The 144,179-nt window shown below is 41.1% G+C and overlaps 4 protein-coding genes and 1 pseudogene across 5 annotated transcripts; 3 read left to right on the top strand and 2 right to left on the bottom strand.

Annotated features, from left to right (window-relative positions):
* LOC106509345 (olfactory receptor 1444) lies at positions 21,129–22,055 on the bottom strand. Its single transcript, XM_013994289.1, has one exon. The coding sequence runs from the start codon at positions 22,053–22,055 to the stop codon at positions 21,129–21,131; it is 927 nt and encodes a 308-aa protein (XP_013849743.1).
* LOC100738151 lies at positions 32,788–35,975 on the top strand (annotated as a pseudogene).
* Positions 43,211–91,187, bottom strand: LPXN (leupaxin). The gene is made up of 9 exons (XM_013994304.2): positions 91,032–91,187; positions 85,669–85,826; positions 78,819–78,865; positions 66,414–66,514; positions 62,277–62,443; positions 60,590–60,763; positions 60,397–60,478; positions 44,767–44,915; positions 43,211–44,456 (listed from the first exon to the last, which is right to left on the bottom strand). Exons 1-9 carry the CDS (start codon positions 91,042–91,044, stop codon positions 44,187–44,189), a joined length of 1,161 nt encoding a protein of 386 aa, XP_013849758.2. The 5' UTR covers positions 91,045–91,187; the 3' UTR covers positions 43,211–44,186.
* Positions 93,686–130,419, top strand: ZFP91 (ZFP91 zinc finger protein). Of its 2 annotated transcripts, none has more exons than XM_021083007.1 (11): positions 93,686–94,852; positions 100,297–100,325; positions 116,729–116,938; positions 117,193–117,229; positions 117,890–117,994; positions 118,809–118,943; positions 120,111–120,161; positions 120,594–120,672; positions 121,794–121,908; positions 124,656–124,755; positions 125,323–130,419. In XM_021083007.1, the coding sequence occupies exons 1-11, from the start codon at positions 94,491–94,493 to the stop codon at positions 125,831–125,833; spliced, it is 1,734 nt and encodes a 577-aa protein (XP_020938666.1). In that variant the 5' UTR covers positions 93,686–94,490; the 3' UTR covers positions 125,834–130,419. The 2 variants fall into 2 exon arrangements, with proteins under 2 accessions (XP_020938666.1, XP_020938667.1); XM_021083008.1 differs by having other exon boundaries at positions 94,367–94,852; positions 117,893–117,994.
* CNTF (ciliary neurotrophic factor) lies at positions 130,566–133,190 on the top strand. Its single transcript, XM_003122707.4, is given in 3 exon segments — positions 130,566–131,052; positions 132,311–132,506; positions 132,509–133,190. Coding segments are annotated over 3 exon segments (600 nt in total). The 5' UTR covers positions 130,566–130,938; the 3' UTR covers positions 132,799–133,190.

Here is a 144,179-nt window from a genome sequence, read left to right as displayed (position 1 = left end):
TTCATAGTTGGTAAGAAGTGACTGTCATAATCACAGTTGTCATTACTATGATTTGGGGTTGCTTCTCCTGGATATCGTTGCATGCTTTTAGCAATACCACAGTTTAGGGGAAGGTCATTGTTGCTATTAGACAACTATTAACAAATTAGAAGAATAAATACAAAGCCAAAGTAACCCTGGTTCTTGGGCTGCACTTGCAAATGAAGTCATGTGAGAATGGGAAAGTTTAAAAATGGGAACCGAGAGGGAGTTATGTAGTCATGGAACTCTCAGAGGACATACGCCCTGTGAGGGCTACAAAACTTTGTCTCACCAACTAGGGAACAAGTAGTTAAAGTGTCTCTAGGGATCCAGCTGAGCTTGTTGAGGGAAATTATGCGTGTATTTACACTATTTGCAGTCATTCTCTTTAATGAGGCACAATCTAGCCACAGCATGACCTCCAGGGCTGCAGTTTGACATAAATACAAAGAGATGGAGGCAAGGGCTCTGTCATTAATCAAGACAAGTGGACCCCAGTAATTAGTGCTTTCCTTAATTCACCTTAAATGTTTGTACCAGTGAGAAGAAAGATCAACGAATTAACTGTTTATTGATCCCAAATATGTTTCACCCATGATGAGGAGCCCTGAGAATACAGACTTCTGCAAAAGAAACATCACGCTTACATTCATGATACTGAAGTTTAATGCACAAGAAATATCCTAAATAAACACTCTAAGAAGCATATAATTACATTTAGAAAAATGCCGTTGTGTGTGCTTATGTATAGAATAAGCATGTACTTGTACATAGAAAAGGAGAGAGGAGTTCCCGTCGTGGCACAGCGGAAATGGATCCAACTGGGAACCATGAGGTTGCGGGTTCGATCCCTGGCCTTGCTCAGTGGGTTAAGGATCTGGCGTTGCTGTGAGCTGTGGTGTACGTTGCGGCGTTGCTGTGGCCGTGGTGTCGGCTGGCAGCTGTAGCTCCAATTCGACCCCTAGCCTGGGAATCTCCATATGCCAAGGGTGCGGCCCTAAAAATAAATAAATAAATAAATAAATAAAGAGAGAGAGAGAAGAAATCTGTTTTACATTGGCTGGTTAGAATACTTTCTCAAGAAAGTTAGCATTTCAGCCAGACCAAAGATCATCCCGAGTAAAGCAAAAAATATGTAGTAAAGTCCTCATATTTCCAAGTAGCCAGGCATGATCTAAAAGAAGGCGGTGTGGCTGCAGCCGACTGCAGCAAGACCTCTTCCTTGGCAGTTTCTGTTTTAGCATCATCCCACAACAAATCCTAAATAAAACAAAACAAAACAATACGCCATTCTTACACATAATAATTTATTTTATCTTAAGATTCATCTCCCATCTCCCATAGATCATCAAGGCTATGTAAGTGGACGCACAAACTTAAACAGTGCCTTAAGCCATTAAACTAGGATTTACTGAGAGCTTTCTATTTTCAGGGCACCATGTACACTAGACCATGCATATTATACCTCCACTGATTTATCACCAAACCATGAGAGGTATTACCACTGTTTCATGTATGGGGAAACTGAAGCTTGCTGCCAGGGAGTTACACACTGAAGTCGTAATACCAGCAAGTAGCAGAGCTGATATTTGAAACTAAGTCATTCTGAATCAAAGCCTGAGTTCTTTTTTCTTTTTGAAAATAATTTTTTTTCCTACAGTACAGCATGATGACCCAGTTACACACACACGTATGCATTCTTTTTTCTCACATTATCATGCTCCATCCTAAGTGGCTAGACATAGTTCCCAGGGAAGTTAGTCAGAAAGAGAAAGACAAAGCCTGAGTTCTTGATCACTAAGAAATAGTCCCCTAACATTGTACATATCATCTAAATATTCTACCCCAGTCCTGGACACCAAAAACTTACTCTTTCATGTTGCCTTATTCAGGAATGAATAGTTTGTTGAATTCACCACTCAGATGCAATGTGGGGGATTAAAAACCTTCCTCCTAGGAGTCAAACATATTATTAGCTGATGTGAATTTGCGCCAATAAACTATGGCCCTTGTTCTTCTGAACCCCAGCTGAATGCCAAGAACTATATCCACAAATGTTTATAGTCACTTTCCTCTTCCTTATCTCCAAAAAAAAAAAAAAGAAAAAGAAAAGAAAAAAGAAAAAAATCCTTCTACATTTAAAAGTGACATACCTTTTTAGTAACACCAATTAATAAGCCACATAAAGTACTGGAATTTGTTCAGTAATTCATCCAACATTCATTCTCTCTTCAAAGATTAAGTAAGTGTTTACAGGATACCAGGTAGGGTGCTAATTCCAAGGTCTGCAAGGACGAACAAAATATATATTTCTGACCTCAGGATGTGTAGTGGATCAAGACAGATATATCAAGTAATCCTTATTATGGAATATTCTTATTCTTTATTTCCAAGCAGAGAGTGTTATTTTTGTTCCTCAGCACAGGGTGATGGTAGAATGGTCTCATTTACACCAGAATTCACCAGCCAGTACATCCACTTGTTAATCAACCTGGGTGCCTCATGCCAATAAATTTCACAATGATAAATAGAGTCCAAGTCTCCTCAGTCCCATAAATGGTTCTTTCTGGTGTGATGTTTGCTCCTCTCTTTCAGTGCATTTTTATAATCAGTTTACTAGCCTGGCTCCCCCTCATTTATTCCTCTCCATTCCCTCTCTTTTTCATTACTGTTTGTATGTTTTCTCCAGATTATGGAGATTATGGGTGCCTTGATGTCTTTTCATGGTTACCTCTGTTGCTGTAAATTCATACAGATGGTGGATTTGATCGAGAGGTTTACCTTGCTCCCTGAAGAACGGCAACAGGCAAATTCAGAACATTCACTTGTGCGTCTCAAATCAGAAATTGAGTCCGTGAAAGAAAGGAAACGCTCTACTGTGATGTTCTTCTTAGTTTTTGATCAAAAGAGAAAAAATTTTCTGGAGCAAGAAGATATTGAGAAAACAAAAATACTTAATTGTCTGGGAAGTAGCTAACACATATTCCATTGTGCAATCTGCCAATCTCTCTTCGCAGATAAATCATTTAATTGTTTTGTGCCTCTTTAACTTCATTTGTAAAATGGAAATATTAGAAAGGTAGCCCCTAGCAGCATCCTCTTTTAGATGGAAGAATGCCTCTATCATGAATAAATAAGAGAATCCCTGTAAGGTCCTGAAAAGGGGCGATAATCATAATCAAAATTATTATCATTTGCAGGTGTTTGCCCTGGTCATTATTCCAAGCTCAGTAAATCTTAGTTTGGGGGATGCCATCGTAGGTATTAGACAACCACTGACAATCAGGTGAATGGATGAAGGGTCAAGGGGCTCTCGCACCGGGTCTGTACAAAAACCAATGGAGTCATAATGGGAACTTGAAACAAGAAAGAATTACACAACAACAGAATTCCAGGGGATGAAGCTTACATGAGAGCAATAGCTCTTCGTCCCAGGCTGCTGAAGAACAAGTGACACAGGTGGCGGTAGGAATCCAGCTTTGCTGTTGAGCATAACACAACTTGTACTAGTTCTCTTTGATAATGCTAGAATCAAGTTACACCACTATCTCTAGGGCTCCTATATGACATAAACATGGTAGAGGACAGGGACAGAGATCTATCATTAAGCCAAACGGATCCCAGAAAGAACTGTATCCCTAAATTCATCTGAAATATTTGCATGATTGAGACGAATTATCCATCCATTCCTTCAACTGCTTGTTGATCCCAAATGCGCTCGGCCATAGTCCTGACCCTGAATCTACCCTGAGAAGATGCAACCCCAATTCCTTTTCTACAAATTTTCCCTCCTCAAGTCATAGCACCATAATCACCAACATCCTTACAGTATGAGGTTTGGTGATAACTTATTAGGAGAAGAAGTTTATGTTTTCCCCTTTGCACGCAGTCCTAAATTACCTCTTAAAAACTGAGGTAAAATTGACGTATGATATTATATTAGTTTCCAGTGTACAACATAAGGATTTGATAAATGTATGTTTTGCAAAATGATCACCACAATGTCTAGTCAACAACATCCATTCCCGGAGTTCCCGTCGTGGCTCAGTGGTTAACAAATCTGACGAGGAACCATGAGGTTGTGGGTTCGATCCCTGGCCTTGCTCAGTGGGTCAAAGATCCCACATTGCTGTGAGCTGTGGGGTAGGTCAGCAGCTACAGCTCCGATTCGACCCCTAGCCTGGGAACCTCCATATGCTGCAGAAGCGGTCCTAGAAAAGGCAAAAAAAAAAAAAAAAAAAATCCATTTCCATACAGAGTTACACATTTTTTTCCTGTGATGAGAATGTTTAAGATCTACTTACTTAGGCACTTTCAAATATGTATGCAAAGCAGGATTATCAACTACAGTCATCATGCTGTACATTACACTCTCATGATTTACTTATTTTATAACTCTAAGTTTGTACCTTCTGAATTATTTCATCTCATCCCTTCGAATATGCTGTTTGGACCATAAGTAGATTCCCTGGCCCTACACCTCAAACTTCAAAAGTCCTAAATTCTAGATTTCTTGTTTTGGATGGGAACATAATTAATTCCTTTACTTCACTCACCCTCACTTTCTATATCTTCTTAACGGAATTAGTGATGCCCACCCCTGATGATTTTTTTAAGTATTAAAAAAAAATTTTTATTAAAATATAGTTGATTTACAATGTTGTGGCAATTTCTCCTGTACAGCAAAGTGACCCAGTCTCACACACACACACACACACACACCTTCTTTTTCTCATACTATCTTCCATCTTGGTCTTTCCCCAGAATTTGGACATATTTCCCTCTGGTATACAATATTACCTCCTTGGTTTTCCATTCTAAATGTAATAGTTTGCATCTACTAACCCCAAACTCCCAGTCGATCCCACTTGCTCTCCCCTCCCCTTGGCAGTCACAAGTCTGTTCTCCATGTTTGTGGGTCTTCTGCTCTGTAAATAGGTTCATTCGTGCCATATTTTAGATTCTACATATAAGTGATATCATATGACATTATAGATTGCTTTGGGGACAAAATAAGAAAAAGAATGAGAAATACTTAGTAAATTACTCAGCCTGGATTAAAGATTCCTCTTGTCATCAGAGAGTGCTATCCAAGGTCATTCTGATGAACGTGTCACAGCAAGGTCACTGTGAAGAAGTTCCCAGCATGAGACCCTGAAGACCCCCTTGAAATAAAATAAAATGAACAGGTTGTTCTGGGCACCAGGGTTTCTGGTGTGAGTTTGAATAAAGCCAGATTGGGATTTAAGGGTCTAGTGACTGATGTCTGGAAGGGGATTATACCAACAAGGAGCTCTTAAGGAACAAGCTCTCTGCTGGTATATCCACAGAGCCACGCCTCATGTGCTGAATATTTTAATTAAAATCTTGCCAGTGGGCACCAAGTACTTAAGGAAATTACTAAGGGAAGTCATGGATGTGTGGGTTGTTATTTCTTCTCCAATATACCCATCTGTTCTTAAAAATAAAGAAAAAGAGGCTATTAATGTTCTTGGAAGCAAAACAAAAAGGCATCCTTTGTAATGGAAGAAAATATCTGCAAAACACCCTCTAAAAAATGGTTTACTATCCAAATTTTATAATACTGTCCTACAACTGAATAGCAAAAAACAGTAACTGGATGTTTAAAATGAGAAAAGGTCTTGAGTAGACATTTCTCCAGAGAAACATACAAGAGACTACCAGCCCTAGGCAATATCAATAATTACCAGGGAAATTCAGATCAAAACCAAAATGAGATATCACTTCACTCTTGTTAGGATGCTTATTATCAAACAAAATAAAGATAAGTGCTGGTAAAATGTGAAGAAATTGGAAACTTTATACACAGTTGGTGGGAATATAGAATGGTGCAGCCACTGTGGGAAAGAGTATAGAGTTCCATCAGAAAGTAATATTAGAACAACTATAATTCAAAAAAATACATGCACCCCAAAGTTCATTGCAGCACTGTTTACAACAGCCAAGACACGGAAGCAGCCTAAATGTCCATCAACAAAGGAATGGATAAAGAAGATGTGGTATGTTTATACAATGGAATATTATTCAGCCATAAAAAAGAATGAAATAGTTCCCAACGTGGCTCAATGGAAATGAGTCTGACTAGCATCCATGAAGATGTGGGTTCAACCTCTGGCCTCACTCAGTGGGTTGAGGCTCTGGCATTGCCGTGTGCTGTGGTGTAGGTTGCAAACACGGCTCAGATCCCGTATTGCTATGGCTGTGGTGTAGGCCATTGGCTACAATGCTGATTCAACCCCTAGCCTGGAAACTCCATATGCCCTGGGTGTGGCCCTAAAAAGACAAAAAAAAAAAAATAATAATAATGAAATAATGCCATTGGCAGCAACATGGATGGACCTAGAGATTATCATACTGAGTGAAGTAAGTCAAACAAAGACAAATATCATATGATATCACTTATAAGGGAAATCTAATTAAAAATGAAGCAAAAGAACTTATTTACAAAACAGAAACAAGACATTCCCATTGTGGCTCGGTAGGTTAAGAACCCAACATTGTATCCATGAGGATGTGGGTCTGATCCCTGGCCTCTCTCAGGGGGTTAAGGATCCAGTTGCTGCAACCTGTGGCATAGGCTGCAAATGTGGCTCATATCTGATGCAGCTGTGGCTGTGGTGTAGGCCTGCGGCCGCAGCTCCAGTTCAACCCCTGGCCTGGGAATTTCCATGTGCTGCAGGTACAGCTGTAAAAAGAAACAAAGAAACTGAGATCTCAAAAATATCTGTGCTTCTATGTTCACATCAGCTTTATTCAGGATGGTGGCCAACGTGTCAGAGCAGGAAAACCCTAACTCACCTCCTCCCACAGGCGCACCAAAATTACAACTATTTCTAGAACACCCATCAATGAGAACACCTGCAAGACTAGCAGAAAAGATCTACAACTACGAGTATAAAGAAGGAATCACCAGACAGGCAGGAGTGGCAGAAATGCAATGTAGTCAAGACCCACACCTCTGGGTGTGCTACCCACAAACGAGAGGACAATTAACAACTGCACAGATTCTCCCCAGGGAGGGAGGGGTCTGAACCCGGGGTTCAGAGGAGCCCCTAGAACATTTGTTTTGAAGGCCAGGGGGGCTTATTTTGAGGAGAGCCAGAAGACTCTATGAAATAGAGACTCCACTCTGAAAGGGCACACAAAACATCTCACGCTCTCAGAGACCAGAGCAGAAGCAGTAATTCGAAAGGAGTCTGGATCAGACTCTGTATAGGCATTTAGTTCATCAAATTCTCCAAGGGGATTCATGAACTAAAGAAGTTTATGAACCACAGTTTGGACTATTATGTTGAAGCACAGCTGCTCTGTTTATGAAATGCTGAGGTTTGGTGCTTTTCTCCTTAGTCTGAGTTTTGTATGTTCAATACCAGATAACACTTAATTTCCTTTTGTGTCAAAGCCCAGTGGAATGCTGGAATCATTCCATAAATCCTAACAGTAATTCTGTATTGTCAAACATTTTTAAAGTTTGGAAATAATATTTAAAATACATCCATCCTAGGGATGCAAATGCTCATTAGCCTATTAAAGATGCTGAGAAGTATTGCAGTAAAGAAAGCAGTTTAACTTACCTCCTCATGGAAATGCTTTTTCTTATGTAAACCTATTAACTCCCCCATAACATCAGTGTTTGGGGAAAAAAAAAATCCCTATTAGACAACAGTGTCTAATCCACACAGTTCATACAAAGTATCCTCCAGGGGCAATGCATTTCAGTTATACTCTTTGAACATTTCATGCCACCTTCCATGGGAGCCATATATATTTTGCCATATATAATTCATGATTCTCTCTCATTAGGCTGAGGATGTTGTGAGAATTCATTTTTTTGTTGTTGTTGTTTACCTTTCGAATACCGTCAAAATGTCTGAAATGTTTTAGTTATCAACAAAGCCTTCATGAAAGAAAATCAAAGACATGGAAAAACGTCTTGTAGTTGCCAGGGGGGAGGGGGAGGGAGTGGGATGGACTGGGAATTTGGGATTAATAGATTCAAACTATTGCCTTTGGAATGGATAAGCAATGGGATCCTCCTCTATAGCACTGGAAACTGTATCTAGTCACTTACAGTGGCACATGGTAATGTGAGAAAAAAGATTGTATACATGTGTGTGTAACCGGGTCACCTTGCTGTACAGTAGAAAACTGACAGAGCACTGTACACCAGCTATAATGGAAAAAATAAAAGTCATCATAAAATTTAAAAAATAAAGCCTTCATGGAGTTCCCGTCGTGGCTCAGTGGTTAACGAATACGACTAGGATCCATGAGGTTATGGGTTCGGTCCCTGGCCTTCCTCAACGGGTTAAGGATCCGGTGTTGCCGTGAGCTGTGGTGTAGGTTGGAGACGCGGCTCGGATCCCGAGTTGCTATGACTCTGATGAGACCCCTAGCCTGGGAACCTCCATATGCCGTGGGAATGGCCCTAGAAAAGGCCAAAAAAAAGAGAAAAAAATAAATAAAATAAAGGCTTCATGAATAAATGAATAACTTAGAATCCTTTGTTAGTTTCCTCTGTGGGGAATAGAGTAACAAACCGTTCCAATTTGTCCAGGACTGAGACGTTTCCTGGGACTGGAGCTTTTAGTGCTACATCTAGCAAGTCCCAGGCACATTGGGACAGGTTGATCCTGCTAGGTGATGATGAGCTTTTTGTTTCGTTGATTTTTTTTCTGAAGTTTTGTTTTTAGTAGTTCTATTTGTGCATTTTCATGTATTGGGAATTGGGCTACACATTGGCCATGCATTTTTGTTTGTTTTAAACTTCACAACTATCCCAGGAAATAGGAGATATTATTTTTGTCTCCATTTCAATGACAAAGAAACTAAGTCAAAGTTTCATGCCTGGCCCAAAGAATATGCAGCCCTAAGCCCCATCGAGCCCTGGAGCCTGTGCCCTTAACCATTTCTCCCTCCTGCCTTCCCAACTGTGCTCCACAGGCACCGCAAGGAGGATAAGGTCATGAGATTCTTCTTTGAAAATAAGTGCTCAGTCATTCATGTGGAAAATAACGTGGACAAGCATAATCCACTCCCTGCTGGGTGAGATAGAGACGGGAAGAGAAAGAAACCTGGAAAGCCATAATCTTGACACTAATCCAAGAGGCGAGTGAATTTGAATATGAGCTTTTAATATGTTATAAACAGGCCAAGCAAGCTGAGAGCTATTTTTAGCTCTGAGTTATGAAATGCAATCACTTGGGCAAGTGGCCTACATTTTCAGTTTTACATTTGGGGAGTTTTGCAGTCTAAGTGAGAATGGCATTACACTGACCCTGTGTGGAAAAGGCTGGAATCCTACAGATTCTGAGTGTAGGACTCTCAACAGGAGACCTTCTTGGTGGTATAGAGTGGGAGACAGAAAATCTGGGGCCACTCCCTAGCAACATGACTTGGATAGAGCACTTTAAACTTTTATTTTAAATGTATTTATTTATTCTTATTTTTATGGCTGCACCCACAGCATATGCCAGATCTTTTAACTCACTCAGCCAGGCTGGGGATTAAACCCATACCTCCACAGCAACCCAAGCCACTGCAGTCAGATACTTAACCCACTGCCACCACAGTAGGAATTCAAGCACTTGAAGCTTTGATTCCTCAGTTTTCTCATCCGGCTAACAGGAGATGGTGCACAGGTCAAGATATAGCAGAAGGCATGGAGAGCCAACCAACAGAGTGGATCAGAATCCTGGTTCTACCCCTTAACACCTGTGTAGCTGAGCCTTGGTTTCACCATTTGTAAAATGAAAAAATCAATTCACCTCTCCCAGATTTACTGTGAGTTTGAAAGAGAATGCACATTAAGATATAGAAAACACATGTGGCATGTTAAAAGTCCTCAGTAAAATTGTGATTCCCTATCCTTGAATGTTCAAGCATTCATCCATTCAGTAAGAAGCACTGAACACTTGCCATGTGCCAGGTACAAAGTTAGGTCTAGGGATTCAAAGGCAAAGATAACAGAGGGCCTGTCCTCACACCGTTTATTGTTTAGTAGGACATGGCGACACTTCTCCATCCTTTTGTCCTTTCAGTTATTGACTCCACATTTCCGAGCCTTGGTTTTATCGCCTATACAACTAGGATAATAAAATAAAAGTTAACACATGATTGTGAGAAACAAAAAGGCAAAGCCCAACAGAGGTTCTAGCGCACACACACACACAAAAACCACTCAGGGAGTTCCTGTTGTGGCTTAGAGGGTTAAGAACCCAACAAAGTGTCTGTGAGGATGTGGGTTCGATCCCTGGCCTCACTCAGTGGGTTAAGGATCTGGTGTTGCTGCAAGCTGCAGGGTAGGTCGCAGATGAGGCTCAGATCTGGTGTTGCCGTGGCTGTGGTATAGGCCTCAGCTGCAGCCTTGATTGGACCCCTAGTACAGGAATTTCCATATCCCACAGATGCTGCCCTAAAAAGAAACAAAACAAACTGAAAAGCACACTAAAAAAAAAAAAAAAAAAAAAAAAAAAAAAAAAAAAAAGAAGAAGAAGAAGAAAAAGAAAACTCTCAGGATATGTTTAAGGAAGAGGGGAAGAATTCTCTCATCTGCAGGGACAATGAATGTAGTTTGCACCAGCCTCAGGGCCAGTATTTTCTTCTTTCTTCAGAAAATTAATCTGGAAACCTAGGATTCTATCTCTGAGATGGCTGGCAACAGAATTCATGACCTGAGGAAGGTAAAACAGTATTATTTGACCATCAGAAATTCTGATGGAATCGAAAGTGGGTGAGGAGACTTCTTAGATCCTATTTGCTGGGAAATAGACTCTTAAGACGGAGATTTGCATGCAGGTGGCCCAGTGGGAAATGGTTTTAGGAACAGTCCTGCAGGGGAGAGATGGCAGCAGGACCAGACAGAGCAAGAAGTTGGGCTGTGACATAGTTGCAACTAAGGTCTCAGTCAATCCTTTGGGTACCTCTGGAGCTGGGAAGTTCCTCAGGAGCTGTCCCAAGGAAACAGGACAAAGGGCCAGAGATGTGTATCCATCACAGACCAGTCTTGGATGTGAGTTACCTGGGGTGAGGTGGCTTTTTTCACCAGAAGGCAATTCCTGGAGGGAGTTCAGCTATGAGGTCCAAGCAGCTCACCACGGCATCCACCATGAGAGACACTATTATCGTTGATTTAAGAGATGCTCGGAATTGAAAAGAAAAAATGTGAAAAATAACCAGCCAGGAACCTCATGAGACGTTGCTGCGATTAACTTAAACGGCAACAGGTTGACTCTTAGACATGACCTTCTATCCAGCCGTAACCTGACCCACATCTCACTCAGGTGTAAAGTGACATTATCCGAGGTGGGAGCCAGAATGTGTTTACAAGGACAAAAGTGATTCTCTCAGAAACATCCAGAGAGACGCAAAAGTGGATGTTCTCAAGCACAAAAGGGGTTGTGTCCACCAGCCAGGAGAGCTGTGGTCTGCAGGGGTGGAATAAGGGGTGGATCTGCCTCGGCCGCTTCCTGGACGTTAGACCACTTCCCCTCCCGAGGCCTCCACTTCCTTGTTTGAAACATGCAACAGTGGAATGAAAACAGCCCCTAGGTCTCCTTTACTTCTATGCACCAATAATTCCAAATTTTAATCATCACTGACAGCGAGAAAATTTGATTTAAAAGTGAATGACTTGCTGGTTATTTAGCTTTCCAAAGTAAGTTAAATTTTGTGGCAATGCTTTCTCTGCATTATTCATTTTCCTACTATTGAGATGCTAGGCGGAATGCTTCTGGACTTTTTATAAAAAGTTTTTTTTTCAATAAAAGGTTTTTTTCCTCCTTGTCATTTTAGCATTTTACATTTTTTTTTTTTTTTTTTTTTTTTTTTTTTTTTTGTCTTTTTATGGCCACATCTGCAGCATATAGATGTTCCTGGGCTAGGTGTCGAATAAGAGCTGTAGCTGGTGGGCCACACTATAGCCATAGCAACATGGGATCGGAACCTTGTCCGTGACCTACACCACAACTCACACTCACGGTAACACGGGATCCTTAACCCACTGAGGGAGGCCCAGGATCAAACCCACATCCTCATGGATACCAGTTGGGTTTGTTAACCCCTGAGCCACAGCAGGAGCTTGTCTCTTGTTCACTGTACAATCCCTGAAGGAGTGTCTCTCACAGGCTAGATCTATCAGTTATGTTACAGAGACCCACTCAAGCTAATACAAAGGAAAAAAAAAAAAATATATATATATATATATATATGTGATTGGGTCATTTTGCTGTACAGTAGAAATTGATGGAACACTGTAAATCAGCTATGATGGAAAAAACAAGGAGTTCCTGTCGTGGCGCAGTGGTTAACGAATCCAACTAGGAACCATGAGGTTGTGGGTTCAATCCCTGGCCTTGCTCAGTGGGTTAAGGATCCGGTGTTGCTGTGGCTGTGGTGTAGGACGGCGGCTACAGCTCTGATTGGACCTCTAGCCTGGGAACCTCCATATGCCGCAGGTGCAGCCCTTAAAAAAAAAAAAAAAAAAAAAAAAGACAATAAAAAATACAATAAAATCTTTCTGTGGGACAATCTAAAAAAAAAAAAATCTTGGAGGGAATGGCCCCACCGGAATCCCACCAATGGAGCAAATGACTTCAGGCTTTCATGCTACCCTTGCATGGCTCGCTCAGATTCAGATTTGGGGAAGTGAGAAGTTTTCATTGGTTGAGCTTAGGACTCATGCCTGCTGCTCTATACCCCTATGATTTAGATTCAGGATCTCTCTATAGGGGACAGGGAGGAAAGATTCTCCTTGCCCAGTTTCCATAGACTTGGTGGGCACAGGGAATTCTCCTCCCATCAGCCCAATAACTATGAGGTCATTGCCCAAGGAAGTCAAAACTTTTTTTTTTTTTTTTTTTTTTTTTTTTGTCTTTAAGGCTGCAAATGCAGCATATGGCTGTTCCCAGGCTAGGGGTCGAATCAGAGCTGTAGCCACAGCCACAGCAACACCAGATCCGAGCGGCGTCTGTAACCTACACCATAGCTCAAGGCACTGCCAGATCCTTAAACCCACTGAGCGAGGCCAGGGATCGAACCCACATCCTCATGAATACTAGTCAGATTCATTTCCACTGAGCCATGATGGGAACTCCCAAAACATTTTTAAGAAAAAAAAAAAATGGATTCTGGATACATCAAAAAATGACCAATGTCTGTTCCAACAGGTACTGAAGTAACTTTTTAGGTGGTTAAGTGCTCCCACATGAAACGCTCAACAAGTGGTCTAAAGCAAACAAATGCTGTGTCTTAACACAGATGCATAAGCAAACCTGATCTGAAGGTTCTCCTGTGGTAGTTGGGATTCTGTCTGTAACTCTGACATTTGCCTATTATCTGGGTTTTCTCGGGTGGAGTTGGATTCCAGAGTATAAACTTGAAAACCTCATCTGAAAGAGAATATCCTCTACACTGGGGCAGCAACTCACACACTCCGAACTTACTTTCCGTTATTTCCCCTCATGAATGTTACATTCCAGACAAACAGAACACTGCTGGATGAATAGCTGCGTACTTTCCTTCCCATTTCACTGGAACTCTCTTTCCCATCCGGAACAAGTGTTATGTTCTCCCGCCTGGGATCTATCTCTCCTCTGCCTCAGCATTTTATACGTCTCTCTTGTAGCTGCTTATCATTTCCACACATAATAAGGCTACATACGTGTAAATCCTCTCCTGGCTTTAGTTTTATACTGTAAATGTCTTGATTTTGGAGCTCTGTTTGATATATCTTTTTTTAACGTTTCTAATGTGAAATACATCATATAGAATAGTGCATAACAGAAATTTATACAAACTCTTTTTGAATACAGGAGCTATGTTTGATTTACCTTTTTCAACATTTCTACTGTGATTCATATACATATTTTTAAGTGGATAAAATATCTAGGTTGAGTTTAATAATAGCAAACTCCAGTATATCCACCATCCAAGTAAAGAATAGAGCAGTAGCCTCTGTATATCCACTCCCCTACATCTGTATCTGTTTGTGGTTTGTTTTATTGTTATGCAACAATAGAAAAATGGCTGAAATGGGAAAAAATTATTAGTGTATTTAATTTCATCAATAATCATGAAAATGCAAAATAAGAAAATGATAAGAAAATACTGAGCTCTCTCCAAATTGGTATAATTAAAAAAAAAAAAAAAAAAAAAAGAACTACCATATGGTCCAGTAATCCCACTCCTGGGCATATATCTGGACAAAACTATAATTCAAAAACATATGTGCACTTCTATGTTCATTGCAGCACTATTCACAATAGCCGAGACATGGAAACAACCTAAATGTTCATCAACAGATGAATGGATTAAGAAGATGTGGTGCGTGGAGTTCCTGTCATGGCTCAGTGGTTAATGTATCCGACTAGGAACCATGAGGTTGCAGGTTCGATCCCTGCTCTTGCTCAGTGGGTTAACGATCTGGCGTTGCTGCGAGCTGTGGTGTAGGTCGCAGACGTGGCTCAGATCACGTGTTGCTGTGGCTGGCAGCTACAGCTCCAATTAGACCCCTAGCCTGGGAACCTCTATATGCCATGGGAGCAGCCCAAGAAATGGCAAAAAGACAAAAAAAAAAAAAAGAAGAAGAAGAAGATATGGTACATATATGCAATGGAATACTACTCAGCCATAACAAAGAATGAAATAATACCATTTGCAGCAACATGGGTGCAACTAGAGAGAGATTTTCATATTGAGTGGGTAAGTCAGAAAGAGAAAGGCAAATACTGTATGATATCATTTTTATGTGGAATCTAAAATATGGTGCAAATGAACCCATCAACAAAAAAGAAACAGACTCACAGACATAGAGAGCAGACTTGTGGTTGCCAAGGGGGAGGGGGAGGGAGTAAGATGGACTGGGAGTTTGGGGTTAATAGATGCAAACTACTACATTTAGAATGGACAAGCAATAAGGTCCTACTGTATAGCACAGGGAACTATATTCTATCTCCTGGGATAGACTATGATGGAAACGATTATAAGAAAAGGAATGTGTATAAATGTATGACTGGGTCACTTTGCTGCACAGTAGAAACTGGCACAACATTATAAATCAACCATACTCTATTTCAAAATAAAGCAGTAGGAATCCATACACTGTTTAATGAGAGTATAAATAGGCACAATCACTTTGGAAATTTTAGTAAAGTCGAAACTGTGCATAACCTATGATTCAGCAATGACACCTTAAAATGGACATACCTTAGAGAACCGAGTGCGTGAATGTCATAAAAATACATGACAAAAGTGTTGACACCAGCATTGTTCATCTTTACCCCAAATTAGAGCTAAACCAAATTAACATGAGCAATAGACTGGTTAATTTAATTTTTGTATTTTTATTGGGTTGTCTAACTTTCTCTCACTGATTTGTAGGAAGTTTAAAATGAGTGTTTTATATAAATACACACGCACAGACATATACACACTAACTTTTTTCTGGTTAAATACACTACAAAAATATCATCCACCCCACCCCACCCTCCACACACACACACACATTCTTAGCTCATGAAATAATCACAGAACAACTGAGAAGTCCCATGTCATGAACAGGAGGTAGGACTCTTGGGCTTGGATCTGAATAGCTGAATGGTGGTATCCTACAGAAGTTTCTCTGTGAAAGTGTGATTTTGCCGTGGGGACACAATTGTTTTCATAAACCCAGGCTCTTCATCCAGCTTCATGGGAACAAGTCTTAATCACCTATAGATGAAATGCGTCAAAAAAAAAAAAAAAAAGAAGAAGAAGAAGTAATGCGTCAAGGAGTTGGTGATTCACCTACTTCTAGTCTGAGTAATTTACTTTTCTTCCAAGTTCCTGCCAGTAGAAGCCCCTGCCACGTGCAACCCATCTTCATGGCTGGGTTCCAGTGGGTCCCTGTTGGTCATGAACTCACGATTCAGGTCTGCTTATAATACAGTTCCAGTGGCAATTCTACCTTTCGAAAGAAGGTGGCGATTTTAAAAAATGCCTTCCTGCCCTTTATCTCAGGTCGCCTGCACAATACCCTTGAGAAAGATGTGGCTGCTGCTTTTATCTCCACTTTGATGAGGAGGAAATGGGCTCAAATCTAAGTGGCTTATGCTACTCAGAACTGGTAAGAGGCAGAGTTTAGACTAGAAGCTAAGTCTCCTATCTTGGAATTCTCACGTCTCTACATCAACCTCTCAGAGCCTGGCTCCAGTTCCACCTCCTCCAGGGAGCCTTCCTTAACCACAGGATTCCTTGTCATCTCTGAAGAGTCCTAAAAATTATTTTCTATACTTGGCAATAACCACAAATGACTTGAACAGTCATCTAGCTAGAATTATGTTCCACTGCCTTGTTTGCAAGCTTCTCCTGAAGCAGGAACAATGTAGTATATCATTGGTTCCTTCACAGACTCCACCATGACCTTCCTGCACCTAGTGCCCAGTAAATATTGGCTGGGGCTTGGCCATCTCTGTAGGATGCAGTAGTCAAAGAGCAAACCCCAACTTTGAAGACTGATGTGCCCTGATCCTTCCATGTTCTGCAGGGTAAAAGAAAAATTCCTGCTGGCAAAGTTATTGAACACTGAGTCATTCACCTCAAAATGCATTACATCGATCACCATATATGCAGGAGGGTTTGCTTTGTTGAAGTAGGAATTATATCCTACAGTCTTAAATTTGTTTGTATTCTCCAGAGAGCCTTTCCACAACAGCCAGGACTTATCATGAACGCCTGTCTTTAAATGATTTATAAATCAAATAATTTATCTATTGAACTTTACTGAAACATAAGGCTACTTTTCTCAGAGGCCTGGGCAGGAAAGCAAGAGTTATGTTCAATCCTTGGCTCCTTTTGTTAACATTAGGCAAGTGAGTTAACTTGTCAAAGAGTTGATTTCCTCAACTGCAAAACCGAGGCACAAAAATCTGTCTCAGAGTGAACAAATGAAAGTAAATAATGTCTTCTGATACAAGATTTTTGTATCAAAGAACTTTATAGAATGTAAACAATGAATAAGAGTCAAGTAAGCTAAAGCAAGTTAAACCATGGGAATCAGGGTTTTCAACTGTAAAATGAGAGAATTGGTACAGATTATTTATAAAGGCTCTTTCATGGCTAAAGAGTCTACAACTCTGTAGCATTAGCTTCAATAGTCAAGGACTCAGTTATTTATTTATTTATTTATTTTTTATTTTTATTTTTTGGCTGCGCTAGCAGCATGGAAAAGTTCCCAGGTCAGGGATAGAACACAAGCCACAGCAGCAACCTCAGCCACTGCAGTGACAATGTCAGATCCTTAGCCCTCTTTGCCACATTTTAATTTTTCTTTCCATATACATAAAAGCTAAGCAAATTATCTCATGCTCAAAGAGAGACTCTTATATTTTTTTGTTTTTTTAGCCATGCATGTGGAAGTTCCAGGGCAAAGGATCCAGCCCCCACCACAGCAGTAACCAGAGCCACAGCAGTGATAATGCTGGATCCTTAACCCACCAAGCAACCAGGGAACTCCAGAAGACTCTTATTAAAACAATTCAATCATGAATGCTTTTTCAATAGATAGTTTATCCTGATGTAAATTGCCCCGATTCATGTGTTTTCACAGTCTGTTTTTGGATATTTCAGGAAGGAAGTTCTCCTATGCCTTTATTGTCCTAACTTGAGCTACAGGCCTAGCTCCCGGTGTCTCTCTTTCATCAGACCATTCCTGCAGGGAGAGGGTGGGTGTTGTTATAGTCAAATGAGCATTAGTCACTGTTTGATGGATTTCCCATGGGGACGTGAAAAGCTCTTCACAGTAATTTGTATTCTGTAAATTGATGTCTTGTTGATGACAAGATGTCTCCTGAGTAGCTTATATAAATAAATCCTCATGGAGTGTCAGCTTGAAATGTGTCTGCTGTGGAACCAGGAGCTTGGAGGACAGGAAGTGAAACAATGGATGGCAATGAAGCCTTGGACATGGATGGGACGACAGAGTAGGGGAGCTCAGGAGCCAAAAGTGGGACGTACATGAGCAGAAACATGCGAGCTATTGCAAGGATCTCAGCTGTAGCAAATACGCATTCATTAGGATGGGCAGGTTGGGCAGGTAGCCATTTCAATACAAAAACTATAGACTTCAATTTTTCATAGGGTCTTAACTGCTTAGGCAAGTTCTTGCTTGGACTCATAGAAAGCGGTTGAAGGAAAAAGGAAGAAAAAGAGAAAAGGGAGAAGGAAAAAGAGGAAGTAGAAAAAGAGGAGCAGGAAGAAGAGGAAAAGAAGTTAATATATCAAGTAGGAAGAGAAGCCGAGCAATGAGCAGAACATGCTCAGGGCTAGGAGAGAGCCTTCTAGACTCATCTCCAAATCTGGGCACTGTGAGCCTGGTAACAGCTGTAAGTCCCTGAGAAGGACTTTTTATTTATTTATTTATGTATTTATTTATTTTGGCTGTGGCATGCAGAGGCTTGATGCAGAGGCTTGATCTCAGCTTCCAGATCAGAGATCGAACCCACACCGCACCTGTGAAAGCACTGAATCCCAACCAGTAGGCTGACAGGGAAATTCCAAGAAGGACTCCTGGCCATCAAAGGCTGTTCTTCTAGGTGTGCTCCTGGGTAGCCCTCACTGCTAACACAAAGAGGCAGGAGGATCCACCAGGGGGGTCTAGGTTGTCAAGGCTGTCAAGGCCTTGGATCCAGAAGAAACTCCGGATCCCTTTAGTTGATGGTGACCATGTGCCAGAGAAAGCTTTTCCCATAGGTTGACCTCATACACCGACACTCCCTCTTTGCTTCTCTCTCCACAAGACCCATGATCAACCCTCCTCAGACCAAGGCTGCCTTGTGCATGATGGAGTTTGACAATCTCAAAATTTGACTTCCTAAGCTCCCTGATTTAGCCAACCAAGATTTCTGCTTTTCAAGAGTTCCCTGGTGGCTCAGTGGGTAGAGGATCTGGCATTGTTACTGCTGTGGCTAGAGTTCAATCCCTGGCCTGGGAACTTCTGCAGACCCCCTCCCCTCCCCCCCCAAAAAAAAGGATTTCTGGTTTTCACATTTAAGATAAAAATATTTTTTTGAGATGTTGAAATCATGAAATATGCTGTGACTTAGGCTAATTGTAGCTACAAACACCATCAAGCAGCTGATATGTGAGAAGTAAAATTAATTACCACTCCCCACCCACACATTCGCTCACACCATCTAGCCCACGAAACAAGACCTGAATGTGGACTCGTGCTGTACGTCATCAGGCCATTCCTATCTTAAGTACATTTCCACAGGCTTTTGATATTTGCTGCATCAAAGTACAGAACATCAGAATGGAACAGGGATCCAGAGGTGAACTGAATTATTGAAACAATAGAAACAAAGTGCGCAGAGAGAGCTATTGGGAATTTTCATAATAGATTCACCAAACTTAATGATGATGAGAAATGCAAGCATTTAATTCAGAAGACAGATATCCTTGCTCAGAGCCCTTGGAAAAAAAATTTTTTCTTCATTAAACCTTCAGCAAGTTTAGGTAATGATGTTAGACAAAAGCCAAGAAACATAGACCAGAGAGCGGCCACTATAAAAAAAAAAAAAAAAGATTTTCTATTCAAATTAAAGTTTAAACAATTTATCTGCTGAAACATATAGACACAATGTGGCTTATTGTTTTCCATCAAAGTTGTCCTAACACTTTAACACAAGGAGATAGAGAGTATAAAGTCACAAAACTTATGAGTGAGGCTGGGAATGAGAGTGGGTGCAGAAGGGTGGGGGTTGGAAAGATCTAATACTGGGTCATCTGACTCTTGGTCCAGTGCCTTGTCCTTTAAATTACAATCTTTTATGAAACATTATTAAAAATCATGAAACATCCCTTGTCAGCATTAGAAACTTTAACTTTCAAACCCATGGATAAAAGAAATGAAAAGCATAACCCTATGACTTCCAGTTAATAAATATTATTCAATGAAGATGTAGTCCTTACACCCAGTTTTAATAACAAATGGAAATTTCCTCCAATTAAAATAGGGAGAGGGAAAATCAGTGCATGCAGTTTATGCCTTGATCTTCTCCTTTAAACCATGTCAGGAAACTAATGCAAAAAAGATTTACATATCCCAGGGTGTTTTTCACTAAATATAAGATTATTTTCCTGAGCAAGACATTTCAAAGTTCTGCTTTTTATGACTTCTCCTAACAGCAGAAGTAACCACTGTTCTTGGAGAAGAAAGAACTGAAGCTGCCAAATCTCAAAAGTCATGATGATGGATGGAACTAGAGACTCTCATACTAAGAGAGGAAGTCAGGAAGAGAAAGACAAATACCATAGGACATTGCTTATATCTAGAATCTAATATACAGCATAAATGAACAGACCTACAGAAAAGAAACAAACTCATAGACCTGGAGGACAGACTTGGGGTTGCCAAGGGGGAGGGGGAGGGAGTGGGATGGACTGGGAGTTTGGGCTTAGTAGACACAAACTATTTGCATTTGGAGTGGCTAAGCAATGAGATCCTGCTGTGCAGCACAGGGAACTATATCTAGTCATTTGTGATGGAACATGATGGAGGATAATGTGAGAAAAAGAATGTACGTACGTGTGTGTGTGTGTGTGTGTGTGAGAGAGAGAGAGAGAGAGAGAGAGAGAGAGAGACTGGGCCACTTTGGGTGCAGCAGAAATTGAGAGAACATTGTAAATCAACTTTAATCAAAAAAATAAAAATCTTAAAAAATAAAATAAAATAGGAGTTCCCGTCGTGGCACAGTGGTTAGCGAATCCAACTAGGAACCATGAGGTTGCAGGTTCGATCCCTGGCCTTGCTCAGTGGGTTGGGGATCTGGCATTGCCGTGAGCTGTGGTGTAGGTTGCAGACGCAGCTCAGATCCCGAGTTGCTGTGGCTCTGGTGTAGGCCGGTGGCTACAGCTCCAATTCGGCCCCTAGCCTGGGAACCTCCATATGCCTCGGGAGCAGCCCTAGAAAAGGCAAAAAGACCAAAAATAAATAAATAAATAAATAAATAAAATAAAATACATAAAAGCTTTTTAAAAAGTCATGATGGTATCTGGGTCTGAAGGAAGGTTTAGCCCTCCATTACCTGCCTCCTATTCACACTTAAAGACTAGAGATAAAGTTTGTTGAGCATTTTCCGGAAAGCATTTTTTACTTCTTTGTTCCTAAGACTGTAAATCAAGGGGTTCAACATGGGAATCACCACCGTGTAAAACACAGAGGCTATTTTGTCCGTGTCCATGGACTGGCCGGAGCTGGGCTGTAAGTACATGAAGATGATTGTTCCATAGAAGATGGAGACGGCAGTGAGGTGGGATGCACAGGTGGCGAAGGCTTTCTTCCTTCCTTCTGCAGAACGCATCCCTTGAATGGCAACATATATGAAGAGGTAAGAGATGAGGATGACCAGGAGGGTGAAAAAGACGTTGAAGCCCACGACAAAGAGGACCACCAGCTTGCTCACGCGTGTGTCGGAGCACGAGAGAGCCAGGAGTGGAGGGATGTCGCAGAAGAAATGATTAATCTTGTTGGAACCACAGAAGGAGAGTCTGAAGGTGCCTGCCGTGTGGATGGAGGCATTGAGGAAGCCACAGAAGTAGGAGCCTGTGGTCAGGAGGGTACAGAGCCCCACTGTCATGGTGCTGGTGTAGTGCAGAGGCCTACATACCGCGGCATGGCGATCGTAGGCCATGGAGGCCAGGAGGTAGCACTCGACAGTGGCAAAGCCCACAAAGAAGAAGAACTGAGCAGCACAGCCACGGTAGGAGATGCCTTTGTTCCCGGACTGCAGTGCAGCTACCATCTTGGGAGCTACGGCTGATGAATACCCCAGATCCACAAAGGAGAGGTTGCTGAGGAAGAAGTACATGGGAGTGTGGAGGTGGGGGTCTGAGTAGATGAGCACCATCATCCCCCCATTCCCAACCAGCGTGATGAGGTAGATGGACAGGAATCCCAGGAGGAGCGGAACCTGAAGGCTGGGGTCATCGGTTAACCCCAACAGGATGAACTCTGTTGCCTCTGTGCTATTCTCCATTGAGGTAAAATTCAGAGCAGCCTGGCGATTAAAGCAGAGGCATTCACAACCCTCAGATGAAAAGACAAGAGGGAAGATGTAAAAATAGGGAATTAATGTGTATTGAGAATGCACTCTGTGTGAAGCTCATGCTGGACTCTTCTATCATATCACAGCCTTTAGTGCCATGAGTCAGGTGCTATTATGTCCATTTCACAGATCAGAAAGTTAAGGCCTGGGAGCTTAATATTGACTAGAATAACCTAATTAGTTGGGGTCAGATTTAAATTCACATCTTTATACTTCTGAACCCAAAGTCGATACACTCAGAGCTTGAATTATTCTACCTGTTTACATCATATAAAACAAGATATGGTAAGTCTGGTAGCCTAGTTTTTAAGATATTATTTATTCAGTTCTAAAAAATCAAAAAAAAAGAATAGTATGAAGTAAAAAGTATAAATCCCTCATTCCTTGTTTTTTTATTCCAGTCCTAAGAATATAGACTCATCTGTAGAGAATTCCTGAAATTTTGTATGCAAATATAATTATATGGTGTTATAATAATAGCTTTATATATATAATCATATATCTATATTTTAGAAATATATAATTTATACATTTATGTAATATAAATTGATTTATATGTTTATATTATATATAAATAAATATAAGTATTACATACAAATATACATTGATATTTATGTATATATTAATCACAGTAATAGCTTTATGTGTGTATATATATATAAAATACCTTACTTATTATTAGTAGTAATACGGCAGGCACTGCTCCAAGAGCTTTACTTGAAGTTAACTTATTTAATCTTCAGACCAACTCTTTGGAGTTAGTTGATCCTATTATTTTCTTCATTTTACACAAGAAACTGTATAACGTGAAAACTGTAAAATATACACAAAGAGTATATATAAGAATCAATTCCCGGAGTTCCTGTCGTGGCGCAGTGGTTAACGAATCCGACTAGGAACCATGAGGTTGCGGGTTCGGTCCCTGCCCTTGCTCAGTGGGTTAACGATCCAGCGTTGCCGTGAGCTGTGGTGGAGGTTGCAGACGCGGCTCGGATCCTGCGTTGCTGTGGCTCTGGCGTAGGCCGGTGGCTACAGCTCCGATTCAACCCCTAGCCTGGGAACCTCCATATGCCGCGGGAGCGGCCCAAGAAATAGCAACAACAACAACAACAACAGCAACAACAACAAAAAAAAGAATCAATTCCCTCATTTCAAAATTTTCACCTTTTTAAAAAATGCTCCATCTTATATGCAAAATATGCAAATAGAGCATTTTACCTTTTACTTAGATTATTTCCAGTTTGGTAGTATATTTTGTACGTGGTCTCCTTTCTCTGGCTACTATCTGCTCCTAAACTCTAGTAGCTTTAAATGAAGACTGGAGAGCTATTATTATGAAAAATGGAGAGTTCCCATTGTGGCACAGTGGTTAACGAATCTGACTAGGCACCATGAGGTTGCGGGTTTGATCCCTGGCCTTGCTCAGTGGGTTAACGATCCGGCGTTGCCGTGAGCTGTGGTGTAGGTTGCAGACACGGCTTGGATCCCGCGTTGCTGTGGCTCTGGCGTAGGCCGGTGGCTACAGCTCTGATTCGACACCTAGCCTGGGAACCTCCATATGCCGCGGGAGCGGCTCAAAAAAAGGCAAAAAGACAAAAAAAAAGGGGGGGGGAGAAAAGGAAGAAGAAGAAAGAAAGAAAGAAAGGGAAGGAGGAGGTGGAGGAAAGGAAGGGGGGGGAGAGGAAAATAATCCTTGCTTAAAGTTATATAACTGGTAAGTGTTGAAAGTAAAATTAAAATCTTGGTCTGTTTGATATTCAATCCAGAGCTCTTAACTACAACTTTTAATGTCTTAATGAGTTTATCCCTCAAAAGTAATTCAATATATTTATATATTTATACTGAGATATATACATCTCCACTTCTTAACAGAAGTCTTTGAATTTAAAAAAAAAGGAGTTCCAGAGTTCCTGCTGTGGCACAATGGGTTAAGAATCCAGATGCAGGGAGTTCCCGACGTGGTTCAGTGGTTAACGAATCCAACTAGGAACCATGAGGTTGTGGGTTTGATCCCTGGCCTCGCTCAGTGGGTTAAGGATCTGGCGTTGCCGTGAGCTGTGGTGTGGGTCACAGACAAGCCTCGGATATGGCGCTGCTGGGGTTGTGGTGTAGGCTGGTGGCTACAGCTTTGATTAGACCCCTAGCTTTGATTAGCCCCTATGCCACAGGTGCAGCCCCAGAAAAGACCAAAAAAAAAAAAAAAAAGAATGCAACTGCAGCAGCTTGGATCACTGCAGAGGTTTGGGTTCAGTGCCCAGTCTGGAGCAGTGGGTTAAAGGATCCAGCGTTCCCACAGGTGACACATAGGTCACAGCTGTGGCTCGGTTTCAATCCTTGGCCCAGGAACTTCATATGTTTCTGATATGGCCATAAAAAAAAGAGAGAGAGAGAGAGAGAGAGTTCCCTGGTGGCTCAGTGGGTTAAGGATCTGTCAATGTTGCTGCTATGGCATGGGTTCCATTCCCGGTCTGAGATCTTCCAAATGCCGCTGGCCTGGCCAGAGAGAAAGGGAGAGGGAGAGGGAGAGGGAGAGGGAGAGGGAGAGAGAGAGAGAGAGAGAGAGAGAGAGAGAGAGAGAGAGAGAAGAAAGAAAGAAAGAAAGAAAGAAAGAAAGAAAGAAAGAAAGAAAGAAAGAAAGAAAGAAAGAAAGAAAAAAGAAAGAAAGAAAAAGTGTTTGTTATTGATCCTAGTTACAATCAAGTTCTCCTGTCTCTGCTCTTTGCAACATTTGAGAGTTGATTGATTCACTCAGTTAGCTGGGCAAACACCTACCTCCTCAGCTGGCATAAACCCCTGGCCCAACCAGCTGATCATGGCCCTTTAATCACATAAATAAATATTCGGTAGATTAAACAGAACGTCAATAGCAAAGTGTTGAAACATCTTTCATGCTACCCAACCCCACAACAAAGAGCTTCTTGTTCTCTTGTCTGGCTGGGTCCACCTTTTCTAATATGTTGTGAAACATATCCACAAGTAACAGTGAGAATGGGTGGAAACAGGCTGCACCAAAAAAAAAAAAAAGAGAGAAAAGATGTGGAGGAAGGTGGGAAAGCGAGAAAGAAGGGACTTGGGGAGAAAAAGCTTCAGCTCCACTTGACCTTAGCTTATCTTGGAAAGTAGCTACACAGCTACAGGGATCATATTGGCAAGGAGACAGCCCAGCCTGTCAGGTTTTCCCCTGGTTTCCACTTTTCCCACATTCATGAACAAGGCTCCAGGGAATACCTTTGTAGATATCTTCTCATGCCTGTTTCTTCTTCCTTAAGATACATTCCTAGAATTTCATATTTTTATCCTCCATTGCTTATTGGCAGACTTCCATCTAGTAATCCAGTAAAGGACCAATTAACTTTCCAATCGGCAACACTTTCCATTCCATTCATCCAGACCTTCTTATTTTTTGTCTTCCTTTTGACTTTTGGCATGTGTTGTGTAGTCTCTAATTCAACAAATGCAATTCCTTATCATCTATGCCAGGCAGTTTCCTGATATTATATATTAAGAAACTGGGGCCCCTCAAGGTCACACAACTACTTATTCACACTATCGGTACAAAGTCTCAGAACAAGATCTTTTAACCTTGATACTACTAACATCACGGGCTGGATACTTCTTTTGGTTGCAGCAGGGGCAGCGGGGGGGTGGGGGAGCTGTCCAGTGCTTTGTAGAATGTTTAGCAATACCCTCGGCCTCTAGACCTCACCCCCTTCCGCAGTTGTGACATCCAGAGTCCCACATGTCCACGGCATTGTCCCTGGTTGGAAACTGTTCTAGAGTTTATAAAACTCTATTTGTGTTCCCAGTTCCTTTAAATCACAACTCCATGAGTTACATATCCTACAGAATATGTTTTATAGCAAGCCTTAATATTACAGACTTAGATTCGTGTAGAGATATATACATGAAGAAATTGAGACTTGGTGAGATAAAGTGGCTCATTTGAGATCTTGACCTCCAGCCAAATATTGCTGCTCATTGGTGGAGGAGTTCAGGAAGGGAAAACTGCTGGCCAAGTACTGTGGTCCTTCAACTAAAGAGATTCTTCACCTTCCCATCTCATAAACCAACCTCTTCTCCAACATGAGGCAGGACACACAACATGCAAAAACTCCAAGAATGAAAAGCATCTTAGTGTGGATTCTGAATTCCATTCCAAAACACCTCCTCAAATGCTTATTTCATCAATGTTCTTGGTTAATACTGACCACCCGATTATACGTATCTAGGCTGTAGGTCTGATTTCTAAAAACTGGAGTTCCCTTATGACACAGTGTCACAGCTTGGGTTGTGCAGTGACACAGCTTTGATCCCTGGCCTGGAAATTTGCACATGTCACAGTATGGTGAAAAAAAAAAAGAGAGAGAGATAGAGGCTTTTTTTGTTTTTTGTTTTGTTGTTGTTGTTTTTGCCTTTTTAGGGCTGCACATGTGGCATATGTAAGTTTCTAGGCTAGGGGTTGAATTGGAGCTGCAGCTGCAGACTACACCACAGCTCATACATAGCATTGCCGGATCCTTAACCCACTGAGCAAGACCAGGAATCCAACCTGCATCCTCACGGATATTACTGAGGTTCATTACTGACAAGCCAAAACAAGAATTCTCCAAAATAGATTTCCTTTTTTTTTTTTTTTTTTTTTTTTTTTGCTTTTTAGGGCTGCACCCACAGCACATGGAGGTTCCCAGGCTAGGGGTCCAATCAGTGCTGCAGCTGCTGGCCTACACCACAGCCACAGCAACGCAGGATCCGAGCCACGTCTGCAACCTACACCACAGTTCATGGCTATGCTGGATCCTTAACCCACTGAGCGAGGCCAGGGATTGAACCTGCAACCTCTTGGTTCCTAGTCAGATTCATTTCTGCTACTCCACGACAGGAACTCCCAAAATATATTTCTGACAGTTATCATGCACTCTCTGTATTAAATTACCCCAGACTGCCATCTTCATACTTTAGCCATTAACATTTGAAATATTTCTATGTTCCTATTAGGCATTGCTATAATAAATGTGTCTGGATCCAGCACAGCAAAGAGAATCTGGAGTCAGGGCAGAAAGAGAAAAGGCTTCCTCTGCCCAGCACAGTCCCTCAAGGCCTGACTCTAAATCCTACTGCTGCTGCTACTGCTGTGTTTCCCCCACCCAAGTCCTGCAAAGGCCAAGCTTTTCTGCATAGGCCTAAAAGAAAATATGAGAAGGAGTCCGGAAAAAGCAAAGACATTTTTCAAAAGATTCAAAGATAGTCTGTGACAGACTGCTTTATTTCATCAATAACAAATAAGAAAGTGTGTTGAAAACTGAAAAACATGAAAACGTCAAGGATGAAGGGATTATAGAAGTTGAAACCACCAAGACAGATAATCTGAAAATAAAAGTATTATCAAAATTATTTCTAACAGGGTTTGAAGAGTCCCCCGTCAGCCATCACATCCCTTTGCGAGATTTCCAAAGGAGTTTCTTAGACTAGGGCCAGGCACAGAGTAGACTCTTAAATATGTGCTAAATAAATGGTTGACCTAGAAACTCAAGAGCTAAGTTAGAATAACCATTTTAATGCTTACTAGTGTGGGACTGTGGGCAAGTCAATTTCCCTCTACCAACAAAGGCTTCAGTAAGATAAAAATATAGCCACAGTGCGGTCTATGGTGGGTGCTCGATACAAATAAATTTATCTTTTTATTAAACTATTGGTCAATTAATAGAAAACAAAAGTGTGGTTTCCAAAGGGGAAAAGAGGTGGGAGAGGGAATAAATTAGGAGTTTGGGATTAGCAGGTATGAACTATCTACAAAATAGATCGGCAAGGTCCTATTGTATATAGCACAGGGAATTATATTCAATATCCTACAATGAACCCTTATGGAAAAGAATATGAAAAAGAATACATATATACATATATATATGAGTGAATATATACGTGGAATGAATATAATATATAATTAATGTAATACATACTGAATGATTTTGCCATGCACTAGAAACAAACACTACATTGTAAATCAACTCTATTTCAATGAAAAAAAGTTCACTCATATGAGTTCACTCATATGAACTTGGTTCCCGAGTTTTAGTACCATCCACTGGTAGCAGCAGTCTACACAGCAATGACTATGTCAGTTTCTGTGTAAGGAAAGATGACCCAAAATTACCTGGGGGAGGGGGCTTCACTCTGTCTCAATTTTTCATGTGGCAGAGGAGAGTTGGGAAAATGGAATTGAGTTATTTTTGAATACCCACTTCTACCCTTTCTCCTGGACAAATCTGTTATTTTTACCCACAGCACAAAGAATACTGCTTTAAAAAAAAAAAAAAAAAAAAAAAAAAAAAAAAAAAAGTCAGGGGAAATATACCTGGTTTCTTGGGAAATATGAGATCTTAATTCGGAAGTGCCTTCAACCACCAGATTTTTGAAGCCTGAAAGAAAAGAAAAGCTGTTTGGTCTCTGAAGACCTCAGATTTCAAAGAGGAACAGATTTCCTGAGGCTATGGAATAAGCGTAAAGGCAGTTTAGCTGCTGTTTCGGTTTGTTTGCAGCCCAAGTGAGTGGTACCAAACCACTGTGAGAGGCTGGGATCATCCAGAAGCTGGCATCTATGTAGATTTGGGATCCTCTGGAGGGAAGTTCCCTGAGGTCTCAACTCCAATCCCCAGCTCAGGGACATGCAAACAAACATCAAAGCACCACTTTCTTAGGGGACAAAACATTATCATGATACAAAGAGGCTTAAGGGTCCAGGAGGAGCTTCTGTTCTTCAATCAAAAGCTAAAATGATTGATGATCATATTCCATCAAAAGTGCCTTCAAAGAAGCTGCAGGGTCCAACCATCCCCACGCAGCCCACAGAAGACTTCCTGTGAGTACTGGGATTTGGTTCCGTCTCTAAATGGGGAGAAATTTTAATTTCATGAGGTCAAATATAGAGGATAAACTTCATCACAATTTCCATTTTGCCTAAACTCAACTTTGGCTAAAGAACCTCAAGTTGCAAGGATTTATATGGATCAAAATAGTTTCACAACAGATCACAGACATAGAGAGCAGACTTGTGGTTGCTAGGGGAGGAGGAAAGAGGGGGAGGAAGTGGGATGGATGGGGAGTTTGGGATTGGTAGATGCAAATTATTACATTTGGAATGGATAAGCAAAGCAGTCCTTCTGTACAGCACAAGGAACTATATCCAATCTCTTGGATTAGAACACATGGAAGATAGAGTTAAAAAAAGAATATGTGTGTGTATATATATATTTTATTTTTTTATTGTTATTTCCCCAATACAATTTTTTTTCTATTGTACAGCATGGTCACCCAGTTACACATACATGTATGCATTCTTTTTTCTCCCATTATCATGCTCCATCATAAGTGACTAGACATAGTTCTCAGTGCTACACAACAGGATATCATTGCTAATTCATTACAAAAGCAATAGTTTGTATCTAAGCTCCCAATCCATCCCGCTCCTTCCCCCTCCCCCTTGGCAACCACAAGTCTATCTCCAAGTCCATGATTTTCTTTTCTGTGGAAAGGTTCATTTGTGTAATATATATATATACATATGTATGTGTGTGTATATATATATATATAAAACTGGGTCACTTTGCCATACAGCAGAAATTGAAGGCACATTGTAAAATCAACTATAATAAAAAATTTTAAAAAATGGTTTCATGAATTTTTTTTCCCAATCAACTTAGCTTTATTTATTTATTAATTTTTTGTCTTTTTAGAGCCACACTCATGGCACATGGAAGTTCCCAGGCTAGGGGTCAAATCAGAGCTGTAGCCGCCGGCCTATGCCACAGCAATGCCAGATCCAAGCCACATCTGTGACCTACACCACAGCTCATGGCAACGCCAGATCCTTAACCCACTGAGTGAGGCCAGGGGTTGAACCTGCATCCTCAAGGATGCAAGTCAGATTCGTTTCTGCTGAGCCATGATGGGAATTCCAACTTAGCTTTAAGTGAGCTTTAACATGGAGGTTTCGTGAAGCAAAAGCTTCTATTTCAGCCCCTACTGAGTATAGCATTATATATGGGATGCTCTGTTTCAGGCCCTTAAGTACTATTTCAGCCCCTACACAGCATCACATATTGGATTCTATGTTTCAGGACTTTAAGTGCTATGTGTATGTATTATTTCACTTAAAGTTCACCTAACTCTACAAAAAAGTATGTATATTATTTTTCCAATGTTACAGTTGTGTAAGCTTCAGTTTGTACCCAGATAATCGGTTTCTAATAATAAGCTCCAATAAAAGGAACCAGGGATCCTTGGGAAATGACTGATTCCAGGACTAGAGCAAAGGATACCCCAGACAAACCTGGAGCATCTTGTCACTCCAGGAAGTAAGGAGATGCTCAAGCCTGCCTGACTCAAAATCTCCATCTTTTTACACTGGGCTCTACCACTCCTTTAGGGCATCCATGCAGCATCAGTGCAGAAGAGCAAGGATGCTCTCAGAATCTAGAAAATGTTCTTGCTTCCCACAGGGACTCACAAATGCATGTTCCAGTACAGTCGGCTACAAAAGTGAGGCTTACCTATGTTTTTTTTTTTTTTCTCTTATGAAATATTTCACTTTCTAAGAAAATTTCCCTTCAGATAAATTTAAAGTTTTTTGACAAAATAAGAAGAGGCCAGGTAAGTGGCAAGCTAGGTGTGACAAGGTCAAGGAGGCCTTTGCACCACTCTCAGAATTTTGCAGGATCTTGTCTTCTAACCCACACACCCAACTCCGAAGATGAGCCCCTCCTCCTTGTTATTGTATGTAATCACTACAGCAATCAAGGGGAAAACAGAGAAAGAGGGAGAGAGAGAGAGATTCTTTTGAGTGGATAAGCAATGGGGTCCTAAGGTAGGGAACTACATCCAATCTCTTGGGTTAGAACTTGATGGAAGATGGTGCGGGGAGGGGGGGGGAAGAATGTACATGTATGTATGACTGGGTCACTTTTCTGTACAGCAGAAATTGAAAGTATGTTGTAAATCAATTTTTCAAAAAATGAAATGAATTTTAAAAAAAGAAAAAGAGGGAAGAATGACAAGAAGAGAGAAGGGAAAGGAGGAGAAGGAGGAAGAAAGGGAAGAGGAAGAAGCAGGAAAAGACGGAGGAGGGAAGGGGGGAAGGGAGGGAAAAGTTCACCTTGCAGCTCCAACATCCTAACAACTGAGACAATCCAGCCAAAACGTCAGGCTCTATAAAATAGGTCAGTACTCTCCTTTCTCCATGTTTAATACTCTAAAAATAATTAAGCAGGTTAAAATGAAGACTACTAAAGGGGTAAAATGGAATAGTCCTGAGTTCCCGTGTATGAACGACCCCGAATCTGCAGCTTCTTGAATGGGTAACTCCGCGGGTCCCAGTGGTTCTGAATTTATCTTTTTTTTCCCTTCCGAAGGCTTTTAATTCCTAAGGCGATACTTCTGCTTTGATTTCTGTGGCTCTTTCACCATTATGCTCCTCACAAGATGTAGCCGCGATTTCACCTTCAAATAAGTATACCCTGGGGTTTTAGAAAAATAAAGGAGCAGAATTCAAAGTCAGAAGGCAAATTCTGACTTTGGGGGGCGGTTAGTGCAAGGCTGGGTATCTTTGAGTGAATGCTGCCACCTTGCGGCCATTTCAAACCTTTTCTGCAATGAGCTGGGCCGACTGGAAAGTGAGGGCTTGTCTTAATCTTCACCCTGACCAGGAAATTCATGCAAGAAAAAATGCTTTGCGCTTACAAGAAGAATCGAGGAGATATTAGTCTGTCTAAAAAAGTTAATTTTATGGACACATGGCATGTCAGCGCCTTTTAAGACTCAAGAGATCACTAGCTGTTACATACACAAGACACCGTGGCCTACAGGTGACAAATACAGTCCATAGAGCCACGTGCGGGGTTGGAATCCCAGCTCTGCCCCTAGTGCCTGGAAGGCTCATACAAGTCACTTAGCTTCTCTTTTCCTCTCCTTCTCATCATGGGGTGGTGAGAATTAAGTTAATAGAGGTAACGTCCTGAGCACTGTATGGGTATGTGCTATTCTGTAAATATCTAATTTTATCAAGGAAGAAACAGGTGCATAGAGATGAAGTGATCCACCTAAGGCCCCACGCGGCTGATTAGCAGCGGAACTGAAACCTGCGACTCCGAGACTCATTTCCACACATCAGGCTTCCCCAGCATTTCCCGAGTTTTTCTTGATGCGTCAGCCCCGGGAGGCACCTGCCCTCTCTGTGGATGACCTCTTCGTCTTCTTTACTAAGACTGGGGCCACCTGATATGATATCATCTCAACCACTGCGTCTAAATTCATCCTGCCTTCTTTTGCCTTCCCAGCTCAGAGCTGGCCTTCTTCTTTTCCCATCCCTTCCGTCTATACTGTTGGCGCCATCTCTCCTCGCTCTTGTGACATCTTTACTGCAGTAGGTAGTCCCATCCTTCACACCTTCTTCCCTTAGTTGCTCTTACCTCGTTTGTCCGCAAGCGTGCTGAAGTTACCCATCTTTCCCCCCCTAAAACGCTCAAAAGGCTTTCTCCCAGCCTGGTGCTGTACCAATAGCCCTCTTTCTATCATTAAAAATATCGTCTACATCTGGAGTTCTTGATAACCTAGCGGTTAAGGTGTGGTCGCTGCTGGGGCTCAGGTTCAATCCTCCGCCAGGAACGTCCGCATGCCACGGGTGCGGAAATAATAATTACCATCTGCATTATCGCCCATCCTATTTCAATCCACAGCATCGTAGCCTCAACTATTTCCATCTCTGTTCTATTGAAACAATATTCTCTGAGGCCACTCCAGAGGCTGCTTCACAGACACACATCCAGTGTAGTCAGGCCCGGACTATGCTCAGAAGGGCCCTGGACTCCTAGGATAGGAGCCTCTGCAGCTGTCACCTTCACGGGAAGCATGGAACCTCAGCTCACGTGCGGTCACGCCTCCTCCCATTTTTCTCCTCCCACCACTGCGTCCAAAACTGGGCTCTTTGCTTCAAGCCTACAGGGTAATGTGTAGCCTCTCCAGCCTGACGTTCAAAGCAAATCAGCTCCAATCAACATTTTCGGTTTTATTTCTCTCGATAACCACCAAGTATTCTGCTTTATCCACATACTCCCCAAAAGGCACACAGTAGGTAGTAAAGGAGCTCCTTTTTCCATCTACCACACACTGCCCATCTTCCCCTTTGCTTTACTTCCTGCTTCCCTCCCCCAACCCCAGCGCCGCCTGGCCCCTGCCCTCCAGGGTTTAGCAGGCCCCAGTTTTCTTTTCCAGCTTTCACTTGCAGATTCAGATTAAAGGCATCTCCACCATGAAGCTTTTTTCTGAAGTCACGAAAAACATGTGTCCTTCTATTTATAACACTTTTCCAAATTGCCTTGCAGTATTTGGTTCTGTAGGTGATCTGCCTCTCTTTTTTCCATTCCCAGAACCTCATACTTTTCCCACCCCCCAGGTCCCTACGTCTGTTCCTTCCCTGACCTCTGCTGCTAGGGAAGAAAACTTCCTGTAGGGACAGGCTCATCTTAGGCCTGAATGTATAACTGTGTCTAGACTGTAACCTCTGTGAAGACAGGGACTATGTCTTAATCAGCCTAGGTTTTCTCCTGGAACCTAGAACAGTGCCTGTGAACAGTATGGACCTACTGAGTTATGCATATCCTATCTGATTCTCTACCAAGTAAAATGGACTAGGCACAGAGACCTCATTTGAGGAGCTTACTTAAGGAAAATAATTGTCCTTAACTCACCAAACTAGCATTCAGATGAGCAGATGTGATCATCTTAAAAAGCACTGTATGTTTCTCATTAGGAACAAAAATGGAAAATTATCTATTTGCAGATTTGCAAACCCTGAGGGCTTGTTTGTTAGTGAAAAATAAAAAAGAACAGTTTTTTTTTTTAATTTTTGTTGGAGTATAGTTGACTTAACAATATTGTGTTAGTTTCAGTTGTACAGCAAAGCGAATTGGCTGCACGCACCCGCACACGCAGATATGTTTTTCCCATATAGGTCATTAAAAACTATTGAGTAGATGTCCCTGAGAGATACAATAAATTCCTGTTAATCATCTATTCTATACAGGAGTGTGTATACGTTACTCCCATCCTCTCAATTCCTCTCTCCCATCCACCGTTTCCCCTGTGGTAACCAAAAGATTGCTTTTGAAATCTGTGAGTCTCTTTCAGTTCTATAAACAAGTTCCCTGGCATCATTTTTATGATATTACCACATATAAGTGATATCATACGATATTTCCCTTTCTCTGTCTGACTTTGTTTCCTCGATATGATAAACTCTAGTCCATCCATGTTGCTGCAAATGGCACTATTTCGCTCTTTTTAACGGCTGAATAATATTCCATTGTGCATACATAAACAGTTTAAACCAGTGCTTTGAAATATATCTCCTTCTCGTCTTTAAAAGGAAACTAAAAGCCATCGGCTGTGTCACAGCACAGTTGCATATAAACTCTTAGAGGAGGACCATTCTCGTGCCTCCGGATATTGGTCTCATCTGGGCTCCATCTCATCTGTCTCCTTTGGTCTATAGATTGATCATCTTCATCTTAAGACTACAATGTCTCAGAGTTCCTGCTCTAGCACAGTGGGTTAAGGATCCAGTGCTGCCGTGGCTGCAGCATAGGTCGCAGCTAGGCCTTGATCCCTGGCCTGGGAACTTCCATATGCCGTGGGTGCAGCCAAAAAAAAAAAAAAAAAAAAAAAGACCACAATATTTCCATCTCTATAACCTTCTTCCTCTCAGCATACAAACATCCAAAAAATACTTCTCACTTCTGATCGTCCTTAGAGCTACCCTTCCAAAGCACTTTGAGTTTCCACAATACATCTCAAAAGAGATGCCCATGTCCACTGAGTGAATGAAAAATAGACAGATGAGCAAAAAGCAAATGACATTGCACGAGGTAACAGAACTAGTAAGCAATAGAGCTGGAAGGAAGCCCACACCTGAAGCCAAGATCCACATCATATAGTCTCTCCTCTCTTATCTACAATTCAAAAACCTTGGTCCCAAATAAGCCAGAAACGCATGCCTTCATGTGTTTACTCAAAGGAAATGGGTTTACTACTCAACTAGTAGAAGTCATTGTCTCTGCATTGGTCAAGATCTTGGAGGCCAACATGGATCTCAGTTACAAAGATATGTCACCAAAACGCAACAGCTTACTCTTCAGCCGCTAATGTCTCAGGCTGCTGATGTGGAAAAAGGTATGAGTATTTGGAGAAGAGCAAATTTTCGTCCCTCAAAACAGAAAATGAGAAAATGAAATTTGAACTACATAAATTGAAACAAGTTATGGAGTTCCGTCGTGGCGCAGCAGAAACCAATCCAACTAGGAACCATGAGGTTGCAGGTTCGATCCCTGGACTCACTCAGGGGGTTAAGGATCCAGCATTGCCGTGAGCTGTGGTGTAGGTCACAGACACGGCTCGGATCCCGGGTTGCTGTGACTGTGGCTGTGGCTGGTAGCTGTAGCTTCGATTAGACCCCTAGCCTGGGAACCTCCATATGCTGCAGGTGTGGCCCTAAAACAAACAAACAAACAAAGTTATGGATGAAGTGATAAAAATCCAGACAGAAAGTTAGACTTCAGTGTACAAAAGAGGAGAAGAAAAGAATTGTATTCATTGCACAAAATGAAGCTGCTGAAAGTGAGGACAGAAATGGTGGCATCAAAAGCCCAGCAAGGTCGGGCTCCCACTTTGACAGGAAGACAGACACGGAGGTTGCTGCCCTCAAAACTGCTCAAGTTGCACAAGCTTGATAATATTAAATATTTAGAAGGGCCTATATTTACATGCCTAACAGTAAGTCCAGGATTTTATCACCCGTGTATATAGGAAAGTGTGTATTACATCTTTTAAAAAGACCACAATTCACCTGTGATGAGATTTGAGTTTGGGATTAGCCAAGTGACGCCTCCAAGCATATGACACCACCAGAAAGCATGTAGAACTGTATCTTTGCCACTGTTATTCTTTTAAGTTATATCAGAGGCTGAAGTGTGTCCTCACAAAATCCGTGTATTACAGCCCTAGTTCCCAATGTGTCTGTGTTTGGAGAAAGGTGCTTTAAAGTAGTAAGTAAGGTTAAATGAGGTCACAAGAGTGGGTCCCTAACCCAAGAGGACTAGTGTTCCTGTAAAAAGATGGGAAGACACCAGGGAGGCAGGTGCACAGAGAAAACGCCATGTGAGGACAGCAGGGAGAAGGTGGTCATCCCCCAGCCAGAGAGAGAGGCCTCAGGGGAAATCAGACCTGTTGACACCTTGATCTTGGACTTGACTGTGAGAAAACAAATTTCCATCATTTCCGCCAGCCAGTATTTCGTTATAGCCCTCCTGGCCAAACGAATACAAGTGATAATGATGACGAGGATTCTCCTGGGAATTTCCCTTGAATTATGGTTAGGCCATTGACAGACAGGGGACATCATGGCATCGGAAGGTTCCTGAACTCTTTTCACTTGGCTCTTCTTCCTTAACCTGGGTTCACTGTTTTCTATCTACAGGAAACAGCAAACTGGATGGATTTCCCGGGCCATGGAAATTGTTCGGTCTTGAGCATTCCTCTGTCAATATCTTGCTGCAAAGGAAGATTATGAGCTCAAACTCAAACTCTTCTCCTAATCTCCCAGCCTTTTCAGTTCCATCAGCTTTCACCCCAAGCCCTGAAAATGATTTCTAAAATCATATAAAAACAACTAAAAGCCTGCTAGGGTTTCGCCGTCTCCATGGAAATGCTAGGGATGGAAGCTAAACAGACTTCATCACGTAATCTCTTGGACTATTTTGTTAATGCCTTTTCTGTATGGTTCTTGGAGGTTTCCAAAGCTCTTTCTCACTTATTATCTCGGTTAATCCTCACAGCAAACCCGCATGGGAAGTATTATTACCCACACTTAGCATATTATGAAACTGAAGCTCTGAGATGATAAATAGCTTAACTAAGGCTTACACAGTTTGCGAGTGGTAGAATCAGCCTTTGAACTTGAGTTTATCTGATGCCAAGGCTACAATTCTCACCACTATAACCCAAAACAACATGGAGCACAGCAGCGGATCACCTTTCCTGCCTTAGTGCCCTCATTCATCCCTTGAAAATTCACCTCATGGGCCATATTTCTGAGATGTACTTGACATTGTGGAAGTAGAGGCTAAAGAAGGTGTCCCAGATAAGGAATACTGAACAAACTTGGGTGTGGTTCTAGCGTTATCACTCAGATTGAGTGATCTTGGCCCCTTCGTGTAACTGATCATTTTTCCATAGATAAAATAGAAATAATAATTCCCACCCACTCTATTCCTCCCTAAGTCCCCTCCCCCATTACTACCCTAAATGAAAAGCATTAAGCTTTCTTGAATGAGGATTTTTTTTTTTTATTTTTTTTGGTTTTCTCAGGGCCACACCTGTGGCATGTGGAAGTTCCCTGGCTAGGGGTTGAATAGGAGCTGCAGCTGCCGACCTACACCCCAGCAACAGAAACGCAGGATCCGAGCAGCATCTGTGAACTATGCTGCAACTTGTGGCAACACTGGATCCTTAACCCACTAAATGAGGCCAGGGATCAAACTCACATCCTCACAGATGCCATGTCAGGTTCTTAACCCACTGAGCCGCAATGGGAACTCCCCGAGAATATTTTAAAGCTTGGCAAACAAATGGCTTGCTACACATGCCAAATGTGACCATCAGTGATTACAAGACTTTTTCAATAATTTTTTTTTTCTTATAGACTTACCTCTTTGTAACGTTCCCCAACAGATGCTCTAAGAAACCCTACCCAGGAGTTCCCGTCGTGGCTCAGTGGTTGACGAATCCGACTAGGAACCATGGGGTTGCAGGTTCAATCCCTGGCCTTGCTCAGTGGGTTAAGGATCTGGTGTTGCCGTGAGCTGTGGTATAGGTCGCAGACGCGGCTCAGATCCCACGTTGCTGTGGCTCTGGCAAAGGCCGGCGGCTACAGCTCCGATTAGACCCCTAGCCTGGGACCCTCCATATGCCACAAGTGCAGCCCTAAAAAAGACCAAAAAAAGAAAATAAATAAATAAATAAATATATGCACAGGATACCTCAGACTCAAAGTAGCAAAATTTTTCACTGCGCTCTAATGTCAAAAGTACTGGGCAGTAAACAGATATTTTTTGTTCTATTTGGTTTTCATTGTGGCATATGGTGTACGTTCTCGGCCACTATAGAGTTTATCACTCATTTATTCATTCTCTCCCAATAGTTTGTTTGTAAAAGGGAGACTATGTCTGTTCTGCTTACTTAATTGGTGACAGAATTCCAACACAAATCATCCGCTGAGCAAAACAGAAAAGTTACACAACTTGCCAGTCTGAACCTAAGATGCTGATATTGGAGGATCGAGGGGCTCAAAAAAAAAAAGAAGAGGAAGAGGGGGAGGAGGAGGAGGAAGGAGAAGAAGAAGAGGAAGAAGTGGAAGAGGAAGAAGAAGAAGAAAGGGAAGAAGAAGGAGAAGATTTTCTCTCCATTATTTAGCTCTCCTTTCCTCTGTATGGGCTTCAATCTCAGGCTCCCCAAGTGATGCTAAAGATATTTCTCAGCAGCAGTAGTTTTTTTTTTATCATCCTCAGAGCCAGAATTCCAGCTAAATGAGAGTGCCTCTTTCCCAAGAAGTCCAAAGAAGGTCCTGGAGGCAATCTAATCGGTTTTGCTACAGCTACATGTCTACCCCTGCTTCTACCTCTTTGATCCAGAAGAACAAAGCACAATTACTGATCAGGCCTGAAATTTGTGTTCATTTCAGAAGCTGGGGGTAAAGTCAGCCCCTCCTAAGCATGTGGACCAAAATGAGAGCCGCCCAGTTCCTTATGGAGAAACTAGACTGACAAAAATAATGCTGAGAAATGTACTCCCATTCTATTTCATCTCCCCAGAGTCCAATCCTATGATTCGACATAAGCATACCAAAGTCCAAGGCATTAAAATTCAAACTCGAATTGTCTCATCAACTTTGAGTTTAAAGGAAGTCACATGGCTTTGGAAATCAACTATACTTTAATTTTAAAAGAAAAAAGCCTAGAAGAAGTAAAGTCCTCTTTGATATCTTGATTTGCCCATTCTCAGCTATAGGAATTGTTCCATGAGCTCCAATGAGCTGAGATATTTCTCATCAGGAGTGGGGTTGTTATCCCAGGCAAAAATGTTGTTGCTAGAATCCAGTATTTGTCGAGATTTGGTGGTATTTAAAATAAGGAGGCAAGGTAGATGGCTCTGACCAGGTTGCCAGAAAGTCTATGCAGTTATCCAGAATGTCTGCGCAGTTACCCGGAATCCACATCTGTGACCCTAAATGCAATTAGGAGATTCCTTTTCTCAGGAAATTAACTTAGGCATTATGCATTTACCATCACTGGGGGAGGAAGAACCTCCTACATACCCTGGGGAGGAAGAACCTCCTTTTTCTTACAAAATAGATTTGAGACATTGCTAATTTCTTGCAAAGTTATATATTTGCCACAAGCCCAACTCAGGCACCAGCCTGGATCTGAGATTTCTCCCTTCCTCCTCTAGGGGATCCCAGTAGATTTCCATTTCTCATTTGAGCTCTGGGTTCTCAGCACTTACAAACTGTCCTGATGGGGAGTTGGATCTAATGACACAGCCTCCACAGTATTTGGAGGGCAAGGAGTTGCTTTTTTGGTCTCCTATTTTAGTGGCTGCCATTTCTGCCCTTATTAGGGACCTGCTCATACTAAGACACTTGCCCCTAGAGAAAATTGTCACTCCTTCTTACCTTTATTTCAGGTGGAAGATCTCCCTTCTCAGATTCTCAAACTGAAGCTGCTTTTGATGCTTTTTAAAGCCAAGGGAAGGCCAGGCATTATTATTCCTGGTTCGACTCTGCTTTTTTTTTTTTTTTTTTTTCTTCCCTATTTTAGGTCTGCACCCGTGGCATAAAGAAGTTCCCAGGCTGGGGGGTCAAATAGGAGCTACAGCTGCCAACCTGTGCCACAGCCACAGCAACGCCAGATCCAAGCTGCATTTTCAACCTACACTGCAGTTTATGGCAACACCAGATCCTTAACCCACTCAGATCCCTGAGTTAGGCCAGGGATCAAATCCACATCCTCATGGACATCATGTCAGGTTCTTAATCCCCCCCCAAAAGAGGATTCTCCAATCCTCTGCTTTTAAATTCCGTGAAGTTCTCAGGCGCATTCGCTCAGAGTACAGGAAAAAATCTACTTGTTTGCCTTCTGTGTTACCTCGAAACTCAAACTATTTAATATTTTTGCTTTTGAACATATAGTAATGTGAATTCAAGATTCACTGTCTTCTTTTTAACAGTACCCAGATTTTTTTTCTTTTTCTTGCTTTTTTAGGGCCGCACCCATGGCACATGGAAGTTCCCAGGCTAGGGGTCGAACTGGAGCTACAGCTGCCGCAGTAACTTGGGATCCGAGCCGCCTCTGCAACCTACACCACAGCTCATGGCAACACCAGATCCTTAACCCATTGCGCGAGGCCTGCATCCTTATTGATCCTAGTAGGGGTTTTCGTTGACTGCTGAGCCATGAAGGGAACACCCAGCACCCAGATTTTTTAAGTAGTCACTTCTTCTCCATAGAACCCTTATGTTTTTGGGAACTGAGTCCCATCCTGAACTCTAGGAATGATCCAGTTTGGTTTAAGCCAAGCTGCAAAGTCCACTTCCCCAGCAAAATTCACTGGTGGGTTACCTGAGTTAGTCCAGTTAGGATAAATCTCAGGACTTGTGTTTGTAAAGCTAGAGGAAAGCACTCTTTCTCCCTTTCCTGGTCACAAAGAGGGAGCCATCCCATAATGATAAGAAAAGTATATGCTAGAACTTTTATGGAAGAATGATTGTTGTCTCTATCTAAGTATCACTTTGAAGGACTCTATACTTATTTCAAAGAGTAACTGGCCAAATGAACTGAGGAATTCCTCCTTGAGAACAGAGTTCCCAACCTATGGCGCATTCTTTTATAAAAACATATATCCTCACAGGTGGATAATCCTGTCTTTTGAGGGTAAGTTTTGTATCTCAAAAGCTAGAAGTTACTCAAAACCAAGAGTAAACAGATATATATCACGTGAGAATAGTAGTTCTTAAAAAACAACAACAACAACAACAACAACAACAAAACAGGAACTGTAAACTTGTGAGTGATTTGTTTGTTGCTATAATGCTGGTCTTGGAGGTAGCATCTCCTTTGGAACAAATTCATAACCACTTACTTTCATTGTGAAAAGAGTCTTTATTTCTTTTCTTCTTTTTTTTTTTTTTTGCTTTAACACAGGACTTTAATGTAATACCATTTAGTAAAGTGTGACAATTTGAGAAAAATGGAGATTATTTTATGGATAAGAGCCATTGAGGAACATATCTGTTGGGCTGGGCATTTTACAACAATGCTATAAACAACCAGCATATAAAATCATAACATAAGTGCCTTTTAAAGAGCCAAACATGGCTGCTGGTCATTCTTTACTGTGTCGGGAGGCTGCACCTTCAACGAAGAGTGAAAAAGAGAACCAAGAAAAGACTTTGTTTTGGTTTTCTTTTCTTCCGAACAAGTGTTGCTAAATTACCCTGAAAGGCAAATGAACTCTCTGTTGATTTATACCTGTTCTTCGACAGCTAGCGTCCTCATTTCTTAACTCTGAGTTTTCTCTGACATTTCTAAATATGTAGGTTCTACTGAAACCTCAAAATAGCTAATCCTTTTTTTTTTTTTCAATGAACATTGTCTCTTAAGGGGTAAAACCCAGGTTGACTTTGTCAAATGGCCAAAACCACCACGGACGCTGCCATGTTAACACCTGCAAGTGACGTCATGGGGTCATATGCAGTAAAAAGGATGTTTGGAAATGGAACACATATTTTGCTTAGTCTGGTACTCTCCACCAAGCAAACAGGACAAAAAGCCAGGTGGCTCCCTAGCTGGGTGGCCTCCCAAATGACTTGGGTGTACTTGGAGTTCCTATTTTATTTTATTTATTTATTTAGTCGTTGTAAGGCCGCACCTAGGCATATGGAGGTTCCCAGGCTAGGGGTTGAAAGAAAGCTATAGCTACCAGCCTATGCCACAGCCACAGAAACGCAGGATCTGAGCTTACACCACAACTCGCGGCAATGAGGGATCCTTAACCCCCTGAGGGAGGCCAGGGTTCGAACCTGCGTCCTCGTGGATACTAGTCAGATTCATTTCTGCTGAACCACAACAGGAATTCCTGGGGCTCCTATTTTATAGAATTAACTGTTACTACTTCCTTTTAACTCTCAACACCCCTTAACATCCATTCCAATAAAGGAGACCAGTATGAAAAAGCTTAGCAAGCGAGAATCATCTAATTCATTTCAGTTCTCCAAGAAGTTCTGTCCCCACCCCACTCCGAATTTGAGACATTTTAAAAAACACCTCCAGTGGAGAAGTTTTCCTCAGTAATTTCAACTTCTTGTAAAAGCACAAATAATCATACAATTATTTTTAAGACCATGGTAAGAGAGAGAAAAGTACAGATCTTATCAGTATTTCTTCTGAGGAAACATAATTCCTTTATTTTTATTTTATTTTTTGTCTTTTTGCCTTCTCTTGAGCCACTCCCGCGGCATATGGAGGTTCCCAGGCTAGGGGGTCTAGTCAGAGCTGTAGCCACCAGCCTACACCAGAGCCACAGCAACGCAGGATCGACCCACACGGCAACCCCGGATCCTTAACCCACTGAGCAAGGCCAGGGATTGAACCTGCAACCTCATGGTTCCTAGGCAGATTCATTAACCACTGTGCCACGATGGGAACTCCAAGCATAACTCCTTCTGAGGAAGTCTAACTGACTTCAGATAGGATGTGAGGAAGTCTGATTCTTTAAACCCTGACAAGCTTTTCTACAAATATAGTCATAATATTTTTCAGAGGAACAAATAAGTGGAGTTGGGGAGGGGAGGGGCGGCCTATGATTTCTGAATCCAAACTGGAAAACGGTGAAATGAGGCTTTATAGCAAATTTCTTCAGAGACGCTCTAAGAATAGCCATTCTGTTTGCCTTCATGAGACAACTGTGAAATTGAGAGAGATGTATGCTCCATTTTTTTAAACAGCTTTATTGAGATAAAATCAATATGCAAGAAAATTTGACACATATAACATATACAACTTAAATGAGTTCAGAGATAAGCTTATACATGCAAATATGAATTTGCAAGTGCCCAGTGGAAATTGTTTTTTCCCCACAGATAAGCAAAATGATGAAAACAATTTTAAGAAGATTTGTCATTGAATCTGTCATCTAAGTGCAAAAAATAAAGTCAGGAGCCCAAATTAAGAAAAAAGTTAGTGACGAGGAACCCCCTCTTCTAATTTCCTTTGATTTAAACAAAAGTGCCTATTGGATAGAAATAAACAAGAGGTAAGATACAAATTTAATTGTACATTGTGCCTAGCACCTAACATGGGAAGCAGAAAGTTTACTAAACTAATGTGACATTACATCATCAAAACTGCAAGCTACTTTATTTATCAATGATGTCAGTATTCAAAGTTAAAATCTACTTTCTCTTGAAAAAAGAGAAACACCCTGAAGGGAAATGCAAGGAGCTTAAGAGTCGTGTCATGATTTCTAACAGCCAGAATAAAATCCATGGCAGTGACTGTGGGAAAGTGAGTCACAGGGAAATGTGAGTAGCTTAAAAGACCCATTTATGAGGACCAAAAAAGAGAAGGTACCAGTAAGGCCATCATAGGGTTGAAAATGAAGAAATCCGAGTATACCCGTGGTGGAAGGAATTTGTGCATGGAGAAAACACATCTGCAGAGGCACTAGACAGCATATGCCAGATCTAAATTCAAGTACCTGATTTAAAATACAAACAAACAAACAAAAAAGACAAAAAATCAAACCTTAAGACTATAAGCCCAGCCATGTAATATTGAGATGTTACCTTCTTTGTTCATCACCTTTGCTTTCTCTATAAGCCTATTGAGCAGAAGATCAGTAACTACAAATATACTTTTTCCTCTCTTGGTTTACATTTTCTAGCAAATCTGGGTTCAGCTGAGATTACTGTGTGAAGAGCTTATTGAAGCAGGGCTGACAATAGGTCTTGTCATTCTGCTCCCTGAAGATGCCCTTCGACAGCTGCATCAGGCAGAAATCACATACGAAGTGCTCAGGATGGAACTTGTAGCCCATGGCACTGATGCAGCGGCCGGTGATGGGCTGCCCACACCCATGGCAGAGGGTTCCTCGGCGTTGATGGTAATGGAGCTCACAGAAGGGACGCCCATCCAGTTCAAAGAAGGAGCCGGTAGAAAAACTGCTAAAGCAGTCCTGGGTGGCGGAGAGGAGAGAAAGCAAAGAAATGCAGGTGTCAAGAAGTAGAACATCAGCAAGGCTGCAGCCTTGAAATCCCTGCTATTTACATGCCAGTCACAGGAATTCATAAGGGTTCTTGACAAACAGGCTAGACTAGTGCCCATTTGCAAAACAGGCAAGCAAATGCCCACAATGGATGCTAGGGTTTGTGTCTCTTTTAAGAAGCCCCCATCAATTCCTTATCCCAAACTGTGAACCCTCTTACCAGAGAGGCAAGGAGAACCCTGGCTTTCCCTAAACCCAAGGGATAAGTAAGTGTACAGACCCCACAAACAAAGCACTCTGGGTGCCAAACAGTGTCCATGGCGGAGAGGTAGTTTTCTAACACTGGGCGGTTGCAGCCCCCACACTTGGGTGAAAACATGGCTAAGAAATCCTTCCGGCAATATGGCTTCTTGTCCTTCTCATGAAAACCTGGAGAGAGAAAATCAAGGATTCACTATTGCAGTTTGAGACTTTAAGGCACGTTGAAGATTGAGAAGAGGGCAATGATTTAAATAAACTCTCCCAAACTCGGTGTCTTCATAATCAAAATGGTGCTGATAGCAGCATGGATGCAACTGGAGACTCTCATGCTGGGTGAGGAAAGTCAGAAAGAGAAAGACAAATGCTGTATGACGTCACTTATATGTGGAATCTAGAATGTGACACAAATGAACCTATCTACAAAACACAGACTCACAGATGTGGAGAACAGACTTTCGGTTACCAAGGGGAAGGGGAAGGCAGTGGAATCAACTTGGGGTTTGGGGTTGCAAGCTATTACATTTAGATTAGATGGACAATGAGGTCCTACTGTCTAGCACATGGGACTGTGTCCAGTCTCTTGGGACAGAACATGACGAAGACGATATAAGAAATAGAATGTATATGTGTGTACGTATACCTGTATGACGAGGTCATTTGCTGTACAGCAGAAATTGGCACAACATTGTAAATCAATTATACTTTAATTTTAAAAGGTGGGAGAAAAAATGGTGCTAATAGATATCTGAGAATTATTATAAGAAATATATGAGAGGGGGAGTTCCTGTTGTGGCTCAGTGGAAATGAATCTGACTAGCATCCACGAGGATGCAGGTTCAATCCCTAGCCTCACTCAGTGGGTTAAGGGTCCAGCATTGCTGTGAGCTGTAGTGTAGATGGCAGACATAGCTCAGATCTGGCATTGCTGTGGCTGTGGTGTAGGCTGGCAGCTGTAGCTCTGATTCAACCCCTAGCCTGGGAACCTCCATATGGTGCGGGTATGGCCCCCAAAAAAAAGACAAAAAAAAAAAAAAAGAAAGAAAAGAAATAATGCAGGTAAAGTATTTCAGTATTGCACCTGGTTCATAGCAAGCATTTTATAAGTGTTGAGGTCTGCTCCTCCTCAATGCCTTTGTATTAAATATCCTGTCAGCCTATACTGTTCTGCCCCAGGCCTTGACCTGGCTGGCCCCATCCTGTGATGTGGAAATCAACTCAAATATCATCTTAGTGGAGAGGTATCTTTTCAGCCTGTAACTACACTTCATTTTTTTTTTTATTGTCTGCATAACATTTACCAGTATATGAAATCTTGTTTGTGTTCTGTCCTACCCTAATTGGAATATTCGTTCCGAAAAAAAACTAGACATTGGTCTGGTCACTTTACATCCCTAGTATCTAAAACAACATCTGGAAAAAAATTGAATAATATTTAAAAGTAAAGTCCTATTAAATAATAATTTACAAATGAATTCAGGAGTTCCCATCGTAGCTCAGCAGTAACAAACCTGACTAGTATCCATGAGGACTCAGGTTCTATCCCTGGCCTCACTCAGTGGGTTAAATGATCTGGTGTTGCCATGAGCTGTGGTGTAGGCTCAGATCTGGTGTTGCTATGGCTGTGGCGTAGCATAGGTTAGTGGCTACAGGTCCAATTCTACCCGTAGCCTGGGAACTTCCATATGCCATAGGTACAGCCCTAAAAAGACAAAAAAATAAAATAAAATAAAAAAATAATTCAAACCATATAAAAACTTGAATTAAAAATGGATGCTTTCCTCTTAAATTACAGATGAGAAAACTATAATAAAAAATGGCACAAATTTCAAAAGTGAGTTAAAGATTAATAAATTTACCTACATTAAAAATATATATGAATCGCTTATGCATGACCCAAAAAAAATCGTAAGCAAAAACAAAACAAAGGCAAACTGAGGGAAATATTTGCTAATAATTGTATATCAGAAAAAATGTAGCTAATACAGGGAGTTCCAAACTGGATATATGATTCCAATTACTGTTTTATAAATTTTTTTAAACAGAAAAAAATCAATCCCTAAAAAATTAAAGCAAGTTTAATCAAATTAACTGTATATCAAATTGATGATATAACTATAGAAAGACAATAATTCACCCAAGTGGCTTTATTTTTTTTGTTTTTTGGTTTTTTTTTTTTAGGGCCGCACCTGGGACATACGGAAGTTCTCAGGCTAGGGGTCGAATCAGAGCTGCAGTTGCCGACCTACGCCACAGCAACACCAGATCCAAGCCACTTCTGTGACCTATACCACAGCTCATGGCAATGCTGGATCCTTTAACCCACTAGGTGAGGCCAGGGATCAAACCTGAATTCTCGTGGATACTAGTAGGGTTCTTAACCCACTGAGCCACAATGGGAATGCCTCAAGTGGTTTTAAAACACAGTATTTTGTCAATGGACATTTGGGTTGTTTCCATGTCTTTGCTATTGTGAATACTGCTGCAATGAACATGCAGGTACATTTGTCTTTTTTAAGGAAAGTTTTGTCCAGATATATGCCCAACAGTGGGATTGCTGATTGGATGGTTGGATTAGGAAGATGTGGTATATATACACAATGGAATACTACTCAGCTATAAAAAAGAATGAAATAATGCCATTTGCAGCAACATGGATGGAACTAGAGACTCTCATCCTGAGTGAAGTCAGAAAGGGAAAGACAAATACCATATGATATCACTTATATCTGGAATCTAATATGTGGCACAAATGAACCTTTCCACAGAAAAGAAAATCATGGACTTGGAGAATAGACTTGTGGTTGCCAAGGTGGCGGGGAGGGAGTGGGGTTAATGGATGCACACTATTGCCTTTGGAATGGGCTAGCAATGAGATCCTGCTGTGTAGCACTGGGAACTATGTCTAGCCACTTATGATGGAGCATGATAATGTGAGAAAATAGAATGTGTACATGTATGTGTAACTGGGTCACCATGCTGTACAGTAGAAAAAAAAATTGTATTGGTGAAATAATTAAAAAATAAAATAAAATAAAAAAACAGTATTTTGACTGTACAGTCCTACTGGATGTATTCCAAAGACAAAAAGAGCTACAATGAAATTTTTAACTTTTTTCAATAATCTTGTTTTATTTTGGAGTTCCCATTGTGGCTCAGCAGAAATGAGCCCAACTAGTATCCATGAAGACAGGTTTGATCTCTGGCCTCACTCAGTGGGTTAAGGATCTGGCATTGCTGTGAGCTGTGGTGTAGGTTGCAGATGTAGCTCGGATCCTGCACTGCTGTGGCTGTGGTGTAGGCCAGTGGCTGCAGCTCCCATTTGACCTCTAGCCTGGGAACATCCATATGCCATGGGTGCAGCCCTAAAAAGACAAAAAACAATTTGATTTTGCAACATGTATATTAACTTTAAAAAATTAATATGGGTAGATATATAATAAAGCAAACAATTATGGTAATATGGTAATACCTTTGGTAAGCAAGGTTTCCAGCGATTAAAAAAAAAAGATACAAAGTATAATATAAAACAACTTAAGGAAAAAGCCTATAATTTTATATTAGAAGTATCAGTATGAATTCATAATTTCTATTTATTTTTATTTTTAAAAATTGGATTCAAAGTTTTGCCCACTGAAAAACCTAGAACCAATGAACCCTCCTATCACCCAGAGTTCAATAAGAAGCACACAGCAGCCACCATCTGTAACCTATTCTTGGCCCTCACCCCCCAAAATATTGAATCTAAACCTCATCAAGTCTCTAGGTGTAAATGGACAGTTTACAGAACATACAAAAGAAGGTGATTAAGAGGAAGCTAAAGCAAATAAGTTAAACAACATCATGCGGAAGCAGCCAGTTGGCTCGAGAATATGGGAAATTTTAAAGGAAATAAGTTTCAGTTTCTCAACAAATCAATGGCCTAAAAAAGTGGGGAAGAGAGGACTGTTACAGAATTTAAAATTTTTGAGGGATAAAATGTCAAATGCAGTAAATAGACCTTGCTTGGATCCTAATTCAAACAAAGCAAGCAAATAATACTATTTAGAAATTTGAGAAGTTTGGATATGGGATTTAAAAAATAAGGCATAATAAGGATAACAAGGAATTGTTCATTTTGTTAAGGGTGAAGAAAACTACCTATCAGTTAAAGATGCTTCATCCTTAAGGATTTAATGGTGAGATGACATGATTTCGAGGATTTACTTTTAAATATTCCATCAAGATAAAAGAATGGGCTTAGTGAGTAGGGGTTAGAGGAAACTCATTTGGCAAAATGTTGATATTTATTGAAGCACTTCCATGTTTTAAAAGTTTCATAGTAGGAGTTCCCATCGTGGCTCAGTGGTTAACAAATCCGACTAGGAACCATGAGGTTGCGGGTTCGATCCCTGGCCTTGCTCAGTGGGTTAAGGATCTGGCGTTGCCATGACCTGTGGTGTAGGTTGCAGACGCGGCTCGGATCCCACGTTGCTGTGGCGCTGGTGTAGGCCCCTAGCCTGGGAACCTCCATACGCCATGGGATCGGCCCAAGAAAATGGCAAAAAGACAAAAAAAAAAAAAAAAAAAAAAAAAGTTTCGTAATAAAAAGTTTAGAAATAAATTTGTTGAGGTGTAAAGCTTTTTCTGCCATACCTGAAAAGTTCACTGTTAGGTGCATATTAGAAGACACCTGGCTTGAGTCCTACCGACCCTACATCCAGATAACGGAGGAGGAGAAAACCATGGTGCTAACTTTTTTTAAGCTTTTAAAGTAAGACTTCGTCACAAACAGACAATGAGCCCAAGAAGAAACACTTTCAGGGATAACATGTGTGGCATTTTCAGTAAGCCATGAAACGCAAAAGACAATAGCGAAGTTTTAAGTTATACTAATGAATAGGTTGATTTCTACCTTGAGCTAAGCAGTAGAAACGGTGTTAAAGAAATATACGGAGGTAGCCACGTATTTCTACATTCCTGGTGATAAAGTTAAAGGTTATTATTCTCTTGAAAAGTCCTTTCATAATATGTATTAGGGTTTTTTTAAGATTTTTTAAAAAATATATAAACACCTCAATCCTGGAAATTAATTGATATAAATAATGCTGTAGAAGAAAATGCTGTTTAAAATAGTCATGAGGGCACTCCTCAGACACCAGAAGTAATTTAAATATGCTATTACAAATGCATTTAGTTGTTTTCAGTATTTGGAACTATAAGGAAAGGTTCCGTGAACATCTCCAGGCATATAATCACTTATGATGTATTTACATAAAGTCCTAATGGACTAATTGATATTGTTAAAATTATTATTATAAAGTTATGAAATGATACGGAAAAATGCTTAAGTGAAAAAAAGGAATTTCAGGTACACTATAACTTTTGTATTAAAATATTAATGTAGAAAAATAGGTGGGGAAAATTTGTATTTTGCATTAGGTTCACGGGTTAATAGATTATAAGTGAAATTTTATGCTAGGACTTCTTATTGTCTTTTCATTAGACAAAAGGGAAAATATAATAAACTAATTCATCCTCAAGCACTCATTCAAGTGATATATTCCCTCTGCTTTGAAAATCACTTCCCAAGATACCCCGATGGTTTGCTCAAGGGTATTTACCTCCGGGGTTTGCTTAAGAGAACAACTAACGAGACCACTGTATGTCAAACTCACCCTTTTACTCTCCCCCACCCCCTCTCCTATCATATAGTTAGTTGGTCAGTTAGTTAGTTAGCTAGTTTGATTATTGTCTGCCTTTTTCACTAGAATGTATGCACCATGAAGACAGGAACTTTGTTTTTTGTCACTGTCTCCCTAGTACCTAGGCTAGTACCTGAAACATATATAGTAGCTGCTCAATAAATATTTATTGAATGAGCAGATATATGAACAATATTACAACAGCAAAATTGAGACCCTCACTTTCAGAAGAAAGTTGTCTCACTTCAAGGTTAACTATAACATGAATAAACAGGTGATTTTTTCTTTTTTTTTCAGAAAGAAGTTGTCCTTGGCATTTACAAGAAGAGTTTATCTAAAATAGAGAGGACCATTAGTAATCCCATTTGTGTGTATGTGTGTGTGTTTTGTCTTTTTAGAGACGCACCCAAGGCATAGGGAGGTTCCCAGGCTAGGGGTCGGATCAGAGCTGGAGTGCCAGCCACAGCCACAGCAATGCGGGATCCGAGCCGCATCTGCGACCCACACTACAGCTCATGGCCACACGGGATCCTTAACCCACTGAGCAAGGCCAGCGATCAAACCCGCGTCCTCATGGATACCAGTCAGATTTGTTTCTGCTGAGACACGAGAGGAACTCCAGCAATCCCTTTTTTGTAGCACTTACTTTGTATGGTTCCAACTGAGGGCTCTACATACAGGACGACATTGAAATTAGATTCTTCACAGCATTCCTCCCATTTTAACAGGTGAGAAAAGGGAAGCTCAGAGAAATTACACATAACCAACTAGTCAGTAGAGGAGCTGAAATTCAAATCCAGGCCTAACTTCAAAGACGAACTTGGATGTCATACCTCCTAGCTTAAATGCATTCTGACCTTGACCTCTCTGTGAGAACTGAGAGCATCAGCTGAGCCCAAATATCATAACCCAATTTTGTTTTTGTAAATATGTAAAATTTTTAAATATGCATGTTCTCTAACTGTGCCCCACTAAAATACCATGTAAGCAAAATAGGCGGAGTGGATTGGAAAGCAGCCCATCCCGGAAATATAATTTCCAGAAATACCCTTTGATGGTAGCCCCAGACCAAAAAAAGCCCACAAGAATAGCCAGGGGTTGAGACCCACATCGTGTAGCTGCAGGTGTCCTTTATGTCTGGTCACTTTCTTTTTTTTCTTTTTAGGGCCGTGCCCATGGCATATGGGGTCAAATCAGAGCTACAGATGCTAGCCTACACCACAGCCACAGCAACGCAGGATCCTTAACCCCCTGAGTCAATCTAGGGATCAAACCCACATCCTCATGGATCCTAGTTGGGCTGGTCAACTGCTGAGCCATGAAGGGAACTCCCTCTGGTCACTTCTTGCTTTGTTCAACTCTTCTTTGAAAAGCAGACAATTGAATAGATTTCTGAGGCCTTGAGATCTAAGAATGGAAACTAATAATTTTATAAGCTGTCCTATATTCTTCTCCTATACCCCTGAGACTTAGGGGAGCTCACTTTACCTTTTTCACCTTATCAAAGAATGCCTAGAGTCTGATCAAGTACAACTGAAGTCAGGCAGGCCTGCTGTAAGAAAAACCAACAACACTCACGACCCTCTCTCTTGCCTTTGTGCGGCACATGAACTTTAGCGTGCATCCATCAATTGGTAAGTCTGTCAATATGCCAACTGCTGGACCCCACCTGACCCAGAGTTTCTAATCCACAAAGTCTGGGATGGAGCCCGAGAATCTGCATTTTTTGCAAGCCCCCAGGGGAGGCTCATGCTTCATAAAGCAAATGTTGTAAAACTGAGCTTGCCTAGGAGTTCATCCTGTCGTGCAACAGCGGAAACAAATCTGACTAGGAACCATGAGGTTGCTGGTTCTATCCCTGGCCTCGCTCAGTGGGTCAAAGATCTGGTGTTGCCGTGAGCTGTGGTGTAGGTCACAGACGTGGCTCGGATCCCGAGTTGCTGTGGCTGTGGTGTAGGCCGGCAGCTACGGCTCCGATTGGACTCCTAGCCTGGGAACCTCCATATGCTGGAGGTGCAGCCCTAAAAAAAAAATAATAAAAATAAAAATAAAAATAAAACTGAGCTTGCCTATAAGTAGGAGTTACTTGAGTAAATTATAAGACAGGCCAACTGACCTAGAAATGACCCTCATCTAGGCATTTCCAGGGTAGCTGGTCTTGAGAATGAGACAAGTAGGGAAGTAACTGCCTCTGTTTCAAATCAGGTGAGTCTCAGGAGAGGAATCAAAAGCAATCAGCCAAACATGCTGTGATACCCCTGCATTTAGCAACCCAATAAATTGAAAAAGTTTCAGCACTTATTCTCCTAGAGGCTCTCTCAGGGGCCAATTACCTCTGGAGGATGAATGAGAAACACTAACAATTAAAAGTGCCTTAGAGAGAGGGAGGGTGTTTATACTCCGGTGAGGCTCTGAGCCACAGGGGAAATTAGGGAGAACCTGCATGGCCTGGATAATGAACAATTAAAAATAAAGACAGAGGCACCGAGGACCTGGCCCCTGTGGAAGGATGCTAAGGCCTGATGTGCTTAGAAACTTGAGCCTTAAAGAGGAATTCTCAGAACTAAAACAAAACTGCAGATGAATTTAATTTCCCAGTGGTTAAGCTGTCATTATAGAAACTTTGTGTGTGACTAGGTGACTTGGGGCAAGACAGGATGCCACCTAATTAATGGACTAACCATATGGTAGGAGACCCATTTATAGAAAGCAAAGGAGAAGAAGCTACAAACCAAGAGCAGCTTCTGATTAGTAAATGGGCTTTTATGTCAGGTGTGTCAATAAATATGTTTTAGGTATGGCTTCATATTTATTATGGAAAGTCGTAAGTGATCAAATCAGTCTTGTCTGTTTAGAAGGGGCCCAAGTCAAAAACAATGAGAACTTTCTGGCCATCCTATGAATAGGATACTCTTCTTTTGTACCTTACTTATGTCTCTTCTTGAAATACGTCTGCATCCTGTTTCTCTGCTCTCAGGTAACCTCCATGTCATAACCATCCATGGATGGAACTCACTTGCTGACTGTTCTACTCAACGAACCCTCAGACTTCTATGACTACCAGTGCACTATAAAGGTACCATGGCTTACAAACAATAAATGCTGGAGAGGGTGTGAAGAAAAAGGAACCCTCCTACACTGTTGGTAGGAATGTGAATTTGTACAACCACTGTGGAAAACAGTGTGGAGGCTCCTCAAAAAACTAAATATAGAACTACCATATGACCCAGCAATCCTACTCCTGAGCATATACCTGGACAAAGGCATAATTTGAAAAGATACATGCACCCCAATGTTCAGTGCAGCCCTATTTACAATAACTAAGACATGGAAGCAACCCAAATGTCCATCAACAGAAGAGTGTACATATATACAATGGAATACTACTTGGCTGTAAAAAAGAATGAAAAATGCTATTTGCAGTAACATGGATGGACCTAGAGATTATCATATTAAGTAAGCCAGGCAGAGAAAGACAAATATTATATGATATCACGCATACATGGAATCTGATTTTAAAATAATACAATAAAACTTGTTTTCGGATAGAAACAGACTCAAAGATTTTGAGGTCAAATTTAGGGTTACCAGAGAGTTCCCACTGTGGCTCAGTGGTACTGAACCCAACTAATATCCACGAGGATGCAGGTTTGATCCCTGGCCTCATTCAGTGGGTTAACACTCCCGTGTTGCCATGAGCTGTGGTATAGGTTGCAGATGTGGCTTGGATCCCATGTTGCTGTGGCTGTGGCGCAGGCCAGCAGCTGCAGCTCCAATTTGACCCCTAGCCTAGGAACTTCAACGTGCTGAAAACAAACAAACAAACTCAGGGTTACTAAAGGGGAAACTGAGGAGGGAGGGATAAATTGGGAGGATGGGGTTGGCATAGGCACACTACTATATAAAGGGGAAGGTAACTAACAGGGACCTTCTCTATAGCACAGGGAAGTCTACTCAATGTTTTGTAATAACATATATGGAAAAAACGAATAGATATATGTACATATAGATATATATATAACCGAAGCTAATACAACGTTGTAAAACAACTTTGCCACAATTTTTAAAAATCTCAATGAAAAATGCTGTTGAACTAAAAGTGCAGTCTAATAGTGAAAGACTTAATGATTTGTGAAAAGCACTGAACAAGCTTCAGTGGACAAGCAAATTACTACAAAGCACTTTGCTACTGGATTTTATCAGTGCTACTCTATCCTGGCCTGTCTTCAAATAAAAGGTCTCACGTCAGTGCCAAGAAAGCAAACAGACCCAACAGCAGAAGAGGAATTGAATCTCTGTCAGGGGACAGTTATGATGGTGCAGAAAAAAATCATGGAACCTGTGGAAATGAGACCTGAGTTTAAATTCCAATTCTTTGGCTTTCTAGTTGCATGACTTTAAGAAAATCACTTTACTTCCCTGAGGTTCAGTGTTTCCCTCTGTAACTTGGTAAAATGTGGAATAAACTTATTCTCACAAAATTGGGGTGAGGAGTAAATGAATAATAGTTAGGAATATACATAATAACCTGCCTGGGGAGTTCCCATTGTGGTGCAGCAGAAACAAATCCGACTAGTATCCATGAGGATGTGGGTTCGATCCCTGGCCTCACTCAGTGGGTCGGGGATCCGGCATTGCATGAGCTGTGGTGTAGGTCACAGACATGGTTCAGATCCTATGTTGCTGTGGCTCCAATTAGACCCCTAGCCTGGTAACTTCTATACACCATGGGGGTGCCCCTAAAAAAGAAAAAGAAAAGAAAAACTTGTCTGATATTTAGGACCTGACCTCCAGGAGAACAGCGTAACACACAGGCTTATCTTCATGCTTTCTTGAAACATCACTACCACAATACTTAAAGAATTATTTAAAACAGAAAGGCTCATAGGGAAAAAAGGAGAAAAGGCAAGGACATACCATAGATGAAATATGAATAAAATTTTCCAAAATTTAAAGTAGGTGTTGAGTAGCAACTAGCCTGGGAGAAAACAAAACAAAACAAAACCTGAATCCTAAATCTCTAAATAGGGGAGATGCCAATAAAACTTATGTCATCCTGAGTTCTATATCATAGGGGCTTCAGGACTGAAAGCACAAATTGCCTTCAAAGCTGGAAACAGGAATGGTTGAAGAGCTATCAGAAAATCAGGTCCCTCATCTTACCATAAGTTGCAGTGACTATTTCTGTAAATATCAAACCAGAGAGTCTCAATGATCAGGGGTACCAGACATCATAAGGAAAGAAACCAAGCTTTCTACTAAAACAATAAGAATTAAATGAAAATTGGCATGTTGAGCAGTGAACACCCCATCCCTCAACCTCTTTTACAAATTTTTGTGATGCCGACAGAATAGCTCTTTGGTAAAATTTATTCAAGATCAAAGACATAAATATTAATACCCAGGGCTCCCAGAGCCCAATGGCCAGAGCACCCTACATGAAGCCATACAGTTGAGGCCCCCAGTCAGCAAATTCTGCCTCACCCACTGAGCTCCCAATTAGCACTGTAATGTCTCATTCATTTTTTTTTTTCTTGTTTGTCCACACCCATGCCTCATGGAGTTCCCAGGCCAAGGATCAGATCCAAGCTGCAGTTGAGACCTACGCTGCAGCTGGGGCAACACCAGATCCTTAAACTCACTATCTCGTTCGTTCTTAAACAAAAAATGGGCAACAAAAGTCAGCAACATTTGGCAAAGACCAATGAGTGTAACAAGATGCAAAGCATCAAGATAGAATAAATACAGAATTTCAAGGTGGGCAGTAAGACATCTTTTGAAGTAGATAGCCTTGGATTATTTGCACAATTCCTGAACTCCTTACTCACAGCTAGTACATAAAACAGGTAAGAGAAATTGAGAAATTGAGAGAGATTTATTTGGAGAAAATTATGCTATAGGTGCTCCCCCACCACCACTAAGAGGCATGAGGCATGGTTCTTGCTAACCTCAAGTCAAGAGAGGGATTTTCAGTGGGACTATTCGGGAGTTCCCATTGTGGTTCACCTGGTTAAGAACATGACTAGTATCCACGAGGATGTGGGTTCGATACCTGGCCACACTCAGTGGGTTAAGGATCCAGCATTGCCACAAGCTGTGGCATAGGCTGCAGATCTGGCTCGGATCCCAAGTTGCTGTGGCTGTGATGTGGGCCAGCGGCTGCAGCTGTGATTCGACCCCTAGCCTGGGAACTTCCATATGCCAAGGGTGCAGTCCTAAAAAGACAAAAAGTAAAGAATAAAAAGACAATGGGAACTTTCAGAGAGGCGGATATGTTTCCTAGGCCACTAGTAGGATACAGTAGATGGTATTCACTTCATCCCTGGAAAAAAAAAATCCCTAAGTGAGAGTCTGGCTGAAGGAGCCTATAGCAGATGCACCTGCAATTAATAGCAGTCCCAGTGACTACAAGAGAAATATGCAAGTTTCCCATGGTTCATACATGAAAGCATGAGTCAAAGAGTTAATCTAGAATGATTATAATCATTTCTAAGTGATCATCAAAAGGGAACAATGTAGAAAAGAGTCTGTGTGGAATGGATCCTCCAAGATCCATGTCCTGGGGGGAAGAGCCAGCCAAGGCATGGAAAGGGCCATCACGAGTTTGTAATTGGGGAGTTCCCGTCATGGCTCAGTGGTTAACGAATCTGACTAGGAACTATGCAGTTGTGGGTTTGATCCCTGGTCTTGCTCAGTGGGTTAAGGATCTGGCATTGCTGTGAGTTGTGGTGTAGGTCGCAGATGGGGCTCGGAACCTGCATAGCTGTGGCTCTGGAATAGGCTGGCAGCCACATCTCTGATTAGATCTCTAGCCTGGGAACCTGCATATGCCGCAGGAATGGCCCTAGAAAAGGGAAAAAGACACACACACACACAAAAAACACAAAAGAATGTGTAATTGGATCTGTACTGAATCCACAAAAGCAGCCAAGTAGAAAGAAAGTCAGGGTTAAATATCTGTCAGGTCCAGAAAGCATGAAGCAAATTAGACAAGTTAGAACTTTCCTGTCTTCTGGTCTCATTTCTTCCACCTCTGTTTCAACCCTGGAAGGGTCAGCTCTCAAAATTAGCAATGCACACAAGGGTGGTAGGTGCCAAAGGCAAGAAAGGCCAGTGAAAGGGCTGTAACACCCCTCCCTGGCCTCTTTTAGCTTAAAGACCCCACCCAGGAGAGAGATTAGCTATCACTTTAAATAAGTGGGAAATTTTAGCTATTAACACAGATTGAATTACCTAAGGACTTGCTTTGCGTTTGAGTCTTAAATTGATTTTCTATTTAGAAGAGTTTATTAAGAATAATCAAAAGAGACATGGGAAGTTCCCACTGTGGCTCAGCAGTAAGGAACCCGACTAGAATCCATGGGATGCAGGTTCAATCCCTGGCCTTGCTCAGTGGGTTAAGGATCCGGTGTTGCCATGAGCTGTGGTGGGTTGCAGATGAGGCTCAGATCCTGTGTTGCTGTGACTGTGGTATTAGCTGGCAGCTACAGCTCCAATTCGTTCCCTAGCCTGGGAACTTCCATCTGCCGTGAGGGCTGCCCTAAAAAAAGAGACAAAAAAAAAAAAAAAAAAAAAAAAAAGAGAGAGAGAGAGAGAGAGACATGGGACTGCCCCAATTTTATTTAGAAGAAAACTTTCCCCACTAAGTTAATTCTAAAAAAAAAAAAAAAAGAGGAAATGGAAAAAAATAAGGAAGCTTTCAGATTTCACGCATGAGTCATATTTGTTCAAAAGAAACATAAAAAGAAGTCAGAAAAAATCAAGACAATTCAGAAAGCAGAAGGTAAAAAAATCTTACAAAAGGGGAAAACCAGGTCACATAGAAAGGATCAAAAATAAGTACAAAATATTAATAAAAAATTCTCAATAAAATGTAACAAGAAAAAAAAATAAACTTCTCAACAATGGAAGCTGGAAGATGGTGAAGCAACGTCTTCAGTGATGGGGAAAATCATTTCCATCTAGAATTCTATGCCGAGGCAACTTAAAGTAGACAAGATATTTTCAGATATGCAAGGTTTAAAACTTTTACCTCCTATTCATTCTTTCTTGGGAGCTACTGGAGGATGTGCTTCACCAAAACACAGGCGGTCACATGTATTAAAAGACAGAGGAATCCAGTAAAAGGAATTCCCAAGATAATGACCCAGAATAACTGCTTCTCAGAGGCCTGAGGAGAAACCATTTCAGGCTGAGGCAGAAAGATAAAAGTCTCCTGGATAGATGTCTCCAAGAAGAAAAAAAAAGAAGAAAGAAAGAAATGGAACTGACCCATTACCAGATGTGGCTGACCAGTTTGAGAAAGATTCCACAGCTCATCGGAGAAAGTACCGATCAGAACAAAGAAAATGAAGCCAATGAAAAAGAGATCCAAATATTAACTTGAAGAAAAAACAATATAGGGAGTTCCCGTCATAGTGCAGCAGTTAATGAACCCGACTAGCACCCATGAGGACAAGAGTTTAATCCCCGGCCTCGCTCAGTGGGTTAAGGATCCGGCGTTGCCATGAGCTGTGGGCTCACTGAGGTCGCAGATGCAGCTCGGATCCCACTGTGGTGTAGGCTGGCAGCTACAGCTCTGATTGGACCCCTAGCCTGGGAACCTCCATATGCTGCTGCAGGTGCAGCCCTAAAAAGACAAAAAAAAAAAAAAATTCATCTGAAAAGGACACCATAATCGCAATCACGATCACCATGTGCCAGGCCCTGTTTTAAACGCTGCACTGGTACTGCCTCTTACAATCCTCATAATGACCCTATAAAGGAAACATTGGTTGTTTGTTTGTTTGTTTTGGTCTTTTTGCCTTTTCTAGGGCCGCTCCCGTGGCATATGGAGGTTCCCAGGCTAGGGGTCCAATCAGAGCTGTAGCCACCAGCCTACACCAGAGCCACAGCAACAGGGATCCGAGCCGAGTCTGCAACCTACACCACAGCTCACAGCAACGCCAGATCCTTAACCCACTGAGCAAGGCCAGGGATCGAACCCGCAACCTCATGGTTCCTAGTCGGATTCGTTAACCACTGAGCCACAACAGGAACTCCAAGAAAACATTGTTATTTGGCCCATTTGACTCATGAAGAAAGTGAGTTGGTGAGTTACAAATTGCTTAAATGACTTGAACAACATCATATAGCTAATAAATATCACAGATTTGAACCAGATAGTCTAACTCCAAAATCCATGCTCTGCCATATCACGGTTTGTTACACGGCTCAACTCTGAGCAATTTTTACGTGATTATCACCATGTACACATGGAATAATGATCTGACCTATAATTACGACCTAATTATAACTGGGAGAAGGGGAATTACGTTGGGGGTAGTGGGGTAGTAATAACATTTCTAAATTCTTAACGTCTCTGGTAGGTAGAGGTTAAAGTTGGAGGAAAAAAATCTACATACAGTAATATATTATTTACAATATACAAGTAAAAATAGAAGTTAAGAAAATTTAGAGAGGAGAACTGGATTTGTGGGTAGAGAAAGGAAAAGCAAGGTACTGTTCTTTTTTAATATTGCCCTTAAGGTAATATTTGCATTTAAAAAAAATTTTTTTATGGCCAGCCCCCCCATGAGATATGAAAGTTCCCAGGTCAGGGATTGAATCCAAGCCACAGCTGCAACCTGTGTGTCAGCTGCAGTAATGCCAAATCCTTTAACCTATTGACCGGGACTGGGGAATCGAACCCATGACTTTGCATCAACCTGAGCCACTGTTGTGAGATTCTTAACCCAGGGCACTATGGCAGGAACTCCAATATTTGCATTTTTAAACTATGCTTTTGCATTTCTTTGATTTAAAAAAAAAAAAGCAACTTAAACAAAATGTATCCAGGTCATAAAAAGGTAGGGAGAGATGCATATGGTCCTGAAAGGGGCGCTTGGATGGTAGTGGCAGGAACCAGAACTAACACAGCAGATCACGGAAAAGCTCTGCTGGTGTTCTTGTCACTACCCTGGTCCTACCTTCTGCACCAAACACCTCTCCACAGTGAGCGCAGAAGAAGTGCTCAGGATGCCAGGTTTGGTCCATGGCCGTCAGTACTTTCTGGAAAAGAAACCCAGAGAGAGAGAGAGAAATTAGAATGCTGCAGGGCTGTAAAACATGATCCTGGGAGAGCAAAGCTAGAGGAAAGCAGGGGGAAGGAGGTTTACTTACATCCAGAATAGGAGCAGCACAGTAAGCACAGCGTGGAGAAAAAAGGTGGTGGTAGTCCTTGGAGCAGTAGGCCAGGCCAGTCCGCTCAAAGAAGGGACTGGAGCCAATCTCTTCTTTGCAGTGAGCGCAGACGAAGTGTTCTGGATGCCACGCTTGCCCTAGAGCATGGATCATCTGGAGAATGAGACAAGGACAGGCATGGTGGCCCCATCAGTGCTCCAGGATCCTCAGGGTACACAACTTTGGGGGGAGCTCTGCCAGCAGTGCTCCATGATCATGACACCCCCTGGAGTGACACAACACTGAAACTTAGACCTAGGCTCCAACCGGGGCGGGGGGTGGTCTGTGGGTCCCTGCTTTGTGGGTAGTAAAATGCTGCCCACTTTCCTGACTGATCACACTGCTATAAGCCTACCAGTATTGGAGTTCCTGTTGTGGCACAGTGGTTAACGAATCCGACTAGGAACCATGAGGTTGCGGGTTCGATCCCTGTCCTTGCTCAGTGGCTTAAGGATCTGGCGTTGCCGTGAGCTGTGGTGTAGGCCGCAGATGCAGCTCAGATCCTGTGTTGCTGTGGCTATGGCGTACGCCAGTGGCTACAGCTCTGATTAGACCCCTAGCCTGGGAACTTCCATATGCTGCGGGAAGAGGCAGAGGCAAAAAGAGAGGCGGGGGTGGGGGTGGGGGGGAAGAGCCTACCAGTGTTTATTTCCACTACATTGCCCCGGAAGGTTGGAAGAAACAAAAATAGAGCTCAACAGTGACAGATAAGACGGAACAACAGCCTTGGCATGGGAAGGGTCCCCGGAAGACAAGAAGGCCAGTACAATTTTTACTGCTCTGATCTGAACACGTCATCTCACTCCCCATGCAAAGACAGGCCTCAAGGCTCTTTATTATGGTTTTGGTGAAGGATGATGCGGAAGCAGGAGTTTGAGTTCATGATGTGGAGCTAAGTACAGCTAGGAATCATAATCGATTTACATTGAGAATGTTTAAAACAGAGGGAGGGGCGAGGAAGGTCCTCTTGGTAAAGGCAGTTTAGAAAAATGGTGAAGAGCTGAACTCAGGGAGTTTCTGTCGTGGTGCAGTGGTTAACGAATCCGACTAGGAACTATGAGGTTGCGGGTTCAATCCCTGGCCTTGCTCAGTGGGTTAAGGATCCGGCGTTGCTGTGAGCTGTGGTGTAGGATGCAGACGCGGCTCGGATCCCGCGTTGCTGCAGCTCTGGCGTGGGCCGCTGTGGCCCTGGTACAGGCCAGCGGCTACAGCTCCGATTCAACCCCTAGCCTGGGAACTTCCATATGCCACGGGAGCGGCCCAAGAAATGGCAAAAAGACAAAAAAAAAAAAAAAAAAAAAAAAAAAAAAAAAAAGAGCTGAACTCAGGAGTCAGGCTCTCTGGGGTTTGGGTCTTACCTTCACCTCTTACTGGACCTTGGACATGTCAGTTAACCCTGAGCCCTCAGTTTCCTCATCTTTACAAAGGGTTATGACCACTGAAGGGCTAAGGTGACCATTAAATAAAGGGATCCTTGTAAAGCACTTAGTTCCATGCCTGAAGGAATCAGTAATTATTAACTATTACTAAAATGCCTTTGAATAGAAGGAGAAAGAACAATCCTTGGTGTGATGGAGACGGACGTACACACAGATGGCGGTAGGAGCAACACCTTGGCCCATCCCACCTTGCCAGCGATCGGTTTCTGGCAGGAAGCACAATGGCCCTTGGGCACTGTGGCAATTCCGAGGTCCTGCAGTTCCTGCTCCAAACCCCCCAACATTGAGTCCAGGGAGGTCTTGGGATCCTGCTTTTCTGGTAAGTGTTTCGTGCTGGCATCTACTTTCACTGTGCCTGTATCAAGAAGAGAAACATAAAGAGAATCATCCTCATGTACATTTACCCTCAGTGGCATCCTCCCCACGACCCCTTAGCCTTTCCCTAATCTTCCTCCAAGGCCTTGACAGACTCTAACATTGTAACACCAACAAACACGCTTTCATCTCCCTTTCACGCTAAATTCCTCAGAGTAGGATGACCTCTGATTCATTCTCCTCTGTTCATAAACCTTTTCCGACAAAGGAAATTGAACGTATGAAGAGGATACCTCTTCTTGCTCTTATAGTGACCACAGTTCAACAATTAATCTTATCTTCTTTTTGTCCATTTATTTTGCAGGGCTTATTGGGCACCTGGTTTGGGCCAATCATGGCTCCAGGCTCTTGGTATAGAGCAATGTACAAGTCGACCTTGTCTCTGTCCTTATGGAGTTTACATTCTCTGGGTGATAGATAATAAACCGTTAAATGAATATATGATGCAATGTCAGCTGGAGATAAAATGTAAGTTATACATCAAGGCAAATGACAGATGGGACGGTGAGCAAGAATGGATTTAGATGAAGGTGATCAAAGAAGGCCTTCTAAGGAGGTGATATTTTAGCAGATATCCGGGCGGTGTTGTGAGAGACCCGGACATATTGATATTTGTGGGAAAAGCATTCCAGAAAGAAGAAAGGCCCAGAGGAAGGAGACAGTTTGGTACAATAAAAGAAGAGTAAAAAAGATCAGTAGGCCTAAAGCAGAAGGAGTGAGAATGAGTGAGGCAGGAGAAAATGCTGGAAAAAGAGGCAAAGATCATATAGGGCCCTCTTGGGAAAAGCTGCCGTTTCCTTCCAAGAGTGGTAAAACTGAAGACGAGCAGGGCCCTGTGAGGTTCCTGGGCACACTAGCTTTTCTGTCCCCATTTCTTGTTTTTAGGGAGTAAGCTTCAGCCTCTGTGACCTTCCCTGAGTTCCAAAGGGCAGGTTCAAACAGTCGCTAATCAGGGAAGGGAGGGGATGAAGGGACCAGGGAGGAGTGGTTAAGAGAAAACTGCAGCTTTAGGGCAGAGTCCTGGTTCCTCCTCAAGGAATATAGATAACAATAACTTTAAAAAAATTATTATAGTTGATTTATAATGTTCTGTCAATTTCTGCTGTATAGCAAAGTGACCCAGCCACACGTATATATACATCCTTTTTTAAATAACAGTATCTCTGAGTTCTTCTGCAGAACTGAAACCCCCAACAAATGGAAGATGTTAATGAAGCATTCTTCATTCCCAAAAGAAAACCACCAGACCCCTAAACACCAGCTTTGAAAACAATGCAAGCTTGCCTCTACCCTGATCCTTATCTGCAGCTCTATTTTTCACTCCCAAAACTATAAAACCAACTCCCAGTCTCTCTCACAGCCTTCAAGGCCTTCCCCTGCTATGACCTTCCTTTGCCTGGCAAAGCAATAAAGCTATTTTTTCTCCTTCGCCCAAAACTCTGTCTCTAAGTTTCTGTTCGGCATTGGTGAGAAGCAGCTGAGTTCCGGCCACAGAACCATGAGAGGATTTAAGTGTAAGAGTGAAAAAAATCTGATTTCCAAGATCCCTGTGGTAACTGGGTGAGGAAGTGGGTATCGACAAGCAAGAGTGGAATTGGAGGCACCAGTTAGGCAGGAGACTAGTCTCACAGCTCAAAACAGAAATGACTTGCACCAGTGTTAGTGGAGAAGGTGGGGAGAAGTTGTGAGACTGACTTGCTGAATAATTAGATTTACTGAGCAAAACTCTAACATGGTGATTATAAAACATCCAAAGGAAAAACCTCAAATTACAAAACAGTTGCCCAGCGTATCCTTTGTCAACTCCTGTCCTGATTCCATCTCTCAACTCCTTTCCAACTGGGCTGCTGCGACCATCTATTAATACTTCCTGATCAGAGAACTGCGCTGACCCTCCATTGGTTCCAGCATCGAAGTTGCAGCGTCAGACGCTCCCATCCACTGCCCTCACTTTACCTTTCCAATCTCTTTTATTACTCAGTTAAAAAGCCTCCATTGTTTAAAGCCAGCCAGGCTCCCTGCAGTCTCCTGAAAGTGATCTGTTCCTATCTGCCTTCAGGCTGCTGCTTATCCTCTTCCTACTGACTCGAATTGACCTCACATTATCTCACTAATCCAAAATGCTCTTTTCAAGAAACTTATCATATGTCAGATTTCCTTCCTTCCCCTTCTATTATAAAATGTTAGTTAATGGTGAAGAGATTAGTGTTGAAAAGGTTAATATCTAAAAGGTCTAAAAGGGTACCAATATTAAGTAGGAGAAAGAACTAAGTAAAAACACAATAATGTCTCTTTATCTACACATACATTTACATTTATATCTCCCTGCTGGTATATTCCAGAATACTTTTGAAAGGATGTATAAAAAATAGGAAATACTGACTACCGCCAGGGGGCAGAACTGGGTGGTTGGAAACAGTCTACTGTAAACTTTTGGACTTTTGGACTTTTGTACAATGTAAAGATATGACTTATTAAAAAAAATAAACAGATGTTTTAAAATCTGTAAATAAACCAAGACATGCACTTAATGAATTAAAAAAAACCTGCACCACTCAAATTCCTAATATAGATTTTTTTTCCCTAGTATTTTCAGATGTCCAGAGCAATGAGGCATGCACCCAGCTTAATGGCAGACATTAAAGAAAACTTGTTTAAATGGTTACACATTTGTCCAATAAGTATATATTATTCAGTTCCCGGAGTTCCCATCATGGTGCAGTGAAAATGAATCCGACTAGGAACCATGAGGTTGCGGGTTCAATCCCTGGTCTTGCTTAGTGGGTTAAGGATCCGGCGTTGCCATGAGCTGTGGTGTAGGCTGCAGACGCAGCTCGGATCTGGTGTTGCAGTGGCTATGGCGTAGGTGGGATTAGACCCCTAACCTGGGAACCTCCATGTGCTGCGGGTGCGGCCCTAAAACAAAAGACAAAATATATATATATATATATATATATATATATATATATTATTCAGTTCCCATTGTGGCACAGCAGAAACAATCCACCTAGTATCCACGAGGAGGGTTCGATTCCCGGCCTCGCTCAGTAGGTTAAAGATCTGGCATTGTCATGAGTTGTGGTGTAGGTTGCAGATGCGGCTCAGATCCCCCACTGTTGTGGATGTGGTGTAGGCAGGCAGCTATAGCTCTGATTCGATCCCTAGCCTGGGAACTTCCATATGCCACAGGTGTGGCCCTAAAAAAAAAAGTATGTATTATTCACAGGGTATCAGGAACTGTGCCAGGCATTGGGAATCCAAAGGTGAGCCACAAAGATAAGCTTCTTGCCCTCCCAGCCATACACATTTTGACCTACTGCCTTGAAATTATTTCACAGGTATTTCATGTAGGCAAATCAAATCCCCCAACTGATTCTCTACCTTAAGAATTCTAGATGATAACTCCCTTCATGATTTCTTAAGTCCTTTTTTTGGGACTTCCATCCCCTGCAGGCCAGGGAGCTTGCCATCCCTGCTCTGGAGACTAGAACAAGGGAGCAGGTGTGATCTTAGTATGAACTTAGGATCCTTCACCCTTGTTACTTCCAAAGCACACTTTGCTCTCCCTTGCTCTGCCCCAGCTTGCCCACAGACCCTGCCCCCCCGCCCCATCCCACCCTGGGGTCCCCTTTAACAGCCCTTCCCCACTTCATCCAGCTGTAGTGGCAAAAATAAATAAATAAATAAATAAATAAAATCTGTCTTTTACTCTATAAATGTCACAGTCTCAGGCCTTGTTTTTTCCAGCACACGCCCAGGCCCCTGAGATCAGAACCTGGATCATAGTATCTCTTGTGTCCGGTTAACATAGTGCAAAGCTGAGTTCATCCCCTGAATTCAATGGAGTTTGGGAAAGTGAATGATGACCTAGAAGTGCTTCCAAAGGAGGAATGCAGAGCTGCGTTCCAGAGAGACCAACCCTGCAGGTGGTATCGCAGGGACTGTGCTCACCTGGATCTGCATTTCACACAGGTGGGCCATGAGCTCATCCAGCTGAGCCGCTGCTGAGGTTTTAGGAGGTGGTGGTGACTCCTTTGGCTCTTGGACCTCACTACAGGGAGAAAACCAAAAATCAGACTAACGTCAAAACTCAAGTCAGTGTTAGGCCACACATAAAAAACCAGAAAATGCATTTTTAACTATTAACCCCTTCGACAGGACTAAAACCAGAGACAGAAAGCATTTTTTAAAAATAGGCACTAAACACATTCTTTGTGCCCTTGTCTCCACGTCTCCCTCGGGTTGGCTCAAAAACTGACTGCTGTTCTCAAGCACATGAAGAAAGGGTTGGACATACAGCTGGCTGGCCTTTCTCCACCAACAACCAGGAGCAAAGCAACCTCTGAAAAGGGCTTTAAGACCGTGGTGCAGTATGTGCTTTTTATTTTAACAGAATGCTTTTTTATTTAAACTGCAGGCATTCCCCTGGTGGGTCAGCAGGTTAAGAACCACAGTGTCCACGAGGTTGCAGGTTCGATCCCTTGTCTCACTCAGTGGGTCAAGGCTCTTGCCTTGCTGCAAGCTGCAACATAAGTTGCAGATGCGTCTTGGATAGGACGTTGCTGTGGCTGTGGCATAGGCCTGAAGCTGCAGCTCTGATTCAACCCCTAGCCTGGGAATTTCCATAAGCACAGGTGTGCCCTAAACAGAAAAAAAAATTGTAAAGTATTATATCTTCTTTCAATTATTGTCAAGTGAAAGACAAAAATAAATATGTAATATATATTTTTATGTCTTTATAATATGTATATAATATATAAAAATACCAAATGTAGCCCATGTCCATTCACTGACACACTGTCTTACAGCTGCTTTCCTACAGGAGTAGATTGTTGTGACAGAGACCTTATGGTCCACAAAGCCTAAAATATTTACTATTTACCTTCTACATAAAAAGTTTGCAGACCCTGATAGAGTGTAGATAATGTATATGATGTTGGTTTTATATACATATAATTATGAATAAATTATTAATAAATAAAAGTTTGGACCCAAGAAACAGAAAACATATTTTATTCAAATTCCTGTACAATCAGTAAAATTAACCATGGATGAGGACACAGAATCAAGTTTAATAAATTCTAAGAAGTAAATTATACAGACCATATTCTGTGCACTTAAAAAAATACAGCACTTTTAAATAACTCTTGGGAAAAAGAAAAAAAAATTTTTTTCAAACTAGAAATAGCCACAAAGGCACACATACTCTTCAGAGCTGAAAGCAAAATGTTATTGAAAGAAAAACATAAATATTCTTAGGTGCAATGTTGAAAATAAAAACAACCAGAAGCAAATGACAAAACATCCAACTCAAAAAACTCAAACGATAACAACAAAACTAAAATAATTAAATACAAGGAGTAAAAGCATAAATATGGAAAAGTCACCCAATAAGTTCAATGAAATCAGAGAAACTTGATATTAAAGCCAGACAAAGAGAGAACATTGTATACACACACTATATGTGTGTGCATGCGTATGTGTGTGTGTGTGTGTGTGTGTGTGTATGAGAGAGAGAGAGAAGCCTATATAAAAATAGCAGAAATATGTTAAAAAACATAGTGGCTAGGGAGTGCGTATAACATTCATCCAAGAATGGTTCAACCTTATGAAAAGGATTATTACAATTCACCATACTAACAAAAAAGAGAAAATCTTTATAAACGTATTGAAAGGTATGGAGTTCCCGTCACGGCTCAGCAGTTAACGAACCCGACTAGTATCCATGAAGATGCAGGTTTGATCCCTGGCCTCACTTAGTGGGTTAAGGATCTGGCGTGGCTGTGGCTATGGTGGAGGCCAGCAGCTGTGGCTCTGATTCGACCCCTAGCCTGGGAACTTCCACAGGTCCTAAGACAAAACAAACAAACAAAAAACGTATTGAAAGGTGCTAAAGAAATTTAACCACCATTCTTTTTTGCACTGAACCCTCTGCATATGGAGGTTTCCAGGCTAGGGGTTGAATCGAACTGTAGCTGCCGGCCTACATCACAGCCACAGCATCGTGGGATCTCAACCACCTCTGCGACCTATACCACAGCTCATAGCAACACTGGATCCTTAATCCACTGAACAAGGCCAGGGATTGAAACCCTGTCCTCATGGATACTAGTCGGGTTTGTTAAATGCTGAGCCACAATGGGAACTCCTTAACCACCATTCTTGTTGAAGATCAAGGAAAAGAAAAAAAATTCCATAACCTGACAAAATATATCTATAAGCAGCCTCATATTTAACAGTCAAATATAAACACACTTTAAATTAAAAGAGGAGGAGGTTAAGGATCCTACTATCATTGCTAGCCTCCAAGATTATTCCAAACACGTTAGCAAAAGCATTTAAAAGTAAAAATAAGATATATATATATATATATATATATATATATATATAAAAAACATAAAGCGTTCTCACTCTTTCAAAATAAATGGTATTAATACATACTTAGAAAATGTCAGATAAATGATTTAACAACTATTATAACGATTTTTTTTTTTTTTTTTTTTGTCTTTTTAGGCCATACCCACCACATATGGAAGTTCCCAGGCTAGGGGTCAAATTGGAGCTACAGCTCCCAGCCTATGCCACAGTCACAGCAATGCTAGATCTGAGCCATGTCTGTGACCTATACCACAGCTCATGGCAAACGCTGGATCCTTGATCCACTGAGCAAGGCCAGGGATCGAACCCACGTCCTCATGGATACTAGTCAGGTTTGCTACTGTTGAGCCACAATGGGCAGTCCTATAATGAATTTTTAAAAATCAAATATTGACTAGATACAAGAATAAAATGAAATGCATCTTTCCTATAGACCAGTAACTGATTTGAAGATCCAACGGGGAGAAGATGTGTTCACAATACCAAAAAATAAAAAAAAATTTTTTTAAAGTAAGAATAAATGTAACAAGAAATGTGTAAGATTTCTACGAAGGAAAATCACTGGTACAAGCCAGAGAAGACCCACATAAAGATGCATAATATGATGTCCGTTTCTCCTAATTAAACTATAAATTCAAAATACTTCATACAAAAATCATAACAGACTTATTCAAATTAATAGGCTGATGCTAAAATTCACAGGCCAGAACGTTCAAGACAATTTTGAAAAAAAGGAAAGGAAACACAAACTGGAGAAAATTTGCCCCAATAGATGCAGTATCCTTTAGAGTGACAATATTTTAATTTGTGTGATATTGGTAGAGAAACAGACAAGTAAATCAGGAGTAGAATAGAAAACTCACCTACGAGCACATTGCACATGGTAAATGTGACATTTCAAACAATCAAAAACAGAGTATTCAAATCAAGGCACATGACAATGTATTTGAAACACAATAAATTTGGGTTCCTAATGCACTATACACAAAATTGTGTTTTTTTGTTTTTATTTTTTAAAAGATTGAATTTCATTACACAATCATTTCTAGGGTCGCACCCACAGCATATGGAGGTTCCCAGGCTGGGGTCGAAAGCTGTAGCCACCGGCCTACACCACAGCTACAGCAACACCAGATCTGAGCCACATCTGCAACCTGTACCACAGCTCATGGCAATGCCAGATCCTTAACCCACTGAGTGAGGCCAGGGATTGAACCTGTATCCTCATGGATGCTAGTCAGATTCATTTCCACTGAGCCATGACAGGAACTCCACTCATTCTTCTTTTAAATTTTTATCCTTCATTTTTTATTGAAGTATATAGTTGATTTAAATGTTGTGTTAATTTCTGCTGCACAACAAAGTGATTCAATTATACAGATATATGCATTCTCTATTTTTTTTTTTTTTTTTTTTTTTTTTTTTTTTTTGCTTTTTAGGGGCCGCACCTGTGGCATGTGGAGGTTCCCAGGCTAGGGGTCGAATCAGAGCTACAGCCACTGGCCTGCACCACAGCCACAGCAACACAGGATCTAAGCCGAGTCTGCAACTTACACCACAGCTCACGGCGACGCTGGATCCTTAACCCACTGAGCCAGGCCGGGGATCGAACCCACATCCTCATGGATGCTAGTTGGGTTCTTTAACTGCTGAGCCAAAGGGAACTCCTATGCTTTCTCTTTTTTCATATTCGTTTCCATTATGGCTTATCAGAGGATATTGAATCTAGTTTCCTGTGCTATACTGTAGGACCTTGTTTTTATCCATTCTCTATATAACAGCTTACATCTACTAACTCCAACTCCTACCCAATCCCTCCTCCAAACCCTCCCCCTTGGCAACCATGGTCTGACCATGGATCTGTTTCCTTTTTGTAGAAAGGTTCATTTGCATCATATTTTAGATTCCACATATAAGTGATATCATATGGTATTTGTTGCTCTCTTTCTGACTTACTTCAATTAGCAGGATAATCTCTAGGTGCATCCATGCTGCCACAAATGGCATTATTTCGTTCTTTATTATGGACGAGTAGTAGTCAATGTATTCAGTGTAGGAAGGTTCCCTTTTCTCCACACCCTCTCCAGCATTTGTTATTTATAGACTTATTAATGATGGCCATTCTGACCAGTGTGAGGTGGAATACCTCACTGTAGTTTTGATTTGCATTTCTCTAATAATTAGTGATGTTGAACATATTTTCATGTGCCTATTGGCCACTGCATTTCTTCTTTGTAGAAAATGTATATTTAGGTCTTCTGCCCATTTTTCAATTGGGTTGTTTGTTTTTTTGTTGTTGACTTGTTCAGTATTTTGGAAATTAAACCCTTGTCAGTCTTATTGTTTGCAAATATTTTCTCCCATTCTGTAGGTTGCCTTTTTTTTATGGTTCCTTTGCTGTGCAAAAGCTTATAAGTTTCATTAGGTTCAATTTGTTTAGAAGAAATAAACAAGTTTCTAGAAACATACAGCCCAACAAAACTGAATCAAGAAGAAATAGATAAATTGAATAGACCAACCACTAGAAGTGAAATAGAATCTGTACTTTAAAAACTCCCTATAAAAAAAGTCCAGAACTGGATGGCTTCACAGACATATTCAACCAAACACACAAAAAAGAACTTATATTGATCCTTCTCAAACTCTTACAAAAAATTACAGAGGAGGGAACACCCAAGGACATTCTAGGAAGCCACCATCACCCTGATACCAAAACCAGACAAAGACACCTCCAAACAATAAAAATAAAATTTCAGGGCAATAAATCTGATGAATAGAGATGCAAAAATTCTCAACAAAATATTAGCAAATTAAACCTAACAGCACATGAAAAAGATCATACACCACAACCAAATGGATTCATTGCAAGTTCATAAGGATGGTTCGACATATGCAAATCACTTAATGTGATACACCACATAAATAAAAATCAAAAACCACATGATCCTCTCAACAGATGCAAAAAAAAGCATTTGACAAAATTCAACATCCACTCATGATAAAAACTCTCACCAAAGTTGATGGAGAGGAACATATCTCAACATAATAAAAGCTATTTATGACAAACTCACAGTCAGTATAATACTCAACAGTGAAAAGCTGAAAGCCTTCCCACTAAAATCTGAACAAAAAAAGGATGTCCATTCTCACTTCTTTTATTCCACATAGTACTGGAAGTTTTACCCACAGCAGTCAGACAAGAAAAAAAAATGAAATTTATCCAAATTGGAAGGAAAGAAGTAAAACTGTCATTATATGCAGATGACATGATATTATATATAGAAAACCCTAGTGACTCCACAAAAAAGTACTAGAACTGACAGGGGAGTTCAGCAAATAGCAGGATACAAGATTAACATAAAGAAATGAGTTGCATTTCTTTACACTAACAATGAAATATCAGAAAGGGAATGTAGGTGGCCCGGTCATGGCTCAGCAAGGTGAAGAACCTGACTAGTATCCATGAGGATGTGGGTTCACTCCCTGGCCTCATTCAGTGGGTAAGGACCCAGTGTTGCCATGAGCTATGGTGTAGGTCGCTGGCACAGCTCAGATCTGGTTTTGCTGTGGCTGTGGCATAGGCTGGCAGCTACAGCTCTGATTTGACCCCTAGCCTAGGAACTTTCATATGCCATGGGTGCAGTCCTAAAAAGACAAAAAAAAAAAAAAAAATAAAAAGAAAGTGATCTGTTTGAAGGTGTGGGGAAAGGGGAACCCTATTCACTGTTGGTGGGAATGTAAATTGGTACAGCCATTGTGGAAAACAGTGTAATAGCTCCTCAAAAATTAAAAATAGTTTAGTTCTAAAAAAAAAAATCTCGCTCCCAAAGATAAAATATGTAGGAATAAACCTGACCAAGGAGGTGAAAGATAGATTTATATGCTGAGAACTATGAAAACATTAATAAAAGAATCTGAAGATGATTCAATGAAATGGAAAGCTATCCCATGTATTTGATTAGGAGAATTAATATGTTAAAATGACTGTACTACCCAAAGCAATTCATGGATTTAATGTAATCCCCCTGAAATTACTCACGATATTTTTCAAAGAACCAGAACAAATAATATACATCGTCTCTGACTGTGCATAATTTTAGAAAATTAGAGTGATCCTTTTTTCATGTTGTAAAGTTAAGTCTTCCATAGCCCGATGCACACCCTTATTTGTCCTTTGCAACCATATAGTTGACCTTAATTGAGTATGTACATTACACCAGACTGTCTGTACAGGGTTTTACATGTTTTCTTTCAGTCTTCATAAAAACCTTAAGATATGTATTATCACCTCCAGATGAAAAAGCTGGGCCTGAGGAAATTAAAAACTTTGCTTTACAGGAGTTCCCGGTATGGCTCAGTGGTAATGAACCTGACTAGGATTCATGAGGACAAGGGTTCCATCCCTGGCCTCGCTCAGTGGGTTAAGGATCCAGTGCTGCTGTGAGTGGTGGTGTAGGTTGCAGGTGAGGCTCAGATCCCATGTTGCTGTGGCTGTGGCGTAGGCTAGCAGCTGCAGCTCTGATTCAACCCATAGCCTGGGAACTTCCATATTAAAAGACAAAAAAAAACCAAAACCAAACACAACTTTGCTCTATAGGAGTTCCCTGGTGGTCTAGTGGTTAGGACTCAGCACTTTTATTGCCACTGCCTAGATTTGATCCCTGCTCTGGGAACTAAGGTCCCACATCAAGGTGAAAACAAAACAACATCAAAAACCCCTTTGCTCTACACAATACAAATTGGTCCTATAACCTGTGAAGCTTGTGCTCTCTGTCACTAAACTATCTTCTAAAATGAGGCATAGGAGTTTCCGTTGTGGCTCAGTGGTAACGAACCCAACCAGTACCCATGAGGATGTGAATTTGATCCCTGGCCTTGCTCAGGGGGTTAAAGATCTGGTGTTGCCATAAGCTGTGGTGTAGTTTGCAGACACGGCTAGGATCTGGTATTGTGGCTGTGGCATAGGCTGGCAGCTCCAGCTCTGAATGGACCCCTTGCCTGGAAATTTCCATATGCCACAGGTGCAGCCCTAAAAAAAAAACATAAATAAAAGCAAAAAATAAAATAAAATAAATAAAATGAGGAACAAAGGCTATGTAGTTTTCAAATGCATCATGTACCATAATTTATTAAACCAATCATTTCCATAGAGAACATTCTGGGAAGTGGATCACTGGGTTATATAGGTAACTAACTCTAGGGTAATGTACATAACGAGGTTAACCAAGAAGCTTAGCTAACAACCCACCAAACTGTCTCTCTGTCTCTCTCTCTCTCTCACACACACACTGACACATAAATAAAACCAAATATTCTCTCTTTCATTAAATAGATTTTTTAAAATGATCACAAAGGCTTACTAATTATTTTTGTGTACTTATTAATTAGGGAAAAGGTAAAAGGGGGATGGATATCTTCCTCTTTTAAGAAAAAAAAAAGACTGGAGTTCCTGCTGTGGTGCAACGGGATTGGCAGTGTCTCTGGAGCACTGGGGACGCAGGTTCAATCCCCGGCCCAGCACAGGGGGTTAAGCACTGCCACAGCTGCGACTCAGATCTCATCTCCTGATTCCTGTTCCAGGAACTCCATATGTGTGGGACGGCCAAAAAAGGGGGGAAAAAAAAAGAAAAGAAAAAAAGGACTGTCTCTTGGGTACGACATGGCCTGCTACTGACTCACACTGGAGTATTTAACAAGAGAAATGTAGGAGGAAAGTGGATAGTTTCCCCTCTGAAAAGCGTTTACCTTTTAGGTGCAACATGGCCTCCTGCCAGACCAAAGTTTGAAACTGGGTCTTTTGTTTGTACGTTCATTTTCTGGAGGGAGAATTTAAGCACAAAAATGGTCAGGTATGCAAGTGATTGATTTAGTCCTTGGGCACTTCCAACAAAGCGCAGAGGAGCCTCTGGCACAGCGCTTTCCAGTCATGATCCTTTAGTGAGTGCTGGCATAGGAGTGCGCCTTAGAAATACAAAAGCAGCAGGACTGTGTTGTGCCCCAGTGGACACTGCATGTAGTTTCTTTCTTTCTTTTTTTTTTTTTTTTTTTTTTTTTTGGTAGGGGGCCACATCGGTGGCATATGGAATTTCCTGGAACAAGGGGTCAAATCGGAGCTGCAGCTGCCGGCCTACACCACAGCTACCACCGCAACACCAGATCTGAGACACGCCTGCAACCCACACTGAAGCTCTTGGCAACGCTGGATCCTTAACTCACTGACTGGGCGAGGCCAGAGCTCAAACCCGCATCCTCATTGATGCTGGTCAGGTTCTTAACTGCTGAGCCACAACAGGAACTTCTAAATGTTGTTTCTTATATGGGTCCGTATAATCCTAATAGCTTATCCTTCTCACAGTTGGTGGCATACTTGTTACTTATTGAAAGAACTCTCACTGGTTCCTAACTAGACTCCTAGTGCAGGGTATAAAGAGAAATGGATCATTGTCATAACATCGTTAAGTGTAATTGAGTCAACAGTGTAAGCTTCTTCTTTTTTTTTTTTTTGGTCTTTTTAGGGCTATACTCAAAGCATATGGGGGTTCCAGGCTAGGGGTCGAATTGGAGCTACAGCTGCTGGCCTACACCACAGCCATGGCAACATGGGATCCAAGCTACCACGTCTACAACCTACACCACAGCTCACCCACAGTGCCAGATCCCAGGCCCACTGAGCAAGGCCAGGGATCGAACCTGCATCCTCATGGATACTAGTCAGATTCATTTCTGCTGAGCCACGACAGGAACTTCAACAGTGTAAACTTCTAATTACTAAGTGAGAGACCTTGAAGAGTTGATGATTACATCATGACAGGAAATGTTTTTGAGAAGAGAGAAACCTCAAGGCAGAGCCTTTATGATTTGTCCCCTGACCTCCCGAAGATAGTGAGGGTGCTTAGCAATGCTATCAGCAACAACTTCATTACTCAGAGATTTTAATAACACAAATACAAGAGATGCACGTAAAAGAATCCAGACTTCACGGAGTTCCCGTCGTGGAGCAGCGGAAACGAATCCAAATAAGAACCATGAGGTTGCGGTTCGATCCCTGACCTTGCTCAGTGGGTTAAGTAGCCGGCTGCTACAGTTCTGGTCCGACCCCTAGCCTGGGACCCTCCATATGCCGTGGGGTGCAGCCCTAAAAAAGGACAAAAAGGAAAAAAAAAAAAAAGAATCCAGACTTCTCAAGTGAGGGGCTTCATCTTTTCCCCTTCTTTCCTCTGCAATATTTTTATGAAATAATTCACCCCTACTCTTACCAAAATTATTTTTGTGTAAAAGGGACATTCCTAAATATTATCATATCACCATGTTCACAACTGGTATTGAATAGATTTTCATGGTTGAAAGCAATGTTTGGTTAAATTTAAGCAAGCCAGAGGAAATGGTAGAGACAGACTGCAGGAATCTCTGTTTCTGAGTCTCAGGCTCTATCTGTACAGGGGAGCCTTGTAGGCTCTGAATTATACCAGCCTCGGATTTGTATCAGCCGGTTACATATTTACCAGGTCACCTGGATCTCCTATCACCCTCCCACACAGATCTATGCAGTAAGTATCACTCAGCCATGGTAAGTATATCAAATCGAGGTCCTCTCAGGAAATGCAAACACTGGGGGTAAACAGAAAGAACTTAATCCAGAAATTCGATTACACAGGTGATGGGAGCGCTAAGAAGCAAACAGAAAACACTGAGGGAACCCCGCGATTAGCTACAGCAGGAAGCCATTAGGCCAAAGGGACCGAACAAAGAGGCAGAATTACCAGAGCCCAGGAGCCCAGGGCTACGGGCATAAACTGGAACCACAGCAGACCTGCTTTTCTACAAATGAAGCCATAACAGGAGATACACCTGCTGACAGAGACACTGTGGTGAGAGAGAAAGTGGGGGTGCAAGTGCCCTAAATTTCCCTGCCTTTCACCCTCTGGTCTCTCTACAGTGTCTCCCATTGATGGAAGCCAGTGAGAGCCAACAAACTCTGGAGCCTAGAAAACCCAACCTCCAGGAGTCAGCTCCCCCAGAATACAGAGCAGAGTGAAAGAGGGAGAAAGGGGTTTGATGGGAAATAGACCAAAGAGTTGGACTGCAGAGGAGAAGGTGTCAATAAGTCAGTATTGCATGCCATCAGCCAATCACAGCGTCAGATGTAGAGGAAAACGGCTTTGGTTTGGGCTCGTTTTCATATGGGACGTTCCTGTGTTTATTAGCATTTCTCTTAAAGTCTTGGTTTAATCAATTTAAAAAAATCAAATATTTTCTGAGAGCCTATTGTGTACCAGGCACGGTTTTGTTGTTGTTTTGCTTTGTTTTCATTTTTTTTTATGAGGAGGAGAGATAGGAAGGCCTTGGAGGCATACCCACGGGCAGCTTCCTAGAATTGGAATAAACTGGCAGTATGCATTAGTAAAGCGGCTTCACTCTCCTCAAAGCAGAAAGTGCCCTGAAGTTCCCGTTGTGGCTCAGGGGAAATGAATCCAACTAGAAACCATGGGGTGGAGGGTTTGATCCCCGGCCTTGCTCAGTGGGTTAAGGATCCGGTTTGCCGTAAGCTGTGTGTAGGTCAAGGATGTGGCTCAGATGCTGTGTTGCTGTGGCTGTGGTGTAAGCTGGCAGCTGGAGCTCCAATTGGACCCCTAGCCTGGGAACCTCCATATGCTGAGAATGCGATCCTAAAAAGCAGCAACAACAACAACAACAACATAACAACAACAAAAAGAGAGAAAGAAAGTGCCCTAAGGTAGGGAGTTATTTAAAAAGACTCTTTGATAACAGCATCCTTCCCTTATTTTTGTGCCATGTGTGCACTTATGAAACCAAATAAAATGTGGTATAGTACCCTTCACCAAGCATAAACCTTTGCTATCTACACGGTAAGCTCTTTAATTAGCTTCCCAGAACATTGTATGACTTAAAATTTCAAGCTATAACTAGAGAACATTTTTTTTTTAGACTGTCAATTCTGCTTTGGCCAGAAGAAATAATTTAGTAAGTGGATCTGTTTCAATACATAACTTTTATTTAAAAAGAATCCCAGAGTTGCCAATGTGGCTCAGTGGGTTAAGAATCTGACAAGTATCCATGAGGATGCAGGTTTCAATCCCTGGCCTCACTCAGCGGGTTAAAGGATCCAGTGTTGCCATGAGCTGTGGTGTAGGTCACAGATGTGGCTTGGATCCCGCCTTGCTGTGGCTGTGGTGTAGACAGGCAGCTGCAGCTCCCGTTGGACCCCTAGCCTGGGAACTTCCATATGCCCCAGGTGAGGCCCTAAAAAAAAATTTAATTAATTAATTAATTAAATTTAATTTTAAAAAATAAAAAGAAATCCCTTGGAGTTCCTGCTGTGGTAAAGTGGGTTAATGATGTGGCTTGTCTCTGCGGAGGTGCAGGTTCGATCCCTGGCCCACTGCAGTGGTTAAGAATTAGTGTTGCTGCAGCTAGAGTGTAGATCACAACTCTGGCTTAGATTGAATCCCTGGCCTGGGAATTTCCATATTCCATAGGTGTTGTGGAAAAAGAACCAAAAAAAAAAAAAAAAAAAGGAATTCTTTCACAACTAAATATATTTTGAGCAGTTATGGAAAGAAATATATATTCATTAGCCTGCTGTGGAAATCCACTGTCTTAATTCACCCCTGATCCTAGCTCTGATTTTGTTGGAATTTTACTGAAATTTCTTTAGGAGTTTTCTCTTTTGTGAACTGCAGCATGATATCTGGAATAGCTGGCCCAAAACAACTGTGGTAACTTGGACTATTTACACTTTTTGAGGTGGTAAAGGAAACAACAGAGCCTACTACCCTGGATAACCCACCTAGAAACCAGGCCCCTTGAGAAACTGCCAAGTCAGCTGGGCAGAATTCCCTCTGCTCACGGAAGATGCAACAAGGAAGAGGGTGGTAGGCGTTCTAATAATAAACACTTGCAAAGCAAATCATGACAATTACCTAATAACCTCAATTCTTAACTATTAAAAAGAGTACCTGTAGACTCTGGGCTCCTGGATGTTGGTGGTATACACGAGCTGCACCTATGACACACAATGACAGAGAAGAACAAAGAGTGAATTTCTGTTATTAGGATACTGGTCCTTATCTACACCCTGAGTTGGAGGAAGTTTTTAGCTTCTAAAAGAGACTGATAATAGCATATCTGAAATCTCCTTTCACAAGGCAGAGGAGGACTAGCCACTCCACAGAGAAAAGCTAAATCCTAAGCGCAGTAGCTGGCAAGTGAACAAATATGGCATCCCCCACCTTGCCCTAAAAGCACTGACATAGGAGTTCCCATCATGGCTCAGTGAACCCAACTAGTAGCCATGAGGATGCGGGTTCGATCCCAGGCCCCACTCAGTGGGTTAAGGATCCAACGTTGCCATGAGCTGTGGGGTAGGTTGCAGATGAGGCTCAGATCTGGCATTGCTGTGGCTGTGGTGTAGACCGGCAGCTACGGTTCCAATTCGACCCCTAGCCTGGGAACCTCCATATGCCACACCTGTGACTGGGCCTAAAAAGAAGAAGAAAAAAGAAAACAAAAAGCATTGATATAGAGATGTTATCTTACTCAGAAAGGAACCATAAAACAAACAAGTCAAAGCAAAGCCTCTAATTAGACAGGATGGTGTCTGGAGAGGATGACACACAATTACATTTACCATACCAAAAGAAATAACGAGTGACACTAAAGTACCCTTGGCCAGTAGTTCATTTTATTTTGTGAATAAATATTTATTGAGTGCCTGTCATGTGCCAGGGCCAGGGATACTGCAGTCAAAAAACGAAACCAGGAGTTCCCGTCGTGGCGCAGTGGTTAACGAATCTGACTAGGAACCATGAGGTTGTGGGTTCGGTCCCTGCCCTTGCTCAGTGGGTTAACGATCGGCATCTGGCGTTGCCGTGAGCTGTGGTGTAGGTTGCAGATGCGGCTCGGATCCTGCGTTGCTGTGGCTCTGGCATAGGCTGGAGGCTACAGCTCCAATTCGACCCCTAGCCTGGGAACCTGCATATGCTGCGGGAGTGGCCCAAGAAATAGCAAAAAGACAAAAAAAATAAATAAAATAAAATAAAATATAAAAAATCGAAACCAAACAGAGGGACAAAAAATTGTTCCTGAGCCTTATGTTATGGTAGAGAGAAAGAGATCGTAACCAAAATGAATATGTCGAAAAAATAATTCCTACAGATTAATGAGGGTGGAAGATGAGAAATTGGGGAGGGATGGCATTTATAAATACATTGGTTGGGGAAGGACTCACTGAAAAAGGACACTTGAGCAAAGACTTATGGGAAGTGAGGAAAGTATGCAGGTATCATGGATAATATTGTCCAGGTAGAGAGCACCCCAGAGCATCTATGGAACAGAAAGGAGTCCAGTGTGACATGAGCAGAGTGAACCAGTGAGACAGGGGCCAGGAGTACAAAGGGCCAAATATGCAGGGAGGTGACTATACAATTTATAACTCAATTGGGACACCTTTAGGAGTGAAAGAGGGTACTAAAAATAATATTACTTTAATTTTTGAGATATGTATTTGACAAAAATTTTTGTATTATATTGGGGGACCTATAAAAGAATCCTATTCAAATTGAAGTTTTCTAGACTATTTTTATTTTCTTTGTTTTTTTAATTTTTTTTTTTTCAGGGCATACAGGAAGCATATGGAAGTTCTCTTGCTAGGGGTGGAATGGGAGTTGCAGCTGCTGGCCTGCAGCACAGCCACAGCAATGCCAGCTCCGAGCCACATTATGACCTACACCAGAGCTCATGGCAATGCCAGATCCTTAACCCACTGAGTGAGGCCAGGGATCGAAGCCACATCCTCATGAATACTAGTTGGGTTCTTAACCCACTGAGCCATAATGGGAACTCTTTTTTGAACATTTAAAAATAGTACAAGTCGAATGCTTCTGTGGCTCAGTGGTTAAGGATCCAGCATTGTCACTGATGTGGCTTAGGTCACAGCTATGGTACGGGTTCGATCCCTGGCCCAGGAACTTCCATATGCTGTACGCATGGCCAAAGAAAATAAAATAAAATAGTACAAGTAAATAATTTTCTTGAGATGTATCTATACATATAACTTAATTGGCTACTTAGCCATTGTTGTCTTTAACATTATGATGTGAACATTTTCCTGAAATGTCTTTTTTTTTTTCAATATGATCTTATTTACATATTTTTTTATGAAATTGCAATCTTCTGCAAAGCTGTATTTTATGGTTAATATAGCTGAAATTGTTGACACTCTTAACTGCTGCTTCTCCATAGATCGTAATACATTTAATTGAAAAAATACTCCCTTGCTAGATGCTGATGAATCAGAGGAAAATCTGCTAAATGAAAGATATCCTCAATTCTATTTTTTACGTTAAAATGTATAACTGTTTCAGCTCCAATGTGCTGAATTTCTGCCTCCATTTAGTGCGTCTTTCTTCAAAAGTATTTTTATGACAGCTCTTATGTTGTCTCTTTTTGTGATGTCTTTTAACTTTTTGCCAAATATAGATATGCAAAATCATAGGCCTTCACAATTTCATCCCATCCTGATGGAGGATATAAATGTATCCAGTCAAAATCAGAAGGTCCCTCAAAATCACGAGGTTTCCAAAGCACAATTTTTGAGTTAGGTAATTAAATCATTTGGGCTCTCATCTTTTGATTTGTTCAGCTCCTCTCTGGCTTTTACAGGGAGAAATCTGAGCTTCTTCCTTTTTGCAAGCTTTGTTTCACATAATTGCAGCTTGTTAAAAAAAGTTCAAAAGCTAAATTTTCATGCTACATTCATTGAATAATTCAGTTAAATATTTCCAATAGGTTTTGCACATAATGTGGCCTAAATTTAGGTTACTTTAAAAAGTGGCTCAGGCATTTCTAAAACTCAGTTAGGCAATGCAGACCGAAGATACATACAGTCATGCTAATGTATTTTTGGATTCAACAACAGCTTCTGTCACAAAAGTTTCGCAGATGAGCTATAGATATATACACTCTGTGTATAAATATACATAAACATATAACTTGTAAATTTTAGCAACTGCAGTTTCTATCTTGATTGGTAGAATAGAACAGCATATTTGGATACAGTCATAAACTCTGTGCACATTACCACCAATTCCAAGTATATTTCTGCTCCATAGGCTTTTAAATATGTAAGAACATTGACTTTACCGCAATGCTGTGCTCCACCAAAATGTGCAGTAATATTGTCATCCCCTAAAACAACAGTTTATCTCCTCATTGAGCTTTTCAACTAAATTTTTTTTTTTTATTTTCCCACTGTACAGCAAGGGGGTCAGGTTATCCTTACATGTATACAGTGCAATTACAGTTTTTTCCCCCACCCTTTCTTCTGTTGCAACATGAGTATCTAGACATAGTTCTCAATGCTATTCAGCAGGATCTCCTTGTAAATCTATTCTAGGTTGTCAACTAAATTGACAATGGCAACATTGATGCAACTGGAGATTCTCATACTAAGTCAAAAAGGGAGAAAGACAAATGCCATATAATTTATATGTGGAATCTAAAATATGGCACAGATGAACCTATCTGCAGAACAGAAACAGACATACAGGCATGGAGAGCAGACCTGTGGTTGCCAAGGGGGAGGAGGAGGGAGTGGGATGGACTGGGAATTTGGGGTGAGTAGATGCAAACTATTACACTTAGAATGTAAAAGCAATGAGATCCTACTGTGCAGTTCAGGGAACTATGTCCAAACTCTTGTGACAGAACATGATGGAAGATACTATGAGAAAAAGAACATATATATATATGTATGACTGGGTCACTTTGCTGTACAGGAGAAATTGCCACAACATTGTAAATCAACTATACTTTAACAAAAAAAAATTTTAAAATAAATAAATTTATAATGGCATTAATAACATCAGATGTTTCACTTTAGAAGAGAATGAACTTCTAAATACTTTACGTTGATCCTTTGAATTAGATGTAAAAATTATACCATTTTGGAATCAACAAAAATTGTAATTGAGGCCTCTGATGGCACTGATATAAATCTAGCATTATCTGATGGTTTGCAAGAAGAATCAATTCATTAATCATCACCAATTCACTTCACCTATCAGCACAAGAAAACTTAGTGTTGAAAATGAGTAAAATTAATTTGGAAGCGTCATTTGATCCAAATGGAAAGATATGCTTCACAATGACATGTAAACACACCTCTGCAGCTTTACATATTGAATCGTCATCAGCTGGCTCATTCTTCTTAAATTAAATATATATATGTTGTTTTTTTAGGACCACATCTGCTGCATACGGAAGTTCCCAAGCTAGGGGTCGAATCAGAACTGTAGCTGCCAGCCTACACCACAGCCACAGCAACTCGGGATCCAAGCCACATCTTCGACCTATACCACAGCTCATGGCTATGCAGAATCCTTAACCTACTGAGTGGGGATTGAATCTGCATCCTCATGGATATTAGGTTCCTGATTGTTGAGCCACGATGGGAACTCCTGTTTTGGCTCAGCAGAAATGAATCTGACTAGTATCCATGAAGATGCAGGTTTGATCCCTGGCCTCGCTCAGTGGGTTAAGGATCCGGCGTTGCCGTGAGCTGTGGTATAGGTTGCAGATGCGACTACAGACTCGGCTTGGATCTGGTGTTGCTGTGGCTGTGTCATAGGCCGGCGGCCACAGCTTCCATTCGACCCCTAGCCTGCGAAGCTCCATACGCTGCAGATGCCACCCTAAAAATACAAAAAAAAAAAAAAAAAAAAAAAAAGAAAAAGAAAAAAAGAGTACTTAGCTTCTAATTCCTAAACACAATTTGCATGACATTATGCCCCAATTTCCCATATTTCTTTCAGACCCCAAGGAGGCTCCTTGAATCTCACAGACTACCACATGGACCACAGGCAGGGTGGGAATGGTGGTACAGAAAGCAGTAAGCAGGGAGGAAAAAAAGTCTCAAGCTTTTTTTTCCTGTACCACATAAGACCAGAGGAATTAGCTGCCCAGACTGCTGTGCTTGAGCTTTTAGATTTAACAGCACCCTGCATTTTATCCTTCAAAGTCAGTCAGATTTTGTCTGAGGATCAGGAAATGAGAGACAAGTTATCATGAGTCATTTTTTAGATCCAGCTATAATAAAATACGAGCTCTGGTCCCTGCACGTGTGTTTTACATGCTAGTAGGTGAGACTATGAAAAAAGCCGGAAGAACCCAACGGAGGTCTATTAGCCTATGCTGGTTTACTTTAACGCAAATGTTAATTTTAAAAAAACTCACAAAAAAATAATATATATAAAATCTAGGTTAAAAGGTAAAGTCGATAATAGGATGGCAAGAAAATAAGCACAAACCCAGGGCTTTTCCAAGTGAATGAAGACATATGGTCACCCCATTAGGTCGGTGTAAAGACTGTGGCTTTTACTCCAAATGAGATGAGAATTCATCAAAGAATGAGAGGATCTGCTTTAAGTTTTATAGGATTATCCCGGCTACTATTTGGAGACTAACTTGCAGGGAGGTCAGGGAGTCTATGGCTACAATCTCAGTGAGAACAAAGACAATAGCTCCCTAGTAGAGACAGACATGTGCATCCTTAAAACTACTATGTAGCTTCAAGGAAGCACAGATAAAGGGAAAACCTACCCATAGGCTTAAATTTCAAGTCTGTGCTATTTTAAATTTCATAAAAGTGTCCAAGGGTGAATCAGACTATCCTAGTTCAAAAATACCAGGTATGAAGAACAGCTATGTTAATTCCTCTTCCACTAATCCATTTTCATCAAGCCACCTTCTAATTCTAAAGTTAATGCATGTAGACTTATCCGTAGGAAAGGAATATATATAGCAGCAGATGCTAGTATCTGCTTTACTTTATAGTTTAAACTCAAACCAGAAATTAATAAATTGAATTTCTGGAGTTTTTTAATATATAATCTTTTATGAGTTTAGTTTGTTCGTATTGGTTCCCTAGAGCTTCACCATCTCTGGATATACTAATAATTGAATTTCCTAAAATATTCAGCAAAAAACAAGACCTTGAAAGCGGTGACCCTAAAAAGTCATACAGAGAAGATTTGTCTGAGCTGCCACCTGGCCTTGCTTGGGTGCTCTCTGGCCTTACGGAGTGCCATTCCAGTCAAACTGCAACATGCATCTCTGAAACCTAGCCAGTAATGTCAGAATATCATTCCAAGTGAATTAGGGAATACTCTGCCTGTTATCGGGACCTCATTAAAAAAAAAAAAAAATTAGGGAGTTCCCCTTGTGGCCTTGTAGCTCAGTGGAAACAAATCCAATTAGTATCCATGAGGATTCAGCACAATCCCTGGCCTCACTCAGTGGGTTAAGGATAAGGCATTGCTGTGAGCTCTGGTGTAGATCACAGCTGGAGTTTGGATCTGGCTTTGCTGTGGCTGTGCCATAACCCAGCAGCTGTAGCTCTGATTCGACCCCTAGCCCAGGAACTTCCATATGCCAAAGGTGTGGCCCCAAAAAGCCAAAAAACCAAAAAGCCAAAAAAAAAAAATTAGTTCTCAAAGCCTTAGTCTCCCATGATAATTTTCTCAATTCTCCTCCTCTTTCCAACCTTTAAGTTCTCATTGAGGTGTTTGCCAGTGGTTCAGTGGATTAAGGATCCAGCATTGTCACTGCTGCAGCTTGGGTTTGATCCCTGGCCTGGGAAAGTCTGCATGCTTCGAGGGTGGCCAAATAAAGAAATTATAATTGAGTAATCTTTTTTTTTCTCTTCCTTGGAGATTCCCTTTTTGCATCATGTTATATGAGATATAATTAATTTTCAGAAATGCACTCAACTATCTCTATTTCAAGTTACTCCAGTAAATAAAAGGTTACCGAAAAGGAACTTGTGTCATCCTGAGCAGAAGGGACCTTTGAAGTCTCAGCAAGGTCACTCTCCTTTTTGGAATGCCCATCCAGGGAAAGAGAGGCTGGGCTGTCGTATTCATCACTCTCCTGAAGGGTGGAGTGTTCCAGCTCCTCCAACAAGGCATCTACAGCAAAAGACACAAAGGAATCATGATATAGACTATGCATGTTTTTTGGAATAACTCCCCTCTTAAATACCCCTTCCCCCACCACTGTGCCTGCATTCATCTCCCTTTTCTCTTGGGTTAAGGCTATTTTCAAACATCTTCCCTTACTGCTTATTTGACTTCAAGACTGTGATCTATTCTACCAGATGTGTAAAGCCCTACACATACTGTGTCTTATTTCCTATGGTTGCATTCAATTTCAGTCTCATTCTACAATTTGACATTTTTATATTTCAGAGTATTCATTTTTAATCATTTAAATAGAGTGGATCGTGCACAAGGAAAAATATAAGACCTACATATTTTTCCTATCAGAAAAATATAAGCAATTATATTACAGTTTTTCAAGCATACCAGGACATTAAAACTTATTCGTAACCCTTATGATTTTTTTCTTATATCCCCAACACACAACCAAATTCTCAAAGCAGTGTATAAGTAGTCTGTCTTTTAGGGTGTGGGGAGAAAAAGGGATTGGGGAAAAAAACAGGTACTGCAAAATCAAGCAAGATGTTACAATCCAAATAGTTGAGATTTGTTTCTCTCCTGGCTTTCTTGGGAAAAAACAATGGACTTTATTGTGTAAGTGCTACAATGTTATCTTTCTATGTTTGATGAAATTAATGTTAATACATAATAAAGTTAACAAGTGACAGGCATTATGTTCAGGATTTTATACACTTCTCATATATTTAACTATTTATTTATTTAGTCACCTTAATGCTTTGTGGCCAAATATTATCTTTATTTTATAGATTAAGAAAGAGACAAATAACTTGTTTAAGGCCACATGCTGCCATAGCACAGAACCTGGCTGATCCTGGACTATCTGATCCTCAGCCTCTACAAGTCAGAAATTCCCATCTCCATTCTCACATAGGTTCTCTGAGTCATCTTGGCATGCCACTTTCTTCTCTGAAGCTGTTTCCTCATCTACATAGTGAAGCAATTGTATCATAACAGTATTTTTTTAATTGTGGATTGAAACCTACTAGTGAATCTCCAGCAGATTTCTGACTATAGACTGCAGGTTTTTAAATTTTGCAAACACTGTATTATGTTATTTCTAAGGATCTGCCTAGCTTTAAAATCTTCAGATAAGGAAAAGGAACTTTTATAGGTCATTTTTTCTAAAAAAAAAAAAAGGATTTTTATTTATTTCAGATGTTGGGGATGGGCATGTCTTAATGGCATAAGAAAAGATCTAATCATTTCTTACAAGCAAAATATTCTACAGGCTTTCTCTAGCATCCATCTCACAAACATATTGAATTGTATGCACCATTTTAGAGATAAGGAAACTGAGCTAAGCTCTTCAGGGCAAATGACCCTTCAACACATAAACTGTAATGGAAAAAAAGAGATTAAAAGAGACTTAAGAGACTTGTAAATGATTTCAATGCATAATCTTAAACAGGCAAAAAACAAAAAAAGAAACAATTAGGAATATTAAATGCTGAAAATTCAATAAGAAGTACTGTAGATTTATTTTAGGTATGATAAGGATATTTGATGATATTAAGTAATTTCTGTTAATATTTTAGATGTGATCACGGTATTTCATATTATTAAGGAATTACTTCCAAGGATATTCTGGAGGTGATAATGGCATTATGGTTATATGTATAAATGTATATACATATATATATGCTGAAATATTTACAGATGAAATGATATAATGTATGCAATTGCTTTAAAATAAACTAGAAATGGAAGGAATGATTGGGTGTATAAATGAAATAAGATTGAATAAAACTTGATGAATATTTAAGGTGGTTGATGGGTACATCAGATTTCTTTCCTTTTGTCAAATTTTTTTTTTTTTTTTTTGGTCTTTTTAGGGCCACACTCCGCTATATGGAATTCCCAAGCTAGAGGTCAAATCGGAACCACAGCTGCCAGCCTACACCACAGCAACTCAGGATCCCAGCCACGCCTGCAACTTACACACAGCTCATGGCACCACAAGATCCCCAACCTACTGAGGGATGCCAGGGATTGAACCCGAGTCCTAATGGATACTAGATGGGTTCATTACCGCTGAGCCACGACGGGAACTCTCCTTCCGTCAATTTTAAAAGTCTCCACAATAAAACGTTTTTTAAAAGAAAAAGAAAACTACAGTAAGAAGGGAAAGTAACCTTTTTCTCTCAAGACTTTGCAAGCCAGACTGAACACCAAATTGCTGAGTTCCAAATTTTTATTCAGTGGTCCTCTATTAAGATATAGCCTCTTGGAGTTCCAGTCATGGTTCAGTGGTTAAGGAACCTGACTAGCATCCATGAGGATGCAGGTTTGATCCTTGGCCTTGCTCAGTGGGTTAAGGATCCAGTGTTGCTGTAAGCTGCGGTGGAGGCCAGCAGTTGCAGCTCCAACTTGACCTCTAGCCTGGGAACTTCCATATGCTGCAGGTGTGGCCCTAAAACGACAAAAAAAAAAAAAAAAAAAAAAAGATATAGCCTCTTTCTTTTCTATTTTGTAAGCTTCGCTCCAACCAAAAGTCACAGATCCTCTTGGATTCAAAATAAAAAGGCATTTACAGTAAAGATGAGGAGAGACCAAAGACCCTCTACAAGAGAAGCAAAATGTACCACCAAGAGTGCAACATTATCCAGGCAGCATCAGCTAACCAAAGTTACTAAAACACTCCTTTCTGGGTCATGAGTTAACAGGCCTTTCTCTTCCTGTTTTCTGAGTGTACTAACACCCCCAGATTATCTGGCCTTTTGCCTGATTCTATAATTTGAAGATGACTAATTTCAGTATGACAAATACATACGGGATTATTGTTGTGTGGGGGATTTTATTAGACTGAAAACCCTACTGTCCTTTTCTATAGCTCTTCATCTGCAGAAATCAAATGATATCAACATTCACATTGAAGGAATTAAGTGAAGTCTCTTGGGAGTCACACTAGACTGCAATGACTTCATTCAGAGCCAGAGTCTGCTCCAAGTTCCCCTTTATCTAGCATCCCCTTATCATGAGGGTTTAGGTCAGACCTTCTGGATACAAACTACTAACCCTGGGGGAAGTACAGCAGAGAGGAAATATCAGCCCGCCTGGCCAGACCTGTCCTCCGTTCTATTTCTCCCCATTGGAGAAGAAAGTTCACCCTAGGTCCAAGAGGGGGTAGTTACTGAGCTGATGACAATTTAAAGGAGACTTCGAGGTGTAGCTATTAACAGCCTGATGAAGTTTAATCACCTGGATAATATGCATGAATTTTATATATATATATATAAAATATATATATATCTCCTAGGATATATATACAGGATGCCGGATGCTTTCTACATTTCTGGACCACATTACTCTTACCATTCATCCTGCTAAGGAAATGCAAAACTGCGCAAATCTATTTTTTAATTTTTTAAAAAATTATCTGGGTTAGCCTACTGGCTGGAACATCTGAGCCAACACACTTCTAAAATAGAACAGCTTGTGGCTTAATCAGTTTCGCTATCAGATGTTCTAAAGAGTGGCACTGAACAAATTATTTTGTTTTTCTTAGTTTTCTCAATTGGATTAAAAAAAAAAAGTGGGTACTACCTATTTCAAAGAGTTGCTTGGAACACTAAAATAATTAGCATATGTAAAAATGTCTAGTTTTAGCTTAAGTCATTGAATAAGTATTATTACCTTTTCCAATTACCTGCAGGAAAGCCATGAAATATCCCTAGTTAAAAAAAGAGAGCTATGCCGCAGGAGCGGCCCAAGAAATAACAAAAAGACAAAAAAAAAAAAAAAAAAAAAAATGGAGTTCCCGTCGTGGCGCAGTGGTTAACGAATCCGACTAGGAACCATGTGGTTGCGGGTTCGGTCCCTGCCCTTGCTCAGTGGGTTAACGATCCGGCGTTGCCTTGAGCTGTGGTGTAGGTTGCAGACGCGGCTCGGATCCTGCGTTGCTGTGGCTCTGGCGTAGGCTGGCGGCCACAGCTCCGATTGGACCCCTAGCCTGGGAACCTCCATATCCCCCGGAGCGGCCCAAGAAATAACAAAAAGACAAAAAAAAAAAAAATAAATAAAAAATAAAAAAAGAGAGCTTGACTCTAGTGGAACTCAGACAGGAATGTGAATTTCCCCACCCCTAGCAGAGAATAAGAATTTGGATTCTACCCCAAGTGCAAAGTTTATATTCTACTCCAAGTTTCAAAAGAGATTTTACGTCCAAAACAATTCAGTATTTATTAAATACCCTTTTCCTTTTTTTTTCCTTTTCATTAACATCTCTTCCCTCCTATAATTTGCCTTTGTTCCTTCCTCTACTCCTCCAGATCTCAAGTTAGTTTTTTTAATAGACAACCTGCAAGATACATTTTGCTGATGTTGTTGTCCGCACTTTTGACATACCCCAAACAGACAAAAACCCTGGACACTGTGGAATTACACAGCTTGGATAGTGGATAAATGTTAGTGACTGTGTTAGTAGGGACGATGGCAACGAAAGTTGGCAAAGGATATGGAATGAGTCCCAAGAATATCAAACCTTACATTACTCCAAAGATTTGAAACCAGGGATCTCTCCAAGCAATGGGGCCCATAGTTTCTCTTCTGGTTTCAATTGTTTTGGAATAGAAGGAGATATATTCACAGTCCACAGTAATCTGTGCCTTCAGAATTGCTCTCGGTAAAACCTTAGCAATGAAAGCACTAGTGTTAGAGGGCTGCATCTTCTTGATTTAACGCTGCACCATGGAACAAAGGAAACCACTTTCTCCAATCTTTGGGGATCCCTCCTTCTTCTACTTCTATCCCATTTCTTCTCCTCATAACACTTTAACTGCCCCCCTTCTTTCTGTTTTTTCCCTAAATCACATCTCTGAGGTTTGCCAATTCTGTGACCACTCTAGGATCTCTAGCAACTCATAGGAGCAAAATTCTCATAACAAAATAACAATTTCAATCAAAATTCAGTCCAAAAGTATTTGTGCAGTTTATTCTGTGGTTAGCACCAAATTCTCTGTCTACTGTGCCTCTGAAAACAGTGAACCCATAGTTCCCCAAAATAACAGTCCCTCATGCTTCACTCTTGGCCTGAAGTCAGGAGAGAAGTGAAAATAAAATCCTCCAACACTACCCTTCCTTATCCCACCACACGAGGAGATGGCAGCCAAGCATTCATTCCCCCAGAGTTTCTCTTCCAAGAAGCTCCTCACTCACCCAACTCTTCCATTGTCTCACACCCAAGATGCCCTGGTACCACAGGTTGTGAGGAACTGCTTTGGCAAGTGCTGAAGAACAGGACCACAAAGGAACTGAATGAGGCAGCACGCAGCAGCCTCTATAACCCTTTCTGGTTCCTCTATTTGCCTAGCACTTCCTCTCCCTTGATTTGGTGGGTTTCTTTCTCTCTTGTCCTTTTGCAGGTCAGAGTTTTTAAAATGACATAGAAAAGGTGGGTAGTTGGGTTTGAGTTCTCATTGTGCATTGGCTCGGGTGATAAAGATTCAAACCTAATTTTGAAAATTTTGAGAAACTCCTATGTGCCAGGATCCATCTTGAATTCATGGGAATAGCAGATTTGCACTTGTGTTTTTTCCCAGTGTGTGACTGTGTATCAGAGAATCTTTTTTTTTTTTTTTCTTTTTCTGTGAAGCTGGGGTTCATGCTTTTCATAAAATTCTCCTTCATAAAATTCTCATCAGAGTTAACCAGCACCCAATTCATTTTTTTTTTTTTTGGTCGCTCAGCAGATATAGAGTTCCCAGGCCAGGGATCAGAGCCCAGCCGCAGTTATGACCTCAGTCATAGCTGCCACAACACTGGATCTTTAACCCAGTGTGTGAGGCTGGGGATTGAACATGCATCCTGTTGAGCCACAGCAGGAGCTCCTCATTTTGCTGTCTTTACTTATCTGGAAATTATGCTCACCTGCTTTCCTAAATAGACTGTCAACCCATTAAAGGCAGAACAGGATTATCAGGACCAGGTTACATTTTAATTCCCTCGGCCAGGTTTATTTCAGTGGTTCAAAATGCAAACTATAGGGGTTGTGAAGAATGAAACTGGGAGATTTGAGACACCAGGTTCTAAGCTGCAGACATCTCAATTAAGCACAATTCCTGCCTACTGCCTTATAGCAGTTTTTCTGAAAAGTCACACTGAGATTAACTTTCACTTTTTTTTTACTGCTGTGATTTTATTCACCTTGAATAAAACATTTAAAAAAAGCCTAATATGAGAAGGCAGTATTTAAAGAACTAAAACTATGGCTCTGTGATATAGATAGTACCCTCATTTTTACCAGTGGTGAAATAGATAATAGTAACTTGCTAAAGATAACAGAATTAGTAGGTAGCTTTGTAACTTGCTATAAGATAGATTTATCTTCCAAGTTTGTAATCTTTCCTCTACAACAGAGTGATCTCTATTTAGGTTACTCTAAAGGAATCATTTGTTCTCCATTTCATTCCATTGTGACTCTCAAAACTTTTTTTTTTTTTTTTTTTTTTTTTGACATAAAGGAGATCCCACCTCTGCATTACTCTGAGCAGCCATTGGATGTCAGTGCCATTCTAAAAGTATGCTCACTGCAAATGGGGGTTTGAAAATTTTCCATCTACACTATGACAGTTTTTACAGTTGAAATGCCAGTAGCCCCATGAAAGTGCGAAACATTCCACAAAGACTATGAACATTGGCCCATCTGAAGTGGTAACTGAACCAAAACACTGGAAGGAATAATGTTCTCAGCCCTTGGCTTGCAAATGTGGGACTCCAACTGCAGTTTAACTGAATGATTCATGTGACACTTAAAACTGGATCCCAAGATCTTGTTTCTATTCATTTACTTTGGAGACTTTTAATTCCGGAGTTTTATTTTCCATGGTTAAGAATCGTTCCTGCAGATCGCTTCTTGATTATAATAGATGAAAGTCAGAAAGGAAGGAACGCAAGAGGCTCACTACCCTCACCAAATCCAACTTGAAGATGAGCAAATGGAAACTTCGTTTTGATGCATTAGGGCAATTTAGTTGCACATGTTGGTGGAGAGAAAAGTAATTTCTGACAAAGCTGCTATTCTGACCACGCTTCCTGTGCAACACAAAACAAGTAAAAACCACAGAAGCACACGGCTTCAGGGCGGGGGGTGTGAAGGAGGCCTTCAATTTTCTGGGTGGGTCACCAGAGTCACGCAAACAACCCTTCATCCTTCTCTCCAGCCCAGGGACCACAGCCAGGTTAAGCAACTGACGCCAGTTCCTTGTCCCCGGCGACATCTAATAAAAAAACAATTCTACAATTCTTTCCACAAACTTTTATTAAAAATCAAATGAGTGGTGGTGATTGTGCTAAGCCCCCTATGAATCAATGGAACCACAATCAATCTTTGACTTTGAGACACTCACAGGTTAGTGGGTCAGACACAGGAGAAGACGGATATTGCAGATATGAACGCTAGCCAGTCTCAGACGATGTGCCATATAACCAAACAAAGGTAAGGGCTATTAAGTGGCCACCCTAGAAATGATTCGCCAACACCAAGTTAAAGAAGCAAGGAAAATCCTGCCAGGCAATCCCGACCAGCAACGGGATCAACAGTTGTGCCCGGACCTGCGCAGGCTCCTTGCGGCCTAACCCGGAAACACAACCTCCCCAGAAGAGCAAATTCTAACTGCGGAAAGAGTAAACTACCTTTCCCATCATGCACCAGTCAAAAACTCCCAGAAGCCTCTCCGCCTCTGGTTTCCTAGCTTTCTTCCTAAGGCGTAGGAGAAGCCGAACTTCGTTTCCCAGGATGCCTTTGGAAAAGTTAACCATGCTCATGCGCTAAGAGGCGGGCCCTACTTGCCCTCACGACCCCGCCTCTGTTTTGCCGCCGCCATTTTTTCAGAGACTTTCATCCGGCAGCCGACGGGGCTTTTTTTCTTAAAGGAGAAGCGACAGCTCAAAAAAATTTCCCCTTTCTCTCCGCAAGACCTAGCGGCGCTGGGGACAGAAAGGCCACAGACAGGAGAGTGGGATCAGGGTGGAGGAAGAAGAACGCCGAGGCTACTTCCGCGGCTTAAGGAAGAAAGCTAGAAAGAGCCCTTGCGGCATTAGCAGCTCCTTAGGGAGGCAGGTGCGCGCGCAGCCAGTTCAGGGTGCGCGCCAGGAGGGGAAAGAGGTGCGTTTTCTTCCCACTAATCTCCTCGCGAGACCTGACCCTCCCACTGCCCCTCGCGCGCGTTGAGCTTCGGAGGTGGGGAAAAAAAAAGGTCACTTTGGGATTGTCGCGAGACGCAGCCGTTTAACGGTGAGAACGGGTGCGCGGGGAAGGAAACCTCGCGCGTTCCCTCGGAGCCGTTTCCTGATTGGCTGAAGAAAGGGGTGGAGGCGGGAACCCGGTACGCCGCTGCGCGAGAGACTGTGAGGGGCGGGGCGAAGGAGCTGTTCCTCCTCTCCGATTGGCCCGCTGTGCGCCTGTGGCGGGCGCGCGCGCGCCGCCAGCAGTAGCGGGCTTTGAGTGGCAGGGGGCGGGGGGGGCGCCCTCGGAGACGGGCGGAGGGGAGGGGGGGAAAAAGAGGAGCGCAGTGAGTGAGCCGAACGCTCCGGGGGGCGGGGGGGAGCAGCGTCGCGGCCGCCGCCGCCTCCGCCTCCGCCGCCTGGGATTAGGGGGTGGGGGACGGACGAGTCCCGATGCCGGGGGAGACGGAAGAGCCGAGACCCCCGGAGCAGCAGGACCAGGAAGGGGGAGAGGCGGCGGCGGCGGCCAAGGCGGCTCCGGAGGAGCCCCAACAACAGCCCCCTGAGGAGGCGGCGGTGGCGGCGCCTGCGGGGACCACTACCAGCCGCGTGCTGAGGGGAGGTCGGGACCGGGGCCGGGCCGCTGCGGCGGCCGCCGCCGCCGCCGCTGCCGCTGTGTCCCGCCGGAGGAAGGCCGAGTATCCCCGCCGGCGGAGGAGCAGCCCCAGCGCCAGGCCTCCCGACGCCCCAGGGCAGCAGTCCCAGGCCGCGAAGCCCCCGTCTCCAGCTCAGGGCAAGAAGAGTCCGCGACTCCTGTGAGTAACGCAGTCTTTCAGGCGGTGGGAAAGACCCCCCTCTATCCGCACGCAACCCTCTCGGCTCCCGTAGCGACCACTCCACGTGACATCCTGCTTGCTCTGCCCCCTGTCGGCTCGCCTGCCAGATGTCACACCGCTTCCTTGTTAGCTGGCGGTCTTATCGGACCTCTCTGGCTTCCCCCGCCCCCCCGCCTGCCGGTCCAGCCACTTCTTTTCTTGAAATCTCCGTTGTGGGATACACTCCTTGTGCTCCCTAGTGACCCACCTCTTCCCTGCCGCCTCAGGCTTCTCCCCACCCTGGCATCTGCGCTCCCTTTGTCAGCCTATCCCTTTCCCTCTTAGGGCTGCTCTCCAGTATTACATCACCTCTCCATTAGGAAATCTACAGCACGCTCTTAGAGCTTAGCCTTCAAAATTTTGTCTCCTCCCCATTTCCCATTAATTAGCCCAAGGGCCAGTTGTACTAGTATCGTTATGTAGTTTTTTTCACTCTGTTAAATTTTCGCAGCAGTTTTCACTCTTTCCAAAATCTGGTACTTAAGAGTAGGGTAAAAACATGAATCTCTCAATTTTAAGTATAGAATCTTTCATATAACTTTAATTTTTTGACAAGTATAACAAGATTAGATAAGTTTTAAGTTTTTGACAAGCAGCATGTTTTTGTTTTTGTGTATGTTTTAATATAGGAACTTAGTCCTTAAAAATTAGAATTGTGTGAAAGGAATTCATGTATTGCCCAGAGATCATAGAGGAATCAAGAATACATGACTAGGAATATAAATATTTTAAGTTGTTAAAATGTTTCTATGTTAAAAATACTGAAGGACAGGTGTTTGTAAATCTGTAAATTAATCATATTAGCCATTGAATTCATTACTGAAAACATTTTTGACTTTAAAGTGAAAAAATTAGTGAAAGCAGGGGAAGTTGAAGATGGGGACAGAAGTCAGTTTTAAATCCTCCCCTCACCACCCTACTTTCCCAGAGAGCATGGCAAGATTTGGCTTATACAGACCCAGTAGATTTAAAACTTGAAACATACCTGTTCCAAAATTAATAGTGAAGTCTGTGACCTTGGCATGCTTGTCTTAGAAGACTCTGAGGAAGAGAAATAAAATTCAGTGTGTATTATGTATTAGATATGCTTTCAAATTATTGAATGTTAGTTAACATAATTTAGAGGATTGCATAAATTACATTTCTGTAGACAGCAGCAATCTGTACTTACAAATCATTCAGCTGCAATTAGGATTCTAATTGCTATAAATGAATTTCATCGTCACAAAAATTTTAAGCTGCTCTTAATCTCAAATTTGAAAAGGTATATATCATTAGCCTTATTTGGATGTAAATTCCTTGGACAAGTTTCTTAAATTCTGTGCCTCAGTTTTAATATATATAGGAGATAAAGTTAGTCCTTATGAGTTTGTGAGAATTAAGTACAGCATGTGAAACACTTAACACAAAGCCCACTACATAGTAAATATTTATTAAAAGTTATTGTTTTGAGCAGTGGTATCTTTGGTAGAGGTATAACTTGTGTGTAGTGGTGTTTTTCATGTAAATTCTGCCAAATTGGATTTTAATTTTTTTTCTATTACGAGGCATAGGAAGGTTAATAATTTAGTATGGTTTTTAAAATTCCCTTCCATTTTTATCTACCCATTTGAAAGTTAAATATATCCATATCCCTTTACCACAGTTCCCTCCCACTGATCCACCAGTTTCAATAATATAAATGATCTCTTAAGATAATTATACCTAGAGAGGTAGTTTTACTGGCTGTCATGGTTTATTATATTCTCTAATTCTTGGCCAAAAAAAAAGTAATAATGAGTTTTCTTTTACTCTCACAATATTAATGTTACAACAGTTGAACTTGGATGAAGCTCACTTAATTAAACCCCTTCAGTTTTTTCTCCACAATATTCCTTGTGGAGAGGAAAGAAAAGTTTTAATTCTCAACGACCCTCTTTTTCCTCCAGTATCATACAAGATAGTAGTGATGTTTTACCTTCTCTTAGCCTCAGAACCATCTCTTGAGTATTTTAAAGTATGCAGATTTGATTGGATTGTTATAATAATTTTCATTTTTTTCTCATTAGGGCTGCACCTGTGGCATATGGAGGTTCCCAGGCTACGGGTCAAATCAGAGCCGTAGCTGCTGGCCTGTGCCACAGCCACGCAGGATCCGAGCTGCCTCTTTGACCTGCGCCATAGCTCGCAGCAACATCAGATCCTTACCCACTGAGCAAGGCCAGAGATTGAACCCACGTCCTCACGGATACTAGTAGGGTTTGTTAACCACTGAACCTCTACAGGAACTCCTGTTTTAATTTTTCTGTTACCCAATTTCAATGTACTGGATGTCCTGGGAATCAAAGGACACCTAAAGCATTTCAGCTCAGTAAACCTTGATTAAGGAGTAACAGGGTCTGGTGCTGTGCTGAGCCAGAGTGTTTAAAGGAAAATGAGACATGGACTTCATCCTCAAGGACTTTGTAGTAAAAAGGGAAGATGCATTGATCAGTGGAGGTTTGCCAAACATGTACATGTTTTACAGGTTTTCAGAATGATACATTTTTAAACTAATTAAGAAACTTAGGAGTTTCCGTCGTCGTACAGCGGAAATGAATCCGACTAGGAACCACGAGGTTGCAGGTTTGGTCCCTGGCCTCGCTCAGTGGGTTAAGGGTCCAGTGTTGCTGTGAGCTGTGGTGTAGGTCGCAGATGCAGCTTGGATCTGGCATTGCTGTGGGTCTGGCGTAGGCCGGCAGCTACAGCTCCAATTAGACCCCTAGCCTGGGAACCTCCTAATGCTGCGGATGTGGCCCTAAAAAGAGAGAAAGACAAAAAAAAAAAAAGAAACAATCCTTCAAGACATTTCATGAAGTTTTGAGTATTGATTTACTGAACCCTTCCATGAGTCAACTCTATTTTTCAAATAACATTTCCCGCAATAAATTCCAAGTAATTAGCTATTTAACCTACATATGTTTCTCTTGTTTGAAGAGACAGCAAAGTGTACAGTAGCTTAAAAAGTTAGTAAACACAGAGATTTGGATTGATTAAAATCTCTTTTCCTATTGTAAGGCAAAATAACAGAAAAAAACATTGGACTTTAGTCAGTTTCAGATCTCAGCTTTTTCTACTGCTTACTAAGAGACCGTGGGCAAGTCAGTTCCTGAAACATGGCTTCTTCATCAATCTGATAATTTATGATTTTATGATTTATGAGCTTTATGTTAAATGACAATTAATAGTTATAGTTTTTATAAACTTTCCTAAAACATCTCTTCTACTTGCATTGAAATGTTTAGAAATTAATGAAGAATAGAAAATCTTTGTGAAAGGAAATAGTTTTTCAGTGAAGGTACTCAAGTGAAAGGCATAAATTTAAATATGTAATCATTATAAATTAAAACTTAGGAGGAGAGTTCCCTGGTGGCCTAGCGGTTGCAGATTCAGTGTTGCCACTGCCGTGGCTCAGATTCACTGTCTGGCCTGGAAACTTCTGCATGTCCCATGCATGGCAAGCAAGCAAATAAGTAAATAAATCAATCAGACTAACTAGCTACCTAACAAACTTAAAGACTAGTAGTAAGGAAAGATAAAGCAAATTTGAAGAAAGGTTATATATCAGTACTAAGAAATAGACTCTTCGTTTGCTGTGTTTTAGCCAATAAACTCCAGAGTTAAGATTCTTGTATTTAAAATGTAGGGTTTAAATACTCATGAAACTTAAAAAAAAAAAAATCCGTGTAGATAGACAGATACATACATACAATATATATACACACACATTAGCTTTTTTCTGATTCATAAGTTGAAATATTCATGCTTTCTACTAATATGGAAACAATATAATTGTTTAAATAAGACTAGGTTAGGTTTAAAAGGTTTATTTCTACCATGTGATGGTTAAATCCTCTGGTTATCTGATGCCTTTCAAAATTTAACACTTAAATACTTTTTTCAACTTCTAACTTAACTGTTGAGGGAAGCTATTCTTTCCTCACCACAAGGAAGGTAGGAATATAGGCTAAAACTGAGTATTCGTAGAGGTTCAGATGGGTAACAAATGGAGGAAGCAAGTAGTGTTCTGTTTTTTGCTGTATAGAATTCCATTTTTGGTTTCTTGTTAAAAGTAAAATGGTAGTAAACCTTTTCATGAAACCTCCTTGCTACTTTCGTAAAGAATAAGTGAAGGTCATAGATAGTGAGAATGAGGAGGCAGTAATATTAGAGTTGGGATGATAAGCAGTTATATTGTGTTGTTAATTGGGACATTAGTAATATAATTTAAAAATATAATATCAAGCTTTTAAAAAATATATGGGTTGAGATAATGATAGCTAATCTTTCTAAAGAAAACTGTGTATTATGCTACAACTTTTGTATGTGCTTGAATATTCTTTTGTAACATAAGGGTCTTCATTTGTACTAGATTTACTTTCAAAAAAAAAAAAAAAAGAGAGAGAAAACTTTGTTTTCAGATATGTTCTGTGGCATTTTTATGGAAAGATCCAAGGCATGTTGACTTTGGATTTGGGTAATGGCTCTGGGGGGCATTCATTAAACTGTACCTAACAGTATGATGGAAATTTTCCCAAATTAAAAACATGGGAATGCATTTTTTTAATTCAGTAGATTATAACACATTAGACACTTTACTGTTCTTAATTTGTAAAATGCAAGTTATATTTATTTCTGAGGTCCAGTCTGTTGCCTTTTTAGAAATATTTTGAATTGGATTTAACCAATGAATAATTTTAGGGTTTTCTTTTAAGTTCATTAAGTTGTTAATATGAAAATTGTCAGACATACACAAAATGGAGGAAATAGTATAATGAAAGTGGTATTTTTCACATAGATTTAACAGTTTTTGAAATTTTGCCGTGCTCGCTACCTCTTTGCCTTTCCCACCTCTTTTTTTGGAGAGGCGGGCAGAGTATTTTAAAGGCAATCTCGAACATTTCATTTCATTCCTAGTTACTGCATTTGTGTAGAATAAGGACATTTTTCTTTTATAACCATTTAATACAACAAAATTAGCAATATTTTCTTTGTATCATATCTTTTTACAGTTAAAAACAACTATTTTGAATGATACTCTGGCTGTGACTGTTTTGAATGATACTCTAGCTGTGTACTGTCAAATATGATAGCTAGTTGTGGCTACTTAAATTTGTATTAATCAAAACTGATAGTTCATTTCCTCAGTTACATAGCTATTTCAAGTACATGGTGGCCACATGGCGACTACGATATTGAACCAGTGTAGATGTTGACTATTTTTATCACTGCGAAAAGTTCTGAGGGACAGTACTGATCTAGATGTTTTCTGCATCACTCTGGATATGAACCTGAAAGACAAATACTTGTGTTTTGAGAAAGTGTGCAAGATTATTCATTTAATATATGATTCTCTTTTCTTTCAGATGCACGGAAAAAGTATCAACTAGCAAAGGTAAGACTGGGTCTTTCTTACCTCTTACGTACATTCTATGACTGTCTTATAATCTGATAGAAAATAGAATAAGCTTCAGTGTGATCATTCAGATCGTTCCCATTTAAAAGTGACTTTTGGAGTTCTGGTCGTGGCACAGTGGTTAATGAATCCGACTAGGAACCATGAGGTTGCAGTTCGATCCCTGGCTTTGCTCAGTGGGTTAAGGATCCAGCGTTGCCATGAGCTGTGGTGTGGGTTGCAGATGCAGCTCAGATCTCGCATTGCTATGGTTGTGGCGTAGGCTGGCAGCTGCAGCTCCGACTGGACTCTTAGCCTGGGAACCTCCATATGCCGCAGGAGCAGCCCTGGAAAAGGTAAAAAGACCAATAAATAAATAAATAAATAAAAGCGATTTTAGTTTAGTAAAGAATTACTGGAATAGGTAGAACCTATTTAAATAACAGCAAGATTGGGCAAGTGGAACATTTTGGTGTTATTTAGAAACCCAGTAATGGGAAATCAGATTATTTAATGTTACTTTAAAACTGGTTTTTTAGTAAAGTAACAGAAAGGAATGATACAGAGTAATGTGTAGACAAAATATTGATGCTTATAGAGACTCATAAATGCAGGATGTGGAAAGAAAAGTACTAAGATTTCAGCCTGGTGAATAATTAAATGTGCTCATTAGGTCGTTTCAAATAGCAAGCCAAATATATTCATTAAATGTAGTGTTCTGCTTATCTGGATTATGAAGTTTAGCTAATATTCACCTTTTTTAAAAAGACTACTCTGGATTTGCGGATTGGGTTATAAAATGGCCCTTTTTATGCTGGTCCAGTTGCTCGCTTAGTACATTTTTTTCCTAGTTACTGGCTGTGTTCCTTGATGCTACGTTCAAATGCACAGAATCTTTCTTAAAACTAGAACAAAGATACTTCTAAGCATATTTCATTTAGTGTGTCTGATCTTGCTTGGTCCAATACTGACTGGAATCTACTTAATAACTAAGTATTGGTTGGTTAATTTATTATGTATATATGTAATATAAACTTAGATTATTCACAATGTAAATTTGTCTTTTCATAAAATACATATGAAGAATATGTATAAGGCAAGTTTAAAATCTGGATATGTGAGAAGAATATGTATAAGGCAAGTTTAAAACTTGGATACGTATGGAGTTCCCATTGTGGCTCAGTGGGTTACGAATCCAGCTAGTGTCCACAAGGAGGTGGGTTTGATCCCTAGCCCTGCTCAGTGGGTTAAGGATCATGAGTTGCTGTGAGGTGTGGCGTATGTTGCAGATGTGGCTCGGATCACGAGTTGCTGTGGCTGTGGTGTAGGCTGGCAGTTCTGATTCGACCCCTAGCCTTGGAACTTCCACATGCTGCAAATGCTGCCCTAAAAAGCAAAACAAAAACAAAATGCCTGGCTGTGTGCCATTTAGAAGAATGACAGTGTGGTTTAAGAACCCCATAACTTAAATTTGATAGTTCCTTTCATAATTGGATATCAGTGACCAGGTTTCTTTTTTCTGAATTTTAGAATCTGAGGTATAACAGGAAGTATTTTGTACTAGGCAAGTTTTTGTGTAGAAAGCTTTGCGTGACTATTTTGTTTAGCAAGTTTTTGGTTTCATCTCTGTTAATATTGGAAAATAGGATATGGAGGAGGATATGGAGAGACAGGTGGCAATCAAATACAGAGTAGTTTCTGTTAAGAGAAAAAAACCCAAACCTGCCGTTAATAAGATATAAAATTACCTTCTGTGTCTAAAGATTCTGTCTGAAGAAATTATTTTAGTTTGCCTTGAGGGATACTCACAAAATGTGGTGGGAATTTTGAAACCCTGTTAGAGATGAATTAATTGTTCTTTGGGTAGATTTCTTAAACCAGAAGTTGGCATGTTACCTAGGAATAAACCTGACCAAGAAGGTGAAAGACCTAATGCTGAAAACTATAAAACATTGTTAAAGGAAATTGAAGATGATTTCAGAGAAATGGAAAGCTGTCTTATGTTCTTGGATTGGAAATGAATATTGTTAAAATGGCCATACTACTCAAAGGAATCTACAGATTTAATGTGATCCCTTTTAGATTACTCTTGATACTTCTTCACAGAACAAGAACAAACAATCCTAAAATGTATATGTAACCACAGAAGACCCAGACTTGCCAGAGCAATCCTGAAGAAAAAGAATGAAGCTAGAGACAACCCTCCCAGACTTAGATAATACTACAAAGCTACAGCAATCAGAACAGAGTGGTATTGGCACAAAAACAGACATACAGATCAGTGGAACAGAATAAAGAGCCCAGAAATAAACTCACACATCTATAGTTAATTAATCTTCAAAAAATGAGGTGAGAACATACAGTGGAGAGAAGACAGTGTTGTTGGGAAAGCTGGATGGTCGCCTGTAAATCAGTGAAATTAGAACACTCCATACACCCTGCACAAAAATAAACTCAAAATGGCTGAAAGACTTAAACATAAGACACCATAAAACTCCTAGAAGAAAAATAGGCCAAAACATTCTCACATAAATTCTAGTGATATTTTCTTCAGACAGTGTCCCAAGGCAAAATAAATCAATGCAAAAATAAGCACATGGAACCTAATCAAACTTAATAAACTTTTGCACACCAAAGGGAACCAGAAATAAATCAGACAGCCTACTAGAGGGGAGAAAATATTTGCAAATGACAAAGCTGACAAAGGCTTAATTTGGAAAATATATAAACAGTTCAATATCAGAAAAAAAAAACCGTGTCAAAAAGGGCAGAAGATCTAAATAGACATTTTTCCAAAGAAGGCATACAGATGGACAGCAGGCACATGAAAAGATGCTCAACATCACTGATTATTAGGAAAATGCAAAACTACAGTGAGGTATAAAGTCTACAAATAATAAATGCTATAGAGGGTATAGAGACAGGGAGCCTTCCTACACTGATGGGAATGTAAATTGTGCAGACACCATGGAGGACAGCATGGGGGTTCCTTAAAACCTGAAAATACTGTTACTTTATGACCCAGAAATCCCACCCCTGGGCATACATCAGGAAAAGTCAAAAACTAGAGTTACCATTGTGCCTCAGCGGAAGCAAATCTGACTAGTATCCATGAGGACGCAGGTTTGATTCCTGACAGCGCTCAATAGGTTAAGGATCTGGCATTGCTGTGAGCTGTGGTGCAGGTCGCAGATGTGGCACAGATCTGGTGTTGCTGTAGCTGTGTTGTAGGCCAGTGGCTACAGCTTCAATTCGACTCCTAGCCTGGGAACTTCCATATGCCAAGGGTGTGGCCCTAAAAAGGGAAAAAACAAAACACTTAACTCAGATAACATGTGCCCAGAGTTTAGACATGGAAGCAACTTAAGTATCCATCAACTGATGGCTGGAAGAGAAGATGTGGTGTGTATATGTATGTGTGTGTGTTACTTAGGCATTAAAAAGAATGAAGTAACACCATTTGCAGCAACATTGATGGACCTAGAGATCCTCATACTAAGTGAAGTAAGTCAGGGAAAGACAAATATTATATGCTATTACTCCTATGTGGAACCAAAAAAAAGATAAAAATGAACTTAGAAAACAGAAAGAGACAGACAGAAAACAAATTTATGGATATCAAAGGGGAAAGAAAGGGAGTGGGGGGGATAAATCAGGAGTTTGGGATTAGCTGATACAAACTACTGCGTATAATATAGATAAGGAGTTCCCTGGTGGTCTAGTGGTTAAGGACTCGGTATTGTCATTGTTTTCGCTTAGTTTCAATCTCTGGAAACTTCTGCATGCTATGGGAGTAGCCAAAAAAAATAAAATAAACAACAAGGCCCTACTGTGTAGCATAGGGAACTATTTTCAGTATCTTATGATAACCTATAATGCAAAAGAAGCTGAAAAAGAAAATATTTATGTGTGTTATATATATGTGTGTGTATCTGCGTGTATATAAATAACTGAATCACTTTGCTGCACACCTGGAACTAACATGACGTTGTAAATCAACTGCACTTCAATTTCAAAAAAGAAAGGGCGTTCCTGCCATGGCACAGTAGGTTAAGAATTTGACTGCAGTGGCTTAGGTCACTGTGGAGTTGTGGGTTTGATCCCCAGCCTGGCACAGCAGATTAAGGGATCTGGTGTTGCTGCAGCTGTGGCTTGGAACTTCCATGTGCCAAGGGTGTAGCCGTAAAGTTTAAAAAAAGAAAGAAAGGAAAAGAAAACTGCATTATGGGTAATTCAGTCTCAAGTCAGTCCCACTTTAATCCACTAGTTAAATACTCTGGATCTAGAGTTAGAGCTTCGGGTTTGAAGTCAAGTTCTGCCTTTTATTGCAGATAATTTAGTACACCAATCCAGTAAGGATTCAGTAAAGGTTCACTGTTAAGTTTGTGAAATCTACAAGGAACAGATACTCTCAAACTCCCATCTTGGTCTCTGCATTAGTTTACCTGTTACAGTAGCTGTTCAACTCTATGAATAGTATATAGAGGTATATAAGTATATCTTTTATATAACTGTATCAGTGAATAAAGAAATGAATTTTCTGGAGTTCCCATTTGTGGCCCAAAAGTGACAAACCTGACTAGTATCCATGATGATGTGGGTTTGATCCCTGGGTTTGCTCAGTGGGTTAAGGATCCGGCATTACTTTGAGCTGTGGTGTAGGTGACAGACAGGGCTTGGATCCCTGTTCCTCTGGCTGTGGCATAGCCCAGCAGCTGTGGCTCCAATTCAGCTCCTCCTAGCCTGGGAACTTGCATATGCTGCAAGTGTAGCCCCCCCAAAAATGAATTTTCTAAAGGTATAGCTATCTCTTTGTTTTATTAACATTGAATGAAATTATCTGTTCTTCACTTAAAGATAGGAACTTTGGACATATTTGAATAGGTGATGGGGCACACCCCCAAAAAAGCAACTTGTTGTTGTCGTCATTTTATTTTTATTACTAAATTGCAAAGTGCCGTGTTCATTTTTCAAGCTGAAATAATACTAAAGACGCATTAAGTCCTGTTCCTTCTACATTTATTTAACCCTGATGGATATATGTACAACAAATGAAAAGTTGCTTAACAAAATGTGTTTAATAACTCATTCAACAAGTGATTATTGAGCATTCACTCTGTGCCCAGCACCATCCTAGGTACTGTGTTGTCCTAGTAATCCAGTAAGTACAGGGAAGAAATTTCAACAGTGTATTAAATTGATGAAGTTGGGAGTGGGGAATAAGTTTAGATAAGATGGCAAGGGAACTCCTTTGAGAAGGTGATACCAGAGCTCAGACCTAAGTGTGCAGATGGATAACTTGAGGAAGAACATTCCACAAAGAAGCAAAAAGGGGAAAAGCTTAAATATGAAAGCTTGGTTTTACCATTGCCGGAGGATTATCATCATCATTGTGGAGCTTTCAAGAGTAATAGAGGAGTTCCCGTCGTGGCGCAGTGGTTAACGAATCCGACTAGGAACCATGAGGTTGCGGGTTCGGTCCCTGCCCCTGCTCAGTGGGTTAAGGATCCGGCGTTGCTGTGAGCTGTGGTGTAAGTCGCAGACGGGGCTCGGATCCCGCGTTGCTGTGGCTCTGGTGTAGGCCAGTGGCTACAGCTCCGATTAGACCCCTAGCCTGGGAACCTCCATATGCTGCGGGAGCGGCCCTAGAAATGACAAAAAGACCAAAAAAAAAAAAAATGTATATATATATAATAATAATGCCAGTGTTACTTTGTCCACTAATTTTGACTTCTTTCACTTTCAAACCTCTGACAAAACTGCCCAAGATAAATCATTAAAAAAGACTATATCTTAATCTTTACTAAAATGTTTCATAGAATAATAATAAGTGTTATAGAGTCAAATAAATATGGGCAGTGCTTGAGTCATTAAAGTTAATTATTTACTGCAGGACTTTTCAAAACTTTGATTTGGGGTACTATACAGTGTAAATACCAATATATGCAGCGATTACCTATGAGATACACACACCCTTTTTTTTCCTTATCGAATTTATCAAAATTAGAGCTATGGGATACAGTTTGGAATACTGAGTACTTGAAATTTGGTTGTATTAAACTTTGGATCTCACCTTTTGTTCAAAATCATTTTTACTCTTTTCAGTTGTGCTTCCTGTTATGGAATAATGGTATTTGGAAAAGATTGCCTGGTCAGAATCACCAAATGAGTTCATAACAGATCTGGGAATTTACTTAGATTGTTCAGAGCTTAGACTATTTGCCTTATCTAGTTAACAATTTTCATAGTTTTAGTTTCATCATTGTTTCTATTTTCCTGTGTTAGAATACCTTTGATTATTTCTTATCCTCTTATTTCCACTGTTAAACAATATTTGTGTCATCCTTATATATATAGAACAGGATTTCTCACCTTTTCTTCCCACTCCAATGAGAAAAAAAAAAAAATCTTTTTTTTTTTTTTGTCTTTTTACCATTTCCTGGGTTGCTCCCGAGACATATGGAGGTTCCCAGGCTAGGTGTCTAATCGGAGCTTTAGCCGCCGGCCTGTGCCAGGGCCACAGCGGCCCACGCCAGAGCCACAGCAGCTTGGGATCCTAGCCTCATCTAACCTGCACTACAGCTCACGGCAACACTGGATCCTTAAGCCTCTGAGCAAGGCCAGGGATTGAACCCACAACCTCATGGTTCCTAGTCAGATTTGTTAACCACTGAGTCATGATGGGAACTCCGAGAAAAAAAAAATCCTAACTTTTTAATAATGTACAGGGCATTGTCTTGAAAGATTTTGATTCTCTGCTGGTAACCTGGTTTCCTGGTTACAATAAAATTCTATGAGTTTTGAAGAGAAGGCTCTGGAAGAGAAATGTCTACATAAAAAAAGGCATATAGGAATTCCTTCATGGCACACCGAAAACGAACCTGACTAGGAATCATGAGGTTGAGGGTTCGATCCCTGGCCTCACTCAGTGGGTTAAGGATCCAGTGTCGACATGAACTGTGGAGTAGGTCGCAGACATGGCTCAGATCTGATGTTGCTGTGGCTCTAATTCGACCCCTAACCTGGGAACTGCCATATGTCCTGGGTGCAGCCTTAAAAAAAAAAGGCATATATAATTCCTATTTTAACCCTCAGATATGCTATCAGTATTAGCTAAAAAGTGCTTCTTCACAAATTAAATGCTCCTCTTCTAAAGTTGGCTTAAATATAAGTTTTGTTTTTTTTTTTTTTTTTTTTTTAAAGGACCTGCTTTCCTTGGCTTTTAATATTGGTGAGAATGGCTAATATTTCAGAATGGACTTTACTAATTATTTATGGAAAACAAAGTAGAGCTAATTATAGAAGTACACAGAGTAGTATGATCAAGTTTCAGAAACTCAAGTTCTGACTGTTATAATAATGCTCATCTCTCAAGTGGCTGACAGTGCATTAGGTAGGCATTTTATCTCTCCTGTTTCCTTCCTACCCCTTTATCTTAAAGTAACAGGGATCATTATTTCTCTCAGTATGAGAATGATCTGCTCAACATCTTTGTTCCTTGTTGGGAGTGCCCCGTATTCTGTAAACCTTGCTTCTAGTTCTGACATAGAGACATCCTATGGTTGTTTCTGCTCCAGTTTCCTTGAAGTGTGGACATACTTCATTTATAATAAATGGGGGTTGTGATACAGGCTTAGAAACCCATGATTACCAGTTCGTTTCAGTTATGGGATGTGTTATCAGTCAGGTAAATGAATCTGTGCCTACATATAAAAAAAAAATCTTTGTAACAATTTGGTGATTATGATCTAACTTGATCATCCAGCTATGATATAAGCACCATCTCAATAGTTATGTTTTTTTCTGTTATATATAGTAATTATTTTATATTGAGATTCCCTTCCCTTTCAGAACCAATTGAGAGTGCAACAGAATGCTCTGGTAGAAGGAAACTGAAGCAGAAGAAGCCTAAGATCCTGAGTGGGCAAACTGATAAGAATCTGAAACCCCTGAGAGCTCGTCTTTACCTGCAGGCATATCATTATCCTCACACCGAGGTCATGAGTGGACATGGAATTAGCTCTGCTTTAATGCCCCCTCACCTTTTAAATCCAAGAAGGATTAAACTCCTCACAGTTAAAACTAGCCAGGTTGATCTGACTACATCTAGGCAAATACTCCTTTAGCTTCAGTGCAGTTAATTCCCTTAGAGGCAGCTGTGGTTCTTTTGCTTACCTCCTTCTTTAAATGTGGCTTACTTTTTTGGTCCTAAACTCCCAGCCTGTATCCTACCTTCTTATTGACTGATTCTGTTTGAAACTTTATGTCTTTGAGAATTTCTAAGCCCTGTTTTTCTTTACTGTGGCTCTAAACTCTTGTGTCAGTTACCTTCTGTTATATAACCATTCAGAAACTTAGTGGTTTAAAATACAATTTATTATTTCTTAGTTGGGCCATCCTCTCTCCTCAGTGGCCTTTCAGTTTAGACAGTTTCACTTCATGGTAGTCTCAAACAGTGGCCCAAAAGGCTGAAGGCAAAAGCTACAAGGCCTCTTGAAGTTACCCTACAGGATACAAAATTAACAAAGATCAATTGTATTTATCTATATTAGCAACAAAAATTGAAATTGTGAAATTAAAAAATAACAGTTTATTTTAAAATAGTATCACAAATATGAACTACTGGAATCTTGTAGTGGTTCAGCAGGTTAACCCAACACTGTCTCCATGAGGATGCAGGTTCTATTCCTGGACTCGCTCAGTGGGTCAAGGATCCTGTGTTGCCGCAAGCTGCCGTGTAGGTCATAGATGTGGCTTAGAATTGGTGTGGCTGTGGCATAGGTTGGCAGCTGCAGCAACCTAAATAAAGAGAATGATGTGCTTTGTTCATCATTTTAAAGATTCAGTATTGTTCAAGGTGTTATTTCTCTCCATATTGATCTGTAAATGCATTATAATCCAAATTAAAATCCCAACAGGTCTTTTGTGAGGAATTTGACCTTGAAGACTTCTTGAAAGGGTATTGGGGATCTATAGGAATTTACAGACTACACTTACAAAACCATTAGTTTACACTCAGGAATCTGCCATGTTTCTAATAGTGGGATTCATTCTTTAAGGAAAGAGGAAGAGATGAATAGACACTTGCTGGGAATCCAACCATGACTGCTACGCAAATGTGTTCTGTGTTTATTTAACCATTACTTGATTGAAGGACATTTGATATTTCTCAGTTTTTTCCCCTGGGATTACAGGTGATTTTCAAAAAATAAATTTAAGATAATACCATACGTATACAAAAGTACACTTATCATGTAATTGTATAGAGTTCAGCCATGTAACCATCACCCAGTTCAAGAATCAGAACATGGTCAGTCACCTTAGGTTTGGTGTAACCACCTTAGATTAGGTTAAATTAGGTTAAATGTAACCACCATTGTGACTTTGAACAGCACAAATTAGTTTTGCCAGTTTTTGAATTTTATAAAGTGGAATAATGCATTTTATGTACTCTTGTGTAGAGCTTCTTTTGCTCACCATTATGTGACATTTCCTCTATGTTGTATTTGTTACAGATTATTTTTTATTGCTGTATAGTGTTCCATTACGGGACTAAATCACAATTTACCCATTTTACTATTGATGGGCATTTGGGTAGTTTTTCGTTATTAGGCTTTATGACTAGTGCTACAATGTATATTAATACAGTTTTATTGAGGCATAATTTACATACCTTAAAATTCACCCATTTTTATGTGTGTAGTTCTGTCTATATAGCTTTGCCCCCCCCCCCTTTCTTTTTTTGGTCTTTTTAGGGCCAAACTCGCAGCATCTGGAGGTTCCTGGGCCACTACACCACAGCCACAGCCGTGCCAGGTCTGAGCTGCATCCACAGGCTGCAGTGCAGGATATGCAATGCCATGTCCTTGAATCCACTGAGCAAGGCCAGGGATCAAAAACACATCCTCATGGATAATAATTGGGTTCTTAACCCACTGAGCCACAATGGGAATTCTCTTTTCTGACATTTTATATATGGACTTGTACATAAAATATGTATGTGTGGGGGGGTTAGTGGCTTTTTTCACTTGGCAAAAAGTCTTTGAGGTTAATCCATGTTGTAGTATGTATAAATAATTCTATTTTGTTACATAGTATTCCTTTGTGTTTAAATACTCCATTTGATCTATCCATCAGTTGATCCACTTTTTAGCCACTGTGAATGATGATACTGGGAATGTTCTAAATATGCAGTTTTAGATTAAAAATTCATTTTCTTGAAATAATCCTACTTGGGGTCTTTTAGGTCAGTATCTTACATGAAGGAGTTTCTCTCTAGGCACTTGAACCTAAGACTGGGTGGAAGCGAACCAAATGTGAATCAGGCTCTTGGATTGGCACTTTCCCGTTCCTCTTTTATGTGATTAGGTGTGGTAGAGCAGAAAGAATATAGACTTTGGACTTAGATATACCTGGGTTCAAATCGCAGCTCCATGATTTGATACGTGAGCTTGGGGAAACTCAGTTACCCGCTTTTCACGTCTATCAAGATAATAATTACTTGGCAGGATTATGAGGACTAATTTTAGAAAAAGGAAAAAAATGTTAACCACTGAACAAGTATTTAAGGTTTGTTAGTTTCCCAGAAGAAATGTAAATATTTAAATAAACAGAGATGAGAAAACCTTACTCTAGTTTTCTTCCTAGACTGTCAACCAGCCACTTGCTGTTCGCTCAAAATTAATGTTAGTTTTATAATCTTGAATAAGTCGTATACTATCTCTAAGTCTCCATTAGAAAAATGAGGCAGTCTGAGGGCAGATCATATTTTATCAGGATGAAATGGCTATCACCTTTTGGAGTTTGATGAGTTGTTTTGAAAGGATTGTGTTGCTCTGGGACTGAGTTATGTTTCATCTTTTGGTACCCGGAGGAACTGGGAGAAACATTCCTGCCAGTAGTACCGCTGTCTTTTTGTCTCAATTCATAGCATCAGCCGCTCTTCGTTTGTCCATTTTTCCTCTTTCCAGAATGCAGTTGTATTCACTTGTGCCTGCAGTGGCTTGCCTGTTGTCTTTCTTCACCCAGGCTCTTGTGGCTCTTTTCTTTCTTATTACTTATATGTCAGGGAGCTTCCTCAAAGTCAGCTGTTTTGAGAAACAACAAGAAATTGTCTTTGCCACGCAGACAAGACTTGTTTCTTTCTGTCTGGTCATGATTACTCTAATGTGTGGGTTATCCTTCTGTTTGTTGTCAGTTTCTACTCTGGGAACCTGACAGTGCTTTTTTTTTTTTTTCTTCTTTCCTTTGCATTTTTTTTTTAAGGTGAAATTCATGTAACAAAAATAATGATTTTGTGTATTTATTTACTTATTGGCCGCACCTGTGCCATTTGGAAGTTCCCAGGCCAGGGATCAAACTTGAGCCACTGCAGTGACCTCACTGGATACTTAAGCCACCGCACCGCAAGAGAACTCCTAATTTAACCATTTTAAAGCATACAATTCATTGACATTTAGTACACTTAAAATGTTGTGCAACTATTACCTCTATCCCCACCCAGGAAGACTCCTTACCCATTAAAGGTAGTTATTTCTCATTCCCCATCTTTCTAGCCTCTAACAAACATGAATTTGCTTTACCTTAATTACCTTAAAACAACATTAATATGAATTTACCCGTATTCTGAATGTTTCATGTAAATGGAATTATACAGTATGTGATTTTTATGTCTGTTTTCTATTGTAGCGTATTTTCAAGGTTCCATCTATGTTGCAGCATGTACATATTGCTAATTCATTCCTCTTATGAGTAGTACTCCATTGTATGGATATACTGCATTTTATTTATCCACTCAATATTTGAGAGATATTGCAGTTTCCACATTTGTGGATTGTACTGCTATGAATATCCATATACAAGTATTTGTTTGGATACCAGTTTTTAGCACTGGAGGTATATTCCCCTGGAGTGGAATTGCTGGGTTGTATGGTAGGTAATTCTATATTTATGTTTTTGAGGAGCAGCCAACTGTATTTTCCACAGTAGCTGCACCATTCTACCTTCCCACCAGCAGTGTACCAGAGTTCGAATTTCTCCACATCCTAACACTTGTTATTTCTCATTTTAAGAATTGCTGTTACAGCTATTCTAGCACGTATGAAGTGGTAATCTCATTGTGGTCTTATTTGCATTATGCTCATGACTTATTTTGAGCATCTTTTTGTGTGATTTTTGGCCATGCATATATTTTTGTTAGGGAAATACTGTTTTTTGCCCATTTTTCAGTTTGGTGGTTCGTCTTTTGTTGTTAAATTGAGAGAGAGGGTTTTTTTGTTTGTTTGTTTTACATTCTGGATATTGGACTCTAATTTATTAGATATATAACCTGCAAATATCCCATTTTGTAGATTTTCTTCACTTGTAAGAGTTATTTAATGTTAGCTCTTGCATTTAGGTCTTTGATGCATTTTTAGTTAACTTTTGTATATAGTATAAGGGAAGGGTCCAGCTTCATTCTTTGCATGTGAATATCCAGTTGTTCCAGCACCACTTGTTGAAGAGTCTGTTCTTTCCAAATTATAATCTTTGCAACCTTGTTGAAAATTATTTGACCATAATGAATGGGTTTATATGTGGACTCTCAGTACAGTTCCATTGGTCTGTTGTCCATCCTTATGCCAGTCCTACGCTATAGTACTGTTTGATTACTGTAGCTTTGTAGTAAGTTTTGAGATTAGACAGAGTCCTCCAATTTACTTTTAAGATTGTTTTGGCTGATCTAGGGCCTTTGCATTTTCATATAAATTTTAGGATCACATTGTCGATTTCTATAAAAACAGAAGCTGAGATTTTGATAGGGATTATATTCAATCTGTAGATATATTTGGGGAGTATTGCCAGTGTAGTAGTACTTATATATTCCTTTTAATTTAGTTGTGAATGGAATCATTTTTTTAATTCCTTTTTGGATTGGTCATTGCTCATATAGTTAAAACAACTCAATTTTGTGTGTTGATCTTGTATCCGGCAACTTGGCTAAATCTGTGTGTTTTTTAATAGTTTTTTTTTTTTTCAGATTCTTTAGCAATAAGGTTATTTCATTTGCAAATAAAGTTAGTTTTACTTCCTCTGTTCCTATTTGTGTGCTTTTTTTTTCTTTTGTCAGTTGCTCTGCCTAGAACTTCCAGTACAAAGTTAAATAGAAGTGTAGGAAAGGAATCCTTATCTTGTCTCTGATCTTAAGGAGATAATTTTTTCTTTCTTTTGCTACTTTGAGTGTGTTAGCTCTGGGGTTTTGATAAATGCTCTTTGTCAGGTTGAGGAAGTTCCATTCTATTCCTAGTTTATTGTGTGTTCTTATCAATTGAGATGATCTTGAAGAGTTTTTTCCCCTTCATTCTATTACTATACCAATTGATTTTTGTCTGTTAAACCACCCTCATAATCCTGGGATGCATTCTACTTGGTCATAGATTTTTTTTTTTTTTTTTGGTCATTTTAGGGCCATACCCGCAGCATATGAAGTTCCCAGGCCAGGGGTCAAATTGGAGCTGTAGCCACCTCAAGGCAACGCCTGATCCTTAATCCACTGAGCAAGGCCAGGGATTGAACCTGCATTCTCATGGATATTAGTCAGGTTTGTTAACCACTGAGCCTCGACGGGAACTCCTTGGTCACAGTTTTAATGTTCTATTTAGTCTTAATATGCTACTGGATTTGGTTTGCAGGAATATTGGTCCATGGTTTCTTGTGATGTCTTTATCTGGCTTTGGTATCACAATAATGCTTGCCTTATAGAATGAGTTGAGAAGTGGTCCCTCTTCCTGGAGGGCCTTTTTTCATTGAGAAGTTTTTGATTACTAATTCACTGTCTTCAGTTGTTCTATGTGTGTTCAGGTTTTGGGATAATTTGAGCTTCTTTTCAAAGAACTAACTTGGTTTCATTGATTTTCCTCTACTGATTCTTCTGTTTTTCTTGTTTATCTCTGCTCTATTTTTTATTTCCTTTGTTCTGCTAGCTTTGAGTTTGGTTTGCTCCTCCTTTTTCTTTAAGTTTAAAGTTACGTTATTGATTAGACCTTTCTTTTCTTTTTTCTTTTGTCCTTTTTGGGCTGCACCTGCAGCATGTGGAGATTCCCAGGCTAGGGATCAAATCGGAGCTGTAGCTGCTGGCCTAATAAGCCACAGCCACAGCAAAGTTAGATCCAAGCCACATCTGCAACCTACACCACAGCTGAAAGCAACACCTGATCCTTAACCCACTGATCAGGGATCAAGCCTGTGTCCTCATGGATACTAGTCAGATTCATTTCCACTGAGCCACAACTGGAACTCCAAACCTTTTTTTCTATTTTAATATAGCTATTTACATCTGTAAATTTTCCCCGAACACTGCTTTTGCTACAAGTCTGTATTTTATGATAAATATGGTTTAATTTTCATTTATCTTTAAGTATTTTTAATTTCTCTTGTGATTTTTTTTTCTTTAATAATTCTCTGGTTGGAGTACCCATTTTGACTAAGTGGATTAAGAACTCAGCATAGGGAGTTCCTGTCGTGGCGCAGTGGTTAACAAATCCAACTAGGAACCATGAGGTTGCAGGTTCGGTCCCTGCCTTTGGTCAGTGGGCTAAGGATCTGGCGTTGCCGTGAGCTGTGGTGTAGGTCGCAGACGAAGCTCGTATCCGATGTTGCTGTGGCTCTGGCGTAGGCCGGTGGCTATAGTTCCAATTGGATCCCTAGCCTGGGAACCTCCATATGCCGAGGGAGCAGCTCAAGAAGAGGCAAAAAGACAAAAAAAAGAACTCAGCATAGTGTCCGTGAGGATATGGGTTCAATCCCTGGCATCTGCTCAATGGTTAAGTATCCAATGTTGCTGTGGCTGTGATACAGGCCGGCAGCTGAAGCTCCAATTCAACTCCTAGGCCAGGAACTTCCACGGGTGCTGCCCTAAAAAGAAAAAAAAAAAAAAAAAAATTTCCCCTGGTTGTTTAAGAGTATGTTGTTTAACTTAACATGTTTTTGTGAGTTTTCTAGTCTAGTTTTCTTCCTGATACCCACTTCTAGTTTCATTCCATTGTGACCAGAGAATGTTTGTATGATCTCAATCTTTTTAAAGTTTCTCGAGTGGCCTGACATAGTCTACTCTGGAGAATCTTCTCTGTGTACTTTAGAAGATTGTGTATTCAGTTGTTTTTTGTTTTTTTTTTTTTTTTTTTTGAATTGTTCTTTATTTATCTGTTAGGTTTAATTTTTTTATAGTATTGCTTAGGTCCTCTATTTCCTGACTGAATTTCAGAGTGATCATTTTATTCATTACTGAAAATAAGGTTCACAACTGATTTTAGTAATACCTATTCCTTCAGTTCTGTCATTTTTGTCTCATATATTGGGTATGTATAGGTTTATAATTCTTATATCTTCTTGATTGATTGACCAATTTATCACTATACAGTGTCCTTCTTTGTCTCTTGTTTTGTTTTGTTTCTTGCTTTTTAGCACCGCACCTGCAGCATATGGAAGTTCCCAGGCTAGGGGTTGAATCAGAGCTACACCTCAACCCACTGAGCAAGGCCAGGGATTGAACCTGCATCCTCATGGATACTGGTCGGGTTCTTAACTCGCCACAGCAGGAACTCCTGTTAATATGTTTTTGAAAAACGTATGTTTTCATTGAGTTGCCGCTTTTCTATTGGGCTGTTAGACTTTGCTTATAGTGGAATTTGCCATGCAGAAAACTTTATGTATTGGTCTTAAGGCCTGAAATTCTGCTATTCTTAGGAAGGACTTTTCCATTCTGAGATTATTAAAAGACTCTTCCATAGTCAGAATAGGCCCACTTTTAATATACTGAATAAAATTATTGAGTAGAATCAAGAGAAGACATTGCAATTACGGGATTCCTCTTTAGTACTTGCTGCGTTGTTTGATCATTAAATCATCTGGACCTATGAGTCTTTTTCATGCCTCTGCAGATCTGATCATCTTTTTGGGACCACTCACACAATTTAGTTTCTTCTATCTTAGATTTAAAGGTTAAAATAGGAGTTCCCTGGTAGTTTCGCAAGTTGAGGATATGGTGGTGTTACTGCTCTGGAAGTAGCAGTGGGTGGCCTGAGAATTTCTGCATGCCACAGCTGCAGCCAAAAATAACCACATGTATATATATACAGAGAGAGAGAACAAAAGGTTACATCTTAGGTATATTTCTCTTAGCATTTCATCTTTTAGTAGATAAATCCATGTGAAATTACTATTTTGCAACGTGACAGTTTTTTCTTTAGAGCGATGGTAGGAAGGATAAGTTTTATCAAATTTTCCTCTCATTGTTTCTGTTATATCAGTAAAATTTTGAGGCTTTTTTTTTAATTTATCGTCTTTTCATTGACTATATTGCAGATACACGGAGATAGTTATTGGCTAACCATAAACTTTAAAGAACGGTGTATGTTTTCATCTAGATCCCAAGGAAGAAAAAGAGGAAGACGATTCTGCCCTCCCTCAGGAAGCTTCCATTGCTGCAACTCGGCCTAGTCGGGGCTGGCGCAGTAGTAGCAGGACATCTGTCTCTCGGCATCGTGACACAGAGAACACCCGAAGCTCTAGGTCCAAGACTGGCTCATTGCAGCTCATCTGCAAGTCAGAACCAAACACAGATCAGCTTGATTATGGTACAGTGCAAATAGAGTATGGTTATTTAATAACCAGTTGTGTGTTTATTTTAAATGTAATGATGAACATTTTCAGCTTAACTTTCAGGGGAGGTGTGGTGTGGTGTAGCAAGGGTTCCTACTTGACATTTTGTAGCTAATTCTCCTTTTGTATAATTACTCCAGGCAGTAATTTGGTTTGAGTCTCTTGGCTAGAAAGAGAAAATAACTATACCTACATAGATTAAAGTTTTCTTTGGACTTTGTTTTTCTAGATGTTGCAGAAGAACATCAGTCTCCAGGTGGCATTAGGTAAGAAACTTTTCCATGTTTCATATTTAAACCTTTGGGGATGTAGAACATAATCACATCAGATGACTCTGGAGTTGTTTTCTACTTGACATAATTGAGTCGCATGTTTTTTAACTCTTTAATTTTACTGAGCCATCATTGGCTTGCCCTTTTTTTTTTTTTTTTTTTTTTTTTTTGTCTTTTTGCCTTTTCTAGGGCCGCTTCTGCGGCATATGGAGGTTCCCAGGCTAGGGGTTGAATCAGAGCTGTAGCCACCAGCCTACGCCAGAGCCACAGCAACGTGGGATCCAAGCCGCATCTGCAACCTATAGCACAGCTCATGGCTATGCCAGATCGTTAACTCACTGAGCAAGGCCAGGGATCAAACCTGCAACCTCATTGTTCCTAGTCAGATTCGTTAACCACTGCGCCACAACAGGAACTCCTGCCTTGCCTTTTTTTTAATGCAGTGATAGCATATCTAGGATATATGTAGTTTTAGTTCCAGTTATTATTCTTCAGGATGAGACAGCTAGATGGCAGTACAACTAGACCATAAGACTGAAATCCTGGATAACTTATTGTGAATCTTTGGCTATCTCTAAACAAATTACCAAGTAAAATCCAGTCAGACGTAATTCTTATAACTTGACTTTCTAATTTCTATTTTCTTCTTTTTAGCAGTGATGAGGAAGAAGAGGAGGAAGAAGAGATGCTGATCAGTGAAGAAGAAATACCTTTCAAAGATGATCCAAGAGATGAGACCTACAAACCCCACTTAGAAAGGCAAGTCTAAGATTCATTGGTGAAATACAAGTTAGGAAAGCATTGTCGCATGCTTTTATTTCATCTTGTTGCCAAACTAATAGATATGGATTTAATTTTAAATGAGTAATTAATTACGCACTTGTTTTAAAAACCTAAATCTTATTACTCCCTCATGCAGCCCTCTCTTCCATTCATAGAACTTTGTTTTGATCATATACAAATTATTATGATGTTTTTATCTTAAGATGTCATCATGAATTCCCTGAATACTAAGTTTTTTTTTGGTTTTTCTTTTTTTTTTGTCTTTTTGCCATTTCTTGGGCCGCTCTCGTGGCATATGGAGGTTCCCAGGCTAGGGGTCCAATTGGAGCTGTAGCCACCGGCCTACGCCAGAGCCACAGCAACGCGGGATCTGAGCCGCGTCTGCAACCTACACCACAGCTCACAGCAACACCGGATCCTTAACCCACTGAGCAAGGCCAGGGATCGAACCCGCAACCTCATGGTTCCTAGTCGGATTTGTTAACCACTGCGCCACGACGGGAACTCCTAAATTTTTCTTTACAACTATAGTGAGATTTGATTTGAAGGCATTGTTAGCTTGGGGGAGGTCATCTCATAGTCTTTAACATATATATAAATATATACATACATATAGAAAATATGATTACTGTGCATATGAAGAATGGTTGGCTGGAAACCACATTTCATAGGCTGAGGATCATGTTTTGCAATAAATCAATGATAACTCCAGGCTTCACTCTGTTTTCACAATTGTCCTTGAAAAGATTCTTTGCTAGATAACCGTGTTGAAATATATTTGTATTTTCAGGGAAACTCCAAAGCCACGGAGAAAATCAGGGAAGGTGAAAGAAGAAAAAGAGAAGAAAGAAATAAAAGTGGAAGTCGAGGTAGAGGTCAAAGAAGAAGAGAATGAAATTAGGGAAGATGAGGAACCTCCTAGGAAGTGAGTAGGCAATTACAGATTTTTAAACCACTAGTGGGAAAAAGGGTTGGAGTGAGAGGAAAGATGTTGACAGATACATATTATTGTCTCTATTGGCTGACAATCTCATTGGAGAGACTCTTCTCAGAAACTTCGGAAGTTTTGAAGTTCCCCTGTTGAGGGGGAACTCATCGGATTAAGGATCCATTGTCACTGCAGCAGCTACAGTCACTGCTGTGGCAGGGGTTCGATCCCTGGCCCTAAAACTTCCGCTTGCTTCAGGTGTGCCTCCCCCCGCCCCCACACCCAAAAGAAAGCTCGAGAAATTTAATTCAAAGCATTACTTAAAGTCATTCAATTGAGCGGGTAGGACAGTAGCTGTAAGGATGCAGAAGGAATAGAGGGGATAGAGGTAGGAGGAAAAAGTATGGCAAAATACGGATCCTCAAAAGAAGAGCAAATAAAGCAAATGGTATAATAACCTTGATCAGGTAAAAACTTTCTGCCTAGCAGTTATTTCCTATTGCCGAAATAGATTTTTTAAGTGTATAAGCTTTTGTCTCTGTTGTAACGGAGAGTATAGTTTATATCTTAGGATTTCTAGATAATTGATTCTTTCATTCCATTTTTTAAAAATTGATTACATTTAAATGGTAGACTTTTCACTGAAACGGTTCTTCAAGTAGGAACCTTGAGGGTTTTTTTTTTTTTTTTTTTTTTTTTTTTTTTTAAAGGGCCACACCTGTGGCATACGGAAGTTCCCCAGGCTAGTAGTCTAATCTGAGCTGTAGCTACCAGCCTACGCCACAGCCACAGCAACGCAGGATCCAGGCTGCATCTGGGACCTACACCACAGCTCACAGCAACGCCAGATCCTTAACCTACTGCTGCTGAGCCATGATGGGAACTCCTAGAACCTTGGAGTTTATCCAGCTCTTCCATAGTAATGTGTAGTTTATGAAAGATATGTATTTAATATGTGGTGCAGACTTATTTGAAGTGAAATTACTTCGGAGTGGTGAAATCTTTGGTTTGTCAGATATGTCTTTGAGTTTATGTATCCTGGGTTATTCTTTGTGTCTGCCACCTGCTCTTTGGTTTTGAGTGTATGTCCTCAGCTATCCTTTACATTATAAGCTTCAATCTGGAATATATGTTTCAATCAGTTACTCTGTTCTTTAATTATAGGAGAGGAAGAAGACGAAAAGATGACAAAAGTCCACGATTACCCAAAAGGAGGTGAGTAATTTGTACATCTGTTGTGTTGGGCCTTCTCTCTGGTGGTAGACACTTAACACTTGCATGTTCCGCAGTCATAATTATCCTGCAGGAATGGCTAGTTAAAAATTTCACAAAAACAACTTTCCTAACATCCTTGACGCAAAGTTACTATTTTAAAATTTCCATTTCAGGATCTTAAAGTTTTTAAAAATGTTAACACTTCTCTGCCTTTTGGGAGGTTGCTAGTTTATTTTGTGCTCTTTTTTGAAAACTCTAAATATTTGGCAGTTTCTGGTTACTTCTAACATAATTTCCGTGCAAGCTATAGACAAGAGACTTTGATTCTCCATATTATAAAATAGCTATTCCCTGTTGTGCAGTTTGAGTTAAAGGCCACTGTGCAGACTACCTCTTTTCTGTTGCTAACTTTCTCCTACATATTGATAATAGAAAAAAGCCTCCAATCCAGTATGTCCGTTGTGAAATGGAAGGATGTGGAACTGTTCTTGCTCACCCTCGCTATTTGCAGGTCAGTGAAGTTGGTAAATAAGGCAGCCTTTCAGGTTGTGTTCCATTACTAGTTCTCATACTTCATGAGACTTCACAGTTTGTGATCATGTGTAGGCTTTATCATTAATTTATCATGTCAAGGAGTTCCCGTCGTGGCTCAGCAGAAATGAATCTGACTACCATCCGAGAAGACACTGGTTTGATCCCTGACCTCACTCAGTGGGTTAAGGATCTGGCGTTGCTTTGAGCTGTGGTGTATAGGTCACAGATGCGGCTCCGATCCTGCGTTGCTGTGGCTGTGGTGTAGGCCAGCAGCTGCAGCTCCAATTCAACCCCTAGCCCGGGAACCTCCAGATGCTGTGGGTGCAGCCCTAAAAAGACAAAAGAATGATAATAATAAATTAGTGTATAATGTTAAGGAAGATCTTTTTTTAAAGTTATTTCAGTTGTGTCTTTGTTAGTTTTTGTGTTTTATTTATTTATTTTTCAAGTGACTAAGAACTTGAGCTTAAATATTTCCTTGGACTCTTGGGAGCATTCCAGTGTTTCTCATTATGGTGTAAATACTCTGATAGAAAAGATGATTGTGTAACAACACACCAGGACACAGTTGAACAGATTTTATTTTAAGGTGTATTTTTAAAGAATAAAACTAGCAACTGAAACCTGTGACTTCTCAAGTACTGTATAGAATAAATTTTAAATGTTTTTAGTTTAAGTGAGTAGATTTTTCTTAAGTGAGCAAAGATGCAACTTGTATTTAGGTCTGGCAGAAAACATGAAGTTGAAATACTAATCATTAGAGCTTAAGAAGTGCTTGTTTGATCTTTAGCAGCAAGTATAATTTTTACTAAGGCCTTTTTGATTCTGCTTCTATTATCATAATAGCTACCATTCTTTTGTCATAATGAGAACTGGAGTTTACATCTTCTGAGGTCACACCGCTAATGAATGGCAGAGCCAGATTGGAATCCAGGTCTATCTGTTTCTTAAAGCCTGTATTCTTAGCCATTTACTGTGCTGCTCCCTGTTCATATACAGAGTGGTTTTCCTTCGTTACTTTTGACTTAGCAAAGGAATAAGCTAAGCTTTCTAGAAGGCTTATTTTTTATCCCACTTCACTTCCTCTTACTGTTGTAGCACCACATTAAATATCAGCATTTGCTGAAGAAGAAATACGTATGTCCCCATCCCTCCTGTGGGAGACTCTTCAGGCTCCAGAAGCAACTTCTACGACATGCCAAACATCACACAGGTGACTTTCTGAAGTAAAATGTTTATCAGGTTGCTCAAAGTATTGTTTGGTTAGAGTAGCCTTTTTTTTTTTTTTTTTTAAGGGCCCCCCACCTGTGGCATATGGAAGTTTCCAGGTTAGGAGTCTGATCGGAGCTGCAGATGCCAGCCTACACCACAGCCACAGCAATGCAGGATCCCAGTCACATCTGTGACCTACACCACAGCTTGTGGCAACATTGGATCCTTAACCCACCGAGCTACAATGGGAACTCCTAGTAGCCTTGTTTCACAGCTAAAAAGCCAGAGGCTAAGAAGCATTAGGTAATTTGGCTCTGGTCACACAGATAGGTCTTAGCAGCACCAGGGTTTTCTAATTCTGCTTCAGGTAGATAGATACAGTAATATCTACCTGGACTGAAGAGTGTGTAGAGAAAGCCTAATGGTAAGGAGGCTTGCGTATAGTTAGTGTTAACTACTAAAAAGCTCCTGGAACTTCTGCTGCTGTTGAAATCATAAAGACTAGCTATTAAATTCACATGTAACCCGCTGTAGGAGCTATTGACTCAAAAAGAAAAACTGAATGTCTTTATAATACCTATTATAGAATAGATTCCAACATCATTCATTTGTAGCCACTTGACAGTCTCAGTGCAGTGCAGGTAATAGGAACAAATTGGGCTGGGTATTAGAAGTAATTGAGTACATGCAAGACACTTGATTATTTACTATATGTTTTCTTCTTAATAATCCTTAGAGGGTAAAACCAGGAGTTTCAGTTGTAGAGATTTCAAAGCTCCTGCACAAGGTCATATTGATATATATTTATACACCCTTTTCATCATTTACTACATATGTGACTTAGAAAAGTTACTTCATTTCTTTTCTTCTCACTTTTCCTTATTTGTAAAATAAGGCTAATGGTGATACCAGTAACACTGAATTATTATAAGGATAAAATGAGATAACATAGAAAGTACAGCACAAGGGCAGGCACCTGGTAGACTCCCATAGCACCAGAATTTATACTCAGTCTTAATCACTCCAGAGACTCCACTGCAGTCTGCATTTTACTGTATTTCTTCAGAGAGAATGCTGTCTTCACTGTTCTCTGATAGCAGCTGCCATTTCTCCATTCCTTCTCCCTGTTACTCTGCTTTATCCTGTAGAAAAGGAATTTCTGACAACCAATTTAGCTAAATAACACAAGCCTACTATGACAAACAGTGTTTTAGAAATTCAGTCCTTTCCTAGAGTTCCTGCTGTGATGCAGCAGGATCCAGTGTTAGCTCTGTTGTATCTCTGTCACTGTGGAGGTGCAGGCTTGATCCCTGGCCTGGCACAGTGGGTTAAAGATCCAGCATTGCTTGTGGTATAGGGCATAGCTGCAGCTGGGATTCAGTCCCTGGCCCAGGAACTTCATATGCCATGGGTGCAGCCAAAAAAGAAAAAAATTGAGAAGAAAAAAAAAAAATTCAGTCCATTCCAAACGTTTCTATTTGGGTAATACAATTTTATGATGTCAGAGTTAGAGGGTTTTCCTTTTCTGCATTCATGTAGACAGGCTCCCTTTGAAAATATAATGTGTATGTTTAAGTAAATAGATGCCCCGCCTGAGTTTGTCATGCTACCATGGAGCTCAAAAAGTGGACAAGACCCAGGAGGTGCTAAAAATTGTTCCTGAGTTAGAAGTGTACATTTTTAGATCCTGCTACGCATCATGTAGAACATAGACCAGCAAGCATTGGGCATCACTTGAACTCCTCTTAGAGAAGCTCAGGCCCTGCCTTAGACCTGCCAAGTCAGCATCTACATCTAGTAAGACCCCCAGGTGATGCCTCAGTGCATTCAGGATTGAGGAGAAGGTGGTTCTTCTCCCACACTTGGTTTTAGAACTGTTTAGGATGGAGTATAATAGGATTAAATTGGATATTGTTTGCCTTTTAACTTATCCTTGTATTTTCACTGTGACTGTTTCTAATCATTTTAAGTCGAAAGGCATAGAAAATGTATATTGGCCATTTATTCAACAAATATATTTTCAGCCTCTGTTTGTCTATTTTCTCCCCAACCAGTCAATAAAGTAATAAGGTACAATGCTCCTTTGCCCCATAGATTCCATATCCAAATTCATCAAAATTCCTGTGAAATTTGGGGCACTGTGAAATGATAGGGAAGTGGTTGAATGGTGTAAAAGATGTGGGGTAAGAGAATAAGGCAAAGAAATATAGGTACTGTTACATATATTTGATGGCAGTAACTTCAGTTTTTAAGAGTTTAAATTGTTCATCTTGGGTACATTGTTTTAAACTTGAAACAGAAGATATGAGTAACAACACTTCAGATGTGGATCACTGTTTTATTTAGGAAATGCCACATTCTTTTGTTGTTACTGTGGAGGTGGTGGTTGAATGCCAAATGCCAAATGCATTCAGCTTTCACAGTCTATGAAGAAGATGTTTTAAAATCTATGGAAAATTAGTTGTTTACTTGGATTATTGGTAAAATTGAGATTGGGATTCCAGGTCTCATATTTCTTCTAGCTGTGTTTTTTGTCTTTTGTTGTTGTTCTTATGCGACTGAATGAATGGACTTCAACAGATGAAAACAGTATTACTCACTTTAAAGATTTGTTTATCCAAAGTACTTATATGTTAAAAACAGTATTGCTCTTTCTCTGAATTTACGTGCCTAATTATCTGCTTACTTGTTGTAAGCAAGGAGAAAAATATTTAAGAGGGGCACTAACCGCATTGTCTTTCTTCTCAGATCAGAGAGATTATATCTGTGAATACTGCGCCCGAGCCTTCAAGAGTTCCCACAACCTGGCAGTGCACCGGATGATTCACACTGGCGAGAAGCCACTGCAGTGAGTACTTCCTTCCTGGCCAGCAGCTGGGTGGAGAGGTGCATGCACCCCAGTTGAGGACCAGCCCCTTTATAGCATTCCATTTGCCACTGCTATTTATTTTTACCAAATTAATTGATTTTGCCATTGATTGAGGAAGCTGTCAGTGACCTTTTTCTTCTGTTTCCTTTTTCAAACAGACAGAAGGAGAAAAAATCAGATTAGTTTTCTATCAGCTTTTCCTAATCTTTCTCAAGACGTACATGTTAGTATGTATGTGACCTCTAAATTCTAAATTCTCAACCTGACCCTAACATGGACGTTCCCAGGCCAGGGGTCGAATCTGAGCCGCATCTGCCTGCATACACCACAGCCACAGCAATGCCAGATTAGAGCCATATCTATGACCTACACCACAGCTCACAGCAATGCCAGATCCTTAAGCCGCTGAGTGGGGCCAGGGACTGCCCATGTTCTCATGGACACTAGTTGGGTTTGTTACCGCTGAGCCACAACTGGGGTGAGGAACTCCAAGAGGTCTCTGTATGTCTCTTTTTGACCAGCCATCTCCTTTTCCACTCTCCTTAGATGTGAGATCTGTGGATTTACTTGTCGGCAGAAGGCATCCCTTAATTGGCACATGAAGAAGCATGATGCAGACTCCTTCTACCAGTTTTCTTGCAATATCTGTGGCAAAAAATTTGAGAAGAAGGACAGCGTAGTGGCTCACAAAGCAAAAAGCCACCCTGAGGTGCTGATTGCCGAAGCTCTGGCTGCCAATGCAGGCGCCCTCATCACCAGCACAGATATCTTGGGCACTAATCCCGAGTCCCTGACACAACCTGCAGACGGTCAGGGTCTTCCTCTTCTTCCTGAGCCCTTGGGAAACTCCACCTCTGGAGAGTGCCTCCTGCTGGAAGCTGAAGGGATGTCAAAGTCCTACTGTAGTGGGACGGAGCGGGTGAGCCTGATGGCTGATGGGAAGCTCTTTGTGGGAAGCGGCAGCAGTGGGGGCACTGAAGGGCTGGTCATGAACTCGGATATACTCGGTGCTACCACAGAGGTTCTGATTGAAGATTCAGACTCTACTGGACCTTAGTGGAAGGGAAGACTTTGGGCACTGGGACAGCTAAGACTTTGTATTTAAAAGTTAAAAAGGACAAAAAAAATTTAAAGCATTTAAAATCTAGTAAAATAACTGAAGGGCCTGCTCTTTCAATTGTGGATCACAGCACACACACCACACACACACACACACACACACACACCCATACACATATCCCCTCTACTCCCTCTATTGTCCCCTTCATAAAACTGATGTTGCCTTTATCAGAAAGCTAGAAGAAGAAGAAGCAACAGCAGCTCTTAATGTAAGAGTTATTCTTGTACTCAGTTCCAGCCAGGCAGACTTCTGCTCATCAACAGATCCCCTGTTCAACCTCTAACTCTGATGTGCTCTGGATCAGCTTCTAACTCTTAATAGTATATTAATATCCTCTAAACCCCTCCTCCTTTACTGCTGCCCTGTGGTTCTGGCTTCTACCCCTGCGGCACATTTATCTTCAAAAAGTATCATATAATTCTAATCTCTTGAGGCTGGCAGCTTGACTTGGCACTTTAGGGCCCCTTAGAGTGAGCTGTTAAAACAGCACACATCTCTCCTCCCCTTTTCCTCCATTCCCCTGGGATTAGGAAAGGGCAGATACATGGGGACCTCCCTCCCCCTCTAACCTTCATCACCTTCCTCAGTCCCCTTCCCCACAGCTCCATAAGGTTCTCAATGGTGCTCACTTGCTTGGAAGCAGGCTCCCAACAGGCTGGGGAGCTGCCTTCTACATGGTCTCTGACCATAAGACAGCTCTCTGCATCAGTGAGATGGTGAGAAAGTCCCAGACTAATGGCAGAAATTTGCACTTTGAACATGTATGTTTTTGTGTTGTGGAACCTGAGAGTCCTTATTTATTAATGGAAAGTCTGATTTTTTTTTTTTTTTTTTTTTTTGGTCTTTGTTGCTATATTTGGGGGGCTGGGAGAGATTAGATTATTCTGACACGGGGTCCTTTGCATAAGAGGTACTTAATAGAAGGCAAGATATAAAGTTGAAGAAGCTCAGCCAGCCTCTAAAATCATAGCTCTCCAGTGGCCTTTGAAGAACGCTGGTCCTCAGCACTAACAAAATCACTACAGTAGCCGAGTGCTTTTTCAGAAACCTCTTTAGGGAAGAATGTTAGGTTTGTGGTAATTAGTGCTCTTTGAGTTTTTAGAGCATTGGGATTTAGGAATTTTGAGGGAATCAGGAAGGTTGTTCAGGGTCTGAATTACAGATAAAAGATTTTCTCTTGTGAATTCATTTTCTTTTTGTCCCCAGCATTACTTTATACATAGATTCCCTATTAGCCCAGCTCTGGCCCCTTGCTCTGCTTTTGCTTTTGCTTTGCTTTTTATCATTGGTTCATTCCAGCTCCCGATTAGTGAAGGACACTGCCATCAGTGAAGGAATGGTCTGAGTCATACAGTTTTAAGTCAAAGAAGATTGCTGTTTTGTTTCCCTTTTAATAATACTTCAGAAGAAGAAAGATTTCAACAAAGTGAATAATCTGTATAATACTTTGGCTTTCCCTGAAATTCTGGGAATTAGTACTTCCCGAGATAGGAATTTTCATTCGGTGGATGACTTAACTACTGTCCATGGGAAAGACAGTATTTTTGTACAGCTTAACTCCCAGAAAACTAAAAAAAAATTGTTTTGGCTCATTTTTAGAGAATTAGAAGTGCAGTTTCTATCCTATGTACTCAGAAGCTAGAATTAAAGACTTGCCCTATTCATTGTTTGTCAGAAATGTATGATGGCTGTTGGAAAGAATGAAGTTTTGTTGAGAACAAAATAAGGAAGAGCTTGTTTTTTCACAAACACTAAAACTACAAAGTTTATCAATTTTCTCTTTGATTTTTTTTTCCCCCCACAGAAGAAGGGTAACAAAATGTCATCTCTGAAAGAGGCTCACTTTACACCCACTAATGTCAGTGATTGGGATGCCAGAGAATAGGGAGGGAAACACCTACAGTGAACAGTCTTAAATGCACTATTGTTTCTTTCAGTGTTGCAGATTTTTCCATCCTTCCAGGGTGGGGGTAGAAAATGGAATAAAGATAGAAGGGATATAGACTATGCTTTCCTGCCCACAGTAAGGATTTGAAGTTGACATTGGTATGTTGAGTGGATTTGAAAATATTTTCAGATTGATTGGATGGGTGTGTAGCAGAGCTGTTCTACTCCCGTAGCTGGACGTCCTTTTTGTACTGTTTCGCCAGCTAGCATCTATATCCTACACTTACTTACCTCATGACCTGCCGCATTTATCTTGTCCTTTGTCTCCATAAATTACATTCGCAGTGATTAGTCATCAGGTATTTTAGCCACCTACACAAAAGCAAACTGCATTTAAAAAAAAAGAAAACTTCGCGAGATTGAGGAACAACAGTATGTTCTTCCCTCTATTGCATTCCTCCTACCAAAAGCAACTGTTTAGTTCTAAAAATTGGAAACTTTCTCTTTTTTAGTCCTCTTCACAGCTGTGGTTTGCTTGCAGTTTGCTTCAGTAAATTATTGTAGCAGTTTGCAATAAATTTTAAGGTATTTTTCATGGATTTGGTTTCCCTTTGAGAAAGGGATGCTAGCAAAGTAGAATTGCTTTAAGTAAACTGCCTCTACTAGATTCTCATCCTCGCTTTTCCTTTCTGCTTCTCATGCTGTTTACTTCATTGTCCTTCTTAAGGAACTCTTTTAATCTTAAAATCCTGCATTTCCTACTCTTAGTCAAATTCTATTGCCTTTTTAATAACTCTTCCCACTGCATATTCTCCATCTTGAATTGGCAATTCTAAATTCTGAAAAATATACTTGATACAGGTATTACTTCTGCAAGATGTGCTTCCCTCCTTGTTTGTTGTTCCCCAGGGTTATTTTGCGTAATTGAGACTTAATATACTTCAAAGTTTAGATAAACACTGGCAAGGATTACTGGGAGTCAAAAGATAGACACAGTAATGTACGGAAAAGCATCCACATAGAGCACTTGAACCTCCTTCGTACATATTTGGAGAAAGAAATATAAAGAGTGTACTAAACCTAACTAAGGTTGTTAGAGTCTGGCTGTTTGAAGTACCATTTTTCCCTCCTTCTGTCTTTTTCCCACTTTCTTCCAATGTACTCAAGAAAATTGAAAAAGTGTAATGAATCAATTTAAAATATTTTATTTCCTAAAAACCTTTTTTGCCTGTCGTAATATGCAGGACCCTTCTCCTTTAACGGGAGAGACAGGTAGTTACCTGAATCTAGGTTGAAAAGGTTATGTAAAAAGAAATTATAATAAAAGGGATACTCTGCTTTTCAAATCCTTGTTTTCTCTTAATCTAGGTAAGGCATATCCAAAATAAATATGTAAAGAAGAAAAATAAAAGTTGTCTTCATGGAAGCAGCTGGTATTCCTTGGTTGTACTGAGTTACAGTTATCCCGAGGTGAAGTGGTTGGTGCTGCTAAATGTGAAAACCAAGTGCCCTCAGCAGGTTTTTATGTGGCAGAGTCTCTTTACTCTTATGAGAATAAGATGGTTTACTTTTGACTCCGTTTAGTTCTTGGTTTCCTGTGCTGAGATGCCGTATGATTCTGTGATCCTTTGGCACACTTGGAAGTCCTTTCCATGTCTTGCCAGTCTAGGAGAGGAGCCCTGTCTTAATCTAGTTAAGAGAAGGTTACAGAAGCTCTGAGGTTAATTTCATGCTGATAATGACAACCCTGACAGCACTTACAATTTCCAGTGCTTCTTCACAAAACTCCATGTCTGTATGAGTACAAAGTTTAAAAAAGAAAAAAAAAAAAAAAGACTGCTTTCTTAAAATGCCTACTGTGACAGCCACTCAGGCCTCCTTCTTTTCTCCTTTGTCCCTCGATTATTGTTGATGTATGGGATTTTTGCCCCTGAGAAGGCATGTCTTTGAATTTGGAGGTCATGTCCATGATATGGATTAATGAAAGCTATAATTCATTTGGGGATGAAACTTGTCCTCTTACCCAATTGGCATCATCCTGTAACCTCTGAGTTAAATGCAATGGAACAACAGCTCTCCAAGCACTTTTAAACTCTGCCTTCATTTGAAAGTTCAGTGTATTATTTTGTTAAGAAGCAGTGTGGTATGGCTGGGTAAAGAAGAAAAAAGGAAAGCATGTTGTCACTTGAGTGAGACTGCCTTAGAAATGTTACCAAGTCAGGGTTGGGTGTTTCCTGTCCTTCGGAAGAGAACAGGCATAAACAGCACCTTCCTCATGCTGTAGCTACAAGGAAAGTACCATGACTGGGATTAGAGATGCTTCCTTAGCTGATTTTTAATCAAGTGTAAATTTAAATACATAGCAAAGGATGGGAGTGAAATGATGTGGTATTTTTACAGGTTCTATTTCATGTAAACTTTGTATCTTGAATGAAATATGAACTACCTAAAGAATGAAATTGGAAATTCAGTGGGAGAAACAGTTGTAGAATCAAAGACCTATATTTAAATTTTGAACCTAAGTTACTGGATTTTGTGCACATTAATTTCTTTAAGCTTCCATTTCTTCTTATGTAAAACTGAGGAAACTCTTGTAGAATTATTCTAAAGATCAAATAAAGACTTTAAAACAGTTAGCAGTGTCTGGCCTAGGGTAGATGCTTAATGAATGACAGCCGTTATCAATAAGAATAATTTAATATTAGGGAGTACTTTACCACACCAAAGAAGAAAGAAAAGGATATGGGGAGCACAGTGAAGGTGGTAATAAAATGAACGGATTAAATGTGTATATAAAATAGATTACATTAGGCAAGGGTGTCATGGGATTAGTGTGACAGTGACCTTGTTGCTAAGAGCAAAAGCAAAACAATGACTTAAAAACAAGTACACTAGGCACTGAGTGGAGGAGAGAGATGGAGGCAGACGCTACAGGAAAAAAGCTGATTAAAAAGGGGCCTTTGATTCCACAGGCACAAAAATCCACAGCCAGGAATTTGCTGCCACCTCTGAGTCAGGCAGGGGGTGGGGGTGCACAATTCCATTAGTAGAGAAATGCCCAGTGGATTTAGTCTGAGAGTCACATTGCTTATTTGGACCAGTATAGACAGAAACAAACCCAGCTCACTTGTTTCCTGGGACAGTTGAGTTAGGGGATGGCTTTTGCAGAGCATTCACCGCTGACCCCTCACCGCCGGGACCTCTGTAGCCGCTCTATCTGGCTAGCAAGGAAGATTCGTTCAGACCTGACTGCTCTTATGGAAGCTTATGTAAGTTGCCTGTTTTCCTGTTGTGTCTTTTCACCTCACTTCTTCTGATCCAGCCCCTTACCATCATGCTTCAGGCCGTTACCAGCTATGCAAGACCTAACCATACAGTCATTTGTATATTGGGCACCTATCATTTGACATGGCCCCTTCCCTTGAGGAAACTCATGAGACCTTATTTTCTTTCTGTAGGCTATCTAGGAGACATGTTCCTTGAATAAGAAAATACGGCTTCTAGATAGAATTGGTTATATATCTTGGAGGCTGTTCTTAATATGATTACCTTATATGATTACCTTAATATGATTACCTACGAGTCCTAGTTCTACCAGAATACATTAACCATATTTGGGATCTTCGTGTACATTGTTGTGATTTTTTGAGCTGGTAAATGAAAAGCAGAGTGAGGTTTATAGGATGAGAGAACAGTATAAACCCAACGAGTTTCTCCTATATGGTATAAGCATCTGTGTATGAATTACAATCAAAAGTGTTCCCTGTGTCTAAATAGAAAGGTTACCTACACTGCCAAAAAAAAAAGAAAAAAGCCATAGAAGAATCACTGGGGACTTGAGGAAGTGTCAGATTCAGATAGGTTTTCTGATAGAAGAATATTCCCAACAGTCTTTACCTAAGGCCTGTCATGGAAACACTCCAGGCTCCTGTAGAGAGTTCTGATTTAGGTTCTTTATGAACTAATTTATCTTCATATAGCCCTACTAGTCAGAAATCACACTCTTCAAAATACCAATTTTTAAAAATAATTTCCATTGAATTCTCCAATAAAGGATTGTCCTTACCATTGAAAGTGGGCAATGGAGCAGAGAAAAATTGGAAAAATTCTATGATGGCTATATTCTAGGGCTTCCCAGGTGTAGGGCTTCCCAGTGTCTTCAGGGGTATTTAAAATGTGTAGACTCCAGTATCATTATACTATTCCAGTTTCCAGGAGGGTGTTTCAAATAGGAAGGAAAGATTATTCTAGGCCAGTCAGTGGTTTTCAAGTGAAAGCTCTAGATCCCTCCCGAGAAAAATGAAGAGTAGTCAAAGCGGTACATATAATTTCAGGGAAGATGGGGGTCTTCCTAGGTCAGTCATGGACCCCAAGTGAAGTAAGAATTCCTGTTCTAGACTTCTATTTTCTTTGCAATTTGGATCCTTGACCAGGGAAGCGAATAAGATTGTATATGAGATTTAGAGGTTCAGTGAGAATGGTGGCATGAATACAGAAGATGTGGTGTTTTTCTGTATCCTTGGCCAGGTGAAGCATCAAGGTCTGAACGAGAACATCAACCTGGACTCTGTGGATGGTGTGCCAATGGCAAGCACTGATCGATGGAGTGAGCTGACGGAGGCAGAGCGACTCCAAGAGAACCTCCGAGCTTACCGTACCTTCCATGTTATGTTGGCCAGGCTGTTAGAAGACCAGCGGGAACATTTTACTCCAGCTGAAGATGACTTCATCAAGCAATACACACCATTGTCCTCCAAGTCGCTGCCTTTGCTTACCAGCTGGAAGAATTAATGGTGCTCCTGGAGCACAAGGTCCCCCCCAGTGAGGCTGATGGTACGCCCCTCAGCGTTGGAGGTGGTGGTCTCTTTGAGAAGAAGCTGTGGGGCCTGAAGGTGCTGCAAGAGCTTTCACAGTGGACAGTGAGGTCCATCCGTGACCTTCGAGTCATCTCCTCTCATCAGGCTGGGGTCCCAGCACACGGGAGCCATCATGTCGCTAAGGACAAGAAAATGTAGCAGTTACCTCCCTTCTTTCTTAGTTGCCTTCTATTCTAATGGAATAGACAGTTCTCTGAGGCCTCACTTCCCATTCTTATTTTTGAAAAAAAGACTGCAAGCATTTTTGTAACTAGGGTTGGAGACATGGACAAATGGGCATGCAGGTTTAGTGTGAGAGTGTGTGTGCGTTGGGGCCATGAGAGAGCGAGGGCAGGGACGCCCCCACAGTGCACTAACCTCTCCCTACCCACTAAATACCCTTTACAGACATTTAACAGCCGCACAGGATAAATATATTTTTAACTCTAGTTCTGGATGACTCGTCTGAGAAGACTTAAATAGTGAATTAAAAATCACAGAGTCTAGCCAGTTCAAACCCTTGGACAATAAAAATAGTAACTAAACATTTATTGAGTATCTACTATATTGAAGCACTATGCCAGGGGCTTTCTGTACATGTATCATGATTTTCACAACAGCCCTACTGAGGGAGGTGGTGGTATTTCCATTTGGCAGATGAGAAAGGCTCACAGAAGTGTGTAACTTGTTCAAGGTTACCCACCCAGCAAATGGCATGCTGAGTTTGAGACAGCTCTTTCTCACTCCAAAGCCAATGTGCCTTCACTTTAAAGGCCTGATTAGGAACCTCTATCACTGCACCCCTTTGCTAGAGAAGGTTAGAAACTATATCCATGTAATCGATCTCCAGGATTCAAAAACCAACCCCCAGCTCTGTCCTGATAGTGTCAAGGGCAGTAATTGTCCCAGTACCTAGCAAGGAAAAGCGCAGTGGAGCTCTTAAGATCAGTTCACCACACTTTTGAACTTGTGCAGTAATACAGAGTGCCTTCAAGTATCCACTGATGTTCTCGAGTTTGGGTTTGGGCCCAGGTTTACGCCAGGTTCCCTCACGTTGTCAACCAGCAATGCAGTGACACAGGCCCTGTAACCCTAACTCAGGCATTCGTGGACAGTGGGTGGAATACTGCTCAGGCAGGAAAGTCACAGACCTTCGCCACACATTCTCTGGGCTTCGTCATGAGGAGAGGGTGAGGCCCACTCCATTCCCAGTGGGAATGTCAGTGATTCTGAAACGATAGACAGCAAAGGTCGTCTTCGGTCAGGCCTGTGAACTAGTGGTGCAGCGGGAATCCAGAAGTTCTCAGGTGTTATCATTTATTACACACAATTCAAACTCAAGATCTTGGATTGGGGACCCAAGTCAATTTAGTTGACGTGGTTGAGGCGTCCATATTCAAAGAAGCCTGAGTCCGAGCGGGACAGCTGCCAGAGGTCATGTCCTTTCCCACATGGATTTATGTCCTAAACTCCATGAGGTTTGTGCTGTGAGGGCCCCTCCGGGTGAGGCGCTGCAGCATACAAGGGAAGGAGGGCTCTGCTCTCCAGTATGCATCTGTGAGATCACTACCAGGCTGCACTTGTGAGGCGGGTTTAAGCAGTACAGAATTACAGGGAAATCAGTGAGCGCCAGAAATGGCCGCCTAGAGGAGGGAGGAGTTTGGTTATGCCTCTGGCATTGGCTGAGTACCAAATAGAAAAATCGTGAGGGGAGAACTAGGGAAGAGTTGCCTGGTTAGAGGAAAATGAGGGGATAATAAATGTTTCCATTCAGCTACCACTAGAGGTTATTGTTTCTTTCATCTGTAGTTTTGTTGCAGGTAGGGAATTTTGCAGTGACCGCATAGAGGCTTATTTCATTCAAGCTGTTGTCCCTTGTTTAAAGTGTTTCTTCTGTTTAAGAGCAGTATTTTGATAGATAGAATGAATACTTGCTTATTGGAGTTCCCTAGAGGCCTAGTAGTTGAAGGATCCAACGTTGTCACTGCTGTGGCACAGGTTCAATCCTTGGCCTGGAAACTTCCACATGCCACGGGGCTGAAACAAACAAACAAAAAAACAAAAAACAACAAAACAACAACAATAAAAAAACTGGCTTGTTTATGTGCACTTAGATTTATCTGTATAGTATTTGAGACCCTTTCTGTTTAATGAAGGAAGGCGTGATGAAAATTTTTTAATGGGAAAGTTCCCGTTGTGGCTGCAAGTTAAGAATCCGACATAGTGTCCATGAGGATGTGGGTTTAATCCCTGGCCTCACTCAGTGGGTTAAGGATCCAGCATTGTTGCAAGCTTTGGTGTAAGCAGCAGATGCAGCTCAGGTCTGGCATGGCTGTGGCTGTGGCGTAGGCCTTCCGCTGCAGATCCGATTTGACCGCCTACCCCAGAGACTTCCATACTGCCACAAGTGTGGCTGTAAAAAACGAAAACAAAAACAAACAAAAAAACTTGCAGCGTGCCTCAAGAGAAATGTGGGCATACTTCTTGGAAAAAGATAAAGGGGAAATGAGCCCTTAGCCATAAGAGCAAATGACAAGAATGTGGATCTGCATGTATAGACGTTGCATCATCCTTATCTGAGACGGATGAAACAGTGAGGGACTGACAATGGGCCATTTGGTGTGCATCTTACGCGACAGATAAGGAAATGCCAACGTGTGGAGGTATGTATTTTACAGATGCACAACCCGAAGGAGTTTGGATTTCAGATTTTAGTCCCCTTGTTTCTTAGATCTATATATGATAGGCTCTCTGGGAGTCATACTGTTTTATTTATATTTATACACTACACCTATATATAGCTTATATATAATGTACAGAACTCAATATATTAGTAAGGCCTTAAAAAGCATAAACTTAGTTCCCAGCTCCTAACTTCTTTTGTAAAGAGGATTTCTTCCATCCCACTGCCTCCAGAAAAGTCTTCTCCGTGGGGAGAGATTCAGTTTTCCTGAATCTGTCAAGGAATTGCATGTATGAGAGTTGATAAATTCTTCATGCGTTGGTTTTAAGAGGGTAATTTGGAAAACACCTGCCAACTAGCGCAGACTCAGAGTCTAAGCTTGGAGTAAAACTGGCTTTAAGATAATCAGGTTTGAAGGAAGTGAGAGTTTTAATAAAAATGGAAAGTGTAAGGTCATAGCCCTGGAATTGCTGTTATTTCAGGCTGTTGTGGACTAAAGCCCAATGGATGACTCACTGTTGTGACCACTGGTCAAACAGGGAGAGGACAAGATGAGCAAATATTTTAGGGAGACATATCTGGAACGTTGTTTTTGTTGATGAATCCTCGGTGCCTCCTGATGTAACTGAGCACCTTCTCCTTCTATTGAGGGAAACACAACTGCAAGAAGCAGAGAACCCTCCAGCAGAGTGAGAAAGGGATTGGTGAAGAGGAAAAGGAAAAAAAATGTTTGGATGTCACTTCAATTGATTTATCTGTGTGTGTGTGTGTGCTCTTTGATGAAATATGTGTAGGGTGTGAGATAAGAAAATCCACATGCCTGTAATTCTTATTTTGATGGGTCTGTGTGTGCTCACGTGTGACTAATAGTGTTTAGGCCAGGGCATTTGAAAACAATGGCTTGACAAAAAGAAAAGAAAAGAAAAGAAAAGAATGTCTTGGCCTCCTGCCTCATCCTACCTCAGCTTCAAGCATCAGACCCTAAGAATGAACCCTCCAAATGCTGGTCCATTCAAAAGTGAAAGTGATAAAAAAATTTCATCATTTTATCCAAAAGCTTCTATGTAGCGCTCCAGGGCCTACAGATAAAGACAGGAATACTATAATTTGACCTTTTGATGAAATATGTGTAGGGTGTGAGATAAGAAAATCCACATGCCTGTAATTCTTATTTTGATGGGTCTGTTTTTGTCAGATAGATGTAAGGATGAAAGAAGAAGAGATTCAGTAATAGCTAACAAAGATTTTGCCTCATCAAGGCCACGGGTTGCTTCTTTTATTTCTGTATCTGGATGAACAAGGGGAATTTCAAGTGATTTCAACATTGGGTGAAATGTAATCCCGCAGCCGGGGCCAGGCTCGCTCAAGCGTGCGAGGTAAATCTCCCTGCTGCCAGGCCACTGGGCCAAACTCCTAAGGCCAGGCAGCCTGGAGGGGGTAGCTTTCCCCCGCATTTATCAGCTAACCTCTATATTCAAGATTTCCTTATATCTGGTTTAATTTCAAGTATTTGAAATGGAAGAATACCTTACTAGCTTTATTTTAGTCAGTTTGAAGGTAGAAACTGAGTTGAGGAAAATGCACAGGGAAAAATATTAAAAAATGCTAAGAGATGGTTTTTCATCCACATGTTCAAAGGAGTAGGAAAGGCAATACTACAGACACCTCTCCACTATTGCAGGTCATTTACTCCTCTGAGATACAATCTTTCATTAACAAGTGAAATGAGAAGGAGGGTTAACTTGTCCGAGTTCCCTCCTCTAGCACATGGCAGGTTTGGAGAGTTCTGGCTCCAGCGCTCACCCCAGTACACCCAGCTGCCATGGGACACCCAGCAATCAAGATCACCTTGGAATGAAACCCATTCTCCAGCTCCATAATTCACTTTCCTTGGATAAAGCCTCTTAAGACTGGTACAAAATCTCTCTCTCTCTCTGAGAAACCTTATAAAGTTCCCAAACTTTGGGCCAAGTCCCTTATGAAATGCAAATACCTAATGACAGGTTGTTGTATGATTTAGACAGATTTGAGCATCCAAAGGGTAAATGACATAAAACATCAAGTGTACTTAATGCCTCAAATAGTTGGGCTTCATGTCAGACTTTTGACTGAGGAGAGAGCAAAGTTTCTGAGAGAGATACCAGTTGCTTTCCAGGCTCCCTCTGATCACAACCTAGACCTCCCCCTGTTGTGCCTGGGGCCTTTGGCCACTAGAGGCCGACTCAGTCTCACACACAGCCTCCAGGAACCCTCCACTTCTCCGGAGCGGTGAGACTCCAGCTGTCTGCCACTTCCAAATGCTGGATTGCACAAGCATCAGACAAGTTCTGGAGAAGCCTGGCGGACTCTGGGAAGAGCCAAGGAGACATGCAAACCAAGGCAGTGCCCAGGACGTGTCAAGGCATGTGTTTACACTGAGAGTCATCCCGCCATTTGCCAGCCCAGGAAGAACGCAAGCATCATTTAGTCTCATCTCGTTGTTAACACAGCGCAGGGAAGCCAGAGAGGTGCCCTGGGACCCACTAGAACGTAGAAGTATTAGAACTACAGCTTAGTCCAGAGGATGGCCCACTGAGCCTCCTGCCCCTCCATTAGTCCAGCCTCATCTTAGGAAGCCTCTGGTAGCTGTTTGCATCTTTCCTCCTTCTTGGCATCCACTCTCTGGCACCCTTCCTTCTCGCAAGTCTTTGGAAGCTCTGGGAAGAGCAAGTCATAACCCAGACCTCTTTGGCCACCCCAGCCCCCACTTCTACTCTATTCTGGTGTCCTCGAATCCCATCCAGCCCTTGTGGAAAAAGTGGGACACCGTCTGAGAGGGTAGTAAAATATGTTATTCCTTCCAGGCAACTGAAATACGTTATTAACTAAATACTAAATATTATATTTATTATTATTATAAATATTATTAATAATAAAATATTATTATTAACTAATAACTAAAAACGTTATCTAGCATTTGAACCAGGGACCCAAGGAAGCTTTTCAAAAGTAAACTTCTGAAGCAGGTTTCTTAACTTCAGGTCAAATCAACCTTTAGGCTACATCCCCGGGGAAAGATGTAGGACTGCTTTCTCTTTCCTTACTCTGCAATCCCCTGTTCCTATCCCCAAAACTTGGGGTTGGGGGAGGGGGAAGAGGGGTTAATAGAAATAATTTTATAGGCCCATAAACATTCCCAACCTAGTTCTAAGCAATAAAACTCTAAAGCTTTCAGAAGTTTCCTGCCTGACTCCAACCAAATTCAGGAGCAACGCGGGGCCAGCCTTAAGGATACAAAAATGAATATTAATGATAGTAGCAAACATTTATAGGTGTTTACTCTGCCAGCCATCGATCTGATACAATACATTCATTTATTTACTCCCCACAGGAATCCTATGAAGAAAGTACAAAGAATCTTAGTGTGACAACTAAAGAAACAGAGCCACAGAGAGCTGATAGTTCCCTGCCCTGAAGATACTCATGGTCTCTAGAGAAAGACAGCAGGTATACCCTCAACTGTAACAAATCGGGGCGTGATTGCAATAACAGGAGTCTAGCCAAGGACTCGAGGAGCCCGGAGGAAGGGTTGCAGAGAAGCTCTCAGAAGAGGCACTTTGGGAGATAGGCTTTGAAAAATGACTAGGATTTTTGCCCTCCGGAAAAAAATAAGGGAGTGGGGGGTGGGGAATGGGCAAGAACATCTCAGGTAGAAGCAGCAGCACTTGCCAAGGCTTGGCTGCTGGAAGGTAGGTGGCATGTTCCAGAATGATTTCCCTGACTGAAGCTCAGGGTTCTCTGGGAGCCCCAGTGGGAGATGAGACCAGAGGAGTGAGGTGAGGACAGCTTATAGAATCTATGAAAGGTTTTAGAAGAGGCATGAGGCTGGCAGCTACCCTTTGCCTCTAGAAAAGGCTTTCAGGCAGCTAAGTAAGAGCTGTGTTAGAAGGGGAAAGCCGCAGGAGGCAGAGAGAGCCAGGAAGAAAGTGCTCTTCTGCTCAGGGTTTCAGCTATTTCTGGAAATGTTAGCCGCACAAGAAGATGGGGTGAACACGACGTAGCCCCTGATCTATTAGAATTCGCATTCGGGGGGGAGAAGACAGGCAACACACAATAAGACAATTGAGAAGGTGATTAGAATTATACAGAGAATCAAAACAATGATACAGAATTAGTGAGAGGCAAGGCCATGAAGGCGTTTCCCAAGGGGTTATTTCCTGCTGAGATCTGAACGGTGAGACAGAGCCGGCCACCAGCAGACCTCAGGGTAAGGTATTTCAGACTCAGGGAACTGTGAAGTGCAAACCCTGAAGCAGGAATGAGGCTTTCTGTCCCCAAGGAACTGAAAGGCAGCCAAGGTGGCTGCAGCCAGGTGAGCAGGGGGACCACGCCAGTGTCAAGGCCCTCGGCTGAGGACCCCGAGAAACACAGCTGTAGTTAAACAGTGAAGGGAAACACACACCATGGGAAGCGAAGGGGTCTCAGAGGGGGAGGTGGGAAAGAATCTGTCATAAGATTGAAGCTTTGGCTGGGTGATCTGGGGGAGGGCCTAAGGAATCATAGGTTTGCTTTAGGTTGGATACTGTCAGAAAGTGGGAGCAGTGGAGTTCCTGCTGTGGCCCAGTGGGTTAATGATCCGGCTCGTCTCTCTGGAGGCACCTGTTCGATCCCTGGCCTGGCCTAGTGGGTTGAGGATCCAGTGTTGCTTCAGCTGTGGCATAGGCAGCAGCTCCTCAGATTCAATCCCTGGCCTGGGAGTTTCCATATGCCCTGGAAACCGCGAAAAAGGAAAAAAAAAAAAAAAAAAAAAAAGTGGGGGCACGTCCACGATTGGATGTTTTGTTGGTGGCCCAGTAACTTTGCTTTTGTGTGTGATTAGATAAAACTATGAAGTGACCTTGTTTTGTTTTATGTGTCATGGTCTCAGGGTAATTCTTTGTTTGTTTGTTTGTTTGTTTTTAAGGTTGGTCCCTTGGCATATGGAGGTTCCCAGGCTAGGGGTTGAATCAGAGCTGTAGCTGCCAGCCTACGCTACAGCCACAGCAATGCAGGATCCAAGCCACGTCTTCAACCTACACCGCAGCTCATGGCTACACCAGATCCTTAACCCACTGAGCAAGGCCAGAGATTGAACCTGTGTCCTCATGAATGCTAGTCAGATTCATTTCCGCTGAGCCACAATGGGAAACAAGTCTCAGGGTAATTCTGTGTGAGATCCTATTCTTTGAGATTGTTAAAAGTGTTTAGGGGAGTTCCCTGGTGGCTCAGCAGGGTAAGGATCTGCATTGTCACTGCTGGGGCTCAGATCACTGCTGTGTCTCAGGTTCCGTGCCCGGCCCAGGGACTTCCATATGCCATGGGCAGGCCCCTGATAATAATATCACAGTCCAGCTGTGACCATCACGCAAGTTCGCCCTTTTTTTAGCCATGCCAGCGGCATGTGGAAGTTTCCAGGCCAGGGACTGAACCTGAGCCACAGCAATGACCTGAGCCTTAGCAGTGACCAGGCCAGATCCTTTAACCACTAGGTCTCCAGGGAACTCCATCAGTTCTGAACATCCAGGAACTACCTTTTTTTCTCCCTCTCTAATAAGATCCCATGAGAAAAGGGATGTGGACTTTATTCTAACTGACCCAGACAATACTTTAGTCAACGTGTGGTAGGTATTTCCACACAGATAACAAAGAGCAGCTCCTCCCAGGTAAAAATGACCAAGATACCCATCCTAGAACTGGCCCTGCTTTTGGACAAGACCCAATTCCAGAGCATACATGTTGCTTCACTGAATCCTTCCCCAAACAAACTAACCCAAGTCCAAAGCCCAGAACACTTCCTTAGGGAGGTGCCCATGGAAACAAGCCCACAAACCCAACTTTGTGTGACCACAGGTATTGTCTTGGTGGTCTTTGGCTAAAGGGTATCGAAGCTGCAAAGAGGGGGAGTTTCTGTTGTGCTTCAGTGGGTTAAGAACCAGACGAGTATCCATGAGGATGTGGGTTTGATCTTAAGGATCCAGCCTTGCCACAAGCTGTTATGTAGGTCGCAGATGTGGCTCTGATCTCTCATTGCTGTGGCTGTGGTGAAGGCCAGCAGCTGCAGCTCTAATTCGACCCTAGCCTGGAAACTTGCAAAGGCCGAGGGTGCAGCCCTAAAAAGACAAAGCGAACAATAAACAAACAAAACATTGCAAAGAGAAACCACTGGAAATTTTTAAGTGTAAGGTGACATGTTAAGATTTTCCTTTTTTTTTTTTTTTGGCCGTGCCCACAGCACATGGAAATTCCCAGGCCAGGGATTGAATCCTTGCCATATCTTGGCAGGAGCCACAGTAGCGAAAACAAGGGATCCTGAGCCAACAGGGAATTCTGGGTTTACTTTTTTTTTCCTTGCTTTTTAGACATGTGGAGGTTCCCAGGCTAGGGGTTGAATCATAGCGCAGCTGCCGCCTACACCACAGCCACAGCAATGCCAGATCTGAGCTTCTGTGACCTACACCACATCTCATGGCAACAACAGATCCCGACCCACTGAGAAAGTCCAGGATCAAACTGCACCCTCATGGATACCAGTTGGATTCATTTCTGCTGCCCCACAACAGAATTCTGGTGTTTACTTTTTCTTTCTTTCTTTTTTTTTTTTGTCTTTTCAGGGTCACACCTGCAGCATATGGAGAGTCCCAGGCTAGAGGCTGAATTGTAGCTGCTGACCTACACCACAGCCACAGCAACTCCAGATCCCATCTGAGCTGCATCCTACACCACAGCTCATGGCAAAGCCAGATCCTTAACCCACTGAGCGAGGCCAGGGATCGAACCTGCGTCCTCATGGATGCTAGTCAGATTTGTTTCCACTGAGCCACAACGGGAACTCCCTGGGTTTACATTTTTAAAATGAGCGCCCAAGGTGCCATGCGCAGATGGGTTTAAGGGGGCAAAACTAGAAGCCAAAAAAAAAGATGATGGAAAATCTGAATTAAAAGTGACACTCAGGATGGAGGAAAGAGAATACTTCTGAAAATCATGACAGAGAGTTTGGAATGGAAAGATGGAGAGAAGGAGAGGGAGGAACAAAAAAGCGCCCCGCTCCCAACTATGGTGAATAAATTAGGCAAGAAACATGGAAGGGAGAACAGATAGTGGGAGTGACATAGGAGATTGCAAGCCTGGTTTTGTTTTGGTTTAGGTGGTTTTTTTTTCTTTTCAGGGCCACACCAGCATATGGAAGTTCGTAGGATAGGGGTCAAATGGGAGCCCCATCTGTGACCTACGCCACAGCTTATGGAATCAACAGTCCACTGAGCTAGGGCAGGGATCAAACTTGCATCCTCACGGATTCTAGTTGGGATCATTTCCGCTAGAAACGATCAGGAACTCCAGATCCTGCTTCATTCTACTGGCAGTGAGGAACCATTAAGGTTTTAGGTCAGTGACCCTTTCTCAGAGGTAGCAGAAGAGACCTTGACAAGAAGAAGGAAAGGAAACGTAACCCCTCGGTGCGATCACCAGGGGTCGGGTCGGATCAATTCTTTGGCTTGCTTCGAGATCCAGATCACATCTCCCTTTCTTGGGGCAGACACCCTGGATCTATACACTTACCTCACTGCCCTCTCCTCTTTGCTACAACTTGCAGCTTGTCCCGTGTCTACTCTCACTGTTACTCCTACGGCTGACCCCTGTTAGACCACCTCTACCAGTGATGATGACGTTGGGCTGTGATGCTGAACTGGGTGCTCTGGGGATAGCAATTCATTTCATCCTCATAACATCCCATCACACTCGAGGTTATTTTTATTGCCGCTTTACAGGGGAGGGATGTAAAGTTCAAAGTTTAATCCAAAGTTGCAGAGGTGGGCATTGGCAGAGCAGGGGTCAAATTGAGGTATTTGGATAGACAAGCCATTCGTGTTCTTTACATCCCTATTATACGACTTAGAACATTGCACATTGGCTATTTATGGGTGTTCCTCTCTTCTGCTGGAATGTGGGCTCCTTGAAGGCAGGGGCTGTGTAGCTGTTCATCAAACGCTACCTGGACGAGAGGAGGGAGGCAGGTAGAGAGAGTGATGAAGAAACAGAAAGTGTCATGTCATGGAAGACTATTACTCTTTAGACCAATGCTTCCCAAACGTTTTCACCACAATGATAATGTTTTTATTGCACACTGGGCTAAAATAAAGGGGATCTGGATTCCAGGAGAAAGATGCTCTAGGCTGGAGGAAACTGGACCATAATAGGACTGTATATATGGCAACCTCAGTCCCCAGTTGGTAACCATAGTGTTGAAGGTTCAATAATTCTTGGCACCCATTCTGGGCAGTCTGCTTTCTATGAAGGGCTAGTAAACTATTTCTTAAGGACCAGATAGTAAGTATTTTAGGCTTTTGTGCTAGGAAGTCTCTATGGCAACCTTGCAACTCTGCCATTGCAGCGTGAAAGCTTATAGACAACACGCAAACAAATGAGTTGGGCTGTCTTCCAATAAAACTTTATTTACAAGAACCGGGGCCCAGACTTGGGGCCAGGTTTGCTAACCCCAGATTTATATAAATTTTATGCTTCAGAGCTTTGGGTCTTTCTTTCACCCAGTTTTTGATTTTGATAAAGTTGTAGGGGAGGCAACACCTCACCTCTACCCACCTTAGATTTTTTTCTCTCTTGTTGAAAGAGCCGCAACTGAAAATCTGAGGAGCTGCGGCTCTTTCAACAGAGAGAATAACAGTTTATTAAGCAGGCAGTGCACATCACTCAGGAGAAACCCAAACAAAAAGTAACTCAAAATGTCAGCTTACGTTCTACTTACTGTAGCATCTTCGACAAGAGTAATAGATTGTAGAAAAGTGACAGGACAAAGGGAAGCTTAGACCTCCAAGGGGGGCAA

Source organism: Sus scrofa, chromosome 2 (genome assembly GCF_000003025.6).
Source record: "Sus scrofa isolate TJ Tabasco breed Duroc chromosome 2, Sscrofa11.1, whole genome shotgun sequence".
NCBI classification, from domain to species: domain Eukaryota; kingdom Metazoa; phylum Chordata; class Mammalia; order Artiodactyla; family Suidae; genus Sus; species Sus scrofa.
Note: the sequence above shows the minus strand (reverse complement) of the source record. Positions and strands in the feature narration are given on the sequence as shown.

Excerpts from the sequence above, each read along its gene's own strand:
- LOC106509345 (XM_013994289.1), bottom strand. The coding sequence starts at position 22,055 with ATGGAGAATAGCACAGAGGCAACAGAGTTCATCCTGTTGGGGTTAACC.
- LPXN (XM_013994304.2), bottom strand. Across the intron at positions 62,444-66,413 it reads GTGTGAAATGCAGATCCAGG|GCACAGTGAAAGTAGATGCC; the intron begins TGAGCACAGTCC and ends TTCTTGATACAG. Across the intron at positions 44,457-44,766 it reads CAGAGTGCTTTGTTTGTGGG|GACTGCTTTAGCAGTTTTTC; the intron begins GTCTGTACACTT and ends TCCGCCACCCAG.
- ZFP91 (XM_021083007.1), top strand. The coding sequence starts at position 94,491 with ATGCCGGGGGAGACGGAAGAGCCGAGACCCCCGGAGCAGCAGGACCAG. Across the intron at positions 94,853-100,296 it reads AAGAAGAGTCCGCGACTCCT|ATGCACGGAAAAAGTATCAA; the intron begins GTGAGTAACGCA and ends CTTTTCTTTCAG. Across the intron at positions 124,756-125,322 it reads ACTGGCGAGAAGCCACTGCA|ATGTGAGATCTGTGGATTTA; the intron begins GTGAGTACTTCC and ends CACTCTCCTTAG.